Source organism: Toxorhynchites rutilus, chromosome 3, assembly GCF_029784135.1.
Source record: "Toxorhynchites rutilus septentrionalis strain SRP chromosome 3, ASM2978413v1, whole genome shotgun sequence".
Lineage (NCBI taxonomy): Eukaryota > Metazoa > Arthropoda > Insecta > Diptera > Culicidae > Toxorhynchites > Toxorhynchites rutilus.
The window spans coordinates 133,041,373-133,185,239 of NC_073746.1; the positions used below are offsets into that span (position 1 = coordinate 133,041,373).

Consider the following 143,867-nt stretch of genomic DNA (forward strand, 5'->3'; position numbering starts at 1 on the left):
AGAAAAAACTCAAAAAAATATGTTTTCTTCGTGTTTATTATGTTTTAATAGTCATCAATCACGCGTATTCTAGAGCTTGCCACTCAGAATGCATTCAAGGCGTGTTATTTGGCATAGAAATCTCAACTAAGTACTAATAAAAATGACGCAAATAATACTACGTTGAGACGGCGAAGTTCCTCTAGGAACGTTAGTGCCACTGAAGAAGAAGAAGAAGTCATCAAATTCAGCCTGCTCAAAACAGAGTAATTTTGATACTCCAACACAAAAAACGAAATTCGAATTTTTCACTGTTATTAATCTAAAGTAAGCAACTGAATATAATTCATGGAAGCATAAAGGGCTATAAAATAACATTCAAACGTATTAATCGGTTGTGGTTACATTGGAGTAAAAATCAGACCATAGCATAACTGCATGCTCGAAACAAACATATTGTTTACATTTCATGCAGTTGTTGCGTGTTTTTCGGGTCTTTTATTGAAGAGAAGAATGTATAATGCCCTTCTAGATAATTACCAGATGATAATGGTTCTAGAATATAAAGATTGCACATTTCTAATATTCTTTGTCTTTGTGTTCATGGTAAACTAAGATATAATGCCTTTTTTTTAGATGGGGTATAAAAAGATGATATAAAAGGATTTCTAGGAACTTCCTTTTCTTTTTTTGTTTTCTTGTCGATATTGTCCATTATAAAAAATATCTCCGAAACTGTAACTGTTCAAAATTACCATAAGCCATCAATTAGTTTATAGTTTACTGTTTACAATCCTTCCACAAGTGAAATTCTTTCACAAGTGTGTATATGTATGACCATTATATTTAGAGAATAACTATACGAAAGTCAAACATTTATATTTTGCTTCTGAACGTATGAACGTATAATAGTTAATATATGGATCCGTTCAATCCAGTTACGAAAGGGACTGAAATCAAATAAGAATAGTCCGGTAATGATCTTATACATTATATTCAATAAATATTTCACGCTACTAACAATAATTTATACATATCATTAAACAACATTCTAGAATATGAAAAAAGGCACTTGTCCAAAAAAAGTTACTCCTATACTCGCGTCGGTGTGTCAGACCGAAAGTGTGAAAAAAGTGGCACACGTCCCTTTGGTACCAACACATGCGATACGCTAAACGATGACGAACGACGAATAACGAAGCTAGGGAGAATCGCAAAGTCGTAGTGTTGATATTTTCTGAGAAAGGAACGAATTATTGATTTTTTTTTTATATCTGTATTATAGTGATTTTCAACTCATTTGGCTGGTTCGTCACTTTTTACTTCCATTTTTGGAAGAATGTCGGGAGTGAGAATTGAACTCGTGACCTTTAGCGTGAGAGGCATGGATGTTACCACTACGCCAGATCGATTTCTCGGTCTGACAGACCAATGCGCGAGTAGAGGAGGGTTAAAGATTTCAAGTACGCAAAGTTGATTGAAAGTCTCATGTCTTTACATCCACAACGTTTCACTGCTATCTTAGATAGTGCTGCCAACTCCTGAGACGAGTTGGTATGAAATTCGTCTATTAACAAAATATCATTACACAATACATTAGTTTTTTGTAACGGCTCTTTCATAGTTTCATAAATAGTATATATACTGAATCACTTTTGCTGTTTTGACAAGATAATATTTTAATAAATTAAAATCAATTGATTTGAAAATGCATTACTTTTTGTTATGCTGCCGTTCTACGCATAGTTGTCCCATGTTACTTTTTGACGATTTTCACTTTTCTTCAGAAAACTTTATTTTTCGGAAAAACACAAAAAAACATATAGTTTATTTCCAACTTTTAAAAAAACAACATCAAGCTCAATTATTCCATGTTGATATTCTAGGCATAACAGTCCCACCATGAATTTTCAAAACCGTAATCAAACTTGATTGACTCAGTGAGGGGATCTCATCACATTTCATTAAACAATAGTATAGTGCTTCTAGAAACCCGGTATATTGCTAAATTGAAATGCTTAAAGCTTTTGGTAGACAAATATGCGAGACAACATTGATTGCGTTTTTCTCAGTTGCTGATTTTGGAACATTGGAAACCTGTACGTAGAACAGCAGTATGGCTGAATGCAATTTTGAGAAATGTAGAACAGCCCTCTCAAATCGGTTTTACACTTCATAGCAGCCCTTTGGCTGTCTTACTTACCAGATCCTGACGACAACTGTTTCAAAGAGCTGCCTCATTTATTTTAATGAAAAAAAACATGATCTTCCACAGTAGATCCAGTGAAAAACTCATCAACTCGTTGCATTTTCAACAAGTTTAAACACAATTTTTTGTCGTCGCTCCAAAATCGCGTTTTTTTTTAAATATAAAAATGACTCCCAAGATACACTTTTAGCAGCCCTAAAAAATTGGAGTAAGGCCAGATACCTTTTTTAGAAGTCTTTGGTTAAGCAAAATACTGAAATAATATTCCAAGTACGAAGAAAAATATTTTTTGTGGTTGGCAATATAGTTGCCACGGCCTTATAAAGGGTTAAATCGTAAACTGATCGGACTGTGATATAAATGTGTATTTCGTCGGCTTCGTAGTAGCTGTGATATGAGAAATTGAACACAATTGATTCGTTATTCAATTAATTTATAACTTTTATTCTCGGTAATTGATAGCTTTTTACAATACATGAGTATTTTGATTATTGTGCAGTGATTAAATTATTCCGATATCTGCAGGATAAATATTGCCATAATATAAATTCACTACATCGTCAACAAACTTGCAATTTCATAGTTCACCTTCTATTTTAAATTCGCAATTATCTGTAATATTTGGTTTTATCGTGTTATCCTCCTTAGGAACGCTTGACTAGACGGGCATCACTATAAAAATCGCATCGTTAGATAATACGTATTTGTTTTCTACGATTTGGTTTCTGTCTTTGGAAGGCAGAATGATTAATTGTTATTCTACAATTACAACTCCTCCCTATGTGCACGATAAAAAGCAAAGATTAGATTGTTTTGTAAATTGAAAAATAATAGCGGCGAAGGCGAATTGCTTTCTTGCCAAACAAACTCAGCGGTCGTGTGTTGGAGGGAATAAAAAACGTATCATCCGGGGAACAGCAGTAAGTCTGACCACAGTTTCCCCCATCTCGGATGCCGAGCAACCGAACCGTCTGTATGTCTATCGGTGGTCGTATCTCCAGGATTTGATTTTGAGACTGTTGTAATGTTGTGTGGCAAAGGTGGTGCTGTTTTCACCCGCAAAGTTACAGACAAAGGAATGTGACGCTTCATCGCTTCGACGAGGCGAGGAGATTCTCCACCAGACTCAGTGGGATAAAACTCAAATATCCTGGGGCGTTTCGAGAAAACATTTTTCCGTCGCTCCCTTGAACATGTTGAGCTTTTTTTTTATCTTCGTCTGTTACCATTTCACCTATGCAGGAGAAACACATGTCGGGAAGGCGCCAACAGTTGCAGTTGGGGCGAACGATTGATGGGAAAACATATTTGTGGGATGTTTTTACAAATTAAAAATTTGTTTGAGTAGCATGGCCCGAATTGTGTCCCGTGGAGATGAAGCCGTTTCCATTTCGTCTTAGCTGCTTCTCGTTCTAAGGCTTCATGGGGGAAGTATTGCTATTGGTGCCGGTTGTGCTTGGTTCCAGTTCAGTGTACTTTTCCATCTGGTACATATCGATTAGCAAGCGGGAAATGGGTACGGTACCTATTGTTTCTTTGAAGAAAAGTGTCTCGATGGTCGTTGAACGGATTGTCCGCAGCAGGGGCAGCAGTAGCAGCAGTCGTCCGAAACGGGTCGGTTGACGTGGATAGCGCACTCGAACGTGTTCCGACAGAACGCACTGTGCTTGATCTTGCAGCATCTCCACAGGTTGAACATCGCAGAGCTCGGATGTTTCTGTGGGGGGAAAAAAATGCAATTGGTATCGGTCGTTGACAATTAGTTGTTTTTTTACAAGACTCAACAGAGAACAAGAGCTATTTCTAATGAGAAAATTAGAGTTTGTACAAATCGAGACACCAAACAACATTGCAATAAAGGACTGCAGTGAAAGTTGCAAGAATTTGCCAATTTTAATCTACGAGGGTTCAAAAAATATGTTTCAGTGCCTCAGATATTGCGGAAAAATAAAGTTAGGACAAAAAAGAAGGTGATTTTCGTAATCTACGTTTTATTTTCTATTTTTCTACATAATCGCCGTAACGTTCGAGGCATTTTTCATAGCGTGGCACGAGTTTTTCTATTCCGAGCGCGAAGTGCGTAGCGTCCAACTTTTTGAACGCCTGTTTCATCACCGGGAATAAGTGAGAGTCGCTAGGGGCGAGGTCTGGGAAGTAAGGAGGATGCTCGAACATAGTCCATTTAAATTTTTTAATTGCTCTTGAGTTACGCGAGCAGAATGGGGTCGCGCTTCACCGTGGATGAGGAACACTTCTTTCGTCCATAAACCTGGCCATTTGTTCTTAATCGCGGTTCTTAATCGGTCCAAAACTTCACAATAGTACTGTGATGAAACAGGCGTTCGGCAGTCAACGATTCGATAACACTGAAGAAATTCGTGACGCAAGTTGTACGCAACGCACTTCGCGCTCGGAATGGAACTCGTGCCACGCTATGAAAAATGCCTCGAACGTTACGGCGATTATGTAGAAAAATAGAAAATAAAACATAGATTACGAAAATCACCTTGTTTTTTATCCTAACTTCATTTTTCCGCGATTTCTGAGGCACTGAAACTTATTTTTTGAATGACCCTCGTAGAAGCTGAAAAGGTGTTGTTGTTTGTAAGGGACTTTCACATGAAGGTTCTTTATCCCTGACTTTTGAGCGGTGAATAATATGGAATATTTATACAGCTAAGGAGCATGAACATAAGTATTATAGATCTACCACTGCTTTGAAAATTACTTTTTGGGTGCGGATAGAAGAGCATAAATGTGGGATACCCAAGACGAAAATCCGACTTGATCAGTTATAAAAATCCCAAATTTGTTATACGAGGTCTGTTCAAAAATTAACGCGGATTTGAGATTTCCGCGGGATATTTTTTTTTATGCCGTTATATTTGTATATATATCTCTGAGTTATACCGACGATTGACCAGTTAAGTTTTGATATCTGCTTGGCTTGTAATTTTGTCAAAATCATATGGTTTTTTATTTGACTTTTTGCTCTGTAAAGTTTAATAAATGGTTCTTTTGCTTTCTTCACTTATTGTTTTCATATCTTAAAGAAGATCAATGAGATTAACAAAAAATCCATTTGTAGATTAAATTGAATGAATAAATAAAATGAATATATAAAATATATATGATCAGATTTTATGTATCCTAACCCAAATGTTTTCAAATTGCACAAACCGTCGAGATTTACTGCCAACTCGAAATTTTTTTGTCGAAAATCGACACCCTGGGACTAGGTTTTTTTTCGGAATACGAGGCAAAACGTATTGTTTAGGGTGCCAATGAAAATTGCCATCTCGATTTTTCATATGGGAATTCTTGTGAAATGTTGATTCACGCGGTAAAATATCATATGCTAAATATTAGCCCTACAGAACTTTATTTTCAAGTGTCGTCGAAATTTGAGTTTTTCGAAAACCAAACGATCACCCAAGAAGGAGTACATGAAATCGGAATCTTAAAAAAAAATAATTGAAGCCAAGTGTCTTTAAATTGCACGAAACATCGAGATTTGTTGTTATGTCGAATTTTTTTTCGATAATTGAATTTTCAGACGGAAACGTTACCGAGTGCCAAAAAGACAATTTTTGACAAAAAAAGAGATTTTCGAGGGTCAAAAAAATAGAACTTTGAGTGCTTTGAGGCGCCCCTAAATCACGTACGATTGAGCTGAAATTTTGCACAGGCTTTGTTTTTTGGGTCTCCTCCAGAGATTTTCGATTGGATTGCAATTAGGATTACAGACTGGTCAGTCCAGTAGCGGGATATTTTTCTTGGCAAATCAAGCTTTCGACTACTTGTAGTCGTGGGTAAATGCTTTGCTTTGCTGAAAAACGATGATGTCATTCACGTCGTTTTCGCCGATCGACCTATTAGAACGTACTCCAGAAGCTTCGGATACAATTCCGGAATTCATTCGATTTATGATGAAACAATGGTAAGAAAAACACCCACACCAAGAAACTTCCTCCCGTGAAGTACCGCTTTGACTTCACTGGTTTGATCTAAATTATACCAGTAGCAATTGCAACAATCTAGTCCGTCAAAATTAATTTGATTCTCGTAGAAAAATACAACACGAGTCAAGTTTACTCACTTAACCATTGCAAAACTTTTGAATTGGTAATTATTTCGTATGAATAAGATAAAGATAAAAGTTTTAAAGAAATTTGACTAAGGTACACCGGGGCAAGTTGAAATTCGGAGTGAGTTAAAACGGAAATCATAAATTTTACTAGGAATGATGGATTGACGTGATGAAAATATATATAGTAAACATTATCTTTCAACCCACCTTATGACAGCAACTATCAGAATATTCGAATGCCTTAACGCAATCCGCGCCTTTGTTTACTTTTCCTCGTTTGAGAAATCAAGACAATCATTATTGCGCGCTGAGTCAATCGATCCGAAAACATATTTTTTTCAAAAAGATCGCCAGAGTTCTACGTCAGATAATCAAACAGTGATAATCAAGTGGGTTTTGAAAACTAAACTGAAAAATCTTTTTCCGTATAGCTCTGATCATTTTAACTTACCCCATGTTTTTTCAACCCAGAGGTATGTTGAAACCAGTAAAAATCGACTATTTTTTAAACATTGCTGCAGATCCCGGACGTTATTTGTCGGTGATTGCTGTGTGAATGAATGATGATAAATTAAAAAATAACAATCATACATATTTCGTTCCTCATTACATGATTTATGAATACACAGACATGATACAAGTCAAATTTGTTAATTTTGCAACTAGGGATCGTTCAAATATTACGTAACGCAATTTTTCACTATTTTAGACTCCCTCTTCACTACATAACATGTAAAAAATGGTCATTTGCATAAAAATGTTTAGATTGAGTTGTATTTATTTCTAAACAAGCTTCCCCAAGGTATCCCCTCCTTGCTAAGTGCGTTACGTAGTATTTGAAGGATCCCATTGATCTCATTAGTCACCGTTTTGAGTGGTTCTACTCTGATATTAAATCGTATGAAATAGTATTCTTGATGTTATTGCTTCGTATATTAATTCCTAAGTAATTGAAAGTCATCTGTCATACCTTGTATATGCTACAGATTTCAATTTAGTGATTTAGTGATTTTTTAAGATAGCTTTCAAGTTGAACTTCGAAACCATTCCCCGTCGTACCTTATAGGACTTGAAATAAATTTTGTGCGGAACGAAGTTTGCCGGGTCAGCTAGTACATAATAGATATAAGAATAGAATATAAGATAGAAATTCGGTGTAAACATCAACATTGTTACAATCTCTTTATATCCATTTTTTTTTCCTGAAGATAATATGTCACCCTTCTGAACTCGATAAACGAATTATTAAAAAAACATTTTTTTCTTCATAATTTTTTTCCATTGTCATCCGAAAATAGTATTTTTTTTATTCATGCGATAATCCGAAACACTGTTAATGCTTCAACGGACACGAATCATGGTCGCTGAAGAAAGCCGATTGGCGATAACTTCAAGTAAAACTTTGGTGATCAATACTTGGCTGCTGCACGAGCGGTACGAAGTATGAAAATGTTGAAATAGTAAGGTTGACCAGGTACGAAAGTTACATCGGGCGGGATTGTAGCACGAATGCCATAAGAATGATCATCGAAAATAGTGCTCCATAGAGAATCTGGTCGACGCCGTTGACTCCGGGGAAAAAGGTGATGGTGCCAATTTTTTTAAATCTTCAATGAACATTTTTTTTTTTTTTTTTTTTATTTATTATAGTGACTTTCAAACACATTTCGGCTGGTTCGTCACTTTTACTTCCATTTTTGGAAGAATGTCGGGAGTGAGAATTGAACTCGTGATCTCTGCGTGAGAGGTATGGATGTTACCACTACGCCAGATCGCCTCCCATTCAATGAACATCTAGAAGTTATTTTGTTTTTTTTAAACATTTCTGGATTTTCAATATGGTATATAAAAATTTGTTCTAAATTTTATCGCGTTGAAATGCAGCACGAGAAAATGTGATAGCACTGCGAGTAGTCGGTTCCTTAAAGAGGTGCTTAAAATATTTTTTGACATCATAAACCAAGATCCTGTAATTATATTTCGGAATGTTTCTACAAGAATATTTTTGAATGTTATTCGCAGTACGAGTTTCAGAGGCAGACGAAAAAACAAGAAGCAATACCAGAAACCAATAAAATAAATATATAAAATAAAATAAAATTTCAGTTGAACTTCACTTCACTCTTTGCTTTTAAGAGCTTGAGCTTGAGCTTGGGTAGACTGTACAATTCGTAGTTGCTCTCCGTGATTGACCTGAACTCACTTCACTCTTTGCTTTATAGTTCATTCGCTTTTTTTTATTCTGTATTATAGTGACTTTCAATACTTTTGGCTGGCTCGTCACTTTTAGCTTCCATTTTGGAAGAATGTCTGGAGTGAGAATTGTACTTGTGAATCGTGAGAAGTATGGATGTTACCACTACGCCAGATCGCCTCCACATTTCGCCTTTTTGAGTTGGAGGCATCAGAACGCAATCAAGGTAAAACAAAGTATGTTTCAAGTATTATTAGGTAAAATGAGTTTCAATGTTGTTTTTCTGAAGTCGATTCGATCATTTTGGACGAAAATCATTCTGAATTATTGTACTTTTGTGTTAATATATCAACACTATTGAAGGAATTCACAAGTATTGGTTATTGGGACCTCCAATAAGTTCTCGCTTTTTTTCAACGGTTTACGTTTCGATGACATTTTGGGTAAGTATTATAATAAAGCGGTAAAATCCATGCTTATCATCTCTCTGAAGTACATAGAGATTTATTGGTTCGACAACTCGCAAGCAGATCGGACAAGTTTTTAATCGATCCAACAAAGGTGTTTTTTTCATATCGAATAATAGTGTTCTTTTTCACCGGTTGCGCTTGCGAGTGGAGCGAAGTTTAAAGTGGTGCGCGCTGAGGATCCAAATCAGACACATTCATCACACACGCCACACAGCCGCGGCAAGTAGAAATTTATTTTTCTTTTGTTTCCCTATCATTCCTTCTACCTTCTGTGCACGATTTACACCATTGTTCAACTTTGTGTTAACCAAATCGGCAAACGTTGGCATTAGGGGTGATCATTATTTCTAATATACCGTTGAACTTTTATTGGAATTTTTTTTCATTTTATCATTTTATTTAACATAAAATAAATTGAATTCAATATTCGCATCATAACCCTATAAAAAATATTTTTTTCACTTATTTATTTATTTTGATTATCATTATATTCTGTTCATATCGAACAGTTGACCGATTTTTTTGATATGGCTGAGGGCGGGAAGGATCCCCCATCGACGCTATTGAATATTTCCGATACCGATCCTCCTCCTGAAGAGCAGGAAGATGAAGCTGAAGTTGAGGAAGAAACTTCTGTATATGAAGCTGGAAGTTCCGAAGATGAGGACATTGACGAAAAACAGGATTTTCGTCCAAAAGAATACCATGAAGGCTCCAAAGGCCCATTCATTGTATACTTTAGACGAAAATCTAAACCTCTCAATGTCATTCGTATCTCGAAGGAACTTACTCAGAAGTTTTCTGCAGTTACCGAGATTACACGGATGGGGCCAGACAAACTACGAGTTGTCGTCTCAAGCAGGACCCAAGCGAACGAAATCACGCGCTGCGACCTCTTTGCGATTGAGTATCGCGTATACGTGCCCTGTTGCAACGTCGAAATAGACGGCGTAATAACCGAAAAGGGTTTGACTCGAAAAGAGATTATCGATGGTGTCGGTCGCTTCAAGAACTCTTCACTAAAAACTGTGAAGATTCTTGCATGCGATCGACTGAAATCTGTGTCACAAAAAAATGACAAAAGGGTTCTCAATCGGACAAACTCTTTTCGTGTGACTTTTGAGGGTTCCGCCCTTCCAAACTACGTTGCAATAGGTGCACTTCGTTTACCTGTTCGGTTGTTTGTACCCCGGGTAATGAAATGCAACAAATGTATGCAACTCGGTCACACGGCCGCCTATTGTTGCAATAAAAAACGTTGCGCAGATTGTGGAGAGAGCCATGATGAGAATCCTTGCGCGAAAGAGCACAAGTATCTTCATTGCGGCGGGACTCCTCATGATATTATTCAATGCCCGGTGTACAAACAACGAGGGGAAAAAATCAAGCGTTCCTTAAAGGAACGTTCCAAGCGGACTTATGCAGAAATGCTTAAGAGTTCCGTTCCAACGACTCAGGACAATCCCTACTCCATTCTGCAGAACGACGAGCCTGTTGCTGACGCTCCCAATGCAGGAAGTTCCGGTACATCGCAGGGTGCCGTCAGGAAAAGAAAAATTACTTCTTTTCCTTCACTCCCCAGAAAGACGACCGAAACTTCCCAAGTTGGAATGAAAACTCGAATTGAACGTGCTGAGAATAGACCGAAGCAAGTACCTCCTGGTTTAAGCTGTTCTTCCACACACCAACACTTCCCGGAGCAGCACCCACCCGGTCTGTTCCATTTTCGCGGTCGAGGCAACAGCCACAATCTGGTTTGCTTGCGCTTTCTGACCTGGTGGACAACATTTTAAATGCTCTAAATATAAATGACCCTCTTAAAAGCATAGTATTATGTTTGCTTCCGATTGTGAGAACATTTTTGAAAGAAAAATGTGGTTTTTTAGCAGCGTTCATTTCCCTCGATGCCTGATTCAGTGCAAGAGGTCAAGGATTTGACCACTGTAATACAGTGGAATTTGCAGAAGCATCATCCCTAAACTAGATCAATTCAAATTTTTAGTTCATAGTTCTAACTGTGATGTATTTTCCCTCTGTGAAACATGGCTTTCTTCAGCCGACGAGCTGAATTTCCACGATTTCAACATTATTCGCCTCGATCGAAATGACTCGTTTGGTGGCGTACTATTGGGGATCAAAAAATGTCACTCCTTCTATAGAGTCACTCTCCCATCGATGATAGGCATTGAAGTTGTCGCTTGCCAGACACAAATCAATGGAAAAGACTTCTGCATTGCCTCGATATATATTCCTCCAAGAACCATGGTCGGCCGCCATCAGTTTTTTGATATCATCGCGGCATTGCCGGAGCCGCGGCTAATCTTAGGTGACCTCAACTCCCATGGAACAGCATGGGGGTCACACTATGATGACAGCCGTGCCACGTTGATTTATGATCTGTGCGACAACTTCAACATGACAGTTTTAAATACAGGGGAAGCAACTAGGATAGCCAACCCTCCTGCACGGGCAAGTATGCTAGACATATCACTTTGCTCTTCTTCATTATCCCTGGATTGCACGTGGAAGGTAATCCAAGATCCCCACGGTAGTGATCACCTGCCAATAATTTTATCGATCGCCAATGAATCAGGTTCTCGTGAGTCAGTCGATATTGCGTATGACCTCACGAAAAATATTGACTGGAGAAAATTTGCAGAAATAATATCTGAAGCACTTGTTTCAATGCATGAACTTCCTCCACTCGAAGAGTATAACTTTATATCGAGTTTGATTTACGAAAGCGCACTTCAAGCTCAAAAGAAACGTGTTCCTGCTACCACTTTCCGACGTCGTCCTCCATCACTTTGGTGGGACAAGGAGTGCTCAAAGGTCTACCTTGAAAAATCATCCGCTTTCAAAAAATTCAGGAAAACTGGATTAGTGGAATGGTTTCGAAAGTACCAAGCTCTAGAAGCCAAACTAAAAGGTCTGATGAAAGCAAAAAAGCGTGGATATTGGCGGAAGTTCGTCAATGGTTTGTCAAGGGAGACAGCTATGAGCACTCTTTGGAATACGGCTAGGAGAATGCGTGGCCGGAACCATACAAATGAAAGTGAGGAATACTCTGACCGTTGGATTTTCAAATTTGCAAGAAAGGTTTGTCCCGATTCCGTTCCTGCACAAAACGTCGTACGCGACATTCCGCTCCATTGCGATTATGAGAATTTTTCGATGGTAGAATTCTCAATTGCACTTCTCTCATGTAACAATTCAGCTCCGGGGTCGGACAAGATTAAATTCAACTTATTGAAGAATCTTCCCGACTTGGCAAAACATCGTTTGCTGAACTTGTTCAACAAGTTTCTGGAGCTGAATATAGTCCCGCATGACTGGAGACAAGTGAGAGTGATAGCCATACGAAAACCCAACAAGCCGGCTTGCGATCACAATTCGTATAGGCCGATTGCAATGTTATCCTGTATTCGTAAATTGTTAGAGAAAATGATTCTACTTCGTTTGGACAAGTGGGTTGAAACGAACAATTTGCTGTCAAATACGCAGTTTGGCTTCCGCCGAGGTAAAGTGACGAACGATTGTCTCGCGCTGCTATCTTCTGAAATCCAAATCGCATTTGCTCGCAAAGAACAAATGGCTTCCGTTTTTCTCGATATCAAAGGGGCATTTGATTCAGTTTCCATGGAAATTCTCTCAGAGAAACTTCATAATCGTGGACTTTCACCAATTCTGAATAATTTCCTGTACAATTTACTCTCAGAAAAGCACATGTTTTTCAATCATGGCAGCTTGAAATCTTCTCGTTACAGTTTTATGGGCCTCCCACAAGGCTCCTGCCTAAGCCCCCTCTTGTACAGTTTTTACGTCAATGATATAGATGATTGTCTAACTAGAGATTGCACGTTGAGACAACTTGCAGACGATGGAGTTATTTCCATCACGGGTACTAATCCCGCCGTTCTGCAAAATTCCTTGCAAGATACCCTGAACAACCTGTTCACGTGGGCTCTCAAGCTGGGTATCGAATTCTCTACGGAGAAAACTGAAATGGTCCTTTTTTCTAGGAAGCACGAACCCGCCCAATTCCAGCTTCACCTATCCGGCAAAACGATCAAGCACTCGATGTTTTTCAAATACCTTGGAGTATATTTTGACTCTAAATGTACCTGGGGAATACACATTGCGTATTTGAAACAGAAATGCCAGCAAAGAATCAATTTTCTCCAAACAATAACCGGAACATGGTGGGGTGCCCATCCAGGAGACCTCATTCAGTTATACAAAACAACGATATTATCAGTGTTAGAATATGGCAGTTTTTGCTTCCGATCAGCTGCCAGGATTCATATTCTCAAGCTGGAGAGAATACAATATCGTTGCCTGCGTATAGCCATGGGGTGTTTGCATTCGACACATACGATGAGTCTCGAAGTTTTGGCAGGAGTACCCCCGCTTACTCTTCGGTTCACAGAATTATCCTACAGATTTCTCATCCGTTGCAAGATCATAAATCCATTGGTGATTGATAACTTCGAAAATCTACTCCAACTGATTCCTCAGTCAAGTTTTATGTCTTTATACCATGAGTACCTTACCCACGACGTGCACCCTTCACCAGGCATCTCCAACCAAGTTTGCTTCCCATACTTTTGCAATTCCTCTGTCATTTTTGATCTGTCCATGCGACAAAAAATCCATGGAATCCCAGATCATCTACGCTCCGATTATATTCCGCCGATATTTTCGGCAGAATATGGGAAAGTAAGATCTGATAAAATGTTCTTTACTGACGGTTCATACATAAACGGGTCCACTGGCTTCGGCATCTTCAATGAAAATTCCAGTGCCTCTTTCAAACTCAAAGATCCTTGTTCCGTGTATGTCGCTGAACTGGGTGCGATATATTACGCATTAGGGATCATTGAAACATTGCCCATCGACCACTATTTTATTTTTTCAGACAGTCTCAGCTCAATAGAGGCAATCCGCTCAATGAAAGTTGATAAACGCTCATCTTATTTCCTAACAAGAATAAGACATCTATTGAGTGTTTTGGTCGAAAAATTATTCAAGATTACCTTAGCATGGGTTCCCTCTCATTGCTCGATTCCGGGGAATGAGAAAGCGGACTCGCTAGCTAAGGTGGGCGCTTTAGAAGGCACACTTTTTGAAAGGCAAATTACTTATAACGAATTTTTTCACATTCCTCGTCAGGACACACTCGTTAGTTGGCAGCGCATGTGGAGTGAAGATGAGTTCGGTCGTTGGTTACACACGATTATCCCTAAGGTTTCGACGAAAGCTTGGTTTAAGGGATTGAATGTCGGTCGTGATTTCATTCGCGTGATATCTCGGCTTATGTCCAATCACTACAACCTAAACGCGCATCTCTATCGAATTGGGCTCGCAGCAAACAATCTTTGTGATTGTGGCGATGGCTACCACGACATCGAGCATATTGTCTGGTCGTGTATCCGGTTCCATGCTGCTCGCTCTCAGCTCTCTAGAGCACTGAGAGCAAAAGGCAGACAATCGGATATCCCCGTCCGGGATATCTTAGGTAGCCGTGATCCTGATCTTCTGCTTCATCTATACGTGTTCCTCAGGAACGCCGATGTCAACGTTTAATGATTTTTCCTTCGTTGTGTCCCTGTTTCGTATCCCTCCTGTTCGATCTATAAACTTTTACTTAGTCGCGGCAATACATACACACACTCTTTACAGATACACGGGCCAAAGGTTGTGCAGTCCACTGATGATTCAACAAAAGCCAAAGGTTGTACCGCTCATGACAACTCTACACGAGCTGATGATTGCGCCGGCTAGTGACCATTCTATCCTGGATTCCTCGAGAAGACGCACCACGCTAGATATGGGGTACAGACTAGGGGGGCGTTGCTGATTAATGGTCAGCTGCATCCCAATAGGAAGTATCCCGTGTCGGGCACAGGTACAGATCATTGAAGACAGCAACATCACAATTACGAAAACACTTGTAATACTAACCTCGAGCCAACCGCGAGTAATCGGTTACATATTACTAACATAGCTATAAGGCAAACATTGTCGAAATATTGAACTCCCGGCCCCGTCAGGTTGACGCCATATGAGCCTTAATAAAAATATATATTTTGGATAAAAAAAATCTCTCTGAAGTGTAAACAGTGTGTGTTTTGGTAAAAAATATTCAGTTTTATGTATTTATGTATGTAGAAATGGCATTTGCGGTAAATTCTCTTGCAAACAAAATTATTGCTGAGCTTACGGCAACGGTATTCCGTCGAAAAACAACACGCAAAGATCGCTTTAGACTCTTAGAAGTAATCGTTTCTTCATGTTGTCAAAAAATGGAAAAAATAGTGCCAAGTGAAGTACAACTGTTTCAGTACATGTTCTCTGCGAGTTTTTAAAGAAAGGATAATTTTCACTAAAAAATTTGAATAAGAAAGAACTTTCTCATGGTTCTTATATAAATAAACGAGAGCTTAACTCACCTGGAGAGAACAGTATCACCGCCTTCATGCAGCCCAACTCACTCAGATCCGGAGAGATCTGCCGAAAGCGGCACAAAATTTCCTGCATCGTTTTCATCTCCATCTGGGTGGCAGGATCCTGGGGCAAGCGATCCCTCACCTGCGGGCTTTCCAGCAATGCGCTGAGATCCCACGGGACGCTCCACTGTGCGAAATTGAGCAGAAATAGTTCTTTCCAGGATTCCTTTTGAGAAATGAATGGAAAATGGAGAGAAAATATGTAATTGTAATGGCAATTGGATCGTTAAGCCGACAGTACCTGTAGCAGAAGATGCTGATCAGTTTTGGACAATGTTTGAAATGGAATCAAACAACGGACCCATCGAACCGACATGAACAACAAGCGCGCGGTGGTTTCCTGCGATAAAAAATTTCGATTTCCATATTACGGCACCACATTACGTTGCAATTATTAACATACCTGTAAAACCTCCCACGTTGGTAGCCGTAATCCAGGGCTGTCCGGGGGTAGCGTTTCCGAATGTGGTATCAGCGGAGGTGGAGGCTGTGGTGGTGGTACTGGCCCCTGTCCACCACCTTCTGGAGAGGTAAAATTTTGGAACGCCAGGTTGTTGTTATGCATTTGATACTGGATGAATTCCTGACATTTGTCGGAGCTCATGAGGATGTCTAGCACTCCGGTTTGGGAAAGGGGCGAGGGCAGGCTGAGGTTGCTTGCGTTGATGGGAGTCGGACTGAGAACACTCGATCCACAGTCCACGGTGGATGGCTGGGGGCTAGTGAGGCTTTCAGAGGGCGAATCGACGCTGATGGAACTCTTGGAATTCGTGGGCGACGGTGGGAGCTGCTCGAATGGTTTGTAGAACCGTTGGCTTGGCGAAAAGTCGAACGGCGCAAGTTTCGTTTGCTCTAACTTAACGCTATGTAGCAGATTGGCCGGAATTTGAGGGTTGTTTGCATGGGGGAATTCGAACTTGTTCTGTTCCATTTTCACAGGCGGCAACAGTGTGGGTGGCATGTGGTGGCCTAGTGGAGCAAACGATAGGGGCTGAGGGTGGTGAAGCAGAGAACCTTGCTGCATGACTGAGTGGTGAATATTGGAAAAGTGATGAACGTGATTGTAGGAGGAAGTGCTCACAAACGGCCCCGTCAGGTGATGCGCATGAGCTCCGTTCGGTTGAAGGTGCTGCAGCTTTGGCTTCCGCGGACCACGTTCGTGCTGGACAGCTGAAAAAGTTTACAGAGTTCTTATTATTTACAGGAATTTTTTTCGAAGAAATGTTGATAAATATCGGCACTCTCATTTCGTGGTCGATGAAATTTTACACCCGAGGCAAATAGCATCACACTTCCAGCATGCAATCTATCCAATTGGGTGTCAGATGCAGAGAACTTCAATCTGTCGGTAAGGGTTGATGCACGGATCCGACGGAGAGTCGATTAAAGAAGCATTATAATGATTTTCGATGTTGATGCCGGAGGGCAATTTCGGAATGGAGGGAAGAGTAACAACCACCAGAGTGTGATTCCATTAATTGTGATGTGTGAAACTTTGCAGCTTTTACTTTACATATTTATTATGAAATAATGGTGGCATATTTCTGTACGTAGATTCGGTTCCCCTGGTAGAAATCGCAAGAAGCTGAATCAATTTTAAGGGAGAATTATGTTCGATATTTTTTAGGTTGAAAGAAAATATCGATAAAGTATCATAGAGCCGAAAAAAATTGATTCGATTATCACTGTAGAATGACTCCTTGAAATCCGAACCGTATTGCCGAATGGAACCCCAGGCCGCACACTCTAGCAATTTTTTTTTCTTAGTTTCACTCCTTGATGTATAGAGTAAATTAATTATAAATTAGCTAATTCCGTGTTTTCCGTGCACAACCAAACGGTTTTTCATCCCCCTTGGATAACCGCGGAAACGATGTGATGCTCTGGCAGCCCGTTTGGCGTCATATGTGGAAAGGTGAATGTGTGAGAGATTGCCACGGTCGACTACAGCCTCCTGTTATGGATAGCATGTATAAGTAAATATTTATGCTCTGGTTAGGAGTTAGGGGGGTTGGTGGATAGGGTGTGTAGCCAGCAAGTGTGTTGATTCCCACGCGCTTTTGATGGTCGGCTTTCGGGTTTTGCTGCTGCTGCTGCTGCTGAGTAATGCGACGACCTCTGATCTCCCGTCGGAAGCGAACTGACGAACATGGGCATTACGGTGCTTAATATCGCTTTTGATGCGCTATATTTTTAGATGAACTCCCACCGTGTTGGGTGCGTTATCGTTGTGGTTGAACTAATTTCATTTCCACGGCTTCTAAATGGGAAGGTATTGTCCGATGCCATTGAACTAATGTCTGGTGATAATTTACTCGAAGAGAGAGGAAAAAATGTTTCGTTATCTAATCATTGCAAGCTTATTTTCTCAGTTTTTACAAATTATTGTTATCAAATAAACAGAATTTTCTTAAAAGTTGGACGGCTGCTTATATTGGGCAATTTTATCACTAAAATAAAGGGTGTCCCACATCAAATTGCATCATGGAAAAAACGCTGCAGAAAATAACCCATTAGGTTTTTGCTCTTGAAAATCAAGAATTTCGTTCAGAGAGGAGGAATCGCATACGTACTAAGTTCAGAAGGCTCCGAATCGTGATGAACGGCAAAATACGGTGCGAATGTCACGGGCCAGGAAACTGTACACCCAGATGCTGACGAAGCCTCATTGTCTCATCATGGATGGTGAGACTTACGCCAAGGCGGACTTCCAGCAGCTTCCGGGGCTACTGTTCTTTACCGCCAAGCACAAGTTTGATGTTTCGGAGGAAGTAGGGAATCAGAAACATTCAAAGTTTGCCAAAAATTCGCCATTCATGGCTATCGGGACTGCAAACGGACAGATCTATCTCGAGGAGTGTCTACAGAAGGGTCTGCTTCCTCTGTTGAAGCAACACGAGGGTCTTATGATCTTTTGACCGGATCTAGTTTCGTGCCACTATTCAAGGGATGTCCTGGAGTGGTGTGAAGCCAACGGGGTCACTTTCGTACCCATGGTCATAAACCCTCCACCGCAGCGGAACAAAGGTCTATGATGATGATGTTGATGATGATGATGATGACCCACCTCATACCCCTACAAAGGTTTGAACTGGCCGATATGTCTAATAGATAATATTAATGTTTAACCCAATTAAGAGAACAGTATTATAAAACCAAAATCAAAGAGAACTGACTCTGTTACAGGCATGAATCTCTATCAATCGAACATTATAAATAGGCAAAAACTGCAAAAGAGAAACAATGGTCCTATCTGTATCGACATTAACATAATAATAATCTCAACTTCAGGCCCAAAGTTTTTTTTTTCAAGGCATTTCAAGAAAATTTCCAACCCGAGAAGATCCTTGACAGATTGGGAATTGAACCCAATATCTAAAAGTGTCTACTTAGAACATGATAGAGATCTGCCACATTTCAGGAATACTCGATATAACCATCCGATAAAAAGATAGTTTACGACAATTCTGATTGAGCTATCCCGATTCCAGTTTCTACTTCAGACCCCACATACAAATTTCATTAGGTATCAGTGTTCTGCCAGTGTTCACTTAACGTAATCCAGGCCCATCAAGCGCGCGCGAGGCTCAAGCTTCCGTAGACAACGTTAATTTTTTTTTTGCAATATCCATTAACAAAACAACAACAAAAAAATTCATCATCATCAGTACGAACATGGTAGTTAAACCTGTAAATAAATTTTATAAATTTTAATCAATTGGAAACATAAATGAATTATTTAGAAAAAATTTATAAAACCTGTTTACAAAACAGATTTTACGTGTGAAATACACATTTTCTTAAACTATCGAAAAATACTGGGCTATTATGAAGCAGGCACTGCGGAAGTATCCCAAGGAGATCAAATCTGAACATTATAAGTGTAGTTAAGCGTAAGGTGCGAGCATACGGTTTTTTTTTTTTATCCAGTTCATTTATTTGTAAGGCTCAATCGCATAAGCTTTGCGGAGCCGCTAATTAGCATACGGTTATGGTATTGAAGCTGAATGAAATAAATATGCCAAAAGCTTACTAATGGGTTATATTTCATTGTCTGAAAGTTTGAAAAGGATCGGTCAACTAGGTAATTTTCTACAGCGTTTTCCCCGTGATGAGAATTGATGTGGGACACCCTTTACATTTCAAAACGTATACTACAAGCAATTCAAAAGTTGAGAGATAAATTCATTGAAGTTTTGAAACTAAATTAGATCCTAGGAAAATGGATCTAATCAGTATTCCATGTTTCACAAAAAACACTGCGTCCGGGATAAACATGTCAACGCTGCTGTTCGCAGTTTTGTGCTTGAATACAAACATGATTTTTTCGTACCTATGTTTGAAAATGTGACATGTTTGTATTCGTGGTATGTTTGGACATACGATGTTTAATCCTAATGTTTCACATGATGTTCGAACATGGTGTTCAGTTTCTCTTGCATTTTCACCCCAAGCACCGACAGTCCGTAGAGTAGAAGAAGCGAATCGGACACCACACGGCCACCACTCAACACGTGGTGTGTTGGTATGTTGACATGGAAAAAATGCTTTCCTATCATGACAATGGGTGCTTCGTCTAAAATATTGGGCAAATAAAATAAACCTCTTTATCTGTTCTGAACAAAATAAACGTCGATTGATATCAGAGTTTTTCACAACTGCTATCATCATTTAGTGCACGCATCAATTTATATATTGAATTCATGTAACATTCGCTATTATTAGTTATTTGAACAAGTACTAAAATTGGATAGAGCGTTGCGGAGATGTTTAGTTACCCAAAACAAATTTTGCTTACAATATTTCTATAATTTTAATCTAATATAAAGTACTAGAATTATTCAGCAGTGACATGTTAGGCGTGACGCTAACCACTCGACCACGAGCAACTATTTTGGCTGGATCTTTGAATACAAATGGCCAATACTGCTTGTTCGCAACGAACGCGACCCGAGCTATAAAACGAGCGAAGAAGAGGAGAAGAAAGGATGATGCAATCGCATGCACACATAGCATATGTAGTGTAGTGTAAGTGTAGCTTTTATTTGTTTCCTTCATTCAGTTTGTGATAATATCGAAAAATGATTGATGTGTTATAGCCGCTGAAATTTCTCTGCTGGTTCTGCTGTGTGCAGCTGAAGGTTGCATCTAAAACATTTTTGGGTATTTATTTTTTAGGCCAGCATTTGTACGATGTCATCCGCTGTGCAGTAGGTTCCCCAGACTTCAATTGCTAACATGCACGCAAAAAAATTCTCATAGAAAGCTTCTTTCTATTCAGAGAATGTTTTCTTTGCACGAAACCAAGGATTACTCAATCAGACTTGCAAAATGTGCATGAACTCATAGCCTCTTAGTTCGTGCAACTTTTGTAATGCGAACTAAACTTCAAGTTCGTTTCTGTGAAAAAGTATTCTACGAAGAAATGCTTTGGGATGAATATTTTCTTTCCGTGTATGAAAAGAAACGAAACGAAAGCAATGAATACTGCGACATCGGGTGATATGTTTGTACATGATGTTCTTGAGTTATAAACATCGTGTTTGTTTTCACATGTTTATGTTTATGAATCATTGTTCGTGTGTGGAATTTTCACATTGCGTGGACATGTGTAAGTGTTTTTCGGAAGACTGGACCTAACGTACAAATTGTAAATTTGCTTGGGAAAGGACGAATTTACAAACGATTGATCGCTAAATTTCTTGAAAAAAGAATTGCAAGGTCTAATAACACATGCTACGGACTATGGAGCAAATTAGTTTTCCGGCAAAGTGGCGAAGTGTACCGATATTGCAAGCATTTTGTATGAGTTGTTGACCATCATCAAATGGAATGCCGAAATATATAAACAAATACAGGGCGAAATGTTGTGTTTTTTTTCTGCCGAGAAAATATGTAAAGCAAATATTAAAATTTAGATAAACCAGATCATTGATCATTGATCGAAGCGAAAACTGGAATGTAGAAGTTTGATGATTTGTTAGGATGAGAGTTAGTTATTTTTTTTAAATCCCAAATCAATATGGGGGTGTAGGACCAAAATGTGCATGACCAAACTTCAAAACTTGTTTGAATTCGAATTTTTGAAATGATCCGAAATGGAGGAAATCATAATGGATAACGGCTATGGATTGGATTCGTAATTTTTAGTACAATATTTATTTTCACTGAAACTTGGAGGTGCGGCTAAACGAATGTCCATCCAATATTCACATTTTATGTTGTTTTGTTGAATAATAAGCGAAATGGTAGTTCTTGGATGGTAGGATTAGGCGCTTTTCAAAATAAACCGTGCGAAGACGATTGATCGATATGCCCGAAGATATTGAAGTACAAATTTTAGCAGAAGTCATGTAGTTACTGATGGAATTCGTGGCGCACGCTGGTTATGACGATAGCAAGCAAGTGTCTGAGCAACAAGTTTGAAAATCATGCTTCAGACGACAAAGGCGTTAATTTTCCGAATCAAGACCCTACTGCAACCATAGCTGAAATTACTCGAATTGATCATCGAACTTTTAACTACATCAAATCTGGATCTCGCTAATGTACTAATCCGTGTTTTTTCAATAAAGGCTGTGGTTGATTTTGATCTCTTTGCCAGTTTTTGGGTTCAGGGAATATTGGTATTTTCTTCTCTCCAGTATGATTTATAAAAGAGAGAACGAGCGAGATTCAGATCTTAAATCATAAATAATTGCTGGACTGGATTTCCTGGATAATCAATTTGAGTTGTATTCCCGTGGACTGGCGCTGGAAGATACTGACCAGCTAGTGATTCGATCGGTGAAAAGAACTTAGCAGTCATTAGTTAGGCTTCAAGTATGCAAATTTGCTTAAATGCTCAATGTTTTTTTACACCCACAACGTTTCACTGAAACATGAGATGGTGTTGACAACTCCTAAGACTTCCAAGAACTAAACTCGCCAGTGACCGTCAGCCTTTTTTGGCTAGTTCGGACCACGGTTTTACCTCCATTCCGAAGGAAAAATGTCGGGAGCGCGAATTGAACTTGTGTCAACTCTCATTTCTCAAAATTTCAAACTTTATTTGTATTGATTCTTATTTTTTTTTGCATGGAATTCAGAAAGAATACAATAAATAATATTGCAAGTGATACGATGATGTCTGTGCTTTTATGAAACATTTGGAAGGAATTTTAAAAAATACATGGCAGTCATTTTGCTGATGGCAGTATTATATATTATGAATCTGTTGGGGTATTTCATGATTCAATGGAAACACTTTTTTTTTTCACTCCATCGAACCGAAAAGACTCGGAAGACAATTGATTCGATACGTTTTTTACGCTTTAGCCAGCTTCGACGACGTCCATTGAAAGCTATCCGCTTATATGATTGCAGGGAGTCAGAGGGATGAAGGAAACGCTGGCAGCAATATATCGATGTCCACATTTCTAAGAGTTTTCTCTACCAACTCATTCCAGCGTGACGTGACAACGTTTTGACTCACTAAAAACAGGTTTTTTTCTCGTTATCACACGATTCCCGAAAAATAAACAAAGTAAGATTGAGAAAATTTCCTATAAGAATCATCAGTTGAAAAATATTTTATAGTGAAATTCGCTTGTAGCCAGTCCAATACTTTTTTGACGTGAGAACACCTGACCTTTTGCGGTTTTTGACTTTTGAACACTAATATTGTATTTTCAGTTCCGTTTCAAAACATACAAATGAACTTTGTTCTATGATTTGTCGTCTAAAGACAAACGTAGATTCCTGCATATTCAGTTTTTAAAAAAAAAATCGCAAGAACCTTGCGAAAATCGGAAGGCATTTTGTGACGTGACAGTACGCTCTGTACAAAAAACAGCATTGTTACGTCAAGAAATCAATAATATCAAATATCAATTTCAAAGTATTCCGTATTCAAACAAGCTAGATACTATATATTATTCTTGATGTCAGTTATTTATCATGAATACTTATCACTTTCTCTGAGATCTTCCCTATTCCTTTCAAAGGTGCAACTTATAGGAGAAGGTGGTCTTAATTCGACCTGTGATCTCGAACCTACTCCTCCTTTGTATCTCAGGATCGGTGGTTTCTACCGATTTTTTCAGTAGTTTCAAATAAAAGGTGTCCCATCGCTGACAATTTGATAATAAGGTGACATTTTTCTTGCTTTCTTCATTCTAGTTTTGGTGCCATTTCGCGTTTTCATTGCTTCAAAAACAGAGAAATTTTTTTTTTGAGACCTGTATGAAAAATGAGTTAAATGTTGTTTTAGATTGCGAAACATAAAAAAAAACAAGACAATTCTAATGACTTGTGGTATGTTCATCGAAATAAGCTATATAAATTGAATCTAACTGTTGTTGTCAGTACACGGCATGCCGTTATTTGGAAAAAGTCGAAGGTTTTGGCGAAGGTTGGTGTTGACGTTGACTTTGATCGTTGACGGTTGACGTTTGCGTGTGCATTTGTATGTGCACTTCCTTTGTCTAACTCCACACGCGTCGCTTTAAGACTAAGCTTATCACACTCTAACATTAACACCCTCTCAAATCCAATATGCTCATGCATATTGGCCATGCATATCATGCCATTCCCGGTCTTTGAGAGCCGTTTTTAACTAACCGGAAATCTTCCATTCCAAAATGACATCGGAATACGATGTTCCCCTTCCGTTGGTGAAAACCTTTCACCCAATATATCTCATGGATTTTCCAATTTTTTTTGCATTTAATACTATTATCAGCAAACCGCAAATCGAAACAAGATTACATCCTACAGGGTCTTTCAGATTAAACGTTTAAAAATTGGTGAACAAAATTCTTCATGCACAACTCTAACATTACGACATCGATGTTGTTGAGAATCCGAGTTATTTCTTTTTCAAGTTCCTCCAAATTTTGTGGCTTATTAACATAGCAAAGGCCCTTCACGTACCCCCAGAGGAAGTAATCGACGACGAGAAATGTTGATATTCTTACCATAAGAGGACAAAATTTCATGATGCCTTCGGTTGATCGAGTAATACGATTACACTAAAAATACACGTTCTAGTAAATTGTACATCTTGACACTAAAAACCATCCGATCAGACTGAACGAGTAGCCTAATATTATCATCCCGAAGTGGGGAATGCAGTGTTACCATCGACGGAGCGAAACAAAAATTAATGAGGAGCTATTCGATTTTTTGCGTGAGCGTTTAATCTGAAAGACCCTGTATATTCTGGAATCTACGTGTTCATCTATTGTTAAAACATCATAGCACATGGTTTGCTTGTATGTTTTGAAAAGGAACTGTAATTAATTAAATTAATCATTAACGTTCAACAGTCCGAAACAGCAAAAAATTAGGTGTCAGTCACGTCACGAAAGTTTTTGACCAATTTAACTATAAAATATTCTCCAACTGATGATCCTTGTAGGAAATTTTCTCAATTTTACTATAACATCGTTTAATTTTGTGTGATTTATACATGAAAACGCAAAATAAAATGTTTGTTTTCACGTCACGCTGGATTGAGTCGCATACTTGTCGTGACGTGATAACAACTTCTTGAGACAGTTCATACTTCTTTATTTGTGGATCGATTTTAACCACATTTTGTGGTTTGTTGACCCTCATTGTTTGCTAAGAGAAACCCAAGTATAAAAACGTTTGAACTTGAGTTCCTAATTGATAAACTAAAAAAATGCTCTATTTTTCTGACGTGACAACGCTTCAAAATACCTGTTTTTCAAATACTTGTTTCTTATAAATTACAAAATGAAACCTAGGTCTACCCACCAGTGTTGCCAGTGAAAAAAACCTAAAATATTTAAAATCTAATTATGTAGTTTTTTAAACATGCCCTTCTCAGAAGTTAGTGTACAGAAACTGAATTCGTTTCACAAAATTCATATTATAACTAATGTTTATTCAGATAACGTTAAAATTTACTCTTAAAACTTTAACTAAAATTTGGTTCTTTGGTGCATAACCTCATGGAATGAGTCTATTGAGACCAGTCATAAGGCTTTGAGAACATACCGTTCTGAATCATATTTCGGACACTTTGTTCAAATATCTTGAAATTCTTAATGCACTTATGATATAACTATAAAATTAATATCACAATTGCTTCTTTAGAGTAATCCCTTGGTTTCACTATCATTTCATTCAAATGTAGTTCTCATACATTTGAATTGTAACATAATCGGTAAAAATCTATCAACACTACTCACTGTCGTTTGTGTTTGACGTTTGCTTAGCGTGAGCACGTAGAATTTACCCGTTCATCAATAGTTAAATTTCTCCCGTGTTTCATCAGTTCTCATCATCGTTACTAGTTTACTGTGATTGCTTGGTAAGTGTTTCGCAGTTGACTATAGAATATAATCCAGTGTAATGTAATTTTCGTTCAAAAAATTACAAAATAAAGTGTCCGAAATTTGAATTCAGTCTGTCCGAAATTTGATTTAGTGTCCGAAGTTTGATTTTTATTCGCTTCATTTGAAAAGCATTTTATTCGGTGATTTTTTATGTTTTCAATCAAATAGGTACCAAAGTAGAAAGCTTAAAAGCATGTTGAACTAATTTATTAAAAATATCAACTAAATAATACCTGTGCATAAAATTTTGACCTGTTTTCTGCATCATATGCCTTAAGCGTCCGAAATATGATTCAGAACGGTACCTTGTAGATCAACTAAAAAGCGATTCCGTCAATGGCGAGGCACCACTTTCCGTCATTTTCCATGAGAAACCAATTCACAACGGAAGTACGAACCTCCTTCCTCTTATTACTCTATTATCATTCCCAAACGAAATTCGTACAGAAACTGCCGACGTCATAATTTGATATTAAAGTTCAGGTTTGTATATGACTGACCCTAGATAATTGTGTTGTTGTCAGTATTCTTTCTATCGTTTTTATTGTATGAAGCTACATAGAGTATTGTGAAGTTATTGTTATGGGTTATAGTTCTGATATCATCCTTCACGGAATAATACTTCATGCGATACAAAGAGATCGGCCATGTCACCTCCCATAGATAGATGGTCACTTGTTGCAGTGCTTATTCCCTGAGTTCATGACTGGCAAATTTCGCATTTATGCGTATCTCTATCTCAATCTGCAAAAGTGAGTAAAGCCATCAATTGGATCTGATCTTGTACGCCTTTATCAGCTGGTACGGAACATAAATCATGATATGAAATAAATCATATTACACTGAATTCTTTTCTTACGCGACTGATGCGTGCGCGCAAAAAATGAAATCACTAAAAAAAAATCGCGTAGATAAAAATCTAATAATTTCGAGAGAATCACGTTAAAACAGATAGCCGCATCACCGGCTCGCGCTCGTCACAACAACATTCGTGAACGGTCTCGCGCAAAAAAAATCACTCAAAAAAAATCACTTAAAAAAGAATCCAGAGTATACAATTTTTTTTAATCTTTTTGTAATAGCATTTCTAAGGATCACCATTTTTCCGAAATTAGTCTGAACTGTTTTGTTTTTACCGTTTACAATGGCTAAACAATGGGTGTATTATAGACAAATAGAACCATCAGTTGGCAATACTTTCTTATGGCGGGTTTACATTAGAGAGATCTATAACTATAGATGGATTTATTCACGTGAAAATAGGTGTAAACGGGTGAGAATAAATATGATACACTTATTCGAGGTATATATAACTTGAATAAATTCAGCATATGTAAACGCTTGTGAATTTCTCACTGGTGAGAAATCACTAAAGTTGGATACAGTTCTACTTTAGGTGAATAAATTCACCGAAAATATGAATATATTCATTATAGAAGTTCACGCTAGTGTAAACGGTTGATGCGATTTCTATAAATCTCATCATATTCCTTCACATGAATATATCACTGGTCTAAGCCCACCCTTATATAATATATGCACCATTTCAACTTATAATTGATAATTGGACTACCTGATTGATTATCGTAACAACCATTGTTCTAAAACGCTACCACAAAAGGCTTAAGTAAATACGTACAGAGATGCCTAAGTTGACAGCGATAAACGGCGACATCGACCAAACCTTCGACACTCAAATAGCAGCAAATGAACTAAAGCATCTCGTTGTCAAAAGGGCAAGAGTTTTCCATTGCCCCCACCGGGGAAACATCAAGCGTCTTAGAAGCGGAAAAGCGAAAAAGTACAGCAGAAGTGAAAATAGCGTTAAAAGGGGATTATTGAACTCAAAATTTTGGTTTTCTTCAAAGCCTCTTTTACGACCGTATTTGTCATTTTTTTTTCTTCCTCCGGCAGGGGACAGATCATGAGTGCCACAGCTAGGAGAAGTTTTCCCGTGGGGTGTAAACGATGTTTCTCCCTGCCAGAGGCAGCTGTCGGCGGCTTAGTTGCGAATTATGTACTTTCCCAGCTCATCTTTGGGTGTGGCGCGGGGTGGGAAGTGTGAATGATGGTGGTTCCACCCAACTGATATTCTCGCAACCGTGGCTTCAAGATCAAAAGAGAAGGCTTCGACGCACTCTGAGCGTATCTTTGTGAACGAAGTAAGTTGACGCTTCATTTGGGACTGTTTGTTCAAATATTTCAACTGTGCATGTAATCGCCAAAGTGGAAATGAGCTGCTGGAAGCGTAGTCAGCTGTGTTTGCCTGCCATAATGTGATTTCGTTTGAGCATTTTCAGCTTCTGTCGAACCGCAGCGGAAATCGGGCGGTATTCGAAATCGCGACGCTGTTTTAATGGGAGTATATTAATCGCGAACACGCTTGCGGGCGGGTAAATGATTTGTAAATACATTACAACCTTCCCGGAGGTTAACCGCGGGGCTGATAGTAGTATCAATCTGTACACTCACCGTCCTTGTTCATCGCCGACTGGAAGCACTTTGATAGTCGACAAGCGCGGCACTGATTACGGTGGGTTTTATCCACGGGACAGCGACCTTTCAGTTCACCCGCTGCCTTGCATGTGTACACCCGGTTTCTATGTATGCTGCGTTTGAAGAAACCAGAACAACCTGAAAGTTACATGATAAAATGTTTTTTTTGTTAGAAATTTATTGTATAACTAAATAGCAGCATAAACTCTAACAACTGAAATAAGTAAATATATTAATTATAAACCTACCGTCACAGCTGTAAATTCCATAATGTTTTCCTGAGCTTCGATCGCCGCACACTTTGCATGGAATGTCGAGTAATCTGTCACCTCAATAATAAAGAAATACAAAGAGAAAAAGGGTGGATTAAATTGATTGTATCGTGAAGCCAATGTAAACAGTGGTAACAAATCTACAATCAATAATAAAACGAGATGTCTATCTCTAAAACTGAAGATCTACCTACACTCCACAATCTGACAGAAGTCAGGGCCATATTTTTTGAAATAGATGTATATTATTATCTTGAATATTCAATCCATCTATACTCGTAGAAACACATCACTCAATTAGCTTCACAGCTTCAATGGTCAAACACTGGAATGTGGTGCTTAGTCAGAAACTTTTTGATAAACAATATGTCAGAGTTCAATAGGACAAAACAGACAGAGATGTATATTATTATCTTGAATATTCAATGCATCTATACTCGTAGAAACACATCACTCAATTAGCTTCACAGCTTCAATGGTCAAACACTGGGATGTGGTGCTTAGTCAGAAACTTTTTGATAAACAATATCTAATGTCAGAGTTCAATAGGACAAAACAGACTGCCGATTTTTCCGATATTGTCATTCGTTTATTGATGAAGAGGGTGACTCGTGCAAGAACCATATAACAAGTCTTCTTAGCGTTACTGACCGTTAACACGTTGAGCCCCGTGTCGGCCCCTAGGGACTGATGTTGAGATGTTCGTTAAAAAAATGTTGGTTACTGGGACTGGCAGTTACAAAATGAGGAAATATTTAAAAAATCGTTTGTTTTCGAATGTTTTACGATATGTGATTACTTTCTAGTCGAATTTCTGACTATTTTATTTTTATACAATAAATTTCTCTAGAAGCGAAGGCCGGCACTGCTATTGTTCGAATGCTTTTGATGCAGACTGAATGGAATGCGTAGCAAGAACAATTTGGGACTCAACGTGTTAAACAGTGAGATTATTTTTCTAACCTTGTGTTTATTTTCCGGGAATTTTTCCTCTCTCGCTAGAAGCATACGGAATTTTGCATCTCCATTTTTTTGTAGCTTTATGATACAATATATTGTGCTATTTTGCTTGGGTTCTCATACACTTTTCGATCGAAGCCAAATATTTGACTCTTTTTGACAGATAAAATTTGATCAACGTGTAGGGTAACACGGAGTGAGTTGGACATACGAGGTGATTTGGACCACTCCTTTATCTGGAAAAGTACGGCTCAACTTGGATTTTTTATAATGTCATCTTCTTCTATTGTTGAACCCTACGTACCTAACGTGAAAAAACTTTGGTAAAATTTAACAGGTGCATGAAAACGGTAGCATGAACACATCAAGCACTTTGATTGTCAGAAAATGTGAGTTTTGCGATCGTGGTTTTAAGGTTTGTCCTGCTGACTACACAAACTTTTCGTGTATTGTACAGTAAAGTTCTGTTCGTCTAAGGAAAAGGAACAATTTGATGCAGCGAAACAGTAAGTTTGATAAAAATAGATGAAATTAATTGCATTTTTATTTTTGCATGTTGTGTGGGGTGACATGGACACGTTTATGTGGGGTGAATTGGTTCTACAGGTTTGAAGCTTTTCTTTGGTCTAATTGATTTCAGATGCCACTCAATTACAAAAAAGGATGGGCAGACAACGTTGAAAGAAGAAGGAGCTTGAAAGAGCAACGCAGGTCATCAAGGACGGATTTTCTTTGACCAAGCATCGAAAGTGTTTGAAAATGCTTGAACAATAATGAAAAGATCCATGCAGAATTCGAAAAGGTTTCAATGCAATTTCTCTGGTCAGTAATCTGGCCAAGACACTTGGTATCGATCCCAGAACATTGTTACTGATTGTAATATTATCTTGTATTACTTTACATAAATATAAGTATGTTTTTTTTCGATGAAACACACACTGGCATTTTAATGTCCAAAAATCATCTCTCTTATTTTATGGTATATTTGGTAGTTTGAAGTTTGATATAATGATTAAACATTATTGATTGAGAGAAAACAAGTGTAGCTGAGTGTACAATGTGAATTTTTTTATTTAGACCGTTTTTTTTTATTTATTGGTTCGGAAATATTAGGCGATTTGCTTAGGTGGTTCAAATTCCCCCCATTTCCCCTTCTGATCAAATATATTCGACACAAAAGACGAAAAGCAAATATTCATATATTGGATGCCTAAAATATTTTTTCCATTTTTTCAATCTGTTCGCCAAACCTGTCGGTACATGGTTAGATAACCTTAAATATTTCAGTCATTTTTTTTTCCATGTTCGATGTTTGACATTGTTTGCCAATGATAATAATTAAAGAATAGCAAACAAAATAGTGTTTGTTAAAAATTCAAACCACACTCTATCTGTCTTTATCTGTGTGTGAAATATTTGACCTCCGGACAAACGGCCACCTTCAGGAGTATATGTTATGCTTATTGTTTATATTAACCCTTTGCGATCGGAATTATTAGGTTGGGGAAAAAGTTATCCATTATTTTCTCGTTGGCTGGCTTTAGTGATAAATATCTCGCGTAATATCGATTGTATAAATTCAAGTTTAGACTCGTTGTCAAGGTTGCAATTCAAACTAAAAAAAATATATTTTGTTTTGTTTTGTTTGTTCCATTCAGTTTTGAGTTACAGGGTGTTAACAATGAGAAAATCGGTACATTTTACACTTTTTATTTTATAAATGCGAAAATGCAAACCAGGCCGCTGAAATTGTGATTGATGTTTTGTCTCATATTCCGAACACTTAAGCTGTGATGGCCATTAAACAGTGTCTCATTACTCAAAATGGTACTCTTTCGCGAAATTAATTTGATTTTTGGATACAATAGAGCCTTCTTTTTCATTTGACTACAATAAAATTGATTCACAACAACATATTCATGGTGAAAAACTAAAAATATGTTTAATCACTTTTGTCTCAAATTCCGAACAGCAAAAATGCATTTAAAAAAAATCATAATTTTTAAACTACTGAATCGATTCATATGATCGATATATCAAATTAAAGTCAATTAGCTAGACTTTTTGGAAAAATATTATGTCTCGCAAAAAAAAATTGGATTTAGCTTTTGTGATTATTGATTGTATTTGTTTCTTATTGTTTACATGGTGTCGGGCGCTATATCGGTATCGATACCTGTAAATGATGTTAAAATGAAGTCTATAACCCAAAGAATGTCAGGGTCTTGTATATTAAATTATTTATGTTCAGTAAATTCACATTTAAAAATTAAGTGTTTGCAATTTGAATCATGCGTTTCCGAACTTGATTCATATTCCGAACACTAAGTTTAATGAATATTTCTGCATAAAATATAATTTCATTTCATCCATTTATTGTAGATTGTTACCATTTCTAGCACTTAACACGAAAACAATAAACATAATAGTTGAAAAAGCTACAAAAATTGAAAAATTAACGATGCTTGTTTTTTTACAGAATTTGCTAACGCAAACATTTTATTATTGGTTTTTGACTGTCACTTTTTTGCAAATGCTTAATATTATAAATTATAGGCTGTATCGATACCTGTAAAGTAGGTTAAAATGAAGGTAACCCATAGAATTTCAGGGTTTTGATTATTCAATTATTTATAACATTAAAGTTCAGGAAATTTACATTTGAAAATTAAGTGTTCGGAATTTGAATCAAGCGTAGAAATTTGATTCATATTCCGAACACTACTTCAATATTGATTTTAATGAAGATTTCTGCATAAAAAATCATTTTTTCACCCATTTATTGTAAGTTCATATATTCTCTAGCACTTAACACTTAACAGCAAACAAAATAGTTGAAACAACTACAAAAACTGAAAAATGAATGATGCTTGTTTTTTACGGAATTTTCTAACGCAAACAATTTATTATTGGTTTTGACTGTCACTTTTTTGTAAATGTCTAATATTATAAATCACTAACTATAGGCCTGTAAATGATGTCAAAATGAAGCCTATACCTCAAAGAATGTCTGTGTTTTCATTGTTCAAGTATTCATAACATAAAAGTTTAGTAAATTTACATTTTAAAATGAAGTGTTCGGAATTTGAGACTGTTCGGAATATGAGACAAAACGGTGCAATTTAATTGATTTTCATCTTTTTAAATCTTTTTTTTATTTATTTTTTTCAGTGCAATACACTAAATTATGATCTCTACAGTCAACAAATGGACCGTTTGAAACTAGCGATTAACCAGAAACGGAATTGACCAACAGAAGAGATGTTGTGTCCCATTAGGACAACCACATAATTCCGAGAGCTTGATTGGGATGTTTTAATGCATCCACCATATAGTTCCGACCTGACAACAAACGATTATCACCTTTTCTCACATTGGAAAATTTCCAGAGTGATAAAAAATTGGGATCAAGAGAAGGTTGTAAAATCTATTGCTATGGTATTTCGATATTTTAAAATCTATTGCTATGGAAAGGGATCCTGTTATCTTTCCACACTAATAATTTTTGGTTTACACCGAGTACCGTTATCTATTATTTATAGAAACGGCGTAATAATTCGTGAACAAGCTCACTAGACATTAAAATTCATTCAGAAAAATGTAAACCTTTACATATGGATGGATAAAGTATTTAGTACGATTCCGTGTTGTGGTGGCTGAGAGCAGACATACGAGCGAGGGAAATTTCTTTGACGAAAAATTCCCACGAAAAGAACGGGAATCGAACCCAAGCCCCCACCATATTAGGTGTGACGCTAACCACTCAACCACGGGAGCACACCATTAAATTATTACATGCGATAATAGGTTCATTTTATAGGAAAGACCACGACGCCTGAATTACTGGCTCGAAAATAGATTGGCCTGATGCTTTTTGGATAATAAAGTTTAGATCAAATTAAAACTTGTATTTAAGTTTCTTTGAAAGGATCATATGAATTATTTGCGAATAACACAGCTCTATTCAACTCAAATCGTGATATTATCTGTTATTTTATACATGAATAACGAGTAATGAATTGGGCTAATGGGTTACATTTATCGAATAAAAAAGTTCATCAATTTGGGCAGTAAAAGGTATCGTGAACAAATTACGTAACGGTAAAAATCTCGAACCACCACCATATTTGTTTCATTAATCACAGTTTGAATTCAGTTAAGTAAGAAAGAATTTTTTTTGAGAAACTGCCCTCACCCTGAGCACAAGGTTTTCATAGTAATTTAGCGTCCATTTTTTATACATGAACATTTTTTTAATTATTAAATTATTACTTTATTATACCACATTTTCATTCGCTATATATTTTTCAGTTTAAGTGTGTACCAGAAAGGCGAAACACACATCCTGAGAACTGCCCAACCCTCCATCAGACCTCAATTAGGCCTTGTATTTTTATTACATTGGAAAAGGTTACAAGCGCTACGTGATTATTAATCAAATCTTTTTGCTAATGATTTACCGAAAATTAGTCTCATCAATTAAGCTACTTGAAACATACTTAAAAAAAGTGTTCATCGATGAAGTGAATTTTTGTTTGCTAATGTCGTAACACCGCTGCATCATGAAAAAAGCAAATGTCTGGTGCGCTTTATGGGCCGGTAGAATCGTTAGTACCGTGAACCGGGGGCCCTTTTGATCACGAATTTCAGAAAAATGTAAATATTGCCGAAATGTTTTGTTTAATGTATACCTAATTAGTTTTAAAACCAGTACTGGTACCAAGGTCACAGAATGTTTTGTTGAGAAGTTTCCTTAAACGTTAGTTAGGAAAATTTTTAGCGGAACTTTCAAACAATTCCTTTGGGGTGAAATTGATCAATCAATTTTTTTCATTATTTTCTAGTGTAATATGCACGAAAATGTATGGCAATTCACTGTTTACTATACTTTTGGTAATACAGGGGAACTTCGATATAACGTCACTCGATACAACGTACACATTTTCAATGGATGAATTTCATGCCAACTCGTCTTAGGAGTTGGCCGCACCTCCTCAGATTGCAGTGAAACATTGTGGGTGTAAATACATTAGCCATTTGAACAACTTTGTATTTTTGAAATCTCCAAAAAAGAATTAGATTACTTTTTTGGAAGGGCCAAAGTTTTTTTTTATTTTTTTGCAAAAATTTCTAACTTAAAAACAATAATATCTACAAAATTTTGGTCAAAGAATGAAATATAAGAAATTTTTAAATTGAAAAGAAAAAAAGTTCAAATTAAAATACATAAATAAAATTATACTGAAAAAAAATATTTTAAAGATTAAAATAAGTTTTTTTTAGAAACGTGTCTTATAAAATTCTCAATTCAATTACCAAAAGTAGCAATGCCCTTCTTCCAATGTAGAGGATAATTGTTGATAGTTGTATGGAATATCCATATAATTTTCGTTCAAAATTTTCAAAAAATATGTTATTGAGAAAAACGAACTTTAATTCTCAAAATATTTTTTTTATGATTTTGTTTTCGAAAATTATTTTGTTTTTTTTTAATGAAAGCTTGAACAATTTCCCATACTTCATTGTCAGACCTAAATACTGTCGTTTTTATAATTTTTGAGTTTTTTGAAGTTTTAAGTTATTTTAAGTTTATTTAAGAAAAAAAATAAAATTACAAACTTTAAGACTTCAAAATTTTAGTCAGAGAATGAATTATGAGAAATAATTTAATTTTTCATAAAAAATGCAAAAAAAAATATATATATAAAAATTGGACTAAAAAATTTATTTTTTTAAATAATGAACCAAAATTGTATGGATAGTCCATACAATTACCAACAAGACTCCAATACAACGGAAGAAGGGCACTGTTACAGGGAAAAAGTTTTTTCAAGAAGTGAACAGTCATTTTGTCTATTTACCCTCAATCAACCGTATGCAGAGAAACATCATGAGAGAGGTAGGCTTCACCTTCTAGTTGAATTTTGTCATCATTATTTACTAACGCTACCTAAACCGCATCACAATGAAGTAACATGAGCTATGTTTCTGAGTTCTTTTTTATGCTCCGATATAATGTACAAGTGAAATGTACGTTATATCGAAGTTTCTCTGTATAACGATTCAATTGAAAATCTGATGTAATCCACCTAAAGGTGTAGTCGTGCTTTTCTCATATCTCGATCTAAAGTTTGAGTTGCAAGTCATCTAGATACCGTCCGGGTTATCCTTATGTGACCATAAAACCCTCGAAATATTCACCAATGAGGTAATATTGACAAACCATGAAGTTCGATATGTCGCATGATGGGATTTGGTTCTGGTCATATAATGGTCACTTACCTCGGAAACCTGATCCGTAGCATATCCGGGTTACATCAATGAAGTCGTATAGGCTCGTATTCATTACAAGTAGGCTAGTTTTTGAAATCGCGAAGTTGATACTCCAAAGGCGGGTTTTGTGTTGTTTTGGGTTCTGGAATTTATGGTTACTTAATTTGTTCCCGCAATATCTCCGGAACCCGTGTACCGATTCGGATGAAATTTCAAAGGGTTCTCAAATGAAACAAAATGGGGTTTCAAATGAAACCCGTCACGTTCAATTCGGTTTAGGCGTTCCCGACAAAACTGAGCCTCGACATTGGTTGTCTGGTTAAGAAAAAAGTTGTCTTTCATGATGCTTTTTTTTGTAAAATTGATTTTTCTCACTTGTTTTAATAGTGATTGGAGCTATCTGAACACAATTTTAACTCTTAAAAAATCAGCTGAGTTTGAATATATATGTTTATAAAAAATCACACGGACATCCGGTGATCAATTTTTCCCCGGATGCCCGTGTGTGCCACTATTGACTTATCGGCAGAAATATTCGGTGAAACAATTCATGTAATGAATCCGTGAAGTGGCCTCCAAATCATGCGATTCAACGCCGTAGGACTATTTTTTCAGGGGTTAAATTTCGGGTCTACACCGTTAGTCGAGTTGTTTGATCTCGTAGAAGTCGATATCCGCCACATTTTCCTTTATTTTCATCATATTTTCCATATTTGCAAAAAAAAAAAATATCGAAAATTGGATTTTCCGATCGGACTTCCTCCGAGGTAGCCGTCATATGCCGGAAATCATATGCATTATGATGTGTTCATGATTTGCATTCTGGTTTTTATCGACATTGTAAACAAACAAACATAATACACCCGTGGGAGAGTGGTATGCACCACACTTATCATGTCGAGGGTTCAGGTTCGATTACCGTTCTAACCGGTGGATTTTTTGCTAAAGAAATTTCTTCCGCCATGCACCGCATATTCTAGAGCTTGCCACTCTGAACATATTCTAGACGGTGTTATTGGGAAAAATTCTCAAATCTAGTGGTAAATAAAAATGATGCCAGCAATGATCGACGTTGGGATGGCAAAGTTCCTAACGAACGTCAGTACCATCGGAGAGGAAGAAGAACCCGGCCATTTCTCGGTAGATTGCAGAGATTTTTTTTTTTATCTCATTTATTTATTTATTAGGCTCACTGGCATTTTAGCTGTAACAGAGCCGGGTTTTAATCGTGTATATGTATGTTTATGTTTCTATAAATTGTAAATTAGTTAGTAGTAGCCATTTAGGCGTTAAGTTTTCTGGTCCATTACATTATGGTAAATTACACAGTAGTAGCCATTTAGGCGTAAGGGTATTCTTTCTGTTCATCCATTGTTCAGCAGACCGGACAGCGGAGACAGTTGATATTGATCATTGTTGAGTTATTTATAGAACAGCTGTGTCTTGCAGAGCGGAACAGTCTGTATGGATGAATCGATCTTATTTCGACCGTGGATCGATTTCCATCGCTGATGATGGTTGCGTGGACGTAGTTATTCTATAACAACACAAAGATGGTCAAATTGAGGGCCCTGAGTTTGAACTCACGATCGATCGCTTGGTAAGCGAACGCGTAACCAAGTGGCTACGAAGACCCCCTATTGCAAAGATGTTTGCATCAATTGATGGAAATTTTTCTACGCACCTATGAAGAAAAATATATATTTTTTGAAACTATTGAATAATTAAAAAAAGCCAATCGCACTCAGCGTTCTGATTGGTAGATTAGCATAAGCATTTTGTGCTTTCTCAGTTGTGCATTCATTACGAGGAAGTAATGTAAAAGTAAGCAGATAAGGGTATAAATGATTTTACTCTGTGATTCACGATTCATCAGTCATTCAGCTTACGATCAGAGGGCAGCGGCGCGATACTTTCCAAAAGGCCTTTCTCAAGGCCGATAGTTGAGTTTAGTTTTCCAATTGGTGCTTTTTCAAGGCTAGAGGTGAAAGAACTGGGACAGTTTAAAGGCTCTGTAATTTAACATAATCATTTCTGTTTTAGTTTTTAGTTTCCACATATTAAAGCTAGAAGTTAACATGAAAATATTTAAATTGGCTTTTTGCTACTTCGCTGCAGCGCAAAGCATTATGTACAATGCAATATGTGTTTGTTGCTTGATTTTATGGTGATGTGCGGGTCGGTTCCAAACATGTCGCGTTGTATCGACGAGAGGTATAAATTATTGTACGCTGTGAATTCTTTTTTAGCTTAGTTCTTGTCAGCGAGGAGCTGCATGTATGGAGGCTGGGACTTAATATATAAATTATCAAAGTTACAACAAAATAACACATCAGGGCCACCAAAACCATTTTACTAAAGAGTTAATTATTAAGTTTTGTTGTTTCCTGAAATAATATTTGAAGTGACAAATAGGTGAATTAAGTACAATAACTTCGTAGCCCTACGGCAACAATGTGGTCATGTCTTGGACATTACTTTTCTATTTTTTCAACATGGGACATTCGCATTTGGTGCTTGGAACGCATCCAATGCTCGGATTCGAAAGCTTTTTGAATTTCCTATTCTTTGAGTTCCTTGTAACAATATTTCATTAAAATTAGAAATTCATGCGTTTTGAAATTCTCAGCATGCATCTATATATATATATATATATATATATATATATATATATATATATATATATATATATATAAATGGATTTCTGTATGTTTGTCTGTCTGTCTGTCTGATTCTTATGGACTCGGAAACTACTGAAACGATCAACATGAAAATTGGTATGTAAGGGTTTTTGGAGCCGGGGAAAGTTTTCGTGATAATTTGAGACCCCTCCTGAGGGGGAGGGGTTGTGCTGTCATACAAATGAAAAACAAATTTTTACATTACTCGAGAATTAATCAAGCAAATGAAACCAAATTTACAAATCAACCGCATGTTCATATTACCCCTTCTGACCGGCTTACCCGAACATCCCCAAACCTCTTTTGGAGACACAATGGAAGCATGAAATCAGGAAGTCTGGTAATTCAACAGATCAGTCTACTCACGAGCCGATAGTTTAGAATTTCCGTTGCGAGTGTGAAGGATTCGGTGACGCTACGAACCTCTGAAAAAATCACTTTTTATCTACTTATGAATGATTTGTTCAAAAATGTTTTTTTTTGAAATTTAATATTTTCGAACGAAGCGATTAACTTCAATACTTCATTATAGTTAAAAAATAATATAAATCTGGTTTATCTTTCATAATCTTCATATTACACATCACTGCTCCTCCAAGGAAAAATAACTCCGACCAAAACGAAATTCATGTCCAAAGAATTAACCCCTTGCGGTCGTTTGTCTGTCCTCAGTAGCCACTGCAAGGAAGTATACTAACCTTACACTTTATGCACACATCAGTTTAAACTTTTTCAATCGAATTTTAAGGTCTATTGAACTTATTCACGAATCAAAACAGTGTTCTATGAAAAATAGATAACGGTACTTATTATAAACAAAAGTTGTTATTCATACTTGAGCAAAGATTCAATGTAAAATATTGCGGCCCTGTGCGGATGGTCATTATTCTGGTAAAAGGCGGAAGACGCCAAACTAATGATTTTTATGAAAATGTGAAAACCAGGACTGCATTCTGGGGACTGTTTCGAGAGATATCACACGAAGGAGAATTGTAGCATATATTTTTATGTGAAAAAACAACAAAATACATCGTTTAATAAATACTCATATGGAGATAATGAAACATTATTTAGTCCTGTTCATCTTCCATGATCTCACAAAGTCATCACTGCTTTTTGCAAATCTAAATAATTCCGACTAGTTCAACGAATTTATGATGATAATCGTCAATATTCAATAGATAACCTCTTAAGCTTCTTCTTCTTCTTAGATGTCACTAACGTTCCCAGTGAAACTATTGCTTCTAAACGTAAGTACACGTCGACCTCGACTATCCGGAATGTTGATTTTTATTTCACTCTGGATAATCGATTTTTCTGGATAAACGAATCATACAAAAAATCAAAGAAAATCTCTCGGTAAACGTAAAGTAACTATGATTTGCACTGATTTATTTGTATATTGCAGTGTTGTAGCCAGAAATCGACTAATGATGAAGATGAAGAGTCCGAAAATTGGGATTCAAATGGAACAGCCTTATGTGGAATCGAAAAAGTTAAAATTACTTGGGCTGAGGAAAACGGATTGCCAATGGAAAGACAATTCCTGCTGCGAGAATAACTTTGTTGCATAATATGCACATTAGAGTTCCAATGAATGTATGGGAAAAAAGTGACCTTCGAATTTTCGAAAGGGACTTTCTGCAAAATATTGATTTCCGCGAACAAACACCCTATGCAAAATTTCAGTTCAATCGGACTTTATTTACTAGTGTCGCACAGCCGTCAAAGTTTCAGTTTATTGAAAACAATAAAATCACCCATGGGATATTATCAAAAATAGAATTTCGGGATTTAGATGACAAAAAAAATTGAGTTGACAGTAGTCAATTTAACACTAAGACTACCAGAGTGGTCAAATGACTGCTCTTGAAACTTTAATCAAAATTGTTAAATTCCAGGTTTTCATTTCATGTGAAGTTACTACACGACTTTTTCTATATTATAAAGCTACTTTATTTCTCAAACAACTCTATTTCTCTTCTTCTTTTGTTTTTCCTGATAATCATATGTATGATACCTTTACCTACCATGAGCGGTCATTTGACCGCTGGAGAATATATGATTTTTTCTGAAGTTTTTTGCATTGAAACACAAGCAAGCATTTTAAGTTTTTTGAGTTTTTTTTAAATAGTAAGAGATAATTTTTGTAATTTATTATTGATGGATTATCAAAATACAAATTCAGAAATTTATTCCCAGCATGTAAAAAAAAAGAATGTTGTTAGAAGAAATAAACGATCATAACGAACTATGGTCTGAAATACACGAAGCAAATTCTGAGAATGTGGAAAGTATATATGATCTATTGGATCAAATCTTTGATCTACTCGACACCGATAATGAGGAAGGAAACATTGTGAACACACGTAGGGAACAAAAAAGAATGAAATTGTTTTCTAGCTCCGATGATCATTGTGAACAGAACATTCAGGATATGGAAACTTCACCTTATGGAATAACTTTGTTGAAAATTCATAGCCTGGGAAATTTCCGTTTCATACAATTTTTAGAGAAACGCCAGGACCAACAGGGTTTGCAAAACGCAATATAATGATGGGAGAAGTAAGGAGTTGCTACTTGAGCAACGAATTATGAAACATGTAAAAACGTGTACAGAAGGTGAAGCACGTAAAGTGTTTGGATCCGAATGGAATTTAACTTCTGCAGAATTAGATGCTTTAATCCCAATTCTAGATGCACGTGGTGCGCATCAAACAAGAAATTGCAACATTTCATATTTATGGAATAAGAAATGGGGCCCTGATTTTTTTTCGCGAACAATGAACAAAGATTGTTTCTCGGAAATCATGTGAATTATTCGTTTTGATAAAATAGACGAAAGAAGCGTTTACAGACTGACAAATTCGCTCTTATGTCGAAGGTGGAAATAAAACCGTTGACGAACAATTACTTGCGACAAAAACAAAATGTAGATTTATTTAATGTATGCCCACAAACCCGTTCAGTTTGGAATTAAATTTTGGTTGACATCAAACGTTAAGAGTAAATATTTTGAAAAAGGATTTTCGTACTTTGGAACATCACTCAAACTCACTGAACCACAGGGTGCGAAAGGGATATAACCAACAATAATGGTAATTCTGAGACAAGTGAATCTCTAGTAACGAAACTTCTATCAGAATGAACTGCTTTGATAGGAACTATTTGAGCGAACAAGATGGAATCACCCAAACCTGCAGAACAAAAGAATGATTGTACGTTTTGCAACGCAGCTTTACAAATCAGAAAATTGTACTTTAACAATTTATAAAAGCAAACCGAACAAAAAAGTTCTCTCGCTGAGTTCGAAACATAAGTTCGTAAAAATTGGAAAAATAGGTAAATGTATACCTGAAACTATTTCATATTATAACTACACTGAATATGGCGTGAATATAACAGACCAAAGTATAACACAAAATAAATATCTCATAGATGGCCTGTTCATATATTTTTCAACATTTTGGATTTGACTGGTATAAATGCTTGGATTTTATACAAGCAGACAACAGGAGAAAACATTGCGACAAGAATTTCTATTTCAGTTGGAGGAAGAACTTACCACTGAATTTCAAGATTTTCAGGAACAAGGAATGAAAAGTATGAAGAAAACTTAAGGAGAATCAAGTGCAATTTCAGAGAGACGAAAAACCTGTCAAATTGGATGTTGCAAATAGAGGAAAATAATAAACATATGTTCTACATGAAACAGATATGTTTATGGAAAATGTTGAATATTTTATGATTATTACATGATAATTAATTGTGTTTCATTGTTTATGAAAAATTAGGTTTTGATCATAATTGATTTAAAAAAACATAACGTTTATTCGAAAAGCGGTCATTTGACCGCCAGCGGTAGCGGTATATATAAAATAATGGTAGGTTTAGTGTTAAATACATTTGGCATCAACTTTTTTTTTTTCAAAGTTCCGATTTCATGCACTCCCCTCTTGGGTGATTTAACGGTTTCTGGAAGACTCAAACCTTATTGGCTTTGCGACAATAGTAAATGAAGTCCGATTGAGCTGGAATGTTGTATATTGTATGTTTTCGAGAGAATCAACATTTTTCAGGAAGTCTCATTCGTAAATTTAAGATGACCATTTTCATTGGCACTCTAATGCACATCGTTACTGATGAGTTTGTTTTCAAACTGAAGTAAATAATAAGTTGCAAAACAAGTTTTTTGGATTTGTTCTGCGATAATGTCGTAACATATGAAGATAAAAATTAGAAATTCTTGTGAGAATCCAATACACCCATACCTCTCTTTACGGCCTAGATACGTTCCACGAAATCAGACCTCAAAGCGAAAATCCGTATAAGGAATCAATTATTCTAATATAAATTCATACAAATTCAATCAGATCGGTTCCAAATTTGTCAACTATGTAACTTTTTTTTTTCTTTCTTTATTAAAGAGATTTTCAGCCAAAGGCTGGTTCATCTCTAAAACTATGTAACAAAAATTAAATACATTTAAATTTATTTCATTTAAATCCAAAATACATACATAACATAAACATAAAACATACAATACATACATAAAATCCAACAATAATCTACAAAAACAAACAAAAATGAAACAACTTCATGTTACATGGAATTTGTATGTACATACCTAATTTGCATGTTGCTTAAGTTATTTTCTCGCAAATATTTTTTCACTTCTATATAAAAGTGATTTTTGAACCAATCCTCAATGTTTTTTGCCGTTATAAAGAAACATTTTAGGCCGTAAATCGAAAACGTGTCTGAATTGAAGAGGCGAGGCGGGGCCGTTAAAGCGAAATGCCGTATAAAGAGCGGCCGTATAGCGAGACAATCCAAGCGGATTCAAAGTTTTATCACCTATTTCGTATTCTTTGCAACAATCTCAACACTCCTACCCCAATTTTTCCCTTTTCCTTACTATGTCCATGATTTTTCGAATGATCATATTATATATGATATACTGTGGATAGCCGATTTTATGTTTTAATATTAGGCTGTCAAAAAAGTCCTGCGGTATTTTTTTTAAATTTTCATTTGTTAATTTTATGAATTTATTACAATCATCTGTTTTAAGTCAAATATGCGCCGTTTTGTTCGATGACTTGTTCCCAACGAGATGCCAACTTCATAATACTCCTGTTATAGAAGCTCTCTTTCTTATTGGCAAAAAATTCGGATAGCCAATTTTCACAGGCCTCTTTTGTGGCTAACTTCTGACTACCTAGCTCGTTCGCCATGGACAAAAACAGGTGGTAGTCACTTGGTGCAAGGTCCGGACTATACGGCGGATGCAAAAGAACCTCCCATCTGAGCTCCCGGAGCTTCTGGCGCGTCACCAAAGAAGTGTGTGGCCTGGCGTTGTCCTGATGGAAGACAATGCGGCCTCTGTTTATCAAAGATGACCTCTTCTTCATGAGTGCTACCTTCAAGCGGTCCAGTTGTTGGCAGTACAGGTCCGAATTGAGCGTTTGGCCATAGGGAAGCAACTCATAATAGATTATTCCTTGACAATCCCACCAAACACACAGCAGAACCTTCCTGGCCGTTAATGAGGGCTTGGCCACCGTCTGAGCCGCTTCAGCGGGCTTCGACCACGACCGTTTGCGCTTCACGTTGTCGTAAGTGACCCACTTTTCATCGCCAGTCACCATCCACTTCAGAAACGGGTCGATTTTGTTGCGATTCAGTAGCGATTCACATGCGTCGATACGGTCAAAGATGTTTTGTTCGAGCTTCTTTGTGAATCCAAGCTTCTTCAAATGGTTAATAACGGTTTGATGACTTATCCCCAGCTCTTGGCCGATGCTACGGCTGCGTGGCGCATCTTCGACGACCTCTACACCAGAACGAAACCGTTGAAACCATCGTTGTGCGGTGGAAATGGAAACTGTATCGGGTCCATAAACTGCACAAATTTTATTGGCAGCTTCAGATGCATTTTTGCCTTTGTCATAGTAGTACTGTAAAATATGTCGGATTTTCTCTTTATTTTGCTCCATATTTGCGACACTATAACTCACGAACGACTTAACCAAACAAAACACTGTCAAGGACTATATTATAGCGCGCAAAAATACCTTTCCAACAAGCTATAGTATGACTCGATACAATGAATACAACTAGAACTACGCGCTTACAACGACACCTCGCGGAAATACCGCAGGACTTTTTGACAGCCTAATATCATAGTCCCTCCGCTCACCCCCATCTCGAAGAAACTCTGTTATGAGCTTCCTGGAGTTGGGCACCATTTTATTTAAATGAATAAACAAAACAAAAACACACACAAGGAAGGGACGCCAAGGACTAAGCTTAAACTTGGACCCTGCTCATCTTAGCTACATCCATGTTTCATTTAATTATCATATTAGGTATCGTCGATGGGGGTGATAATGGGTCAAAAAAGGTAGTTTTCAAACTTTTTGTTGAATAACTATCGTAAATTTGAGTAAAACTCAATTCTTACTACGTTGATATATTCTCTAATGAAGAATTTACAAGTGTTCCGGAATTGTTGAATAATATTATTTTTTCACTGAACTGTGGTTAAAAGAAAGTTGACCCAATCTCACCCCATAGAGAGGGTGACAATGGGTCAAAGTAGTGAATATTACTTTCTATTGAGAATTATGTTTAGAAAACTTTTTCTCAATAACTTCAAGATATTTTGACAACATGTAAGTGTCTTGAATGATTATTTGAGTCACGAAAATAGTGTTAATCCACCTAGAAGAGCGAAGATTGTTCTTAAATCTGCCGTCGACGATGTCTTCTGCCTTGATGGTGGTTCCTGCAAGGACATCAAACTTCTTTAGATTCATTCGTCTCGCTCATGAGGTGTCCGTTCGAGTCAGAAATTCTTTCGACATTTCTGGCGTTTTGTTGGCATTTTTCTGGCTTTTTTTTTTGATACATGGACATTGTGAATCAGGCCATATTGTAAAAACGTTAAGCCAAAATGAATAAATAGTCATTTCCGTATTCCGCTCTTATTAACTATCTCTTGTTTCTAATTGAGGATTTCCTCAAAACTGTTCTCATGTTTTTTGGTGAACTTGGAACATTTGAGATGCTCTTTAGTAGCGACTTCACAGTAATCTGATAAATGCCCCAAGTTGTTCTTCTGATTATTCTTAAGCCTTTCAATTAGCGGCTTCAGCAATCCTGGAAAATATCGCTTCTGAAAAGTTGTCGCTAAGGATACGTTTTTCTCCTTATACATGCGAAGAAAAAGCCTCCAATTCCAGTTCATAGGTCCGAAAAAAGCCACGTCTAGGGGCGGTGTAATAAATGTTGAATGTATGTGTATTCATTTAAAATTGGAATTTTCAACGTATATAAATCTACTGCGGATAATCGGAACTAGCTGTGTGGAACAATCCCTATTTCAGCCCCTCCTCTGTCTAGCTACGTTCACTTTTGTTCAAATAATCATATTTATAAAGTATATTAAAAAGTCATTCAAAATTTCTGTTAAAAAAATCAAAACTCCGAATAAAACCCCCGGCCAGAGCGGGAATCGAACCGGAACCCCCGGCATGATAAGGTGGGGCGCTAACCACTCGGCCACGGGAGCACAACCTCTTAGCCTACAATTTAATTTACCGTCAATATAAAGTTGTTTCAATGAATTTTTGTTTAGGGGGGTATTCTAGTGTAGAGACACGAATCTCGGACGTTTTTTCGAACTCCGTAAAAATAAAACAAATAATATTTTGACTATCTATTATATCAATATTTGTTCATCTATCTTTTAACAATGAAACAAAAATTGAACAGAGAAATAATATTCATAACTAGAATAATTAAGAGTTGATGAAGTGAGAGGGTTCAAAAAAAAAGTTGTGCCATGGCGTACAAAATTCCAGCCCTTCTGATTATCTGAAACAAAAAAAATCAAACAAATTCTGAATCAGTAAAGATGCCGCTATCGTATGAACCTCGGACAAGTCAAAAACATCTATTATGGCAAAATGGCGGCCGTTTGAAAAACAAAATGCGGTTTGAAACGCAAAAAAAATATTTTTTTCAGAGATTCATGCGATAGAGAGGTGCCTGCAGATTGTATCCATATAAATTCGACACGAATCGGTTCAGTAGAACTTGAGATACCGTGTACGCCAGTTTGAAAAAACTAGTTTCGAGAAAAACGCGTTTGAAGTTCATTGTTATGGTCGTAGCAGGTTAGATCACCGCATCACTAAAATTGTTCTAACTCGGTAAATAATAGGATTTTCGATAAGTCGTTTCTAGGGTATATTCTTGAATGCCTAAACTACAGAAATATGAAGGAAAAAAAATAGTTTTTTTTTAAATTTCTAGACTAGAATACTGCCTTAATATTCACTTTTTCACCAATAGCTAGGAAGCGCAATGTCGTGAAATATTAATTATATGTGAGAATCGCGTTAACTACGAAGGTCGGTGGGGCATCGAAAATTCTTTGGGTTGTCCAGAAATCTCGTGCCGTCGCAGATGAAGATCAAATCCAGATTGTCAAGAATAATCATTTGAACACGACACTTATTGAGCATCTGGTGAATCTTGGCTCTTTAATTCCCTAGGAGGTATGGGTTCCATCCAGTTTTACCAATACAAAAATCTTATGAATCAACTCCGCATCTACATCTGCGATTTGCTTTATAAAAGCAACGGAACCATGACGTTTTTTGAAACAAATCGTAACGATGAAATGATGAAAATGGATAATTAGAATAAGCGAAATGAGCCATCATTCTATCCCCAAAGCTGATCTCTATCCGAAGAAGCTCATGCTCTGTGTTTGGTGGGAAAAAATTTCTAATAATGAGCTTCTACCATGCAGCCAGTATATAAATCCAATCAAGTAATGCTCGTAACTGCATTAATGGCAGGTTGCGATTCAGAATTTTTCAAGCTGCATGAAAGTTGGCGAAAGATTGTTGTTTCACAAACGGTGCATTTATGATCGAATGAAAATATTTCTACCAGTACACTCAAATTTCTTCTTTTTCATTCCAGATCGATGCAACAGGAGCTGTATCGGTCATTTGAAATTCATGAAAAAAAACAGTTATAAATATAAATAACCATTGGTCAAGTTCCATAGAATTTACACGATATATTTTTTCAAAACGGAAATGATTCAAAATCAAATAAAACTCGCGCTCCTAAATGTATATCCCTTTTTAATTATTAGAGAAGTTTGCCGCTATACTTTTGTATGTATTATTGTCCACTGCATTTCCCAGTGCTTACCAATCTATTTATTGTAAATTAAAATCTCTTTAATATAGGTCTATTTGAAACCCTTCACGCAACCCTCTCTTTCGTCGTCTAATCTGTGCTAATTTCGATTTAAATCCCCTCCCTTCGGTTGTTTTCATTTCCATCTCCTGAACTGCTCGATGAGAAGAAGAAAAAATGAACAAAAATAAAGCACTTATTTAGTCTCGACAACCCCTTTCAATTAAAAATGTACACATTCTTCACACTTGGTAACTTTTCATCGTTTCACAGGCTTTCACACAGAATAGAACGAAGCTTGAGCGTCGAGTGTCGGTTTTGTGTGGAAATTGTTTTTTTTCCTCCTTTCAACTCACGGAAAAGTGTCCAAGTGTCGCTCGGTTACAGCGAGCGTAATCCTTTCCGGTGCTCTTTTGGGTGTTTCTTCAGTGTTGTTTCCTTGTTTTCGGAGCAACTCTCCGGGATAAAAAGGTTCCTGCTGTAAGTGAAGACCGCCGTAATGCCTCCACCATGCGGGGGAGGAAAACGGCGAACGCAAAAGGCGTTAAAGCGAAAAAGTGAACACAAAGACTGTTGATTTAGAAGCCTTTCTGCTGTTTTGATACTTGGTGGAAAATTAGTTTCATGGCGTCAGATTCTCTGTAGGCGGGAGACGTATCGAATACCAGAGTTATGATGAGATAAAATTGGGTTTTGGGGTAAAGTCTATGATTTTTCGAATGTGATTTCTTGGAGGATTTTTTTTTATAATTTAATCAGGTTATTTCTCAACTCGTCTGAAACAATACAAAAAAAGCTGAGCAATCAAATGAGCGATGTGCGGGTTTGCTATTGAGTTGATCAGCTGATCAAACGTAGTTCAAATATGCTTTCAGATTTTTATTGTATGTTTTTGATAACATTCCCTGTTTTATTCCAAATTATTGATATTTAATCAGAAGTTGTCAAAACTCAAACGCCAAAGCTTTTCAGCTTGTTTTAACTGGCTTCTAGTCCTGCTGATCTGGTACAATTTCCAATCAATGCATTCGGTGGCATCCGAACGGATGCGTGAATCCAATCGATTCACATACACTCATATCAACACCCTTGCCTTGGGAAGGATCTATTCTGTGACATGAGGATGCGGTTGGGGAAACTGTTGTATAGTATACACACACATCACGTACAGAACCCCGGAGAGCTATCGCACAGTTGCGATGTACATAGACACGATCTCAGTAAAGCGAATGTGTCCTCAGAGCAAAAAGCCGAAATTGTCAATTGAGTGATTTGCAACCGTGGCTTCATCCCTCCGTAGTCGAATTAAATGCAAATATCGGGCACCGCCTCAGCGAATGCCACGGTTTCCCCCGCTTGAATGGCACAGCATTCGTCACTAAGCTTTGAGTGTGGAAAGTGTTAAAATCAACAAAAATTAATCAAAATTTTTATTTATCTTTCGCTGTCGCTACACCATTCAAATCGTTTTAAAATGGCTTTCTTGTGTTTATTTTGTATACAGCAGCAAGCATATTGTACATGCAGCAGCCTCGTACCAGTTTCGGGCACGCGCAAAAACAATTTACGACAAAGGGGTTGTGAAGTTTCGGTAACTCAAATATTACTCTTCTATTACGTGGCAGGAAGGTTTGGTTCCCCTTGAACTTTTGGGAACCGAGCGCTTTTAAATCAAAACCAACGGCAAACGCGTGCGGCCAATTTACGGCTGACGCCACGAGCTGAAGAAAGAATAACAAGCTCAAGTGTTTACTATTTGAAATCGGCTTTTGGTAGATTAGCTGTTGGCATATTCAATTTTCCACCCTGTGAAGTTTCAATCCTTTCCCGGATATGTTTTTCTAGGCTTTTATACATACTCCGTAATGTGTACGAACGACGGAACGGCCAAGATGCAACGAAATTTAAAGTTTGTTAGATAGCACCCAATTTCAAGCAGTACCCATACACACCTCACCTCATCATATTCGACACTGGGAATCCCAATTTTAAATCACAATTTCCGAATGGTTCAAATGTTTATTCTGTAGACAGAAAGTATGGGAACACTGAGAAACAATTGAACATGGGTATTTTGACTTTTGAATAATTTAACTTTTAGTAGGCAAATATTTCTTTGAGATTTCTTCAGTAACCTTTTTATGAGGTTCAGCAAAGACGATTTTCCAACGGAAATGGCAACCATAATAGGCGTTTTCTAGAATTTTTTTTACTGTATCTGCTGCTTTAAATTGTTTCCTAAGGTTTGCCTTCACTAATGGCCAATAAATTTTGAGTTGTGCATATTTTCGGGCAATTTTACGGATTCATGTGTTTGTGCACAACAATGACCTCATAGTCTTAAAATCTGTTCAGAGTACATTTCGCGTAGTAGTAGGATGTCAAATCTGGCCAAAACATTATCCCTTTAACCTACAATGTCGAGCCTCACAAAATCGACCCGTGCCAGAACCTACAACATCCGTGGAATTTACAAACACAGAACCGTGGTGCACTTCCATATAATAGGGCGCTAGAAGGCTCAACAGAGAGGTGAAATATGTCTAGAAGCGAATGAACTGAAAAGTTTAAACTCTCTTAAAGCCAAAAAGAAGAAGAAGAAGAAGTGAAATAAGGCTAATGGGTTAAATCTGTATGTTGACTAATCATGGTCAGCAAATCGTTTTGCTTGCATTTCTTAATGTATGTTTGATCGTTCACAGTATCAGTTGAGATGGAAAGCTGGGAAAATTTGCCATACTCGCTTATTGTTTACCTTTACGTATCGGGAAGAACTGCGTTTCTGGCAAAGTTTTGTCGTCCAGTCCAATCTTTTTGCGATGTTTCGGTGGAAGTTCTTGCATTTTAAAATAAATTGTGAATTAATAATTAGGCTTGCACAAAAAGATATGAAACTAATGTGAACAAATGAACGAAGCCGTTCAGACGCGATTATGAAAATCGAAAAAAATGTTTTCGATACCAAATAACTTCAAAATACATAAAACGATCTGGTGTTATCTCGAAAAAAAAATTTTGGCCAAAAATCGACCTTTTGGGGCCTGAGTGGCCAAAAATCAAAACTTTGAGAGCTTTGTGGTACCCCTAGATCATGTCCGATTGAGCTGATATTTTGCACAGGTAATTTTTTGGGCCAATAAACACAATGTGCATGATCGGTTCTTTAAATTCGATAGTTTTTTTTCTTTTGCCACTTCAATAAACATGTAGGGGAAGGTAAAGATGGACTCCTTAAGTAAACGTTGATTTTCTTCGTAAATTTTATAAAAAAAATATATATGGCTACCTCACCACAAATTGGTAGTCTAGGTCTCTTTTTGTAATAAAATTTGTCTTTGAGGCAGTAATTTTGCAAAATAAATGTGTCCGGCATCTTTGAAAATTTAAGTTTAGGTACTCAATGATTGAACAAAAAGACTACACTAAAATTCCCTAGAAGAGCTTGTAATTTTTCTCATTTTTTCATGTCTAAAATAGCTTCCGGCATTCGGAATGACAAATTCCTAAAACGTTTTGAAGGCCGCTCTGCTGATTCGTCCATGATATCTGGTGCCACTTGCAAACGTAGTTAGTGGGCATCTGTTAAAAACAGTAAGAGGAGACAATCAAACTGTTTCAACAAAATTCCTTTCCTCTCGGAGTTAGAGGCGAATGAACTGAAAAGTTTAAAACCTCTTTAAAACAAGGAATGGAATTTTCTTTCGGAGAAGTGTCTGTCTCACTCGACTTGATTAATATTTTTTTTCATCAATATTTCTGGAGTAAATATAAACTGCAAGAGAAGTGCCGGTAAAACACTCACGTAACGAAAAAATACCCAAAAAATTACTTGATAACAATGCGTACCCTATTTTCTGCAGACGAAAATTTATATCAAGCTGCTCTTTGTGAATAAATTTTTTGTTTTTATTTACAATTTTAACAGAAGGTCAGCTAGGTGTACACAGTAAGTGTAAGTGTTAAAATTTAGAATAAAAATGTGATTTATCAATCATACATATACCCATATACAAATACACCCTAAACCGAATAAACGAACGGATAACAAAAATAAAAATCTCCGCTTCAATGTTACCTTCAAACTTTCATTGCCACCCAGGCCCAGAAGGTCAATGTTCGGCTAAAAATATTTTTTCGATATGACACCAGATCTCGACGTTTTAGGTTTTGTTAAGTTATTTTTTCCCTATTTTCCAAATTTCATGTACACTCTTAAAAATTTTCAGCTTAATTTTCAAACAATGTGCAACCAAATAGTATCAGTATAATAGTCTCGATTCCTTTACATTATTCTCGATATTTTCGATGAATACCGACTACGGATAAAAATACTGAACAAAATCGGAAAAAATGTATTCAAAAATTCTAAGAGAATTTGTCTAGGACATCATCGCGTTTTTAACGTAGGACTACGGAATTATATCATTCAATCCGTCTAACCGTCTAATCATGCAGGGAAAAATGAAAGATTTCGAATGCTTATAACTCGAACATTCCTTAAAAGATCGAAAAGTCGTTTGCATCAAGTGATAGGATATATTTCTACGTATGTGTTTGATAATGATTGTATACTATATTGAAGAGTGGAAATTTCAGGATATTTCGATGTGGATATAACCGTTTATATCGGGTTAGGTTCAGCAAACCATGTTTCATGAATTTTGTTTAATCAAAAAGCCTTAAAAAACGAAACAAAAACATTAAAATCGCTTAATGGTAACGATTTCGATCCACATTTGGCAAAGTCGCACTAATAGAAATGTCGCAGTCACGTAATTTATTTGTCCGTTCGATGCTATGTGACATGTTGCATCAATATCGCTACATAACACGCTATTTTTGGAGCACAACGGGGAGAGTGTAAATAGCTTTTGCCAATGGACCAATCAGAATGCGGGATCTCCATTTAGAGAATACCGTCGTTGGGGGCGAGAATGGGTAAAAAAAGTAAATCTGCGATTTTTTTGTTGAATAAATATCGTAAATTAGAGTGGAACGCACTTCTGATTATGTAGATATGTTCTCTAATAATAAACTTCCGAGGGTTCAGAAAATTGTTGAAAGGTATTTATTCACCACTGAACTGCGATTAAATGAAAGTTGACCCAATCTAAACCCTTAGAAAGGGTAACAATGTGTCAAAGGGTATATTGTTTTCTTTGAAGAATGATTATGTTTAGGAATCAACTTCTCAATAAGTTCAAGATAATTTGACAATATGTAAGTGTCTTCAATGATTAGTTTAATTACGAAAATAGTGTCAATCCACCTAGAAGTACGATGTAAATTACTATATTTTCTTAATTCTGCCGTCGACGATGTCTTCTGCCATGATGATGGATCCTGGAGAGATATCAAACTTCATCCGTTGCTTTCGTGTTCTGCCCTCATCAACTATCAACCTCGTTTCGAATTGAGGAATATCTCGATTCCTCTGTTCTCAATTCTTTCTGGTAAACTTGGAACGTGTGAGATGCTCTTTAGTAGTGGTAATCGTAACAATAATCGGATAAATTCCACAATCCCGAAATCAAGATGCTCTTTTGATTGTACTTAAGGCCTTCAATTAGCGGCTTTAGCAGTCCTGGAAGATGTGGCTCTGCCCTCATCAACTATCAACCTCGTTTCGAATTGAGGAATATCTCGATTCCTCTGTTCTCAATTCTTTCTGGTAAACTTGGAACGTGTGAGATGCTCTTTAGTAGTGGTAATCGTAACAATAATCGGATAAATTCCACAATCCCGAAATCAAGATGCTCTTTTGATTGTACTTAAGGCCTTCAATTAGCGGCTTTAGCAGTCCTGGAAGATGTGGCTTCGGCAAAGTTGTTGCTGAGGAAACGTTTTTCTCCTTAAACGTGCGAAGAATTTGTCTTCAATTTCTCTTCTTAGGTCTAAAAAAAGCCACATTTAGGGGCGGTGTCATGAGCGTAGAATTTGAAGAATTGTTACTAATTGTGCGTGTATTGGTGTGTTTTTGCATGTACATTGCAACTTAGTTGTATATGTGCAATTTTATGTTAGACCCATTCTCATCCCCACTCAGCGTAAATAAGAGATTATTTCGAAAATGTTGAAATTCCGATGTAGACAAGACATAAAAAACATAAAAAAATAATTTTAACCTTGTAGTAGCTAAGCATGAGATTTTTATCTGTGTTTTATCGATGTGTTATCTGATTTACACATCGAACTTTGATGAATTATTAAACATAAAATATTTGGTCGGGGTTCTGCCAAAACGAATCAAGCGCCATTTTTCCCAAAATTGAGTTACTTACAACACTGGATGCAGAAAATAATCATCTATCAACTGTGAAATGACCATGTCATTCGGACAATTGACAACAGCCCCAAAACAAAAATTCTGTATACTGCCGTTCTACGCATAGTTGTCCCATGTTCCAAAATCAGCAACTGAGAAAAACGCAATTTAATTTTTCTAGCATATTTGTCTACCAGAAGCTTTGAGTATTTCAGTTTGGCAATACACCGGGAGTTTTATGAGCAGTAAACTATTGTTTAATGAAATGTGAAGAGTTCCTCTCTACTGAATCAATCAAGCTTGATTGCGGTTCAAACATACATGGTGTTACAGTTATGCCTAGAATAACAACATGGGACAATTGAACTTGATGTTGTTTTTTGAAATACTGAGAACAAACAATAAGTTTTTTTTTGTGTTTCTCTGATAGATTATGCCTAAAACATCGTTTTATGAAGAAGGGAGTGATCTGCAACACCTTTGCAGAATATAAATCTCATTGTTATTATCGAGTTACTATCGAGAAATGACGGAGCTTGAATTACAAAATTTCTTCTCTTTCCTCTCTCATTGCTCGTACAACGAACACTGGATTTGATTCTTTCGGATTTTCTACAACAAATTACTGATGGAGAGAATCGTCAAAAGCTGTCAGCGCTTTTCGTTTGTTTGGTTCCTTCCTAACGATTGAACTGCGTAGCCAACTCGAACTCTCCCTGAACTATATTGGGGCATGATCTGTGCTTAGCGTTGCTCATCCTGATCATATCCATTCTTATAGCTGAGATTAGCTGAACTGTAACTGAATATGTTACTAGGAATCAACTACGATTTGAACTTAGATTTAGATGACATTTAATATCATATATACAGGCAAATTTCTGAAATTGAACTGGAATTTGAATAAAAATCCGACTGCATATAATTTAAAGGATCTGGCGCTGGTTTTTATCTTTCATTCAAACAAAAATATCTCTGTATTCGAAGGCCCTACAGGAACATTTTCTGAATCAAATAGAAACTACCAATTTACCTCATAATTGGATTTACTGTAACTTAGCAAGCAAAAATTGTGTTCGTCTACAAAAACTTGGAAAAATCAGAAAGAAATCGTTTTTTTTTCTTCCCAATATTTTTGTACATTAACAGTTCGGCTGAAAACCATATTTTTTACAAAATTCAATTTTATTATTCAACATAATTGCCATCGAGGGCCATATAGCGATTATAGCGATCTTGCAACTTTTCGATACCATTTTTATAGTACTCTTTCGGTTTTTCTTCAAAATAGACCTCAGTTTCGGTAATCACTTCATCATCAGTCTTAAATTCCTTGCCAGCGAGCATTCTTTCCAGGTCTGCGAACAGAAAATAGTCTCTGAGTCCAGATCTGGAGAATACGATGGATGTGAAAGCAATTCGAAGCCCAATTCATGCATTGTTGCCATCAATACACGAAATTCGGATTTTTCCATTTTTTTCCCAATAACAAAAGTTGCTTCACTCTCAATGCTTTTACTCACGAACCAATCGACCGATTGCTGTCAAATTTTGACACGTATCCATGGTGCTTTGTGATAGTCAAGTAGATTTTTGCAAGAGGCACCATCTAGACGTTAACCCTATGAAATTTTCAGCCGATCTCTTACATCCACACACACCATGGTTAAAAAGAATATTCATAGAATATTCCCAAACTTGAAAGATGAAGCTTCAAAACTATGTACATCCCATCTTCATGCGTTGATTTCCCTCAAAGTTACATCATTTAAAAAATCACTTCAAAATTTCGTCTTCACACACTGTTACTCTTTTTTTGTGTAAAATTATCACTATTCTACAACATTTTATTTGTCGCTTTTGTACCTTGCTCTTCTAATTTTATCGTTCGATTAAAGTTTACGACGAAAGTTGTTTCAGAACAATATAAGTTAAATGAAAATTGGCATGATATTTACTGTTGAATTCTCGATTTGTATATTGTACAAGTTTCCTAAATGGGATATACAATATAATTGTTCTGTTCTGGAATTTCTACTAATGAATATACAAAGATTTGAAAGAAATTGTATTTTACATGTAGTGCCGGAAACACAAACAAGTTATGATGTTATGAGCTGTTATAAAAAATCAGTCGTAATCAAATTTGGAAATATGATAATGAAAATTATGATTTTGACTAGCTGTTAACATATGAACACAGTTTCAATAAAAGATCAAAAAAGAGAATAGGATCAGCGGCTGGCTGATTTGGCATGAAATTGCTCCAAGGTCAATGCAATTTTTAGAGTTTCAATTTTTTTCACTCTTCATATAGAAGGATGGAACGATTGAAATATGCTACACTTGTATTTGACGTACCTTAAACCGGGGACAAATTGATCACTGTTTTCAGAAAAATGTGAGTATTTCCGATTGCTTTAGTTAGATTTATACCCAATTATTTTTAAAATCAGTACTGGTGCTAAGGAAAGTTATGTTATGGAAAGTTTTGTTAAAAAAAATGTTAACGGAAAATTTCAAAATGTAGCTTCAGGGTGAAATTGATCAATCTATGTTTTCAGGATTTTCTAGTGTCATATGCACAAAAATGTACAGAAAATCAATTATTTCTCCACCTACGGTCATTTAAATGATAATTCAAAGGTTTGAGGATACAAAAACCTGATTGAATCCACCTAAAGGTGTGGTCATGTATTTCCATAACTCGAGGCCATTCTAATGTAGCCAAAAACCCTTGAAGTGCTCACTTATGAGCTAGTTTTGACAAACCAAGACGTTCGATATGTCGCATGATGGGATTCGGTTCTGGTCATTCGTGGTGCTTTTTTGTAAAATAGTTTTTTCTCACTTATTTGAATAGTAATTACAAGTATTTGTTTACTCATTCAACTCATCAAGTATAGGCTAGAAGTGAATTAATATGTTTAGTGTCTATAAATATTGCTTTGATGTGTTTAAAATATGTTTCTTTACCATAATTGAAAATGGATACGAAAATGCTATTCAGAGAAAAATTAATTTTCATGCATTTTAATAAGTGATTCGTTGAGAACCCTTGACAAAAAGAACCTTCAGATGGTTATTGAACATGTCCGACTAAAAAAAGCTTAAAATTAAATTGCATAATACCTCTGAAAATTAATGTTTGTTTTCAGTAATACGTTTGATCAATTTCACCCTGGTGATCAATTTGCCCCCGGATGACGGTACACTGAAGTTGCTTTTTACGCGGTTTTGGGAATTTATGCGGATTTCGGAATTTACGCGATTTTTTAACGAGGCACGTAGCAACTGGGGAAAAAGTGACTCCAGTGTAAACAGATTTTATGTGCTAATTGATGTAACTTTTCACGAAATAGAAATCACTTTTTGAATTTACGCGGTTTTTTTATGCGTCACGTATCCCTCGCGTAAAAAGCGACTCCAGTGTATTTATTTGGAGTGTGCATTTGAAAAAAACAAACTAAACAACCTTCATTCTGTAGGCGAGTGCGTAAAAAATGATTAACTTGTTTCAATTTTGACGTTTGGTCTTCAGTTCCCAGAATCGCATTCAAGCTTTAAGAGCAACGTTTGATAATTTAGTCCGCGCAACAAAATCGAAGTTTTTGCATGTAAATTTGGCAAACTCTGACTTCAAGCAGCTTTCAGGACAGGAGTTTTACCCAGCGACAGAATAGAGAAATATTGGCCGGATTTGGTATCTTATCATTATGGAATGGTATACAAAAATAACGTTAGATCGTGACCCTCCTCATACCACAGAACTCCGCCCCATAGATCGATGATCATCGAAGTTGGTTCAAGTCTTAGCGTAAAACAAGATAGTCTAGGATTAGAAATTATAATGAGTATTGATAATGCAATCATGTTACAGTCGCTGCAAATCAATGTAGGCGCATGGCAGTCTAATCGCATAGCAATGTTGAACGAAGGCTGAAAACATGTTTACTCTGAAAAATCATAACTCAAGAACGATAAAAATCACAACTCTGATATTTGGATATGGTATGTAAAAAGACTTCAGCTTTCAAGAAGAAACATGTAAACCGTGTAAACCATAAAAAACAAATACAGTCAGTTATCACTAAAACATAATCCAATATTTCTTCTTGGTTACTTGGAAGACTAGCACATTGGCTTTAATTTGATATGTCAATCATCTGAATAAATCTAGTAGCTTGGACGTTATGAATTTTTAAAAAAAGCCATTTTTGGAAAATGGGTAAATGGGGATTTTCTGGATCACTCTAAAATAGAAATAGACACCCTAATGGAACAAAAAAAATTTTTCGACTAGGAACAAAACTACTCATTCCAACGAAAATCTAAGATCCACTATATCGATTTGATATGGAATGGCTGATATCATATTACATCTTTCTCATATCACGATTAATGATGCAAAAATGGAATAAACTGCCATCTATGGCCCTGGACGAGATAAAATAATGAAAAGTATATATGGAGGTTGAATGAAATGTTTCTCCATTGCCGTTTTCGCTTCAAACCCACGGAGCACGAAGCTAAATGTGTCAACGTGAATTTCAATTAGACTAATAACACAATAATATATACAGCTCAAAACAGATGATTCGTTCTTGAGTGATGCGCGAACAAACATTTGTGGCGATTAGTTTTAATATTTGAAGATTGAAATCATTTGTTTCATCTTTGAAGCTATTGCTACCAAAACTACGACCAGATAGTGCTACACTTATACCTTACTAAACGTTTAGCAACGCATGATCGGCTATTATAATGGAATTTCGCGATGCAACCATAATCATATTATGTATCGTCGTTGGGAGTGAAAATGGGTCGAAAAGGAAAGTTTTTGAATTTTTTGTTGCATAACTATCGTAAATTATAGTGGTACGTACTTATGATTACGTAGATATGTTCTCGAATAATGAATTTACGAGTGTTTTCTGAACTGAGTTGAATAGTTATTTTTGAATATTAATTTTTAACTGAACTGTGATTAAATAAGAGTTGACCCAGTATCATCCCTTAGAAGGGGTGACAGTGGATCAGAGTAATGAATACTACTTTTTTTTAAAGAATTATGCTTAGAAATCAATTTTTCAATAAGTTTTTTCAAGCTTCACAGTAATCAGATAAATGCAAAATTTCTTGAATTATTAAATCAAGTTGCTCGTTTGATTGTCTTTGAGGTTCTCAATTAGTGGCTTCAGGAATCCTTGAAAATGTGGCTTCTGTAAAGTTGGCGCTAAGAAATCGCTTTTTTCCTTATACGTGTAAAGAGTTTGCCTCCAATTCCTCTTCGTGGGTCCGAAAAAAGGCGCGTCTAGGGGCGGTGTAATGTGCGTTGAGTTTGGAGAATTTCTACTAATTGTGATTGTATTGGTGTATTCTTGCATGTAAACTTAGTTGTATATGTTCAATTTTACGTTTGACCCATTCTCACACCCACTCAGCGTAAATAAGAGATTATTTCAAAAACAACAATGATTCATCTAGACCAGCTATACTCAACCTGTGGCCCGCGGTCCGCATGCGGCCCACCGGGCTCTTTCGGTTGGCCCATCTGATCCGTTACCATTAAGTAATATTAGTAGATCAAATATTTATTTAATATATTTAATCCGGGCTAATCTTGTTGACGTTAGTGAATAAATATGAAATTATTACCTACTAGCTGACCCGGCAAACTTCGTCGCGCCCACAATTGCTTTTCTGATTTATACAATTTCGAACACTCACGTTCCCCGAAAATTATTTCTCTGTGCTCGATCTATATTCGCAGCATATAATTTCTTTTTTGACATATGCATTTGATGCAGACTGGGACACTTTAATCCTGATACTGACTTTTCAAATCCGTTGCTCCGTTCTTGAGTTAAATCGCGAGGAACGGACACCAAATCATTTTTATTTATATAGATTATTTGACATACAACTATGTTTATCGTTGCTATCAAATCAGAAAGCACGTCACATTTTTATGAAATAGTTTTAACGTTAATAATTATTTTAGCTCTGAACGGATTTTGATGGTTTGCATTCCTATCGAATCGGAAATTCTCTATTTTTTCCAGAACGTAATACATTACGGTTCCCTAACCCATATACGTTTAAAGTTTAACGAAAATTGGAAGAATACACTTTTTCCTATCATGTTCCAGTGGTTGAGGTGCAATATTTAAATATCACTGCTAATCGGATGAGCATAAATCTGTCATTCGAAATGCAAATGCAGTATTCGTTCTAAGGACAATGTGGATAGACAAAACATTGCAATCTAAGCTCCACCGTATTCTATTAATTGAGTGAACAAGCCATTCGCGAATTCAAATTACAGTATTCACGAATTATCAGCCATCTAACTAGCGACCAGACAGCAGGGAGGCTTTCGAAATGATTTTTTGTAGGCGAAATGCTAGAGGCGAATGAACCGATGAATTTTAAAGCCTCTATAATTTGAAACAACAACATCATCAAAGTCATGTCGCACCAACTATCAGACAGCAGTCTTTCTCAATGCTGATGTCACACAGCGGTTTTGCTCGATTGAAGGAAGAATGAAAGATAGATATCGCTCAGTATGATGCCGTTTTGTTCGGGGGCGGGGACACAACGTCGATTTGTACGCCGTCTGGTGAGAAGTGCCTCTGTTTTTTTCGAATCCCATCACATTTGAATCTGTACTGGGGTGCAAGTTTAAAATTTCTAAAACCAGAACGTTACGTTTAGGGTGCAACGCACAAAACCGTTAATACTTTTTTGTCGGTTGAACGGATTCGCCTGATAACCACTTCATTCGAAGAATCAAATGTCTACGAGTTACGTGGGCAGTCCAAAGTACTTAGCCTACAAAAAAAAACAAAAATTTTGGAAAAGTGACGATTTATTTCTCAAAATAGTCTCCTTTTAGCTCGATACACTTGAAAAAAGTTACACGGGGCCAAATCTGGAGAATACGGAGAATACGGGCAGCAGTTCGTAGTGCAATTCGTCCCATTTGGCCGTGGCGACGGCGAAATTTCCACGGTCGAAACAAAACTACGAGTCCGATTCGGCTGAAATTTGGACAGTAGCCGTTTACGAGAATGTACTACACGATAAGTAATCTCTTATGCGATACTGACACCATCGGGCGAAGAGCTAAGTACTTATCGGACCGCCCTCGTATATGCTGGTTACTTAATGACCTTTTGGTTACAATAGAACTATTTAAATCACAAAAATTTAAAAATATGAGTCCTTCGTAGTCCAGATTTGTTGATGCATGTCGTTGGCTATCAGTGAATGTTCTCTATATATTGTGCTCGCCCTGACCAATCTCAATTTCAATTTTGATACTGTGTTGAGAAAATTTTTCACTGCAGAATGGATCTTCAGAATATGTAAGAAACAAGCATAGTGTAGAGCAAAATTAAAGCAGAAAAGAAATTCGAATTTCCTGTTGCCGTTCTACGTCTTCTGAGATGCTTCATTCTGCGTTGAAGATGTAATTTTGCTAAGAGATACTGAAAAACTACCTGGAAATTCAAGAAGATCAGTATTTCAGTTTCAGTTCTCCAGACAGCGAGCAATCAACAGTACATTTCAATGGTTGGAATCAATTTGACAATATTTTCAAATTGCTTCGCGAAAAGTACGCGCTCTTCACTCAGTGAAAGCATTTATTTATCGGCCCTTGTCATTGCTATCAAATATTTGTATCAACATTTTTTATTAATAAATTACTTTGATGTTTCTACTCTCCGGCAATGATTGTGTAGTTCTAAGTTAACAATGCGGTCGTGGCTCGTGGAGATCATTCTTCTTTATTTATTTATTTATTTGCGGCCTGCGACACAATAATAATACGTGTTTGTGGCCCCTATAAAAAAAGGTTGAGTACCGCTGATCTAGACAATACATAAAAGAATCATTCTATGAAATATTCAACCTTGTAGTAGTTTTGTATAATGCTATGCATTAGATTCTTTGGGGAATTATTTGATGGCTATTTACACATCAAGCTTTGAAGAATCATTAAACAATAACTATTTGTATTATAGATAAGTACTATGCATCAGAAGTAATGGAAATATGTCTTCTATGAAACGGTTCACACTTTTCAAAAATATTCGCAATATGTCAAAATATTACTAATAGTAATTTTCTCCGTTTTTGACCCAATTTCACCCCCATCGACGGTACTCTCGTTTCGTCTCCGATGCACGCTTACGGGATCGGCGCTTTAACACGTTGAGCCCCGAATTGTTCTCTCTGTGTTTCCTGTTCAGCCCACATAAAGAGCGTTTGCACACCATCAGTGTCGATCCCAGCTTCCAAAGACATTTATTGTATAACTAGCTGACCCGGCAAACGTTGTTTTGCCATAAACATTATTTCTAGTGAATATGTTGGTTGTTAAATAAAAAATAACTAATGTATTGTAAGTGTGTTCAAACGTTTTAACGATCTACATATACGTGAAACGTTCGTTACTCTTGTGTTTGACATATCGAGGAATAGAGCGCCAAGTCGACGACGATTGAAAAAAAAGCACAAACCATTCTTTGTATTCCATTCCCGATGTATTTCATTAACGAATCTGAAGTGAAAAAAAAGGGATATATTTTTGTCGTAAAGTAGACAAATTAAATGAAGAATATCAATATAAGTTTTGTTGTTGCAAATGCATTGTTGCTCTTCATCGAACCACAGAACTCAACATTAATATAAGCATTGAATGTTTTGCTCAGCTGAGGCGAGTATGGCACTGCCGAACGATTTTCCATGTCAATGTCTGCGTTGTTAATTTTTATGAATGATTGTCTGTCTGTATCAGTTTTAAGTCGTTGATATATTGGACATCCACCTAAGGTTGCGGTCGTGTCGTTGGAGAAGTCTTTAAGAAATTGCATTGTACATTTTCCATCTGCCATGCAAGGCTATAAAAGTTTTAGATTACCGCACGGTCATGAACCATGTTTGTGGTAACAATATCGAACAATCACCTGACCTGACCAGGAAGCCTGGAAGTTGTTGAAATTTGAATGAAAATTTTTATTCGATGTTGTTTCAATACTTAGTAGACATAGTCCTAACCCTAACTTAACTATTTATCTATTGAAAATATCATTCAGAATATAAAATAATTATCAGAGACTATTCTCGTTCAAGATACCTGTAGAGAATGTATTATTTCAATTGAAAATTGATAACAATTTACGCTTCACAGAAGTGGAACACGAAGCTCAATGACTGGAATTTTTGAGTAAATTACACTATTGATTACCTCAGGGCGTATCTTGTCAATTATACAAATTAAAAATGTGCATATGAGGTAATCCTAATTTTTTGTAATTTTGCCATCCAGTCGAATAAAGTCAGCAAGGTGACGTTGTAATGAATCTCATTCTACATTTCATTCATTTTTTTTTTGTTTGAACACACGTTTTGTAATATCATGACAATGCATGTGTTTAGACCTGAGTGTATTTTTCCTCACACCGCTTCTGATTGTTTAGAATCGCAGTCGTTCGCTCTCTACCTCTATATCGTTCGCAATTCATTCTACGTTGAGATGGTAAACGTTACGAACATTAGACACATTAGTACCATTGATAAAGAAGATGGAGAGTGTCGTTTGAACGGTGGGTGTCAACGATGAACTCCAGATTGTTGTTTCTTCTTCGAATCACAGTTTCTCGCGTCACTGAGCAGTCGCCTACCATGACTCCAGCAATGTATTCAACGACATACGCATTGAATGTATACATGTGTTCTCCAGTCGGTGTTATATTAGAGTTGATGAAAATAACGTGATCGTCACCTTGCAAACCGAGCATGTATGATATAATAGAATTTCAATAATTCATTATGTTTATTTAAAAAGTTTTCCAGCTCGCTGGCAATATGCATGGCTTTAGCCGAATTAAGGTTCTTGGCGCATGTGAGGATGAATGCGTTCAATGAAGTGAACTTACGTAAATAAATTCGCTCTCTTTGAAAAACAAACTACGGGTCGATTATTTGAATATTATTTATACCAAAATACTAGAATCGCGAATAAAAATAGGAGATGGGGGATAACCTGTGAGGTTATATTTAGTTTTATGTCAAATTTAAGAAAAAAATAGAAATAAAAATATTTTTTTCTGCATAGAGCCACCCTAATCGGTATTAAACATATGGTAATCGGTACCCTAGCGGTATCATATATAGTTTACGTCCTATTCCCATGCCTACCAAGTTTTTTGTGCATAATTTCATGAAAATCGTTCGAGCCGTTTCGGAGGAGTTAGACCACGAACATCGTGACACGAGATTTTTATATATAAGAAGATAACAAAATAGCCAGTAATTCAACTAGAAAGCAGTCACAGTTTGCAACACGTTCGAAAACAAACCATGTATTCTTTTATTTTCTTATTTTGAAACTGTCAGCCTCAGTGATCAACGTTCTCCCGACGAAAAGCTGAATGTCAGTCCCGATGGACCGACGCGGGGCTCAACGTGTAATTCGATATTGTTCGCGTGGGATTTTCGATTAGATAATGCTTGACATTTTTTAATTGTTCGATAGTTAGTTTCATAAAAAAACATGAGTTTATTCATTGTGATAGATTGTTAGGAAGTGCCGAATCGATTGTGTTCCCGATAGACGTAATTCTATGTCTGAATAAAATATTGTGTTTGGCAAAGTTGTTGGAAAATCAATGAACTTTATAGGAAAAATAACATTCGAACTACACCGTTTGAAAACTGACTCGAAAATGTAATTGTAAATTCAAATTCTTCAATAATAGAGTATACTCTTCATTTAAATGAAATTTGACAGATAGTGGTGTATCGTATTCATTACAAAAATAGGTTATATCTCGAGGATGCCAATCTTCAGACAGTATTTCATATAGAATCAGATGTAGATTCTACACTCGTAAAGTACTGGAATTCCATCAATTTTTGAACCCTTTTTCGATGAGTTCGACACTACTTTCCGTGAAACTTAAATAAAGTATTCTAATAAAAATATATGAAAAAATACCAAGAAAATGAAATTACAAATGAAACGAAGAAATGACGAAATAAAATTTTTTGGAATATTTTCCAAATCATGACGTTCATTGACGTTCCAATAACTTTGTCGAACATCATATTATAAACAAACAGTTAAACTTTGAGTTACGATTTAATGAAAAAAGAAATCAATGATAAGATCCTATATAAAGACAGTCGTAATTGAAATATGTCACATGTTTACGAAAATTGTAATTTTGAAAGATTTTAAACTTTGCAATGACTTATTGAATTAAGGACAGACGTTTTTGTGTGTTAGTGGGCTAAAGAGAGCGATTTCCGTGATATTAAAAATTCTAATTAAATAATATACATAATTCAAATAAAACTATAACAACTTGATTACTCCTGCCTAGTACAAAGCCAATATCGTTATTTATCTTAGGCATTGCTGTTTTGGCACTGTGTTACTCACAAATATCAGATTGAATTTATTCAATCCTTATGGACATGTATCCACAAATATTCATTTGAATATTCAACATGTATCCACAAATATTCATTTGAATTATTCAAATAGTTTGAATAAAGAACATGGGATGCTGTTGAATAATGAATTTTCGATAACATGACGATTTCGATGACGATTTTCATGTTATATTTTATTCAGCTCGATGTATTTTAGTATAACCATGGTCCCTGTCACGTATGTTCATATTGTTTAAATTGTCAGTAAGAAGCGGCTATTGTTAACACTGGAATAACTTGTTTACGCAAACGGTATTCCATAGAAGTTCAAAAATTCGCTATGTAACATTTCTCGTTGTATTATTGAATGATGTGTATGAAAATATGTTTATTATAGTTACATTCTTCACATTTTGTCAGTGAATAATTCTCAGAAGCTCTTGTTACCTGTTCCCATTCTTCGTGGTTGCCAAACAAGCTTGAAATCCAACGTGACTAACTTATTATTGACCTTTTGTAGCTCCGAACATCAATCAAATTATTGCAATTTTGGTGTTGTTATTGACACTGCTTCGTTCACTTCCATCAAGGATGGCTTTTTCGTAAAAGCATATCACAACTCGCACGCTATTGTAACTTATTGACTTAACTTAGCAAACCGCTAAACGCACTATTTCACGCACAAAAACAGTTGGAATTCCTCACAACATTCCTTGCACAGAATCCAGAACACACCCGACGCAAAAAAATACTCAAACCGTAGCGACCGCCGATAGCACACGTCCCGGAACAGGAAGTAGACTGGTGTCACCGCCTCGATTGTTCCTGATCAACTGACTCCGACTATCCAGATTTCCCGCAAAGGCACAGCCAGAAACTGTAGAAGCTGATTACCGACTGATGCTGTATTGACTTCATCACAATTCACATTTGCTACAGTTACCACCGGCATCAGCATCTCACTTCAACCGTAACGCCATCCTCTCTTTCCACCCCGCATCGTCATCTTCTCCCCAGTCAGTCCAGCATCGACATCGTTCCAGGAGCACAACCAACTCCCTTCGCTATATCCTTGCTCTCGGATCTCCTTATGTTCAATTTCCCATCCTGTGTCACCGCACTGGCCCTGACTGGCGCATCTACACAAAATCCAACAGCAGTCAGTCATTTTCTTTTTTTTTCCTCTCATCCCTTCGAATGTCATTTTCCCATCGCAGCCGTTCGAGGCTCTGGTGTGGCGCACTGTTCAAGCCAACCGCAGCATCCAACCAACCAACCAGCCAGTCAGTCTGATAACCCGCTGTGCGCTTCTCGCTTCTTTACAACCCAATATTGCAACTTTGCAACATATAAAATAAAACATGTGACATTCATGCTGTACATAGCGGGAGAGGGCGTGGCGAACCGAGTCGAAATCTCCATGCTGTGATTTCCTGGCCAGCAAGGATATCAGCACTGGAATGGTTCTCCCGAATAGGCGGAGCCTTTCTCTTCCAATTTCTCGTATTACTACGCTCATTCATTCATTCATTCATCAAACTTGCGCTGGGAACATGCGTTCGCACGAACACGACAACACCGTCGTCAATTTTACACACGAATACTACAAGCGAAAGGATGATAGTTGCTACTACCACGGAGAGGGGGAATGGAAACAATCTGGACAAAAATTTGGCTTTATCCTATTGTGAAGTTTGTTCTTCTTTCCACGGCTGTGTTTTGAGTGCAGTGTGAAAATTTTACCTTTAGTGGGCATACATTGTTTGTGAATCGAATGTCAAGGCTAATGCGGAGAGCCACATCCTCTCCGTCCCTGGCAATTCCTGGCAATGAGTCCTGCACGTATTGATTCGTACGCTCTTTATTTGCCCCTCAAGTACACGACTGACGGGAGAGTATTTGATAGATTGTGTTGTTAAGGGGAATGTATTAAATCTGCAAAGCATGGAAAAGGTTTCCATAACCTGGCCAAAGCATGGGGCCTCTGTAATGACTATCCTATCGTATTTTATTATTTCCTATAACTAGATACAGAAAGTCCTTGCAATATGTGGGGCATATGTTATTATAATTTTCGTTATTGCCGTTATTGCGTATATGCCGCGTAACATTTATTTCGTTTATTTTCTTATTATTTTATTGGTAGTTCGAATATGGTGTATTAGATTCAAACTTCTGCACATCTAGCTTTTTTACACTTGTAGATTGCATTCATTCTTTCTAAAATGTTTAATTGAAGTTGAATTTAGTCAGTCAGATAGTTCGTTCGTTTAACTGAAGAGACTTGAACCCATTCGTCTCACAATTGCATTTAAAGAAATGAACATATGGTGCATTTGTATCAACTGTCCATTTTTGGAATAATGAGGTCTTTGATTTCGTAATGATCACAATAAGTATTTTTTCTCATCGAACGTAAGACTGTAATTAAAAATCGAAACATTATATTACAAAAAATGTTATCATGGAGCAAATGCACGCAAAACCAGCAAATTTTGAAGCGATTCTCATCGATTTTATTGAAACTTGGTACATATGATGGGAGCTACCCAAAATTTCAATTTTCATTATCTTATGACTAGTTTGAATAACGACTGATTTTTTGAAATTGCGTATTCAAAATCATTGATCTTTCTTTTGAAAAATCGTAATCGTAGAAATCCAGATGTCTGATCAAAATACGATGTTTGACAAAGATGTAAGAAGATTAATGAACTATTTTGAGAAAATAACAATTTAAATGCACTGTTAAAAAATCTTACTCAAAAATTGATTTTAATATTAAAAAAAATTTACATTCCACAACATCTGACATTGTACACTGAGCTACAGTTGTTTTCTCTCAATCAATAATGATAAATCATTATATGAAATAAAAGAGATGACATTAAAATTTGATGTGGAATAATTTGGTCATGTGTGTGTTTCATCAAAAAAAAAAAAAAATACTCATGTTTATGTAAAGTAAATCAGGATAACATTTCAGTCAGTAGCAGTGTTTTGGGATCGATACCAGGTGTCTTGGCCGGAAACCAGACCAGAAAAATTGCATTGAGACCATGCAATTCCTTTTCCAGCTACGAATTTTTATGGTACAAAAGGATGTCGTTACTCAACATGTAGCATATCCTAGATATTCGTTATCAAGGATTGCTGAATGTGACATTTTAGGCACTTTATGAATCCGCCAAATCAATCCCTTCCGGCTTTGCGAGTTTTGAGATTGAACGGATCAGTAAACTAATTTTATTCGACCAAATCAAATGCCATTCCCCGTCAAACCATATAGCTGATTTCGCAGGTCGAGAACAAGATTGACCATCTCCAATTCATGTTGAGGTGAAAAAACGGTTCTATGTGATTTTTGGATGCGACCGACGAATTTTGCATGAACTCTTCACTCTTGTTCGAGTATTTTCAAACACTTTGATGCTTTGTGCAAAGTAAATCCGTCGTTGATGGCCTGCGTTGCTCTTACAAGCTCCTCTTCCTTACAAAGTTGTCAGTCAGACTCAATCGAGAACCCGTGGAATTGATCGTACAAAGTGTGGATGCAGAAAACAAGCCGGATGGGAGTAGAGGACAAAGTATCAAAACTGCATTTCTTCGTTCGGCCGACGATTCAAGAAATGACCATCGTTCAAGCTCTTCAATACTTCCATTCTGCTTGTTATCTACATCTACTCCTCATACGATCACTCGTTATACGTTCTCGATTGCGTTTTGTGTGCGAAAGCTGACCAGTTCAGATGATGGTAAATGCATAATTTGAAGGATTACGCCCCGAAGCTGGAGGCTTTATGATAGCATCTGTAACTTGTAATGGAAGAATATCGAGCTGTCAGAAAGTACCAACAACCTAGAGTGTATCTTTAACCCTTTCGTTACGAATGTCGTCTATAGACGTCATCCGCGCGACGAGCTGTGTGTACGAGCGTCGTCTTTAAACGACATGAAATTCTTACTGCTCTTCGATCACACCAGTGCGATCTGCATACTTTTCGGCGCAGTGCTTCGTACAGGGGTAGCACTTCGGCGGAACACACTAACACAACTGTGCCAAAGGTCTATCCTAGTCTCCGAACTTTTATTTATAAGGCACTTTAGTTCAGTTACCTGTAACAATATCTCGTTGGATGTACTCTACAAAGCTCTCGTGCATTTCATCTTTTAACACGTTGAGCCCCGATTTTTTCTTGCTATGCTTTCCATTCAGCCCGCATCAAGAGCGTTTGCACAATATCAGTGTCGGCCCCAGCTCCCAATTAAAATAATTGTGTAAATAGAAAACAGTTATAAATTCGACTAGAAAGTAGTCACATTCCGTAAAACATCCGAAATCAAACAGTATATATTTTTATTTTTATTTTTTGCAACTGTCGGTCAAATTTTACGGACAATCAATCGTTTTGATGAAAAATTGTTCGCATAACCAACCAACTAATTCTGTTCATCCTAAACATATTCATTTATATTATTATCCATTGCACAGTATTTAGCCATGTTTCGATTATCAATTACCATAACTACCATTGCCACATGTTTGGCAGCCAAATTCCATTTTCGCTTGAGCTCCTTCTCGTTGCTTGCAGTTTCACCTTCCATCCGTAGTTTGTCCTTCACAATCCAGTACTCCTCAATCGGTCTTAATTCCACGGAGTTGGTTGGATTCCAACCCTTGGGAACCTTAGCGTCGTTGTGCCACTGCTGCTATCGAATTTGAATAGTAGCAGCTTTCCAAGTAGTGACAGGAAAAAAATCAACCTTATGCTGTTCCAGAAAAAGCAGTTACTTCTTTCGAAGGCAGTCTATTTGAGAAATTATCTGATGCATTATTCCAGGCGTTACATGAGCGTTCTGTTTCAGTCCTTAGCTATAGTTTGATTGCCAATCGAGGAACTATTTAGGATATTTCGAGTCTTTTGTACTACTTTTTTTTAGTATAAAATTCTTGTCCAAGAAATTTTCAAACTTTTTTCACCTACCTGATCTGCCGGAAGAACATACACACCAGCAATCTCTTTTTAGAATCACCATTCCTCGTAGGGAAGGTGGGGGTAATACGGACATGTTGAGAAGTACTTCAAATATATCTTTGGAAACTCATGTTTCCCAAAACTTTAAGGTGAAAGTGGAAGGAAGCCACAAATGGCTGCTACAATGGCACTCATTTCTTTCATTCCCCCTCCTCACCCCTCGTCCGAAAATCAATAATTTTGCGAACCAGTGTGAAGAAAATGGTTGTTTTCGCACACTTCCCATCAAGTGATATCAATCAAACTCTGATCGATTACTCACAAGATATGAAATTTTCATCTGCCGTCGCAATGTAGAATGTAAAACATCGAAAAACTCGAGCTACTTTTCTGAAAGTTAAATTTTAATTTTTCAATTTTCCGCAATGTTTTTGTTTGTATTGGTGAACGCATCGTTATTTTTTCGCCACTGATGGCAGACAACATTATCGAAACAGCTATAAAAACCACCCAATAAAATGATATTCCTGAGTCATAGCGTTTCATGTCATGAAAATCAATCAAATGAAATTGTGTTGATATCAATACAATTATTGATTATACGTTTAATGGGTCTATAATGTGAGTTTTAGCAACTTTAACATTGGTTAAGGCAATTGTATTGCAAAGTTCGGAACACTGTCACGACTGCCTCTGGTGTCAAAAATAATAAACGGAAAAGTATTACATTCAATCAAGATGTTTCGGCTAACGAAGAGAAGAGTTGAGGTTCTTCAATGTGAATAAGTGAAAAAAATACGACCAACGAAGGAAAATATTAGGGAATTATCAACATCTTGTTACTGTACGGGAGAACTTGTTAATACCAAAACAGCCCCAATTCGCTTGTGTTATGAATTTACTCATGTTCCGCTCACGTATGATCAGAATTTTACTTCATATGCAAATATACCTTCTATATATACTTACATTTGTAATTGTTCATCGGAACACATCGTTCATACATTTTACTTTAGTATTGAATTGTTTTTTTTTTTGAAGCGCCACACAGTCTGATAAGTGGATTGATATATTCACGTACGAAAATCAAAACAAAATGTGTGATCTGCTCTTCTCTCACAAACACTATTACCCCATGAAAACACGTGCTTTTACCTATACTACTACAATGGCTTCCTTCCACCTTCATCTTAATGCAGTTTCTAGCAATTCAATATACTGCGTTTCACAACTATAGAACCACTCATTTTTTCTGAGTTTCCAGAGATATGTAAGATGTCGGTTGAATTGAAGTATATAGTGTAGGATATAACAACTATCTGCATTTAAAAGACTGGTCATTTGAACTTTATTGTTGTGTTCAGGCGCGAAACAATCAAAAAACTAAAATTTCAGTGTTTCATAACTATAGAACCAGATGGAAGAACTCTTACTCCTTCACAAAATTAACGTCAATTTCACATGAATTGCAATAAGTTTCTAATTCGTAGGTCATCTTTAGTTCTCAATCAATTCAAATAACCCATTCGGGGTGATTTTGGTGCGAAGCTGTGCCATGTTGTACTGTGCATTTCGTTCAACGCAGAGGATGCTGCTCGTTTAAGCTCTTCAAATCACTCATACTGCTAGTAAGCTGCCTCTACTATTCGTACGATCACTCTTCATAAGTTCTTGATGGGGTTTTGATCTGGTAAACAAGCTGACCAGTCCAGGATCTGAAGCCCTTATTCATTAAACCATGCCCTGACGTTTCGGATTTGATAAATTGATGCCAGATTACCCAATTATCAAATTGTTTTTGTTTTCACATTGTTTTTACAAGCATTAAATGGTTCTGAAGTACTTCTTTGCATTTCTGACTGTTCATTCATGTTGATGGTAAACTGCCTAAACCTGGCCTTCTCCCCAAACCATAAAAATTTCAACTCCTAAGCTGTGGATCTAAAAACTAATGTAGAAGCTAATCCCATGGGTTCCACTATATCAGGAGAATTTCTCTGATAAAAAAAAATCCAACTTGAATAGAATTTCTTCATACTGGAAGAACTTACGGAACGTGTCATGTAATTTTTCAACTCGTAACTTTGCGGGCGGCAGAGTTTGATGGTTTGAGGAAAATATTTTCAAAACGGCCTGGTTCAGATAGCCTACCATCAACACCAATGTACAGTCAGAAGTGCCATAAAGTTCTTCAGAATCGTTTACTTCTGTTTTTGGATCAAAAACACCGTGATAATTGGGTAATTTGACATCAATTTCTAAAATCCGGAAAGTCAACGCATGGTTTATTGAATAGGGGCTTCAGATCCTGGACTGGACAGTTTGTTTACCAGATCTAAACCCTATCAAGAACTTATGAGGAGTGATTGTACGAATAGTAGATGCAGCTTTATACTGTTTTTCGACCTAATCGGCCAAATGTTTTAGAAAAAAGTGATTTTCAATGTTTCTAACTGAAATTAAAAGAGACCGTAAAGTTCAACATTTTTTTCGATGAGGGTAATATGGACATATAGTGGTTTGAATTCATCACAAATATTGTGCATTTCAGTAGTATAAACCGACAGACCATCAACTATTTTACTTTTGATTTCAGTCAGCTTCTAAACAGTCCACCTTTGGCGATTTGGTTTCCGTTTATAGACGCAGGACATTCCAACAAAAAATATAAATGAAAATGGATCCTATTATGAAAATGGACCCAATAATAACGAAAGCAGAATTAAATATTTTTAAAAGACCAGGTGATTGGCTTTATTTTGATATGTCGATCATCTGAATCGGTCCAGTAGTTCAAAAGTAATGAATTTTTGAAAAAAGTCATTTTTGGAAAAAAGAGGAAAAAGTTTATAATGTGTGATGCTAATCACTCGGCCACGGGAACGCTTTGGCAACCTATATTTTTGATGTTGGAAGATCTGAAAGCTCACATTAAGCTTCAAAACTACTTGAAATTGGGAAAATCATTCAAAAATCACCTTTGAAATCAAGGTGAGGTCGAAAAACTCGATTTATTTTTGTATTTTTGGGAAGCTTAAGCCCTCATAAGTGTTGTCCTAGAAGGATTTTTCGATATTTGATTTCGTTGGAAAGTTACAGTCAAAAGTATCACCTCGAGAGATATAGTAGTGCTGTATGAATTTTTAAACGCGTTTTTCTCGGAACCATGTTTTTTCAGTTGGTGGAATTGATATTTCAGGATCTACTTGACCGATTTGGCTGAATTTTTTTTTTTGCATGTAAAAATAAATTATCTACAGCGTTACATAGCCGTTTTTCGATATCTATTTTTTTTGTGAGCTTCTAAAAAGCGATGTTTCATAAAAAAACACATTTTAACAAAAATGGCCGCCATTTTGGAAATTTTTCAAATTTTCAAAAACCCCTATGTAACGCGTTAGGTATTGTTCCAAAGTTTCAAAATAATCATTGGAATTCATTCTGCGACACTCCGTTGCTTCAGAACCGATACCACCAGCAAGGTACCGATTTTCAGACAGCATTTACGCATCCAGTTGTCAACAGCGTAATAATCGTTATTCGTGCTCTCAAAAAATGGAAAATACAGCTTCAAATATACCTTAAACAATAACCGAAATACCCGGACACTTCACTTTATTCCTAACATCCGAAAAAAAAAATCACGAAAATGCATTGTTTTTCGACCTTCCAGACAGGGGTCTGGAATATGTTGTATCATCTCATTGCGAAATATTCTTTCAAATAATTCAAATTGGTATGTGAAATTGTTATTGTTAAATTTCGATTTCGACTGTTTTCGATTTTATGTTACACGAAACTTGCCTGAGCTATCCCACAATTTCCTCGGACTACGAGATGCTGGCTCATTGCAAAGGCTTTCCGTTCGCCTCACCGAAACACAGTGAAGAAGAGAAATGCGTGGTTAAGCCACGGTGTCTCTGCAGGTGGGCCGTTTCTCGTGTCCTGACCGCACTCGACATGGCGTGCTAAATTGATGCGAAACACAACAACCGTCTTTTCCACCCTCGCTCGAAGGATGAAAGCTGCCCATGATGACCTATCGTTACGCTTGCCACGGTGATGTCCGGATAGCTCCTTGGCCTTAGATTAGAGAACATCCGAAAGTTATAATGTTTGTTTGTTTCAGACAAAAGGTAAGAATGATTAATTGCGAACATCTGGATTTGGATCGGTGCTCTCGGTGTTGGACCGACTTGTTTTGAGGCTCGAGGATGATGTACTTTGGTGGGATTTGTAACTGCTGCTGCCAAAGTTGTAGCGGTCGGTTTTATGGTTGTTCATCACGGTAAGTTTTCCTTGTTGCTTTTAATGAGAAACGCTTTCATGCAGCAATACTGCTACTCTTTTGGTTTCGTTCTCATGACACGGAAGTACGTTCCCGAATCTTCGCCTATTATCAGTCGGCGAATGGCACTTTTTACGTGTTAATTAGAGGTGGTTTCCGCTTCCTTTTACTCAGCTCTCCATTCGAACAGAAACCAATTAGGGTGCGAATTCGTCGTGTTTTTTTCCCCGAGTGATAAGAACATCATTACAGCAGCTTTTGCTGGGTTTCATTCCCAAAGGCCATGATTCAAATGTATTTCAAATCCTTCATTACCATAAATAAATCAAATCTAACTCAATTAGGAAAATCCTTACAGCAAACATTTTTTTCCTCCTTCCGGAATTGTTATGGGGGTGGTGGCTCCGAGGGTTAGGGAAACCGCTGCTCTTTGCCACCGTGAGATGAATATTCACCGAAGCAGTTTCGAAAACAACCCAACCCCCCTGGCCGCACAAAGGCTGAGAGTGACAACGATCCCTCACGCGACCGTGGAAATGTTTGTTTGCCATGCCAATGCTGAAGCTTCCGCTGCCATCATTCGTCAGCATTTACCATCATCGTGATAATCATTATCGCTGGTAGCGCTGGAATTTTGCAGCCATTGTGGTGTCATATTATCGCGATTTTCTGTAAGTCCGGGCGCCCTTAATGGGAGCCACTTTACTTCCTTAGGAGCGGAGGAGACACATGGAGGGAAGTACGAGTGTATCATTTTTATCGTTCGGAACAAAGTAAGTGTTACAGCAGTAAGTGTGTTAAACTTTTGGCACTAACAAACGTATTTGAATCATAAGGTTCAAACATGTTTAAACAAAAACAGATTATTTTTCAATTTTTGCCCGATAATCGAATTCGGCACTCGATTCGGGAGGACCTATAAATCGTAATATCTTCTTTTCTCGTATGTACATTGTGCACACTCAGATTAACGCGTAATCGAATTTTGTTGAGCTTGCGTGCTTTCGCTCGAAGGAGATCGATAGATGTGATGACAGTTATATAGCAGCAAAATTCAATATTCTGGGATATATGAATGAAAAAGTTAATCATCCTTTTTTACTGTTTTAGCGTGATTTTCAGATGCTCATTATTTTCCGAAGCGTTATAGTAAGACGAAAGTTATAAATCTTTTATTCTGAGAGTCGCGTAGGATTTTGTACTTCCGATAATTTTTCATTCAAACTGAAATATCTCTGTGTGAGATGGTCCTAAAGAAACGTGCTTGGATCCGAATGGAAGCTTGTTGAAAATTGAAAATGTTCATTGAATTTTCTGTTGAGTTGGTTAGCAAAAAATTGTGTTAGTCCAGAATATGCTTGAAAAAATAAAAATCGATTTTTCATTTCTTCCCGATATTGTTGCCCACTCCACCTACACACACCAAGATAAAAATATGTACGAAAATATTCTAATACATGAAAGTTGTAGCTTCAAAATGATATGCATTCCATCGATATGCGTTGATTTTTCACGAAGTTACAGCATGCCAAAAATGACTTAAAATTTTCGACTTCACACTTTGTCCCTCTAATTTTTTTGTCGAGTGTATTTAGATAATGAAGGGGAAAGTCGGGAAGGACGGACATCCCTGTATAATTGATAAATTACATTGTTATTTTGAATTTTAATGATGTACAAACTTGCAATACATTGTACAATACAATACCTTTGACACTTACTTTGTACACCTAGCTGACTTTCTGTTAAAATTGTAAATGAAAATGAAAAAGAAAGCAAGAGCCGTTCGATGTAAATTTTCGTCTGCAGAAAATAAGGCTCTCATTGTTATCGAGTAATTTTTTGGGGTATTTTTCGTTACATGAATGTGTCACCATCACTTATCTTCAAGTTTATCGAATCAGCGGTCAAGTTTTCTCATTTTTACTCCAGCAATATTGACAAAAATATAACACTAATCAAGTCGGGTAAGACGGACACTCCGTCGACAAAAGACAAACATTTTGTTTTGAAAACAATTTTATTATCTCCTTTTCTTCTGAATAGTTAATTCGTTTTTGTTCAGTTTCAACCCCAGTGCCAAACTAACTGCTATCAAAACGTTTTTTTATTCACTCAGATGATTTTATGGACTAACGCAAGTTTTGCTAACCAACCAAATAGTAAATTCAATTAACTTTGATTTGCTTTGATTTGGTTTTCATTTGGTTCCTAAAATGTTCATATAACCGTTGGAAACTCTCGGTTGAGATAACTTTACCCAATTTCCATTTCTCAAACCTGACCAGTCCCACACAGTTGTTGCCCCCTTAACCTCGAGTAAACCGCGAGTAATCGGTCGAATCCTTATAACCGTAGATTCGAGATTAAATAATGTAAAAAAAATGAATAAGCGGCTCCGCAAAGCTTCTGCGATTGAGCCTCACAAATAAACGTTTCCGAGGGTATACGATAAAAGCTAACGTGAACATTTTCACTCGTATTCGGACAGTCTTTCACTGAGCAACGCATTTTGAATGTCCACTTTCCCTGATATAATATTTCTCCGAACGAAATAAAAACAAACGAAGTCACAGTCACGTAAATGTTTACTCCTGCGATTTGAAAACATTCGATAAAAAGTGGAACGAAGAGTTGTCAGATGATTTTTAAGAAAAGTCTGTAAAAATATGTGGAAATCGGTTAAAAATGTGGAAATATCTGTAAAAGTGTGCGGATCTGTAGAAATGTCTTTTAACGTTAATTTTCATAGATTCATTGATATTTTGTGCATCGCGATGCACGAAAGATTGTGTTTTGTATATTATTGTATATTTTGTATATATACAGCCATACCATGCCAAACCGATATAGTGGTTCTCAGATTTCGATGAAAAGTTGTAGTTTTGTTCTTTATCGCAAAACATTAGACACGTATTTTTGATTTTTTCGTTAGAGTGACCATGGTCCGAAAAATATTTTTCCCCCATTTTTTCCCAAAACTGACTTTTTTCAAAAATTCTTCACCTGAGAACCACTGAGCCGTTTTAGATTATCGACATATCTAAATGAAGCCAATGATCTAGCTTTTTATTAAAAAATATTGAACTTGCAAAAAAATTGATTTTATTTTCGTTTATCGATTGTCGATTATCGATTGCATTTGTTTTTTTATTGTATTCATGGCTTTGGACTAGAGGGCGCTATATTTTTTATATTTTTCTTGAAAGATGAGGCTGTTTTACATAATATATTTCGATTTCAGAGATGCAATTTTTTTTCGTTTTTGAGATATGATTTTTCAAAGGTGATCCGAAAAGTCATTTGGCGGTGGTCCGAAAAATCATTTTTCCCCTTTAGAACGCATGGAATGGCTGTATATATATATACTAGCTGATCCGGCGAACTTCGTCCCGCCCAAAATTATTGTTTTGATATGAATTCTTTAGAACAAATTTCTGAACTTTTTCTCATCATAACATTGTTCTATGGACAGAATACAACAAATACAACAAAATGAAGATGACTCAAAAGGGACCTTTACTTCATAGGATTTTGCGATTAGCAACACATTTGGCTTCCATTTTTACTATTTTTATTTATATAGATAAATGGATAGAAGATATAGGAATGCATTGTTTTGTCTGAAAATCCATTTCCACTTTCGAACAAAGATCAACTTCGTTTGTGCAAATATCAAATGGCCTAACAACGCTCATCATGATGTAATTTTACGTCATATGGGAATTCAATTTTCCAAATTTTCCGATATTCCTCCAGAGTTTTCCGTAAACTTTCCAGTTTTGATCTCCACTATATTGATCTACGGGAAGAGACAAATACAACAAAATAAAGAAGGCTAAAATCGGGCCATCCCTTCTTCGGATTTTCCGCTTACGAACAGATTTGGCTTTCCATTTTTATTTATATAGATAGGTATAGGCTTACAGTGCAAGGTTGAAGGGATGCTCATGAACTCATGAAACGATCTCCGTTATCGCTTGGATGTAGTCAATCTTAATATTACTCAAAGATGTTCAGTCAAAGCTTTGAGAATCAACTCATTGTCGTTTGCTCAAAAGAGACCCCTCTAGGAGAGTCATTTTTAAGGAAATTAGCGACGCACATGTTTGCCGTCCACACGTTTACTAAAAAATGATTCGCTTGGCGCCGGTAGCGCTTATTCGGTTTAGTTGGTTTGTCGCCGGTCGTTCTTGACATTAACAGGAAGTTACAATATGATAAGTTTTACCAGTCTCATCGATAGTTCTCATAGGTTCTCGACTCTGTTCCCTCACTGTCATGAAATTTCGAAGTGTAGTATAGTATGTATAGTAAATGAATGCAATTTTTCATTCATCGTGATAAATCGTATCGTCTCTTTCGTCAGCAATGATGTCAGGGCAAAAGTACTTATGAAATCATGAAAAACGTTGACTCAAAAATAGATATAACGTCATGTGTATTGATATAAACTAAATATGAAAACTTTTTATGTATTGAAACTATGGAAAAATGTCATACGGTGAGTCAAATATATTTGATGTGGTGTATAGAGCCTCTCATTTTTCATGAACCTGTGAAATATTGTTATATCAAAAAAGTCTGCAACAAAAATTAAAAATATTTTACAGATATGTCTGTGAATTTACAAACATATCTGTAAATCTGGAATCTGGAATTTATTGCAAGAAATCACTTGAAAAGATGCATGAATTTGCTTGAAAATGAAGTGAATTGAGTCCGCACCACTTAGTTCGTAACTAAGAAGAAAGCGAATGGCATTAATGATTTCAAGAGGAGATGAGAAAGCGCCGCCGCCAGCATACCTGAGGGTACTGTACGGAACCTAGTGGCAGAAATAATGAACAATAACAGAAATTGGCCTCTCGGTAGCCATTCGGATGTACTTTTGCGCGCATCGTATTTAAGGAATATCCCTTGAAGGTTATTTTATCCAACCTGTCTCCGACAAATCATCGGTTTGAACGACTGTTCACATATTCTAGAAGAAGTAAACAAATATCTTGATTGAGTTCAGTGAATTATTTGTACTCGAAATTACTTGTTGTTTGATGACAAAATGAGCCACCACTGGATAGTGACCTACAATGTTATGTTTTCTAAAACTGATCTACTTTTTCACATGTTGCTCTTCAAGAGGTTCTTTTGTGGCTTTGACCCTGGAAAAATGTGCCACTTCAACCAAAACCTAGCCTCTTGTGTTTCTTACTACGTTGTTGTACGTATTAGAAACTTTCAATTACGACTCTACAGGGTGCGTGACGAATTTTTGCTGTAAACGACATATTTTTGAAAATTTACACCAGTCAGTGATATATGCGATGAATGTTTTGTGGTTTTATTTCGTAACATATGAGAATTGTAAATTATTTTATTCAAAAAAATCGCCTCACATTTCGATGACTGTTGATAGACGCTTCCGGGAACTGCCACATGCACGTTTTACCAAGTTTCGAATCATAGATGCCATCACCTCCATGATCTTAGCTTTCAGCGACCTAAGTGCGATGTGAGGCGTTCTATTGCTATCCTGCTCGGTGATACTCTACACAAAATTATCCAAAGTATCGATTTCGGGTCTGCTAGGGAGCCAAATTTCCTTCTCCCAAAACTTCGGAACATTTTCAGCAAGCCATTTCTGTGTTTACTCGGCATTATGAGCAGGTGTTCCGTCTTGTTGAAAGATGAAATGACGGTCGGCAGCAACTACCTTTATCCACGGGACAACACCAATCTGCAGAACCTTCAAGTATACGTCGGCCGTTACCTTTAGTTTTTGATCAAATAAATACGGGGACATTACATTCCCCTCGCTGGAGATTACGCCTAGAACAATCATATTGGTCGGAAACTTCGTTGACATGACGATTGGAACCTGACTACGATCTGGTGCAAGCCCTCTGTCATTCGTTCGAATCACCTTTTGATCCTGATTGAAGTTTTTTCATCAGAGATTACAGGTTTAGTATGATGATGATGCTTCACCCGATTTAGGAGTTTTTTTTAGCTTTTTCCAATCGTTGTGACTTGGTCACAGCGTTCCTGAATTGATCTCTGCATAGCGTATACGACTTATAGCCAAGGTTTTTGGCCATTACTCGCTGGATTGAGAAGTCCGAATACCCGGTGGTTTTTTATTGAATAATTCATCATGAAAGACAAAGAAGTAATTTTTCATTCAAACTGAAATATCTCTGTGTGGGAAGGTCCTACAGGAACGTTCTTGGAACCAAATGAAAGCTGGTTAATAAGGTTAATTGGATTTGCCATTGAGCAGGTTAGCAATAAATTATGTTAGCCCAGAATATTCTTGAGAAAAAAAACAACAAAAACATTTTTCATTTCTTCCAGATATTGTTACCCACTACACCTACACACATCAAGATATAAATATGTACATAATATATTTTAATACCTGAAAGTTGAAGCTTCAAAATGATGCGCATCCAATCGGTATGCGTTGATTTTTCACGAAGTTACAGCATGTCAAAAATAACTTAAAATTTCCGACTTCGCACTCTATTCCTCTAGTTTTTTTTGTCGAGTGCATATAGATATCCTCTTGATAATTTAAAATTATTGTAACAATTTTTCATTATTTTCTTCAAAGGTGTCGGTTTTACCCGACAGGGTGTCGATCTCACCCGCACTCCCATTTATTTCACCCGAAAACATCTATTTTTGGGTTCTATCAAAACTCGATCTCTACTCAAACAATGATCAACAAATACTGTAGAATGGTTCTTGGAGAGGTTCTGTAACGATTACAAGTCGAAGACACATGGTAAATCTTGGGAATATGTGGAAATCCTTAGGGTGTCGGTTTTACCCTGATTTCCCCTACTTATCTCGCAGCTGAACGAGTATTTTGATTTCTGATTTAAACTAATTTAGAGAAGAAACAACGCAACGCAATAAATCTATCCCGTTTTGCAAGATATGTGTGTTTGTTCATTTTACCACCACTATGTGGTATCATTTTAACCGTATTTAACCGCACACTAAAAATATGTTCGATTTGACGATTTTTTTTCTTTTAAAGAAAGTTTCATTTTTTCTAGTAAAAATCATTCGATATCTTGAACAACACTTAGTTAGGCTAGTATATTTTTAGGAAACCGGGGATTGTAGCGGTATGTGAACGCAGTAAAATTGAATATTCCTTAGGGTGTTCATTTTATTTGCTGCATCATCTGTTGTATCGAATGACGATTAATCGTTTCTAGCTTGCACTCACGATAAACCTTGCGTAGTGGAAGCAATGCTTCAAGAGTGCATGCAGCAGGGATTTCTCGTTCATATTTCTTCCTTGAGTTCAGAATATTCTTTTTGTTTACATATGAATCGACAATATCCATTGCAGAGAAAAATCTGTTTCATTAGCATGAAAAATACTCATTTATTTCGAACAAAATATTATATTCACTTAATAATTTTATATCTTCATTTACTTACTACAAATACTGCATTTGTTGTAAATTTACATCAACATTTACAAGCATTTGGTCCACTTTATTGTAAATTAGATCTTAAGGGAAAGGTTTGAATCAAATCTTTTTATCATAAAATTGGGTTCATCGCAATGAGGTACATATAGAGGTGGAGCAGTAGGCGAAGTGTATCTGTATTGGCAAGAAAAATATCGTGTCGTTATTATTTGCATCCAATATGGAATGTATATGGAAGAAACAGAACAATGTTGGAAGTACTCACGGTTGCATGATAATTTGAGCCAACATTCTCATGAAATCATTCAACTGGTTGTTTTTTAACAGATGACAATTATATCGTGGCTTAGTTCGATTATTCATGTTGTAAAAAGGTCCAGAGAGCAGTCGTATACTTAGTTCTTGAAAATAGTAACATATTCGGTGAAATTTTGATTAATTGGCGATTATTATCTCACAACATACACACCGATACTGAGAGCCTTCGAAACATAAACTTCATAACGGTAAAATAATGGAACTTCGTTTGTTTCTATGAACGTGGGGGAGTGAAAATGGCTCATGGAAATATCACTTTTATCCGTCTTTTTCGACGTGATTTCACAAATATTCACTCCACGCTATCACATTAGCCTCATATTCAGCGGGAGCTCTACAAAAATGTACGTTTTTAATTGATAAGTTACTTCCTGAAAATAGCATTTTTACATGGATGCGGTGGGCAATCAAAGATAAACACAACGACTGACGTCACTATTTGCGAAATAGTTATGGCAGCGCATGCTATGTTGCTCGAAACTCGACCATCTTCATTACCTTTTTTTCCAGGACATTGGGTTCATCGTGAGCCGATTTCGAAGCTTACTTCTGTTTTGATTATATTCAGAAAAAATCGATAGAAGGTTGCTGAGGATTGAGGCATAGTAAGCTGGTTAGAAACAAGTCATCGAAGCGCAGAAATGCAGGGAAACCATCCGTTTTTTTTTTAAAAAAAGGATTCATGAAGCACAGATCTGTTCTTCACATCAAGCTTCACAGATACATTTTCTTTCCTTCATATCAAGCATCTCTTGTGATTCCAAGTAATAACACTGAGCAAAAAAGTAAGAAATTTATTCACGTGTGCCAATCTTTATGACGAAAATCTGTAATCTGTACCGTACAGAATCTGTACCAAAAATAACAAAAAAAAATCTGTACTTTTCCAGATAAATCCAGCGTTGTAGAGTCGGAGAAAAATTGCCCGACTCCAACTCGTCACAATTCAGTTTTCTACCTTATTAACCATGGAGTATACTAGTGAAAATATAGTTAAGAATTTGGCTCCTTTGAAAAATCATTTATCTGAGCCTTTCACTACAATAGATCAAACTAATGGTCGTAGTGGTTCAAGGCTCCTATAGAAGAACTGAGCCTTTCAAAATAATCGAATTTAAATGAAATATGAATGCTAGAATGCTCGTAAAACAGAATTGCTTCAGCCAAACCTTCCGTGACTGAGGCTCGAACATCTGACTTCACAATGTTCAAATCAGAGAACAGCCCTTCTACGCTAACATGATGGGCTCAAGAAACGCTAAAATATTTTCAATCTGTGGCAAACAAGCTAGGATTTCACTTTAAAGGATGTTCAGCAGCAGATTTTCCTTATTTTTTTTCTGATGTGACGTCGTTTTGTCTTTTTTTTTTGTTATTCAAGTAAGCATCAAAATCTGTGTTCTCTGTCGAAGATTAAGACTCAGGATTATCGCTGCAAAATTCGCCGACAGGTTCATCATTCTACTTCGTCAACAACAAATATTTCATCCGTTCCGATGTTTCCCATAGTGCTTCCTTGGCCATCGTTAATTGGCTCTCGTTTAGTTAAATTCTGCTTTTTGAATCGATGTAATTTGCTGCTAACAATATTAGCAAGTCAGGGTTAGCCAGCAGTGTACTTTCTCTTCTCTTCATGGACCGTATAACTCCATCTGCAAATGACCATTCTATCTTATTAAGGCGGAAAATCAAACTTCTTCATTCCAGAAATGATCTCTTCAGGTATCAGTTCTTCAAGCTGAAGTGTTTCAGTTAGGTTGAACGGTTGAAACAGGAGCTTCTCCAGATCGATCGCTTTGTTCCACTGATTCTCGGTTAGGGAAGTATTCTCATTATCCAGACCATTTATGAAACTTCTTCAGTTCAATCAGTCGTTAAATATGTACTTCTTTAGTGAGTGGTCTGATCTAAAATTGGTTCTCTCCCTGCTCTTCTTTTAAAAACTGCATCCGTTTTCAGGGTTCTAACAGTTATAGTAACTTGTCCAATTTTCCAATCAAGGTAGTATCAAAACGATAATAATCATCGGTGATTTGAACGCTCAGGTCGGGTAACAGGAGGTGTTCCGACTGGTAATTGATAGGTTCAGCGCCCATCAGAGAACCGTTACACCTGGAGATCACTACAGCAAACAGAAACACAAATTGATCACGTTTTGATCGACGGTCGGCACTTCTCGGATATCATCGGCGTCAGAACCTATCGTGGCGCTCACACCGATTCAGACCACTACCTGGTGATGGTCAAACTGCGTTCTAAACTGTCAGTCGTCAATAACATAAGACACCAGCGCTCACCACGGTACCACCTACGACGACTACAGGAGCTGAACGTTACTGCAACATACTCGCAGCGTCTTGAAGTCGAGTTGCCGGGGGTAGAAGAACTGGATGCTGCACCCCTCCATGAATGCTGGAACAGCTTAAAACCAGCAATTAGCAGCACAACAGAGACCGTCATCGGGTATGAACAACGAGGACAACGGAACGAATGGTTTGAAGACGAGTGCCGAGCGCTCCTGAACGAGAAGGATGCAGCACGTGCAGCCATGCTGCAACGAGCGACTCGACAAAACGTGGAACGATACAGACGGGAAAGCGAAGGCAGCAAACACATCTCTTTCGGGAAAAAACGCCACCTGGAATAGAGAAAGAGTGTGAGGAGATGGAGCTGCTTTATCGTTCTCTATAATCGTGGAAGTTTTTCAAGAAAGTAAACGCCTCGCTCCTCAACGCCGTCTAGGTCTCCTGCGCGCTGTTCGGGTGTTCATCGTAGTGTTGCCTCCATCTTTCAATTACCTCGCGTTCCTTCGTCAAGAAGCTTCCTTCCTTGTTCCTGCACATTCCGACCCGCGGCACAAAGCCTTTGTGCGAGGCGTTTACTTTCTTGAAGAACTTCCGCGATTATCGAGAACGATAAAGCAGCTCCATTTCCACACCGGTGCAGTGAACAACGACGACGTACCACTTCCGACGATGGCTGAAGTTAAGGCCATTGATTAGCTAAAGAACCACAAAGCAGTTGGTAAGGATAGCCTCGTAGCGGAGCTCTTCAAAGGAGGCCCGGGAAAACTTATAGAGTGTATGCACCGGTTGATAGTCAGGATCTGGTACACAGAACAGCTACCGGAGGAGTGGAAGGACGGACTAATCTGCCCCATATAAAAAAGGTGACAAGCTGGATTGTGATAACTATCGTGTCATCCCAGTCCTGAATGGTGCCTACAAAATTCTGTCTCAGATCCTCTTCCGCCGTCTATCGCCAATAGTAAGTAGATTTGTGGGAAGTTATTAGGCCGGATTCATGCCCGGATGCTCTACGACGGACCAGATTTTTACACTGCGGCAGATCCTCCAAAAGTGCCCCGAGTAACAGGTCCCTACGCACCACATCTTCGTTGACTTCAAGGCCGCATACGATACAATCGACCGACGACAGCTATGGAGGATCATGGACGAACACATCTTTCCCCGAAAGCTGACAAGACTGATTCAGGCAACGATGAACGGTGTGCGGAGCAGCGTGCGGATCTCAGGTGAGCTGTCGGAATCATTTGAGACTTTGACTTCGACAAGGCGATGGACTCTCCTGCTCTTCAACGTGGCGCTGGAAGGTGTTATGCGGAGAGCGGGCTTCAACATGCGGGGCACGATTTTCAACAAGTCTAGTCAGTTTATCTGCTTCGCCAACGACGTGTACATAATCGTAAGAACACATGCGCCGGTAGCCGACTTGTATACCCGACTGAAACACGAAGCAGGACTGATTGGGCTTGGGATCAATGCGTCTAAGACTAAATACATGCTAGCAGGAGGGACTGATCGCAACAGAGTTCTTCTTGATAGTAGTGTTGTGATCGACGGCGACGAGCTCGAGGTGGTAGAGGAATTTGTCTACCTTGGCTCTTTGATAACAACTGACAACAACAACAGTCGTGTACGGGTAAACGGAGTATGGAGAAGGTGAATGAACCACGAACTGGCGCAACTCTACGGCGAACCCAGCATCGCCAAGGCTGGACGAGTGCGATGGGCATGGCATGTTGCAAGATTGCCGGACAGCAGCCCTGCAAAGATGGTGTTCGCATCGAATCCGGTAGGAACAAGAAGTAGAGGAGCCCAGCGAGCGAGGTGGTTGGACCAGATGAAGCAGAACTTGGCAAGAATCGGTGAGGCCGTGAGTTGGAGAACTGCAGCCATGCAACGTGTTTTTTGGCGAAAAGTTATGAGTCACATCTAATCTCTGAATGGGATGTTGGATCATTGTAAGGTAAATAATTTTGGTTTGTCCAGTCGAAAATATGATCATGGTTTGCCCACTTTTTTGAATGCTCTAATTCAGCGCTCCTGTGTCAAATAAGGCCTTCGAATGTTTCGAAACATATCAATGAAATTGCCTTTTACATGATTTATAGTTTTACGAAATCACATGTTTTAAAGGATTATAAAATACACCTTCTATTTGTGTCAATGCGCCCCTCATTCGAGCTAACATTTAATCAATCACCAGATGATTATTTGGCACGTATTCAGACCTTTTCAGGATTACAACACTTATAACTATTGTAAACATCATGCTTGCTCACCATTTGTATCGGATTTACATAGCTAAACCACTAAATTAACGCATTTTGATGAACTCTATTCTGATCATGAGTTGTCCAATTCAATAATGTTGTTTTGTCCACATGATTTCTATGGCAACCGCTTGGCGCGCTGCAGTTTGTTTATTGTGTCCTTCGCGGATAGCAGAAATGAAGTTTCTCTGTGTTGAGTGTGTTGAGATGAACACTTCTAAAATGCCCAAGAAAAGGCAATATTCTGAAGAAAGCCTAAATTATGAATGAATCAATATGATGACAGTAAACTCAAGCAATGATAAATGCAACATCTACTTGTGAATTCGAATGTTTTCATTCAAAAATGGAGATTTCTAAAACCGGACAAACCATGATCATTTTTTTGGGCAAACCATGATCAGAGGTGGTCAAACCATGATCATAATTCTTCTCTAAGGAAAATCGTTAAAAAACATAAAAATTTGAATAATTTCAACACCTTATGGTAGTATTAGCAACTAGAGACTTGGGGCTTTTCAACAAACCCAAACTCGTATCGATTTTGTGTGATTTTCATGAAGAAAAATCGATTTGCATTTACTAGTTGCGTAAAAACACCCCAAATTGGACAAACCAAGATCATTTACCCTAAATAAATAAATGAATAAATAAATCAGAACGATAATTCAGTCCGTCACGAAACGTCGACTGGAGTGTGTGAATGGCGCAACGCATGTGGATGATCCTGAATATATCGGGTACTTCATCTAAAGGGTGTGTCACATCAAATTGCATCACGGAAAAAACCCTGTAGAAATTTAGTTTTTAGGAATTATATCTTCAGCTTTCGCTTATAATCAGATAAGAGTGTATAGATCACGTTGTCCATGCTTCACTGTCAATTTTTCGTAAATTTGGAAAAATGTCGTCGAACGAAAAAGAGCGTCGTAAATTAATCCTGCGCACTCATTTCGAGAATCCGGAGTTGTCATATCGGGACATCGGTAAGATGCTGGGAATCGTCCACGGTCAGCAGAGTACTAAAACGATACTTCGAGAACCTAACCATCGACCGGAAGGTGAAGAACGGCAAAAGTGGATGCTCCGTCAGTGAAAAAGATCACAAGCGCGCTAAACTACTTTAGACGTGATCGGAGATGTTCGGTCCGGGATGTCGCCAATAAGCTGAATTTGTCAAGTTCATTCGTCCAGCGGACCAAGCAGCGGGAGGGCCTGCGTACATTTAAGGTTCAGAAGGCTCCTAACCGCGACGAAAGGCAAAACATCGTGGGGAAGACGCGAGCCCGGAAGCTGTACACCGAAATGCTGACGAAGCCGCATTGCCTGGTAATGGACGACGAAACCTACGTCAAAGCGGACTTTCGTCAGCTGCCGGGCCTGTTGTTCTTCTCCGCAGAGGACAAATTCAGCGTTCCGGAGGAGATTCGCAAGCAGAAACTATCCAAGTTTGCCAAAAAGTACATGGTGTGGCAAGCGATCTGCTCTTGCGGAAAGCGGAGCGCCCCCTTCGTGATGACCGGCTCGGTAAACGGGCAGGTTTACCTTAAGGAGTGCCTACAGAAGCGCTTACTACCACTATTGAAGCAGCACGAGGGCCCGACCATCTTCTGGCCGGATCTCGCTTCGTGCCACTATTCAAAGGACGTGTTGGAGTGGTACGAAGCCAAAGGAAATGAACCCGCCCAACGCGCCGGAGCTTCGCCCAATAGAGAAATATTGGGCGATTATGAATCAGGCCCTCCGGAAGAACCCAAAAGTTGTCAAATCGGAGGCGGACTTCAAGAGAAAATGTATTTCTGTTCAAAAAAAACTACAACCTGACGTTGTACAGAACCTTATGGACGGGGCAAAGAGGAAGGTGCGAGCATACGGACTTGGGCTCGAAGTATGAATAAAAAGAAAATGCCAAAAGTTGTTTATTAGTTTTTATTTTACTGTCTAACATTTTCAAAAGGATCGGTCTGCTGGGCGAATTTCTACAGCGTTTTTTCCGTGATGCAATTTGATGTGACACACCCTTTATTACGATATCAAATGAATTGAGCGAATTCAAATCGGTTCCTAACGGATTTGCGCAAGTCCATTTTTTAGTGTTTGCTTCTTCAATCACAATGCAACTGATGCTTTGGCTCTGAAGATAAATTTAAAATTTTCTTGCAATTTCCCCGTTTAAAGCCATAAAAGATGGTTGTTACAAAAATATAAGCGGGATTCTGTTTTTTCACGACCATATCCACAATCCTCTTCTTGAGCATTTCAACGGTCATGCTAACCGTTATGTTGTCACTTATAAAGAACCTAAATAGCTGTTGTTGACCAACACACAAGCAAACGATTCGGACGTGAATAGGAAATTAATAACATCATGAAACAAAATTTGGTTTAATGAGCTAAATATTTTGATTTTGTTGGGTCATTTAACTGGAAGTCTAATACAGTTGAATTCCTTCCGACTCCGACTCCGACTCCATAGCCCTGGATAAATATGCACGTGCGGTAACACTGGTCGTACCTACCACATCTCTAGTAGTCGAAGCAATGACTCCATTCACTTACTAATTTTACTGTTTTGCGATCCGTAGATCCTGCTTTCGGTTGTACTCTGCTGCTACTTTCAGCCGTTGAGTGGTGAAAAGCATAGTCCTTTCTGTGTGTAACTTCTGCACGTCTAACGACCGTGGGCAGATAATGGTCCTAAGAGTTTGCATCTCAGATGACGATTTTTACACCATAATTAAAAAGGCCGACGGGTCGTTCACAAAAATTCCACCAGAAGTATTAGATTTACTGATTAAGACTCACTTACGACTTTCCGATGAAGACTCAGATCTGTTTATTCGAATATTTGTCCTATAATAATTCTAATACTTGACTATAGTCGTGACATGAGATGCTCTCGAAGGTGTCTCACAGGATCAGAAAGAGTAAAAGAGGTTGCAAACACAGTTGTTGAATTGATTTTCACGAGGTCTAGAGTAAAAAACGCGGTGAGATCCTTTCTTCCGTTTTGATTAGCGTTTGGAATACATTCGACCAAAAAATTAGAAGAACAGAGTGCGAAGTCGGGAACTTCGAATGATTTTGAACATGCTGTAACTTCGTGAAAAATGAACGCATATCGATGGGATGCGCATCGTTTTGAAGCTATAACTTTCAGGTATCAGAATATTTTACATACATATTTTTATCTTGGTGTGTGTGGGTGTAGTGGCCAACAATACCGGGAAGAAATGAAAAATCAATTTTTCTTTGTTTTTTCAAGAATATTCTAGACTAACTCAAATTTTTGCTAACCAGCTCAATAGCAAATCCAAATAACCTTATTAACCAGCTTTCATTTGATTCCAAGAACGTTCCTGTAGGACCTTCCCACACAGAAATATTTCAGTTTGAATGAAAAATTACCCCTTCGTCTTTGATGATGAATAATTCAATAAACAAACATTGCACCGAAAATCGAAAGCCAGTTTTGAAAACTCCAATAAATTCAGCATGAGGATAATTTGTTACTTTGACGAAGAAAAATTATATTTTTTTTTTTGCATCGATATCACAAAAGTTACAAAATCCACTTCAATTCTGCAAATATAGCAGTAAGTTCTAATGTTTGCAGGCAATTTTTTAGCCTAGTGTATTCCCTAAACATCTATGAACGTTTCATATTAATACGTTCAGCCGTTTTTTCTAGCCGATTTTTCAAAATTTGGAGCAAATTAGAGGGGCATTTAATTGCAAATCGTATCAGAAGTGCTAAATCCTACGCGACTCCCAGAATGAACGATTCGTAATTTTCGTAATGAGTCTTTATATTTTTACACACACCAAAATAAAAATATGTACGTAAAATATTCTAATACTAGAAAGTTTTAGCTTCAAAATGATGCGCATCTCATCGATATGCGTTGATTTTTCACGAAGTTACAGCATGTCAAAAACAGAGGCGTCTCGTCCGCCTGTTCAAACTGTTCATAGGACAGGTAGACAATCCCAGAATAAAATGTATATTATTTCACATTTGTGACATGGATGGGGAATTATCGAAGGTATTTTTTTTTGTGATTTCCATGTTATCCCGAATATCCTTATCATATTTCCTATTTTGGTGGAACTCAAACCCACCGTGATGAATGTAATATGATAATTGAGCAATACCAAATGAAATCGACAAATGACAAAACATGAGTATTTTTGATTCGAATGAAAGTTTGTATTCCTTCCGGGTTGAAGGAAATATGAGTTTTCCACAGCAATTGGGATTTTTTTTGACTCAAGCGTAACTTTTGAAAAAGGGCGTATCGATTTTAGTAGGAGAAATCTTTGATAATTTATAACTTAAAAAACTATGAGTCGTATCGAAATAGTGTCTTAGAAACAGTTATAGAGTATTGATGTCTAAACATGAAAAAATTATACACTCAGAAAAAAAATTAGTACTCTTTTTTTATTTACAAACAAAAACTTTAATTTGCAATATCCAAAATATATTTTTTTATTTTTTTTTATTTTTTCATATAAAATAGAAGACATGTAGAAAATTTAAAAAATGAGTCCAAGATGGTAAAACTATTTTTGACGAATTTTGTGGAACATCGAATTTTTATGAATATCCGAAACTTCGAATTTTTGTATGTTAACAATCATTTTTAGCCACAAATTATGATTTCTGATGTGATTCAAAACAAAAAAGCTCATTATAAATCTCCTTCTAAATGTAGCCATTATCGAGATATTTAAAAAAATATTTTTAATTTATTGTCTTTTTAATATGTTTGTCGTGTTATACCGTCATGTTCATGAAATTTTATGAATTTGCTTATAATTTCCAACAACTTTTCCAAATACATCATTATGGTAAAAATATATGTTTAGGAGTTACGTCGAAAAACATTTGAACACATGTGGGTTAATATAAAACGTAGCGATATTAAAAAAAATTATCTCAATACAAACTTTTAACATGTTATACATGTTGCGCCAACAAAACACAACATTTATGAAAGGAAAAAATATAATTCTCTACAATTTGGTCAAATAATTCCTATATTTATCGGAGTTTAAGAGATACTAATAATAATACTAGAATTTTTAGCATTGTTGCTTGATCATTGTTCCAGTGATGACTTTGGACTTTATCTTGAAGCACAAATTAATAATTTTCGGAAAAATCGCAAATCAAAACAACCTCATTTTCTTGCAAATAAGCTTTTATATTGTTAAGAAATGTGGACTGTTGTGTTTTAATGTAATCATGAGTAAGTAATTTTTCTATTTCTTCGCAAAAATACGATACAAGTTCTTCCACCGGTTTTACAAGAGTTTCTATGTCGCATCACAGGTCTATTCGAGGATTTCGTAGAGCTTGATCTTGACGTCTTGCCCCTAATTCTCACAGACTGCAATGCAGACGTTTAATTTTCTAGTTCATTTGGTCGGTGTTAAGTCAGACAGGACCAAGTGACATTTATATGAATTCGAGAAAAACGAACTTGAAGTTTGGTGCTATAAGGGGTTTTCGTTGATCCTTCAAACCAATTTCGATACGTTATTCTTGCTGTACGCGTGGTTTTGTAGCTTAACCTAACGCAATCAATAACTCGATTTTTTTTCATTTAGCAACTTGATCCCCACTGACTTAACACCGACTATTTAGCGTTACCCACAATGCATAACCTGGAGGTGAACCTAAATAACTGGTAATATTCTTTAATATCTTTATATTCTTCTTTACTAAATTTTTCATTATTCAGTGAGACTTTACCCAGAAAATAAATGACAGCACATAGCATATATTCTCTGACACCTCACAAACACTAAATTCAAGCCATTGGGCTAGGGATCGAATTCTCCACGGAGAAAACAGAGATGGTGGTTTTTTCTAGGAAGCATAGACCAGCAAAACCAAAGCTTCAACTTTTGGGTAAACCGATCACTCATGCTATGTCATTCAAGTATCTTGGGGTCTGGTTCGACTCCAAATGTACTTGGGGGGCCCATATTAGGTATCTGAGTAAAAAATGCCAACAAAGAATAAACTTTCTCCGTACAATTACCGGCACCTGGTGGGGAGCCCATCCCGAAGATCTTATAATGTTGTATCAGCTGCCATAACACACCTCATTAAACTCGAGCGAATTCAGTATCTTTGTCTCCGTATCGCGTTGGGATGTATGCCCTCAACGCATACCATGAGTCTCGAGGTTTTGGCAGGCCTACTCCCACTAAAAGATCGCTTCAATTTATTATCTCTTTGGTTCTTCATCCGGTGTAAGGTTATGAACCCATTGGTGATCGGAAATTTTGAGCAGCTGATCGAGCTAAATTTTCACTCCGGATTCATGAGTTCATATCATGAATTCATCTCCATGCAGGTTGATCCTTCTTCGTATATTCCCAACCGTGTTTGTTTCCCTGACTACATCAATTCCTCTGTGCATTTTGATCTGTCCATGAAGCAAGATATCCATGGATATTCAGATTACCAACGATCGAGGATCGCTCCAACGATCTTCGATGAAAAGTATGGGGGTATCAATTGTGATAATATGTACTTTACTGATGGGTCTACTATAAACGAGTCCACAGGATTTGGAGTGTTCAACGAATTTTTTAGCACCTCACACAGTCTTCAGAATCCTTGCTCAGTGTATATTGCTGAATTGGCAGCAATTCATTGGGCGCTGGACAGCGTCGCCTCACGACCTGTTGAACACTATTACATTGTAACGGATAGTCTTAGCTCTGTCGAAGCTATCCGTTCAGTGAGGCTGGAAAAGCACTCGCCGTACTTCCTTGAGAGAATACGAGAAATTTTGAGTGCTTTATCCAGACACTGTTATGTCATTACCTTTGTCTGGGTCCCTTCACATTGCTCAATTCCGGGTAATGAGAGGGCTGACTCATTAGCAAAGGTAGGTGCGATTGAGGGCGACATTTATCAGCGTCAAATCGCCTTCAATGAATTTTATTCTTTAGTCCGTAAAAATACCACCGCTAATTGGTAACGCAAATGGAATGAAGATGAATTGGGCCGGTGGTTTCACTCAATTTCCCCTAAGGTTAGCCTCAAACCGTGGTTCAAAAGTCTGGACTTGAGTCGGGACTTTATTCGCACCTTCTCCCGACTCATGTCCAATCACTGTTCGTTAGATGCGCTACTCTTTCGTTTCAATCTTGCCAGTAGCAATCTCTGTGTTTGTGGCCAAGGTTACCACGACATCGAGCACGTTGTTTGGTCGTGCGAGTTGTATCTTGTTGCCAGATCGAATTTAGAAAACTCCCTTCGGACCCGAGGTAGACAGCCCAATGTACCGGTGAGAGATGTGTTGGCTCGGTTAGACCTCGATTACATGTCCCTAATATATGTTTTCCTTAAAACTATCGATCTTCGTGTGTGATTGTCCGTACACCCTTATCCTCTCCTTTTTTTTCCTTCGCGAGCGACTGTTTCCCTTCTGACTAACTATAGAATAAGCTGAAATGTATATACATAATAGATATAATAATAGATTTAAGAATTGAGTATGATGAACGTGAGTGTGAATGTGAGTGTGAACATTGTACAACATCCTTATATCCCCTCCTTTTCCAAAAGAAATTATGTCACCATTCTAATCTCGAGTCGACCGCGAGTAATCGGTTTCCTACTTTATTAACCCTAGATTTAAGGAAACATGTTGATATATACTAATAAAAGTATAGCTAAGAGTTCGGCTCTTTTAAACCTATGTAACTGAGCCTGTAAAAATAAATGACTTAAATAATAAAAAAAAACACTAAATTTATGCATAAAATTACACTGAATCAGACTGAAATAATATTCAAATCTTCTCGTGAATGTGAATCATCAGATACTTCGTTTCGACAGGTTCGTTCAACCAGCTGACGCAAAAAAACATACCAGAGTGTCCCACGAATGGCAAAAAAACGTTACCTCAGAACGCGGTACAGATTCGCATAGACGCGGGAGGATCCTCTAGTTTGTCACGCGTTTTGCACCGTCACGAAATGGAAATCTCACCACTTAACGATTTTATACTTTTTCACTTAATGCTGCTGCTACTGAATTGATTGCGGCCATAAAAATGTTTTTTAGCATTTAATACACTTGTACACTCTCTCTCTCTCTCTCTCTGCAATGCAGTTGTGAAGGATCGGAATCACAAAAGTATCACTGCGGCGAGATTATTTGCTTTTGTTCTTTGAATCTGGAAACACGTACAAATCGTTTCAATTTCGAACGAACGTTGTTTTTGAATTCAGGGATTCAACTATAAACAAACAACAGCCCTATTTCCCGGCATTCGAATAAGGTTGTAAATCTTGTAATTACTTTCTAAATTATGCCGTTCTATTGAATTTCGATGATTGTGAGTTTCCCATTGAATCGAACCGCCATCTCGCGTCTTTACGGGTCTATTTGATACACCCAAAAAGTAATGACAAGCTGTTGAAATTGAATGTAAATAAATTGTCACGTCCCTTCACTTGCGCTCACTCTCTCTCTCCCCCCGTTATCATGTGAAGAAATTGATAATGGTTTGTGGATCACCAGCAAGCACAAATATAAAGCATCCATTTTCGCTTTTCAATTCCGGGGCAATCGTTTGGCGAGTGGAAAAATAGAGATCCGACACAACGATGACAATATCACAGGCGGTGAATATTCAAAACGTGTAGCCAGGCGCGGAATGCGGGGATGATGCCCACTAATGGAATTGTCATCTGGTGCTGCGCCTCCGCTGAGTGAGTGCAATTCGCTATTCATGTGACATTTTGCTTATGAGAATGGTGTCATAGTGATAAAAAATGGTTTCTACAAATCACACAATATGGAGATGTTCTGAACACTCGGTCACATCACAAGGAGCACGATAAGTGTACACTTTTTCGTGAATGCCCGGATGAGAATGTATTTTGTCGGTAACAAATATGTCACCGAATCAATTAGGCAAAGCTTTCTCCTTGACGAGGGTTTCCTTTCTCTTGCGGTTGAGTAACTTTATTGGAAGTCTTGGTAGAATGGAGCACGAAAGGTATGTGATTTGTGTTCTACTATAGACGGACGTCATGCCAACTCGTAATAGGAGATCTCAGATTGCAGTGAAACGTTGTGGATGTAAAGACATTGGTCATTTAAGCAACTTTGCATACTCGAAATCTTCGGGAAAGAAATAATATTCGCTCATACATGATTCATCAGTCATCCAGCATGGTTCCATTCAAATAACAAAACAGCTTATTTTTATGTTTTTTCCGGGAGAAAGCTTACATGATTTTGAGACGGTTTTCGGGCTTTTTGATGACTTCGTTCATTGTTTCCGGGTCAAAAACGACGTGCATTTCAAGCCGGATGGGAAGAAGATATTTTCCAACGGTGCTATTTGGTTGATAACTAAACTAAAAGGGTCTTCATGGTATAATTTGTGGATTATTTCTTTGAGAATTATGTTTTTGGGACCATTGGAAATGTAGGTTAGCCAGTGTCGCTCTAGACAGCCAGCAATCAACAGTACATGTTAATGCTAAGGTGAGAGTTAATTAGAAAATTATATTGTTTCGCTGCTTTGAGAATGGTTTGCGCCACGCAGTAACGGGTGTTAAATAAAAAATGAGAATTTTTTCAATCACATATAAAAAAAATTGTTTCTTTTTCATCGATTTCAGCATTTTTTATTAATAACATAATGTATTTTCTTCAAAAAAATGTCAGTGAATGTTTGAGTAAGGGCCGTGGTCTGTTATTCGACGCAACTTTGTCGCGATGCTCTCACAAGAACGTTGTACGGTTCTACGAAACGCATTTCCAGCAAGGAAAAAAGTTGACGGTGGCACATTTTAAAGAAGAAAATGTACCTGTCAGTACGGTATATTGTATCCTGGGTTCCCTGAACGTAGAGCGGAAGGTCGGAAGTGGTCGTCCGGTGACGATAATGACGAAGCAGAGGAAGACATCGTTAAAGAAGCTGTTTGACAACAAGGACGCAACCAGCCTGCGTGACGCCGGTCGGAAATATGGCTGCTCCCACGTATTGATCCATCGGACCCTCAAGATGGAAGGAATCGTCTGTAGGAAGAAGACGAGGTCGCCGGTGTACACGGAGGAGCAGATTGAGACGGTTAAATCACAGTGTCGGTGGATGACCAAAAAATACCGCGGGACGTTTTTCGTTCTGGACAACAAAGCTGTTTTCCGCTGTCCGAAACGCATATCCCAGGAAATGATAATTACTACTCCAGCGACAAGTCATCCACACCGCCTGAAGTGAAATACAAGTTCAAGCACAAGTTTGGAAAAAAGGTTATGTTGTACATCGCCATTTCCGACCGGGGCATTTCAAAGCCTTGGTTTAAGCCGAGCGATCTGGCTATCAACCAACAAATCTATCGAGAAGAGTGCCTCGATAAAATCCTGCTGCCGTTCCTGAACGAGCATCACGCGGATGGGAAGTACGTATTCTGGCCGGACAAGGCGTCTACCCATTACGTCAAGAAGACGCTGGCGTATCTTGAGGAGAAAAAGATACCGTTCGTGCCGAAAGATCGTAACCCAACAAACTTGCCCCAGTGCCGCCTAATAGAGTATTTCTTTGGCTCACTCAGTGCCCTAGTGTATAAAAACAATTGGAGGTCCAAGGACACGAAGCAACTGACTACATGAATCCGGAATTGTATTCGGAAAATGGACGTAAGTGCCGTACAACGTTCTTGTGAGAGCATCGCGACAAAGTTGCGTCGAACAGCAGACCACGACCCTTACTCAAACATTCACTGACATTTTTTTGAAGAAAATACATTATGTTATCAATAAAAAATACTGAAATCGATGGAAAAAAAAATAAAAAATTTGTTTATATGCGATTGAAAAAATTCTCATTTTTTATTTAACACCCGTTACAAGCGCAACCCATTCTAAAACTGTTTACATTTTCATTAAAGATACCCAAACAAATTTAGGAAAATTACACAGAACAAAAAAATATTTTGAAAATTGAAATTCATTTTTCTCATAAACGTATCTTTTTAAAGTCCTCAAAAAAAAATGTGAATAGCCCTTACAATTCCCAACAAGTCACCCATACATCGAAAGATAGGCACTTATACGGGGAAAAAGTTTTTCTAACAACAACATGTTCTCTTTGAAAAAAATACTACTAATCCTAATTTTAGTAGTAATAAAATAGATAAGTCATGATAACGATAAAGCATATTCGACAGAGTTTTAGATCTTATTAAAATATGAACTTTTGTCGCAGACATTAACTTTTTTTTTTTTTTTATCCAAAATATATATTTTTATTAAGGCTCATATGGCGTCAACCTGACGGGGCCGGGAGTTCAATATTTCGACAATGTTTGCCTTATAACTATGTTAGTAATATGTAACCGATTACTCGCGGTTGGCTCGAGGTTAGTATTACAAGTGTTTTCGTAATTGTGATGTTGCTGTCTTCAATGATCTGTACCTGTGCCCGACACGGGATACTTCCTATTGGGATGCAGCTGACCATTAATCAGCAACGCCCCCCTAGTCTGTACCCCATATCTAGCGTGGTGCGTCTTCTCGAGGAATCCAGGATAGAATGGTCACTAGCCGGCGCAATCATCAGCTCGTGTAGAGTTGTCATGAGCGGTACAACCTTTGGCTTTTGTTGAATCATCAGAATCATCAACCTTTGGCCCGTGTATCTGTAAAGAGTGTGTGTATGTATTGCCGCGACTAAGTAAAAGTTTATAGATCGGATAGGAAGGATACGAAACAGGGACACAAAGAAGGAAACATCATTAAACGTTGACATCGGCGTTTCTGAGGAACAGGTATAGATGAAGCAGAAGATCAGGATCACGGCTACCTAAGATTTCATTCGCTTTCCGATTGTCTGCCTTTTGCTCTCAGTGCTCTAGAGAGCTGAGAGCGAGCAGCATGGAACCGGATACACGACCAGACAATATGCTCGATGTCGTGGTAGCCATCGCCACAATCACAAAGATTGTTTGCTGCGAGCCCAATTCGATAGAGATGCGCGTTTAGGTTGTAGTGATTGGACATAAGCCGAGATATCACGCGAATGAAATCACGACCGACATTCAATCCCTTAAACCAAGCTTTCGTCGAAACCTTAGGGATAATCGTGTGTAACCAACGACCGAACTCATCTTCACTCCACATGCGCTGCCAACTAACGAGTGTGTCCTGACGAGGAATGTGAAAAAATTCGTTATAAGTAATTTGCCTTTCAAAAAGTGTGCCTTCTGAAGCGCCCACCTTAGCTAGCGAGTCCGCTTTCTCATTCCCCGGAATCGAGCAATGAGAGGGAACCCATGCTAAGGTAATCTTGAATAATTTTTCGACCAAAACACTCAATAGATGTCTTATTCTTGTTAGGAAATAAGATGAGCGTTTATCAACTTTCATTGAGCGGATTGCCTCTATTGAGCTGAGACTGTCTGAAAAAATAAAATAGTGGTCGATGGGCAATGTTTCAATGATCCCTAATGCGTAATATATCGCACCCAGTTCAGCGACATACACGGAACAAGGATCTTTGAGTTTGAAAGAGGCACTGGAATTTTCATTGAAGATGCCGAAGCCAGTGGACCCGTTTATGCATGAACCGTCAGTAAAGAACATTTTATCAGATCTAACTTTCCCATATTCTGCCGAAAATATCTCCGGAATGTAATCGGAGCGTAGATGATCTGGGATTCCATGGATCTTTTGTCGCATGGACAGATCAAAATTGACAGAGGAATTGCAAAAGTATGGGAAGCAAACTTGGTTGGAGATGCCCGGTGAAGGGTGCACTTCATGGATAAGGTACTCATGGTATAGAGACATAAAACTTGACTGAGGAGTCAGTTGGAGTAGATTTTCGAAGTTATCAATCACCAATGGATTCATGATCTTGCAACGGATGAGAAATCTGTAGGATAATTCTTTGTATTATATAGGACATTAACTTTGTATTATTTATAGTTTGTAGAGAACATGACATTTTTGAATGGAGACTCCCGAAAATGTAATGTTTTACTCATATAATTTGTGTGTATAAATTCTCGCTTTTGGCATGTTCTTGACATGTTTCTAAATAGAAAACAGTTTGTAGAACATGTTAATCGCGATAATCTATATCTATATGTATATATAAAAATGGATTTCTGTCTGTCTGTCTGATTCTTATGGACTCGGAAACTACTGAACCGATCAACATGAAAATTGGTATGTAGGGGTTTTTGGGGCCGGGGAAGGTTTTCGTGATAGTTTGAGACCGCTCCCCTCTCTCTTCCATACAAATTAAACAAAAATTTCTACATTACACGGGAATTAATCAAGCAAATGGAACAAAATTTGGCATGTGGAGGTTTTAGGGTACAAAAAATGATTCTATGGTGGTTAGAATCTCCACCCCCTCTCTAAGGGGAGGGCTGTCATGCAAATGAAAATCAAATTTCTGCATTACTCGAGAATTAATCAAGCAAACCAAATTAGGCATATTGAGGTTATAGGGTACAATAAATGTTTCTATGGTAGTTAGACTCTCCACCCCCCTCTCTAAGGGGGGGCTGGCATACAAATGCAACATGTCATACAAATGAAACACAAATTTCTGCATTACACGAGAATCAATCAAACAAATGAAATCAAATTGGGCATATTGAGGTTTTAGGGTGCAATAAATGATTCTATGGTGGTTAGATACTCCTCCCCCTCTCTTAGGGAGGGGGGGCTGTCAAACAAATGAAACACAAATTTCTGCATAACTTGAGAACTAATCAAGTAAATGAAACCAAATTAGGCATGTGGAGGTTTTAGGGTGCAATAAATGTTATTACGGTGGTTAAACACTTCACCCCTCACTCTAAGGGGGGGCTGCCATACAAATGGAACAGAAATTACAGGGGGCACACGAACACAAACTTCTGCATAACTCGAGAACTAATCAAGCACAATATGGGATGTGAGGGTTTTGAGAAATGTTTCTATGATGGTATGACACCCCTCCCTCCTCTGGAATGGAGAGGGGGTTCCATAAAAATATTACACATATTTCGACCAAAAACATTCCAACCAAACATGACAATTGAAAAATTTCGGAAAACTCTGAAGGAAAAAGGGAAAATTCGGAAAATAAATTTCCCTAAGTTCTACAATTACATAGTGATAAGTGCTATTAGTCCATTTGATGTTTGCGCTAGCGAAATTGATCTTTGTTCGAAACTGGAAATGGATTGTAATGTGATGAACCCCACTGCTATATCTTCTTCTATCTATACCAATAAAAAAGTATCGTCGAATGTGTTGATAAGAGCAGAACTCGAGGAAGGAATTGTCCGATTTAGGGCTGCCTTTATTCTATCATATTTTCTGTACAAAAAATTTATTCCATGTAACGGAGAAACATGTTATTGCAAGTGGTTGAAAAATCTTGAACGAGAATTGTGTCTGAAAATAATCTGATATCATAATGATGAGTTTTGTTAGAAACAGTGTCGATTAGAAGATCAATCAATGAACAGTTCTGCGATTGGATCCATGAATTTGCACATAGTAACAAAAAACAAATGTTGGGCGGGACGAAGTTTGCCGGGTCAGCTAGTGTATACATAAAAATGTTATGAGTTAAACATTAATAGAAACTTTTCAAAGAAAACATGAAAAAGGTTGCTGTTGGAAAAATTCAATCCCTGAAAGTGTCTATCTTCTGATGTATGGATGACTTGTTGGAAATTGATACTATCGAAGATAGAAAGTTGATGTCTTCGATAAAAGATAATTTTTTAATATAATCTTAAACTTTATCTAATACTTTAAATCGCTATCTTGACTTTTAACTTTTTCCCTGTAAAAGTGCCCATCTCTCGATGTATGGGTGACTTGTTGGAAATGAATTTCAAGTTTTAAAATATATTTTTCAATGTAATTTTTCCTTAAATTTTTTTTAGTATTTTTAATGAAAATGAATTATGTATTTTAAAACAATCAATTACATTTCATCCCCTGACCAGAATTTTTTTTAGATATTCCCTATGAGTTTTGTAAAAAAAATAAGAAAAAAAAATTCTCCCTTTCCAGAAAGTCTTTTTCGAAGATTAAAAGTATGCAAAGTTGCTTAAATTACCAATGTCTTTACACTCACAACGTTTCACTGCAATCTGACATTTTGCCGCCAATTCCTAAGACGAGTTGGCATGAAATTCGTCTATAACAAGAACAGTGTTGCAGTCTAAGAGTGTTATTAATTAAGTTTGAGAAATGAAATATCGAGTTGAATTATGATATGATATGTTGATAATAAAATACATTCTGTCAATGAGACACCTGAAACTCACTATACAGAAAGCCCACGTTAAGGTGTTGTCAAAGAAAGTTTTTGCTGCTAACTCGACACCATTGTCCACTGTACTGATGCAAAGATGGACAAAAATACCAGGGTTAGCTGCTAGGTAGAGAAGGGAGAATAGAGTTATTAAGTATTGGACAAAAAGTATATCAAAGTACAATTATCAAGCACCACAAAAATATATTTCTTTTCACTGAAGAGACCATCTACCTTTGAACGGAAATGACGAGTCTGGATCGCAATAAACTGTCCTGAACATATTGACGTTATGACGAATAGGCGATATGTTATGCGAAAGTGATGATGACAGTTTTGAATTGAGTGAATATGGACCGTAAGTTTCGATATCAATCCCTCCTCTTAAAACTAAGAAAATTAAATCGTCTGCCTGTGCTGACTGAAAGCTTTATTATTCCCTCTTTCCAAGATTGTTGAAGGTTATTTGCAAAATATTAATCTAGGGGCGTTTTTATACCGGCTATTGGTTTGAAATATTTAACACGGAAAGAATGTTTAAAGGTGAAGAACAAGTAATAATCGGATGATGCAAGGTCTGGGGAGTACGAAGGATGAGGTTGAACGTTCCAAACAAACTGTAATAATTTTTGCGTTACGGCCAACGCAACATGCGGTCTTGCGTTTTGTGGTGGAAAACGACGCCTCGTCAGTTCGCCAATTCTTACTCTTTTTTCTGCATCAATTGATCCAGTTGATTGCAATATTTGTCAGCATTGATCGTATCATATTTATGAAGGAGCTCGAAGTCGACTTTAAGTCCCTCCGAATGCACAAACATACTTTCTTCGGATGAATGTCAGGTTTCACAACAATTCCTATGTCTATTTCGTTTTCGACGCACATTCTGGTATAAAATTCAAGGCTCGTCTCCAGTGAAAATCATCTTTAACACGTTAGTCACCCAGCACGATTCGATTGTTTCTTGTGGAGCCCAACTTGTATATCGGTACACCAGACAGTTATCAGAGAAAAAAAACAATGATTTTTCACAATACATATGAAGGAAACAAAACTGAATTGATTCTCTATTCCTTAATGGTCGACTACTTTTTGTATCAGTATGGCGAAAAATTACTCAAACTCTGCTACACAGCAGGGTAAACATGCTCTGTGAATGTATATCTAGATAAGATTCCAGCGGAAGGAAGTAAGTTGGTCTAACCGAAGACGTGCTTCGTTTTGGCTTGGGTGTTAATGGTTGACCTTGAAGCATGATTTTATGAGTTCGGGATTGTTATACGATGGCCATTTCATCGCCAGTCAAAATATACCATTGAAATCCGAAAATCGTCCTTAGGGGCCGACATTGAGCTTTTTGGTAGAAAAGTGTTGACCGACTGTCCAGTCCCAGTTACAAAACAAGTACATAAAAATATATATGGCCTGTTTTCGGATGTATTACAAAATGTGACTACTTTATAGTCGAATTTCTGACTATTTTCTATTTATACAATAAGTATCTTTGGGAGCTGGGACCGACACTGATATTGTGCAAATACTCTTGATGCGAGCTTAATGAAAGCGCAGCAAGAAAAATTCGGGGCTCAAAGTGTTCAAATGGCAATCATTCACTTTTGAACCGTCTATGCAACTCTTTACTCGTTAAATTCAATGTTTGATCATCATTATCTTCTTCTGGCAATCGATTAATTCTCAACTCCTCTTCTTCTAAAATTAGAAAAGTGCAAAAGCGCATGTCGAGAAAACACTTTATCACGTTCCATTTCTCACAAAGCAAATCGAAATGTTAAAAAAGAACGTATCGATAAAAGTCAAAATTAAAAAGAACAAATTACCAGATTAACCGTTCATAATGACTACCAAAATTGCCAACATCTTACTTTTACGGGTGGAGACTGAGTCAAGATCCTAATACACTGCGTTTCACAACTATAGAACCACTCCATTTTTCTGAGTTTCCGAAGATATGTAAGAAGTCGGTTGAATTGAAGTATATAGTGTAGGATATAATAACTATCTTCATTTATAAAACTGGCCATTTAAATTTTATTGTTGTGCTCAGGCGCGAAACATTCAAAAAACTAAAATTCCAGTGTTTCATAACTATTGAACCAGAAGGAAAAACTCTCCCTCCTTTACAAAATTAACGTCAACTCCACAGGAATTACAATAAGTTTCTAATTCGTAGCTCATCTTAAGTTTTCAATCAGCTCAAATAACCCATTCGGAGTGGTTTCGACCAAGCTGCGCCTTGTTGAAGTGTGAATCTCGTTCTATGCAGAGGGTACAGCTTTTTTAAGCTCTTCAAATCTTCCATACTGCTGGTAAGCTGCATCTTCTATTCATACGATCACTCCTCATAAGTTCTTGATAGGGTTTTGATCTGAAGTCCCATCCAGTAAAGTGACCAGTCGAGAATATGAAACCCCTATCCATTAAACCATGCCATGCCTTTCTGGATTTTATGAATTGATGCCAAATTACCCAATTATCAAACTGTTTTCGATGCAAAAATAACAGTAAATGATTCTGAAGTACTTTGTTGCACTTCTGACTGTGTACTCGTGTTGATGGTAAGCTATCTGAACCAGACCTTTTTGAGAAAATTCTTCCCAAATCATAAAAATCTCATCTCCAAAACTGCGGCTCCAAAAACTAATGTGGAAGCTAATCCCATGGGTTTCACTGTTTCAGGGGCACTTCTCTGATAAAGAAAAATCAACTTGAATAGAGTTTCTTCATACTGGAAGGACTTACGAAACGTGTCATGTAATTTTTTAACTCGTAACTTTACGGGTGGCAGTTTGATGGTTTGTAGGAAATACTTTTAAAAAGACCTGGTTCGAATAGCTTTTCATCAACAGGAACGCTTATTGAGAGGTGCAATGAAGTACTTCAGAAACATTCACTGTTGTTTGTGCATCATAAACACCGTGTTACGTGTTGAAGTGCTTAAACGAGCGGTATCTTCTGCGTAGAACGAGATACACACTACAACATGGCGCAGCTTGGTCAAAACCACTCCGAATGGGTTATTTGAGCTGAATGAGAAGTGAAGATGAGCTACGAATTAGAAACTTATTGTAATTCTTGTGAAGTTGACGTAAATTTGGTAAAGGAGGGAGAGTTTTTCCATCTGGTTCTATAGTTATGAAACACTGGAATTTTAGCCTGGACACAACCATAAAATTCAAATGGCCAGTTCTATAAATGAAGATGGTTATTATATCCTACACTATATACTTCAATTCAACCGACTTCTTACATCTCTCTGAAAACTCAGAAAAAATGTGTGGTTCTATAGTTGTGAAACGCAGTGTATGCTCTAGCTATCATATCAGCACGCAAAATTGCTTGCCATATACTGCCAGTGCCAGATGATGAACGCATGCGGAAAGCGCATCTGCATAAGCAATTAAGACCTATTAATCGATCGAAAAGATTACGTCTCTTCGGGAGTTGGTTCACGCCTTCAGTCGGCTTTTGCGTAATGTTTTAATATTTTTTCCATCGCGACCGCTCGAGTTTAAATTGTCAACGCCGAGAAGTACTGAATATTACATGCATTTTCATTCCCAGTTTTTTTTTTCGGAGCTAATCATTCTCTCTTTCTCAGGGATCGGAAAGCGTGAGCGGTGATCTATTCCGTGCTGTCTTATATGAAATTTGCTACCGTAGTAATCCTGCAATTCACACTGGGAAATTGGTAGAAAAAAAAATGGGAGAAAGATGGAAAACTGGTAGTTCGAGTATCCCAAGACTACAAACAGAATGCAATTAGTTCAAATATTCATATAGACCTGTTAATTTTTATCTGTGCTACTGCTACAGGGCCAATGAAGAAAGGAGCTCATAGTGGCAATGAATCCAGACCGGTATACGGATCTGTTGAATGTTGTATTCATGACTTAATGCATCTAGTTGACACTGTTTTAGAGCAGAATTATCCCAATCACCTCATAACAAAAAGAGGAACTTATAGCAGTAACCAACTCCACTAAAAACATTCGTTCTTTTTGTAAATATTTTGTATATGGGGAAATCTTTTGTCGCTGAAGAAATCTTACTTACTCACAGTGTTGTCACATATTCATCCATACCTGGAGCAGGGCCAGAAATTTTCGAAGGTTAAAAATGAAGACCGACTCTACTCTCAGTAGTTTCGCTTCGACTGGAATTGCTTCGGCTGTCGCCGTCAAAAAAAGTGAATTGACTAGAAACTGAATTGACTAGCGATGAGAGCGAGGATGACCGATGAACTAGTCCAGTCAGTGGTTATTCTCACTGTCGCGACGAATGAATACAAATCTGCCTCTTCATTCAACTGACTTCAATCCACATTTCTATCTCCCTAAGAACGAAATTGTTACCCGCGTACGCAATCTTATCTTTACGTCCATATAAAGAGGAACGAAAACTTTATTTCTGATGCAAAAAAGCAGTTACCCCATTAATGGACAGTTTATTGTGTACCCATCGTTAACTCAAACCAACGAACTTAGACAGTAATCAAGTATGCTATAAAGGTCCTCGCGTTATTATTAGTAAATATTATTAGTAAAAATCTAGCTCACCTGTAGTGTATGTCAAACCACGTTGAACTCAAACATCGATGCATGCATACGTGATACATGATAGAGAGAGGAACAAATTCGTTTTGGGGGAAGTCGCTTCAAAATGCAATGAAGACAATTTGACTGGGAAGAATGAAAGTGAGAGTTTTGACGGAGAAACTGTGTGAAGAAGCCAAAAGTCATTTCCAATTGAATACGGATATAGTCAGTCAGATAGTCAGCTGGCTATCCTCAGTTGACTATGACTATGCCGAGCTCTGACCTGGAGGGTTAAAAATCTTTTACAAAATGTCAAAATTCCTTCGCAGCAAAAGAGTGATTAATGTTATTTTTTTCATTAAAACGTGATATGTTTTTTGATAAATAGTACATTTAGCTTTACGGCTAAAAAGATTCAATAACTATTCGTCATCTTATGTCATCTTATTCTTTCAGTCCGTGAGATTCGCACTAATCAATCATAACATAATTCAACATGAGAACGTTCTTGAGATGAATCATCATTTTGACCATAGTCGATGCAATCTCTAACCAATGTGAATATGTTTACGCGCCCACTAAGTCGCCCGATTCTGGCGAGCACATACTGCAAAGTGTTTAAAAGAACTAGAAATGTGAGCGCATGTGCTTAGTGTTAGCCAGTCAGTGATTGGCTTTCCGAGAGCTAACAAGCGGGTAAAATAGACCAAAAATCATGGAAAGTAAGTGCGTTCGCTTATTACTGCGGAAATCAGTATCGTGAACAAGTGGTTGCTCGCGAAGATTATAGTTTGTTTTTGTAAAATAGTAGCATCAATGGACTCATCGATGTCTTGCATGCGTTTAGCTTTAATATTGTGTCAATAATGTTCCAGGACGATTTTCGCTCTCAATTAATACATATACTCGTGATATTCAATCAACAGCGAAAATTGTGTACAGTGAATCGTTATATTTTGAACGGTGATTAGGAGATCATTCACTTCCTGAAAGAGTTCAAGTGTTATCAAAACTAAATTTCTGCTCACATAATTAAGTAAGCAGTATTGCATGCGTTGGTGAAAACTAAGTGATAATGGCTCATTCGGGGTTGGTCCGATTTAAATTTCGAACAAAAAAAGTTAGTGATAAGAAGTTGTTACTCAATGGAGAAAACATATGACCGCGTGCAATGTCCCCCCAAATAGAATGAGCGAAGCTCGAAGCAATGTTCCACTGACACAGTTTGATTTTGTGCAATGAATCTAATTGTTTTTGACGTTTCCAACCCATCTTCACAGTGATAGCATCAGCCACGGAAGGAGAAAATGGATGATGTTAATACAAATATTACCAAAAAGCAACAGCCCTTAGATATAAGTACGCAGTTAGACAAGATGTTTGAAATACGATTGTCCCCTCGGCGGCGGAAAGGATTACCACCTTATTCGAGCACCAAGTGGCCGACAGTGCAACTTAGTTTTAGTGCTATAATTGTTATTTTATTCGCCCAACTTTTTACTGGATGCAATGCGGTTCCTAGTAAAGGTGAGTCCCATCTTCTTACTAAAAGCACTCTTGTTCTTAATTGCCATTTATTCATAGTATCTAACCATTGTCTCTCTGTTTGAAGGCAATAAAATTATAACCCCATATTTCTCAATTGAGTGCGATTCCGCTCTACGATTGTGTGTCCTGCATACCCGTGAATTGATTCGTACTCCATTTCTGGTTACGTGCGAGAGCTCTTTGATCAATTATATGCAATTCTTTCTGCTATACATTAGGTTACATCTGAATTATTGTCTAACATTTTAACATATATTGGATGCTTAACCATTTTCCTTTTTTTCAAGTAAATGAAAGAAGTTAGTTATTGAGATCCTGGATAAGTTCTCGCTGGACACTCGACAAAACAGAGTGCGAAGTCGAAAATGTGTTTTTGACATACTGTAACTTCGTGAAAAATTAACGCATACAGATGGGATATACATCATTTTAAAGCTCCAACTTCCAGGTACAAGAATACTTTACTCACATATTTTTATCTTTGTGTGTGTATGTGTAGTGGATAATAACATCGGGATGAAATAAAAAATCTTTTAACCCAATCAACCAGCTTTCATTTGGTTCCTATATCGTTCCTGTAGGACCTTTCCATACAGAGATATTTCTGTTTGAAAGAAAAAATACTCTTTCGTCTTTGATGATGAATAATTCAATAAATAATTATCGCACCGCAAAACGAAAAACAGTTTGAAAATCCAATAAGTTCTGTACAATGTAAATTTATTGTTTTGACGAAAAAAAATGCCATACAAATGAAACACAAATTTCTGCATTACTCGAGAATCAATCAAGCAAATGAAACCACATTTGGCATATGGAGGTTTTAGGGTGCACCCGTGGCCGAGTGGTTAGCGTCTCACATTATCATGCCGGGTGTTTGGGTTCGATTCCCGTTCTGGCCGGAGGATTTTTCGTCAAAGAAATTTCCTCCGACTTGCACTGTGGTCACGCGTATTCTAGAGCTTGCCCCTCGGAATACATTCAAGGCGTGTTATTTGGCTTAAGAAATCTCAACTAAGTATTAATAAATGACGCTAGTTAATGCATATGTTGAGACGGCAAAAGTTCCACAGGGAACGTTAACGCCATTCAAGAAGAAGAAGAAGGTTTTAGGGTGCAATAAATGTTTTTATCATGGTTAGACTCTCCGCCCCCCTCTCTAAGGGGGGCTGCCATACAAATGAAACACAAATTTCCGAATTACTCGAGAATTAATCAAACAAACGAACCAAATTTGGCAGATAGAGGTTTTAGGATGCAATAAATGTTTCTATGGTGGTTAGACACTCCTCCAGCTCTCTAAGAGTGGGCTCATAGTAAGAAAACGTGAATGTTTGAGGTATTGATAACAAAAAACAAATTTGGGGCGGGACGAAGTTTGCCGGGTCAGCTAGTTTCCTATAAAAAAATTGGTGACCGGAATAAATCGCCACAGTAAACAACTGCAACAGAAACAACCGCTTAGAAAAAGTGTAGTAGGCTAGAAATATTTGGCGCGGGAAAAACATCATGTGCCTCACATTTCTATTATAAATTTATTCTCTTGTTCTCGTTTTTCGAAATTTATTCTGAGGACAATGTAATGGGGACGAAGTCCCCATTTGGCGAGGATAAGGAATCGAGGCGGCCCATGCCGCCAAGATGACGCAATCCGAGTCCACCGCCGACCCGCCGTCGGAAGCGGCGGTGTCTCGCACGCAAACCTGGGATCCACTGATTGCCCGGTTAGTTTGAAACATAGGATACGATCCTTTAGCAATGTCCGACCGAGCTCTAGCGAGCGTCGGACGGTATACGTCTGCCCGGGGCGTTACGTTTGCCTGGGGCGATACGTTTGCCCGGTTAATTCTTGTTTTGAAATACAATACCGCGCCACAATATTTATAGCCTACTACACATTTTATAAGCGGTGGTTTCTGTTGCAGTCGTTTTCTGTGGCGATTTATTCCGGGAACCAAAAAAATTGTATCTAGGACACGACCGCAGATTTACGACGAAGAACTACCCAATTATATTATGCAATCCACTTGTTTACCACTTCGAATATTATTTTAGAATCGAGCCCATCAAAACTTGGCAGTTAGGGCGTTTAGATAAAGATGGGCAAACCGTTCATGAACTGTTCAAACGAACTAGTTCACCAAAAAGAGTGAACGAACAGTCGTTCTTATTTGCTGGGCAACAGTTCACATGAACTGCTTACCCAGTTCAGAACGAACTGTGTACGAAGACCGCTGGCGGAACTGTGTATACAGTTCAGAACGAACTGACCGCTGGCTGAACTGTGCGTACAGTTCAGAACGAACTGTGTATGGTGTTCGGTGTATAAGAGGAAGGCGAGCGAACGAGTGATAGATGAATGCTGCTGTAAGGTAAATCAAACGAAATTAACGAATGGAATCAAACGATAGCCCCATGAAATAACAAAAATAAGATGTCAGTATTGTCGTTTTCACAATAAAACGCAATATCTCAGGATACGATGGATCTTAAATTGGATTGTTCGATTTTCTTTTTTTTCAATTGCATATTTTTAAGATGAGGGTAAATATTTCAGTAAGATATGCAAATCTACCTTACAACAAAAAATACAGTTGAAAGCGAAGCGAGTCAAACAGTATTTTTCAACAGTAAATAAAAATTTTTGTCGCTGATATGAAATGTGTTTATATTATATCATATTGTGCTCGATTATTTCGAGAAAGACTTTCGCGTTTTGGTACAGTTTTGCTATAGCAATTATTGCAAAACATTGAACAAAAGCAGCGCAACGCTAGTTTGTACTGAAAATAATGAATCACGGCTCAAACTAAATAAACATTTCAAAATCATAGTTTGATTTTCTATTCTGTTAAGATATTTTTAACAAAACTCGGACATTTAATTATTGCTAACAAACAGCATTTTATGAATGAAAAGAACAGTCCTACATAACATCTCACACTTTTTTATACATGCTTTGGCATATCCCTCCAATGTACGAAAGAGCGAGTGAACTGCTGAAAAGAACTAGTTCACTTAAGTGAACGGTTGGTCACTGAACGGTTCATTAAGGTGAACCGTTTTGCCCATCTCTACGTTTAGATAACACTTGACATTTTACAGTTATTCAATTGTTCATCTCATAAACATAATATTTTATTAATAGACGCGTATAAATATTTCCTATCAATTGATGCAAACATCTTTCCGATCTGTTAAGAAATGTTCGAGTTATAAGCATTCAAAACACGGGTAGGATTAGCACACAAATCGGCAGAACAAATGTATGGGAAAAAGGAAGTTATTCCAGTTTTCATGAATTCAAACCGTTTAGATATTAGCGAATTGTAATGTATAGCATATCAAACAAATCTTAGAGAATTTCCGATTCGATTGGTATGCAAATCATGAGAATTCGTTCACAGTGAAAATAGTCATTAACGTTAACTTTATTTCATAAAAACGTGACCTGTTTTCTGATTTGGTACCCTTCCTGAAAGACGTAGTTCTACGTCAAAAACGATACCATTGTTTCGATAATGCTTCCTATTTTCCGAATGCAAACTGTCGAGCTTCACGTGCTACTCTCTCAATCAGATGTTTTTTTCCCTTTTGTGTTTATTTTCAAGCTAATTAGCATTTTAGTTGTAACAGAGCCAAATTTTAATCGTGTACATGTCACATGTTTATCATATCTATAAATAGAACATTACACAGTAGCCATTTAGGCGTAAGATTATAAGAGAATTACAGTTAGACCACCGGACAGTGGAGACAGTTGATATGATCATTGTTGTGTTATCAATAGAACAGCAGCCCGATGTTTCTTGTAGAGCAGAGCAGTTGTATGGATGAACCAATCTTTATTCGACCGTGGATCGATCTCCATCGCTGATGATTGTTGCGTGGACGTAGTTATTCTGTAACAACACAAATATGGTCAAATTGAGGGCCCTGAGTCTTGAACTCACGATCGATCGCTTACTAAGCGAACGCGCTACCAATGTGGCAACGAAGACCCTCAAGTGTCCCTATGTTGTATCCATCTTATTTGATGTTGAACGCCAAATTTTATTTGAACTGTCCCTCATTCCCATCTGTTTAATAGTAGTCGTTAGTCGTAGGTAGTCATTTAAAACTTTAAAACTACATGGTTCAGAAGGCTCCTAACCGCGACGAAAGGCAAAACATGGTGGGGAAGACGCGAGCCCGGAAGCTGTACACCGAAATGCTGACGAAGCCGCATTGCCTGGTAATGGACGACGAAACCTACGTCAAAGCGGACTTTCGTCAGCTGCCGGGCCTGTTGTTCTTCTCCGCAGAGGACAAATTCAGCGTTTCGGAGGAGATTCGCAAGCAGAAACTATCCAAGTTTGCCAAAAAGTACATGGTGTGGTAAGCGATCTGCTCTTGCGGAAAGCGGAGCGCCCCCTTCGTGATGACCGGCTCGGTAAACGGGCAGGTTTACCTTAAGGAGTGCCTACAGAAGCGCTTACTACCACTATTGAAGCAGCACGAGGGCCCGACCATCTTCTGGCCGGATCTCGCTTCGTGCCACTATTCAAAGGACGTGTTGGAGTGGTACGAAGCCAAAGGAAATGAACCCTCCCAACGCGCCGGAGCTTCGCCCAATAGAGAAATATTGGGCGATTATGAAGCAGGCCCTCCGGAAGAACCCAAAAGTTGTCAAATCGGAGGCGGACTTCAAGAGAAAATGTATTTCTGTTCAAAAAAAACTACAACCTGACGTTGTACAGAACCTTATGGACGGGGCAAAGAGGAAGGTGCGAGCATACGGACTTGGGCTCGAAGTATGAATAAAAAGAAAATGCCAAAAGTTGTTTAATAGTTTTTATTTTACTGTCTAAAATTTTCAAAAGGATCGGTCTACTGGGCGAATTTCTACAGCGTTTTTTCCGTGATGCAATTTGATGTGACACACCCTTTAATTTGTCCAGTTGCGAGTTTGTGTGAATTTATTGGCTGGTTGCTTGGTAGAAGCTCATAGTACTGATTTCCTTTGATCTCACCAGACACAGAGTACGACATTCTACGAGTGAAGACCGGCTTTGGGTTTAGTTATTGCCAATTCATTTACACTCACCCTGAGATTTTTCCGCTCAACCATGTTGTAAATGATTCTTTTTCAACACTCATCACCATTTAAATTTGGAATATTGGTGAATATACGGTTTTGGAATCATATAATCCAGGGATTCTCAAAGTGATCGATATCGACCCCATGGGGTAATCCAACTTAAGAAGAGTGACTAACATTTTAGTAAAAAGTATTATTGAAAGTACTTGAATAGATAGATGATAAACGAAAGAAAAATTATTCATTATACAATTGCAGACCAGAAAGCTTTCCTATGTAGAATTTTATGACAGTTCTTATGCAATCAGGAAAACTTTGTATATTTATTATGGACTAGCTGACCCGGCAAACTTCGTGCTGCCCAAATTTGTGTTTTGTTATCAATACCTTGAAACATCCAATCGCAAAACTGTTCATTGATTTATCTTCTAATCGACCCCGTTGAATTTACCTTTTACTATTCTTCTTTCCCCTGTTGGGTGTGAAGCACTGCGTCCATTATTTTGAACTATTGTGGTATACCCCTTTTTTATACTACACTTCAAGCTTATCTACTACTTATTGATGGAGGAGTAGACTGAAAGCTATAGCGTGATAGGTGCCAGACAGGAATAATCTGTTTTATAAAATTTATAACCCTGATCGGTGACGCAGACCAAATTTCCTTGGGCTCCAGAATAGCTTTATCAAGGTGTTGAAGTCTGCGTCTAGTTAAAGCTCCGCAGTTACAGAGCAAATGTTCCGAGGTTTCACTTTCGGCATTACAAAAGCGGCAAATATCATCTTGTGCTAAACCTATGTTCTTAAGATAGTATTTACTCGGGCAGTGTCCTGTCACAAAACCAGTGAATGTGCTTAAGTCTTTCTTATTAAAGCTTAGCAGCTGTTGAGTAATTTTAATACTCGGCGTAATAAATTTTTTCGTCTGTTTAAGTTTTGCAGCCATCCAATTGGCTGTCACTTCCCGGTCTTCCCATTTTTTCAGCTCGCTTTTCAACACACAGTCGGAGAGTCCACAGAATGGTTCTGGACCAGTGAATGGTAAGTTTGAGCCGTTCGTGGCAAGTTCATCTGCTCGCTCGTTGCCGTCTATACCGCAATGACCAAGAATCCAGTACAATTGTACCGAACTTATTTGACTTAATTGCAGTAAAAGGGAAATGCATTCCCAGACAATTTTTGAAGAGCACTTGAAGGCATTTAGAGCTTTAAGTACCGCTTGACTGTCAGAGAATATGCAGATGTAAGCATGTCTATACTTTCTTTTGAGGCAGACATTTAGACATTCTATTATTGCAGCTATTTCTGCCTGAAAAACTGTTGACCAGTTTCCCATAGCCACAGAGATTTTTGTTCTGGGGCTATACACTCCAGCACCTGTTCTGATTCCCATTTTCGACCCATCAGTGTAGAACATGATTGAACCATTACGAACGTTGGGGCCACCTTCATACCATACTGAGCGAGAATGTTCGATCACTCTGTATGAAATGTCATAATTGGTCCTAGGTTCCATCCAATCATTGTGCATCTCTGAGGCTGGTCCAATGGGTAAAAGATTCAGGATGCTCAAGTGACCAGTTTTGTCCCCGTCTAGTATTTGTTTCCATCTTTTAAGCTTTAGAGCGCTTTTTTAGCCTCTAGCTGAACATATTGGTTCAAAGGTAACATGTGAAGGATAGCCTCAAATGCCTTTGAGGGTGTACTTCGCATTGCTCCAGTAATTGCAACGCATGCTAGTCGTTGGAGTTTGTTTAGCTTTTTTGTAGCTACAGTCTCCTTAGTCTTTGGCCACCATACAAGTGTGGCATAGGTTATCCTAGGCCGCACAATTGCAGTGTAGACCCACATAACCATTTTTGGCTCAAGGCCCCATGTTCTTCCTATCATTTTAGAGCAAGCCCATAGGGCTGAGTTGGCCTTGCTGATTATTGAATCAAAGTGCGCATTCCAGTTTAGTTTGGCATCTAAGATTACACCTAGATATTTCACTGAAGCGCTGCTTTTTATTTCCTCTCCCCCAAGATGTAGAGACTGCAGATGCAGTTTTTTCTTTTTGGTGAACGGAATATTTGTTGTTTTTGAGGGATTTATGCTCAGACCTTCTGTGATACACCAAGATTGTGTAAAGTTTAAGGCCATCTGCATTCTGCTCGATAACACGTCTTGTGGTCAGGTCTTGTGGGGTGCCATCGAGAGAGCATTTTGTGTCGCCATTATAGCCAGGATTTGTATTCGAGTGGACAGATGTAGATCCCGGAAAGTGAGTCTTCATCAGTAAGTCTAGTATGTCTGAGGGAGTTTTTGTAAACGAACCGTCGTTCTTTTTAAGGGAACCTAGCCCGTTTGAGTGGTCTTTTGCCAGAGTCTTATTGAGTCTAGCAACGGTTGGAGTACTTTCAATGCTTTCGCAGTTATATACCCAGTATTTTCGTTTGGATCGTCTCAGTTCTCTGCTGTACTCAGTTAGAGCCGTTTTGTATTGAGACCAGTAATTTTTGCTCTGTTGAACAGTTTCTGCACTGTTTTGCGAAGTCTATCAAGACTATCGTTTCGTTTAATTCTTTCGAAGCTGATTCAAGCTGCTGAATCGACCGTATTTTTGAGTTTAGAGTTTTTGACTCGAATTCAAGGGAATACCGATCCCAGTTGTTTTATTTGGGATCTCGGTATTCTCGCTAAACTGTCATGCCACCATCCCATTCAAAAACAATATGTCTATGATCAGACAAAGACGCCTCTTCGGAAACGTGCCAGTTATAAATCTTGTCAAAAATAACCGGGCTACACAGCGTTAGGTCTAAGACTTCTTGTCTGATTGCGTTTATGAATGTTGGTTCATTTCCTTTGTTAGCAATATCTATGTTGTTTGACGAGAGAAATTCTAAAAGACACTCACCTCGGTCGTTAATGTCGGTACTTGCCCACATTGTGTGATGAGCGTTGGCATCACATCCGATGATGAAGTCCTTGTTGATTTCCCTACCTCTCGTGGGGGAACCTCTGGAACGTCGCCAGGAAAGTAAGCCGACGCAATAACGATGTCGGATCTTCCTTTGGCGGTTGGTACTTCCTCTCTGATTGCGACGATGTCCCTTTGAATGAACTCTGTAATAAGAAAGCATTTAATGTTTGCATTTACTAAGACAGCAGCTCTTGGGGAGTCATGTTTGTCATCGTAGAACAACTTACATGAACCTGTTTGAATACCTAGTATTCTTCCTTTGTGAACCCAAGGCTCTTGGATAAGAGCTAGATCCACAGCGTCTTTTGTAAACCTCCTGGATAACACGCTCGACGCTGCTTTAGCGTGATGGAGGTTTATTCGCAAAATTTTAGTGTTCTGCATTAGGTTGGGTTGACCGATCCGGGAGTTTATTTGGGAGAATCGGAACCCCATCTGTTTTGTTGAAATTATGGTCAGGTTTTTTGCTTGTTCCAGTGTCCATGCTCGTTTTGGATCTGGCGTGATGGGGGTTTGAAGAAACTCACCTTTTTCACTTGACGTAGTTGAAGTTCCTACCCTTTTTACGATTGCTTTTAAGTTTGAACCGCTTGGGCCAGGAACAGTCAGATTGTCAAGTTCCTTGTTTTTCGGAGGAACTTCTCGAGGAAACTTCGATTTACCAGAAACCCTGCTGATGACTATTCGAGCATTTTGTGGCTCCTCAAGTATGGAGTCACTGGGCTCTGACGACTTCAGATTACCTGGGTTTTTGGAGTTATGAAGTTTCTCGTTTCTTGACACCAGATCTCCTTCGAGCACACTGGAGTTTTTTTTGAGTTACTATCAAGTTTCTAGTACTTCTTCCAAATCTCATCATTATAATATCAGATTATTTTCAGACACAATTCTCGTTCAAGATTTTCAACCACTTGCAAATAATATGTTTCTCCGTTACAGGGAATAAATGTTTGATACAGAAAATATGATAGAATAAAACAGACCCCCCCTCCCCTTCCATTCTTAGAGAGGGGGTGGAGTGTCTATTCACCATAGAAACACTTCGTGCCCTCTAAAATATTCACATGCCAAATATGGTTCAATTTGCTTAATTAGTTCTCGAGTTATGCAGAAATTTGTCTTTTATTTGTATGGGAGCCCCCCTTTAGAGAAGGGGGAGGAGTGTCGAACTACCATAGAAACGTTTATCGATCCCTAAAACCTCTATATGCTAAGTTTGATTCCATTTGTTTGATTAGTTCTCGAGTTGTTCAGCACCCTTCCCCCCTCTCTTTACAGAGGGGAAAGGAATGTCAAACCACCATAAAACCTCCATATGCCAAATTTGGCTCCATTTATTGCACCCTAAAACCTTCACATGCGAATTTTCATTTAATTTGATTGATTATTTCTCGAGTAATGCATATATTTGTGTTTCATTTGTATGGCAGCTACTCCGGGGTTAAAGTTGGCAAAGTATAGAATAACCTTTATGCCATGCGCAAATGCTACGGATACTCACAAATTGCCGATGTTTATAATTGGAAAAACTAAGAACCCATAGGGCTTTCAAAAACGTTCAAATTCCTGTTGAATATGCCGCTTCGAAAAATGTATGGAGAACTCGCGACATATTTCAGAAGTGGTTTTACGAGTCTTTTGTACCTAATATTCGACAACGTTCCAGTATCGTTTCCAACATAAGCTGATTTCGGATGACGGCTTGATTCAACGATCTTGGAAAAATATAGGCTGGATAGTTGGTACTGTTGCACGAAGACGACATTCTTTTGCGTATGTTGTTCAATTTCCAAATGGACATCGACACAGTTGAAACAACAAAATACCCCGAGGAAGAATTCTGCGTTGATGAATACTCAGACGCATAGAGGAAGAAGGAGATGACGAACATTTCTTTGAGAAACAAGGAGACGAAGATTCGATTTTTGTGGACATCGTACTTCCACGTCCAGCATTGACCCGAACCCACCAAGTCGCTCAAGAACCGCAGAGGCAGCCCATGGTTTCCATCGACCTTCACCTTGAGAAAGTAACATTTCAATGACACCAAGGGAGAAAACAACGGATTGCCAAGGGGTTGGGGGCACACGCAGATGAGGCCAGAAATGTCGTATGCACCTATTATGTTCAGCAATTGACTACTTTTTGGATTCCAAGTTGTTTGAGGTTCAATACTGGAATAGCCACCCGGGAGTATTCGGAACGCAACCGGGACAGATCCGCATCTGGTCTATGACGACCTTAACACTAGATATGACCACCAATGGACTAGTTTTTAAATCCCGAGTAATTCGAGATGGCACATGACGGGCATAGTACGGTTTTAAGCACTGCTTTGATCATGCCCATTATATTACCGGAACATGTTCCGGCCATATTCCGGATCCAGCTGACCGATTCCAGTCATTTATATTGGCAACATAAGGATCATATTATCTTTCGTTTGTTGAGCTTCAATTGTTTGAATGAAGGACGAGAAAACTAAAAAACATGGTTTAAGAAAAACCGTTCGTTTTAGGCACATGTGCCAAAATCGAACCGTGCCAAAAACGAAACGTGCCAAAATCGATCGGGCTCTGTATAGACAACGGGTACTGATACTATGTCCCTTCGAGTTAAAAAGCGTGCTGTTGTTGAATGTGTAAATGTATACACTGAAGTTTAAGCCAATTCAATACTCTTTTCATCTCCCGAAACGTGCTCCCTACAATTTTTTTTATTTAATCCACCCAAAAATGCATTAACTGCACATCAGACAATGAGGTGGAAACAGCTGTCAAGTATTGGATTCATGAAAAGTCAGAAGAATTCTTCACTGACAAAATTTTAAAAAAATATTCACGTTGGGTGAAATTTGTTATCGTTAATGTGCTATTCCAAATGAAATCGAACTAGGAATGCAGATTTTAAAAACTTGTATTTTTGATTCAAACGAAAGCTTGTATTCCGTTTGGGTTGGAGGAAATATGAGTTTTCCACAGCAGTTGGGAGTTTTTTGACTCAAGTGTAAATTTTGAAAAGGGCGTATCGTTTTTAGTAAGAGAAATGTTTGATAATTTATATCTCAAAAACTATGAGTCCAACCGAAATAGTGTCTTAGAAAAAGTTATAGAATATTGATGTCCAAACGTGAAAAAAAACTCAGGAAAAAATTAGTACTTTTTTAAATTACAAAAAAACCTTTAATTTGCAATATCTAAAATACATATTTTGTAATTTTTTAATTCTTTCATATAAAAAAGAAGTCATGTAGAAAATTTAAAAAAAGAGTACAAGATGATAAAACTGTTTTTGACGAACTTTGTGGAACATAAAATGTTTATTTATTTTCGAAACTTTAAATTTTTGTATGTTAACAATCATTTTTAGCCACAAATTATGAATCCTGATGTGATTTAAAATAAAAAAGCTCATTATCAATCTCCTTCTAAATGCAGCCATTCTCGAGATATTAGGCTGTAAAAAAAGTCCTGCGGTATTTTTTTTAAATTTTCATTTGTTCATAAAATTAGTTACAATCATCTGTTTTTAGTCAAATATGCGCCGTTTTGTTCGATGACTTGTTCCCAACGAGATGCCAACTTCATAATACCCCTGTTATAGAAGCTTGCTTCCTTATAGGCAAAAAACTCGGATAGCCAATTTTCACAGGCCTCTTTTGTGGCTAACTTCTGACTACCTAGCTCGTTCGCCATGGACAAAAACAGGTGGTAGTCACTTGATGCAAGGTCCGGAGTATACGGCGGATGCAAAAGAACCTCCCATCCGAGCTCCCGGAGCTTCTGGCGCGTCACCAAAGAAGTGTGTGGCCTGGCGTTGTTCTGATGGAAGACAATGCGGCCTCTGTTTATCAAAGATGGCCTCTTCTTCATGAGTACTACCTTCAAGCGGTCCAGTTGTTGGCAGTACAGGTCCGAATTGAGCGTTTGGCCATAGGGAAGCAGCTCATAATAGATTATTCCTTGACAATCCCACCAAACACACAGCAGAACCATCCTGGCCGTTAATGAGGGCTTGGCCACCGTCTGAGCCGCTTCAGCGGGCTTCGACCACGACCGTTTGCGCTTCACGTTATCGTAAGTGACCCACTTTTCATCGCCAGTCACCATCCGCTTCAGAAACGGGTCGATGTTGTTGCGATTCAGCAGCGATTCACATGCGTCGATACGGTCAAAGATGTTTTTTTGCGTCAACGTGTGTAGCACCCATACATCGAGCTTCTTTGTGAATCCAAGCTTCTTCAAATGGTTAATAACGGTTTGATGACTTATCCCCAGCTCTTGGACGATGCTACGGCTGCTACCATGCCGGTCTTTCTCGGCTAATTCAGCGATTTTGTCGCAATTTTCGACGACAGGCCTTCCGGAGCGTGGCGCATCTTCGACGACCTCTACACCAGAACAAAAACGTTGAAACCATCGTTGTGCGGTGGAAATGGAAACTGTATCAGGTCCATAAACTGCACAAATTTTATTGGCAGCTTGAGATGCATTTTTGCCTTTGTCATAGTAGTACTGTAAAATAGGTCGGATTTTCTCTTTATTTTGCTCCATATTTGTGACACTACAACTCACGAACGACTTAACCAAACAAAACACTGCCAAGGACTATATTATAACGCGCAAAAATACCTTTCCAACAAGCTATAAAGGGTGTGTCACATCAAATTGCATCACGGAAAAAACGCTGTAGAAATTTAATTTTTAGGAATTATATCTTCAGCTTTCGCTTATAATCAGATAAGAGTGTATAGATCACGTTGGCCATGCTTCACTGTCAATTTTTCGTAAATTTGGAAAAATTTCGTCGAACGAAAAAGAGCGTCGTGAATTAATCCTGTGCACTCATTTCGAGAATCCGGAGTTGTTACATCGGGACATCGGTAAGATGCTGGGAATCGTCCAATCCACGGTCAGCAGAGTACTAAAACGATACTTCGAGAACCTAACCATCGACCGGAAGGTGAAGAGCGGCAAAAATGGATGCTCCGTCAGTGAAAAAGTTCACAAGCGCGTAGTTGAGCAGTTTAGACGTGATCCGAGAAGTTCGGTCCGGGATGTCGCCAATAAGCTGAATTTGTCAAGTTCATTCGTCCAGCGGACCAAGCAGCGGGAGGGCCTGCGTACATACAAGGTTCAGAAGGCTCCTAACCGCGACGAAAGGCAAAACATGGTGGGGAAGACGCGAGCCCGAAAGCTGTACACCGAAATGCTGACGAAGCCGCATTGCCTGGTAATGGACGACGAAACCTACGTCAAAGCGGACTTTCGTCAGCTGCCGGGTCTGTTGTTCTTCTCCGCAGAGGACAAATTCAGCGTTCCGGAGGAGATTCGCAAGCAGAAACTATCCAAGTTTGCCAAAAAGTACATGGTGTGGCAAGCGATCTGCTCTTGCGGAAAGCGGAGCGCCCCCTTCGTGATGACCGGCACAGTAAACGGGCAGGTTTACCTTAAGGAGTGCCTACAGAAGCGCTTACTACCACTATTGAAGCAGCACGAGGGCCCGACCATCTTCTGGCCGGATCTCGCTTCGTGCCACTATTCAAAGGACGTGTTGGAGTGGTACGAAGCCAACGGGGTCACCTTCGTGCCAAAGGAAATGAACCCGCCCAACGCGCCGGAGCTTCGCCCAATAGAGAAATATAGGGCGATTATGAAGCAGGCCCTCCGGAAGAACCCAAAAGTTATCAAATCGGAGGCGGACTTCAAGAGAAAATGGATTTCTGTTAAAAAAACTACAATCTGACGTTGTACAGAACCTTATGGACGGGGTAAAGAGGAAGGTGCGAGCATACGGGCTTGGGCTTGAAGTATGAATAAAAGGAAAATGCCAAAAGTTGTTTAATAGTTTTTATTTTACTGTCTAAAATTTTCAAAAGGATCGGTCTACTGGGCGAATTTCTACAGCGTTTTTTCCGTGATGCAATTTGATGTAACACACCCTTTAGTATGACTCGATACAATGAATACAACTAGAACTATGCGCTTACAACGACACCTCGCGGAAATACCGCAGGACTTTTTTGACAGCCTAATATTTAAAAAAATATTTCTAATTTATTGTCTTTTTTATAGTGAATTAGCCTTTTTTAATATGTTTGTCGTGTTATGCCGCCATGTTCATGAAATTGAAAGTTGCGTTGAAGAACACTATCGCTACGTTTTTTATTAATCCACTTGTCTTCAAATGTTTTTAACGTAACTCCTAAACATACGAGGGGAGTCCGATATGTACTTAGCGCACAAAAAAAAATTGGAAAAGTGGCGATTTATTTCTCAACATAGTCTCCTTTTAGCACGATACACTTGACCCAGCGATGCTCCAACTTCTTTAATCCATCTGAAAAATACGTTTTCTCGAGGTAAACCTACGTGGTGGCGATGACCTCCTCATTCGACTCAAATTTCTGCCCGGCGAGTGACAAATTTGGAAACAAAAAAAAAAGTCGCACGGGGCAAATCTGCAGAATACGGTGGATGGGGCAGCAGTTCGTAGTGCAATTTGACCAATTTGGCCGTGGCTACGGCGGAATTTCTATTTTTTACATTTTTCTAAAATCCGTGGACTCGCCCACTCACGGTCAAAACTAATCTACGAGTCCGATTCGGCTGAAATTTTGACAGTAGCCGTTTACGAGAATGTACTACACGTTAGGGGTAGTGGGGGCAAATTGGTCACCTGCTTATTTTGTAGTATAACTATTGAATATAGATACCGTATTGATAGTCACCTTATGTTTGATGAATTTAATGACTTTTGAGTCACCCTGTACTTCAGTAGAGCTTATTGTTTGTTCCCAGCTTCCAAAGAAAACAACATCAAGCTCAATTGTCCCATGTGGATATTCTAAGCATAACTGTCCCATCATGTATCTTTTCTAAATCCATAATTATTGAATCGGTTAAGGTACACGAATTTCATGTCACGCTTTCAGCAGGGCTAATGTACTCATTTCTGGTTTGGAGGAACGAACTAATTCTCAAACAAATAAAAAAAAAGATTAACAGAACACGTGTACACATTGTTACCGAATGCCTAATAACAATAAGATTTATTTTCTGCAAATGTGTTGTAGATCACTCTCTGCGCTGATGTTTGATGTTTTCATGCATAATCTTTCAGAAAAATACTAAAAACTTATTGTTTGCTTCCGGTATTAAGAATAACAACATCAAGTTCAATTGTCCCATGTTGATATTCTAGGCATAACTGTAACACCATAATTTTTTCCCGTAATCAAGATTGATCGATCAAAGTGAGGGGATCTTTTCACATTTTATTAAATAATAGTTTACTGCTTATAAAAACCCCTGTGTATTGGTAAACTGAAATGCTTGAAGCTTCTGGTAGACAAATATGATAGAAAACATTGATTGTGTTTTTCTCAGCTGCTGATTTTGGAACATGGGACAAATATGCGTAGCTCGTCAGTATAGCGAGCTCCCTATTACTAATTACATGTTCACTCTACTCTATTGTACAACTAAGTACTACATTATATAAATAAATTTATTTCCGTTGCAGAAGGGCTTGTGGATTTCATTGAGGAGTTTGAAATTCCCAAACTGCCATCCGGCGTTACACCCGTTCCCGGCATGTGCAATGAATCCCGCAACGAGTACCAGTCGTATCCAGCTGCGGCCTACAACCTTAACCAGGACACGGTCCTAAGTGTGGGAACGGGTCAAATTTTCCCCACTGGCTTTCCTCAGGATTTTTCCCTGTTGGTTGTATTGCGCGCAGCCCCGAATCAAGTTCGGGTGCCCCTGTTTTCGATATATTCCTCCGAATCGGAAGAAGTACTTATGCTGATGGTCGGAATGGAGGTTGCCTTGTACTATCAAGATACCGACGGCAACCCAGAGGAGGAAAGTTTGATCAGTTTTGGGACCAGCATTGACGACGGACGATGGCATCGGTTGGGGGTCAGCGTTAAGGGAGATTCTGTCACCCTTATTATGGATTGCAATACGCAAATCACACGGCCACTTAAAAGAACAGCAACTTCAATCATTGCTACCGATGGATTGGTCCTAACCGGCATGCAACTCAGTGAGGAAGATGGCTTTTTCACTGTAAGTAAATGAGGTTTCTAGAAAATCCATTCACTGAAGACTATGTTCGATCAATTTTTAGGGAGACCTACAACTGTTTATGATAGCGAATACACCGGACGAAGCCTATCACATTTGTACAAAATATGCTCCAGACTGTCTCGGTTCTGGCGCATATGGATCAGTGCACGTCACGTCTGGTATCCATAGTACGTCAATTCACAGTTCATCAATATCCAACGGATCAACTACTTCGTATCGGCAAAGCCTAAACTCTGGAAGTTCATTAGATCAAATGAACAGAGCTGCCGTGGCTTCTGTATCGTCGATAAGCGCATCCGCTGGAAATCAACAACACACAGGCCATCGAGAGTTTGTGGATCTATCCGGGGATGTGGAGGGTCTTGAAATTATAGGCGAGGACGATGATTATTACAACAATCTTGAACTGGAGGGAGAAACCAAACGACATACTACTACAAGCACGCAGAGAACTATCGAAGAACGCTACGATGTGGAGGCTGAAAACTTAACGTCCTATGATGGCTACGATCGATATGGTAGGAGACCGATTCTTCCTCTTCCGGATCCAGAGTTTGATTCGTCGGCATCCAGTAATGGCCGCCCCGAAGGCGAAGGACCTGATCACGAAGCTGAGCTCGGTGGTGATCCTACAGTTGGCATTTCCGAGGTATGGATATCGTCAATGTATCATTCTATCGCTATAATTGTTTTTCATTTCAGGATACATCAGTTTCTCTACCGGGTCTACCGTCAAGAAATCATAGCGGTGTGATCGTACGAACGGTGGTGGGACCAAGAGGTATTCCGGGTGAGCCCGGACCGAAAGGTGAACCCGGTCGGGATGGTTTACCCGGTCAGGGTGGACCATCAGGTCCGCCCGGTCATGTGTTTATGATTCCCCTAAGCCAAACGGGCAATGAAAAAGGTCCTGACTCTGGGGCTGAAGCATTTCGTCAGCTACTGTCACAGCACATGATGGCAATGCGAGGACCCGATGGTCCTATGGGGTTGACTGGTGTTCCGGGACCGGTTGGTCCGCCTGGCCCGGAAGGAACGAAAGGTGAACCGGGCGATATAGGAGAACCAGTGAGTCTAGCATACGTATACGTGTTTACTTATGTTTACTAACTACCTGTAACGAACAGGGTCCACGTGGGCTGCGTGGAGCCATCGGATTACCTGGACGCGAAGGCAGACGAGGAAGAGCCGGCAGGGATGGTGAACGAGGTGCTGTAGGACTACAGGGCTTGAAAGGAGAACCCGGCCCCGTTGGATTACCAGGTATTCCCGGGGAAAAGGGAGATCGTGGACGGACAGGAAATGCTGGAGAGAAAGGTGCTCAAGGTCATGAAGGAATACAAGGAGAGGATGGTCCACCGGGGCTGCCAGGTAAACAAAACGAAAACATGTTAGATTTCCAAAACAAATTGTTTAACTTTTCGAAAGGTCTACCTGGGGAACTGGGTCCGCGTGGGTTCACGGGGCCACGTGGCTTTCCAGGCCCAACTGGGAATCCAGGTATTCCAGGAACAGAAGGGTTACCAGGAGTAAAAGGAAACCCAGGTCCCCAAGGCCAACCTGGAGCACCGGGTCAATCAGGACCAACAGGCCCTGTGGGACCTCCCGGGCCCCAAGGGAATATGGGTCCACCAGGTAAAATAATAAAAGAGGAATACTGAGAATTATTCTAATCTCTAAAGTTTTCTAAAAGGAATTCCTGGACCCCATGGAAAGCCAGGTTTACCAGGATTGCCAGGGGCTGATGGTTCTCCTGGTCGTGAAGGTAACCCGGGGATTGTTGGCCCGAAAGGAGATATGGGTCCACAGGGTGTCCAGGTATATAAAAACTACGTCAAATGCTTGAACACAGTTAACTTTTACAATATTATGCAAACAGGGTTCCATTGGTTTTCCTGGTAATCGTGGCCCGAAAGGTGATGATGGGGAGAGAGGTGTTCCGGGGGATAAAGGAGATAAAGGGGAACGAGGTCATGATGGTGAAAAGGGTGACATGGGACCTTCTGGGGAAAGAGGTCCTACCGGACCACAGGGTGTATCTGGTATTGAGGGACCAGAAGGACCAAAAGGATTCGAGGGTCCACGAGGGGAACCTGGACTGATGGGTTTGTCGGGAGAAAAGGGTAAACAGGGCATTCAAGGGTTCCCTGGATATGCTGGTGCAACTGGTGATAAAGGCGATAAAGGGTCCGTTGGCCTTCTTGGTTTACCGGGTGATAAAGGAGAAAGGGTAAAACTTCTGTTAGTTATTTGCATACTGAATAAATATCATCAACCTACATATAGGGCAACGCGGGTTTACAAGGAGACCGTGGTGAGGTCGGACCAAGAGGATTCAGAGGTACAAGAGGTCGAAGAGGAGCAGATGGAACACCTGGGCCGAAGGGTGATACTGGTCAGCCAGGTGCTCCTGGAGTGCAAGGCGAAATAGGTCCTCAAGGTTTAGAAGGTCCACGAGGGTTCATTGGTCTTCCTGGACCACAAGGGAATAATGGAAAAGACGGCCCCCAGGGAATACCAGGCGAACGAGGACCACCTGTACGTAGCTGTTTATCATTGTACTGCTCAGTATTGAATTCAATAAATTTTATGTTTAGGGAGAGAATGGAAATCCAGGCCCAATAGGAGCTCCAGGTGTGATTGGACCCCAAGGATCGACCGGAGAGCCGGGACCTGTCGGAGAACCTGGAATACCAGGATTGCCCGGCATGCCAGGTGAACCTGGAGTTCCGGGTGATACTGGCAAAGAAGGACAAGTCGGACCTCCTGGGCCTCCGGGGAAAAATGGACTACCAGGAGGACAAGGGTTACCTGGATTCCCAGGAGAGCGTGGTGCAATGGGAATGCCCGTAAGAATATATTTGCTATCCGAATTTGAAGCATCCATATTTTAAATATTCTCCTCTCAGGGATTTCCTGGATTGAAAGGCGAAATTGGACTACCAGGTCAGCCGGGACCAATAGGGGATAAAGGTCAACCAGGAGAACCGGGGAAAGAAGGACCACCTGGCCCTGAGGGACGAAGAGGACCACCGGGTGCTACAGGTCCGATCGGATTAAAAGGAGAACGTGGGGAAATGGGTCTGATAGGAGCTATCGGTCGTGATGGTCTTCCTGGCCCACGTGGATTAACAGGACCACCAGGGCCACAAGGTCCGCCCGGAGAAGATGGTGATAAGGGCGATGTAGGGTCTCCCGGCGAGAAGGGTTTCAAAGGAACACAAGGTGAAGCGGTACGTGAGTTCCGGTACACGCACTCTTGAAGTTACATTTATGTTCACTCTGCTTGTTCATAGGGACCGGTCGGTTCTCCTGGAGCACAAGGCAGTCGCGGCGAGCCGGGTGCAGTTGGGCCTCCAGGCGAGAAAGGCCCACCGGGAGAGATGGGTCGAGCTGGTTCGAAAGGCGAGGATGGGCCAACGGGTCTACCTGGAGCAGCGGGGCCTGCCGGACCACAAGGAATGCCAGGGCCTCCAGGTATGAAAGGAGGTCGTGGAGATGATGGACCGGTTGGGCCAAACGGTCCTGTTGGTCCCCCGGGTGAACCCGGCAGAAGAGGACCTCGAGGAGCTGATGGTCCCTCGGGAGCTACTGGTCCACCAGGGCCTCAAGGTACGAGTGTTTATCCATAGGTAAGCAAATGGAATAAACCTTGTTTTTGTTTCAAAAGGTCTGGCTGGCGAACCTGGAGCGCAGGGTCCACCTGGACCTGTGGGTCCAGAAGGGAAGGAAGGCGAAAAAGGCAATGTAGGACCGAAGGGAGAGGAAGGGAAAAGTGGTGCACCAGGCCCCCCTGGAAAACGGGGTCCAGCTGGACCCGAAGGACCGAAAGGCGTGGTTGGCGTCCCCGGTTTTCCTGGTAATCCAGGTGAACCAGGTGTTGTGGGTCCTAAGGGTGATATCGGAAAAGATGGAGAGGATGGAAAGCAAGGTATAGATTACAATTTGTGAATAATGCCAGAACTATCACATTTACCGTTGATTCCATAGGTGAACCGGGGCAAACGGGTGAACCAGGACCTGCTGGTCTGCCGGGTGAAGTTGGCCCACCAGGTAAAATGGGACCAGAAGGACCAGCTGGATTACAGGGGACACCAGGACTTCCGGGTGAGAAAGGTGATCGTGGATTGCCTGGGCCGCTAGGAAACATTGGTCAAACAGGCCCGCAAGGTATGCCGGGAGCTCAAGGATTGCCGGGATTGCGAGGATCACCTGGACCTTCGGTAACTGAACTTAAATCTTTGTTTATTCCGCGATTTAACGTGTATTTTACGCCTTCTTAGGGAGAAATCGGTCCAGTAGGTAAACCAGGTGAAACGGGACCACCGGGTAAGGCTGGCGAAACGGGGGCAAGAGGACAAAAGGGCGATCGAGGAAAGCGAGGACCTAAAGGTCACAGAGGAGAACTTGGAATGGTGGGTTTGAAGGGTGACACAGGAGAAAAAGGTGACAAAGGCATCAAAGGCAATTCTGGTCCAGAAGGACCAAAAGGACCTCCGGGACCGATGGGACTAATTGGTTTGAAAGGAAATGATGGACCTCAGGGAGCACCTGGGCTTGAAGGATCGTTGGGACCGAAGGGGTCTGAGGGAGTGGCAGGAATGAGAGGTGATCCAGGTCTGCCAGGCCCACCAGGTCCTCCAGGTCCCCCGGCGGAGGCTCCTCTTATTCCTCCCGAATTGTTGTTCAGGATGAGTGAGTTCTCTATTACTAAGGGCGAAGACAGAATGAAACGAGACGTGGAAGATGTACTGGAAGAGGAAGATGACTTCGACGAAGAACTACTGAAAATCGAACCGAAGAAAAAGAAAAAAAAGAAGAAGGTTAAGGATGATCTGGGTCCAAAGTTCTTGGACATGTATAGCTCGATCTATTCGATGCGACAAGAGCTGGATCGCATGAGGAAGCCAGTTGGAACTAGGGAAAATCCGGGGCGAACTTGTCGAGATTTACACTACGGTCATCCACAGTTCACGGACGGTAAGTAGATAATTCAGAAAGGCGGAAACGTTTCTTCCTGACTTATACGCTTACCATACAGGCTGGTACTGGATTGATCCAAACCTCGGAATGGCAGATGACTCTGTCTACGTTTTCTGTAACATGACAGCCGAAGGTGAAACCTGCGTTTTCCCAGATCTGCACAGTTCACAGATGCCCAATATTCCTTGGAGGAAGGAAAATGACAGAACGGAATGGTACTCGAATCTCAGAGGAGGTTTCAGGGTATATTTACTATGGTTGAGGGTAAGAACATGTAATTAAATCTCGCTGTTTTTTCACAGATTTCATATGAAACAGTGGGCGTCGTTCAGATGACATTCCTGCGATTACTATCACAAGGAGCGTATCAAAACTTCACGTACACCTGCATGAATGGCGTTGCTTGGTACAGTACTGAAGAGGAAAATTATGACAATGCCATCCGATTCCTGGGCGATAACGAGATAGATATTGGTTATGAAAACACAAAACTGCGACCCAATGTGCTGGCCGATGGTTGTAAAACTGGCAAATCGAAGAGCGAAACCGTCTTCCAGATTCGTACCAATAAACTACAGTATCTGCCGATAATCGACTTTTATCCGGTAGACTATGGTCAACCTCAGCAAGCATTCGGCTTCCAAGTGGGACCGGTGTGCTTCAAATAAATAGAATAACTCGAAAACCAATGCTACACTGAATGGTGACGATTGTATTTGCGAACAATTAAGCATTTTCTGTACAGCATAAAAGTATTCCTATAAATTGTAACTTATTTTATGATAGACAATTAAGTAAACTAGCAAATACACTCATACACACAATTAGGATAAACTGGGGAACTACATTACTCTTAGGATAGAATGAAACTACAAAGGACTGAATAACATCATAAGTCAGGAGGGAATCTACGATAAAAACATCATCTTAGTTGTAAACTATATACTTGTTGTATGTACACACACGAAAATACACTCATACAATCACTGCCGAAGACCTGATTCTGTTTTTTTTTTTAAATAAAACGATTCTAAGCCATTTTATGTTGCTTTATTTATTTTTTTCAAATTTTGTTCAAAATTATTACATCCGACAATTTGTTGTCTAAATGAATTTGGATGTGGCGTAAAAACTCAACGGTATTTATCATTGATCCAATGGCTCTCGTTGAGTGCGACAACAAAAAGCTTCAGCACATTGGCTGAAGTCAAATTATCCGTAGTATTCATTGAAACGAGCTGACACGAGGTGACAGATGACAGTTGTATTATAGTGTATTTGTTTCTATTATTTATGTGGTGAGAAGGGTTGCTAGGAAAATGATTTATCTAAGGTTTGATTTACAGTTGAGTCAGGTTAAGCCCAAGACCAACTTGTACTAAAAAATTTTAGTTGAGTATAGCTCTAGGCCAAAACAGTTGAGTCGGGTGGAGTCCAAGGCCAACTCATAAATAAAAAGTACCACACTGAATATAAATCACGTCAAAAAAGTTGAGTCGGGTCAAGCCCAAGACCAACTTGTTCATTTCAAAAAGTTGAGTCGGGTAATGCCCAATACCAGCAAATAAATAAAATTTATTTATGTGGTCCAATGTTCAAAGCAAGCAAATACAAGTGAATGGATAAAAGAAATAAACAAACATTTAAAAAAATGAATTAATTAAATATTTACAGAAAAACAGCCAGGTAGGTACATCACGTAGTGTTGTGGAAGAAACAAAAGTGGTAAGGTTATGCAGGGGAAAGCGGCATCAATTTTTTTTTGCATTTGCAGAGAATTCGCCCCTCAACAGTCTTCAGAAAACTCAGCGCTGCGCTTGAGTTTTATTTTCATCAGCGCGCGTTCAAAGCAAACACGTATTCTCTCTTGGTGCGAAGTGCACACAATTCATAAACTGTCGTGTTTATGAATTGTGTGCGCAAAATGTACCCGGCGCAGAATTCACATACCAAACATCTCTTCTCACTTGTGTGATGCGTGCCTCATTCTATACACACACATACACATCAAATTCTAGCGCCCGCTTTGTCTTCGCTCATTTGCTTATATTAATGGCTTATATTAATTTTTAACAGTTACAGTTTCGGGGATTTTGTTTATAATGAACCATATCGACAAGAAAACAAGAAAAAGAAAAGGAAGTTCCTAGAAATCCTTTTATATCATCTTTTTATGCCCCATCTAAAAAAAAGCATTAATTCTTAATTTACCAAGAATACAGCATATAAGAATATTAGAAATATGCAAACTTTATATTCCAAAATCTTTATCATCTGATAATTATCTAAAAGGTCGTTATACATTCTTCTCTTCGATAAAAGACCCGAAAAACACGCAACAACTGCATGAAATGTAAAAAATATGTTTGTTTCGAGCATGCAGTTATGCAATGTTCTGATTCTTACTCCAATGAAACCACAATCTATTAATACGCTTTTATGTTATTTTATAGCTTCTTATACTTATACTTATACTTCAGTTGCTTACTTTTTATTAATAAGTGTGAAGCATTCTTATATTTACTGTACAGGTTCCTCAATGTAGTCGGTATAAACATACAGTGAAATCACCCGACACAGGGATAAAAATATTGAGTATGACTTACCGGCTCGACAGTTGTCTGTTGTGAGAGGAAATGATGCCCAATGTATGGCTAACTAGTGTTGCCAGTATATAATATCAACATCACTGTTATACTGTCAACTGCGAGGGATAGGACGTTGTGTCTTTCACGCACCTCACATTAAGAGTGAAAAATTCGAATTTCGTTATTTGTGTTGGAGTGTCAAAAATTACTCTGTCTTGAGGAGGCTGATTTAGATGACTATTAAAACTTAATAAAGACGACAAAAACATATGTTTTGGAGTTTTTCATTCATGCATACCCTCGTCTTCAAATAAATGAAAACGAAGCCTGAAAAATACACAATAGCAACATTACAGAGAAGTTCAATTTTCGGTCTGTGACACCGTGCGCGAGTATACGTGTTATGATTTTGCACGCGAGTACAGGAGGGTTAAGCAAAGCATAAAACCAACAGCGCGTCTCCATACGTCTCCATACGAACCATGTGAAGAAAAATATCTCAACAGAGAGAGAGTAATCCAGATTCAAGCGCGCAGTATAGAAATCCGGCGCAAAATTCAGCGCAAAACTGGGCGCAAGAATGGTGCTGACAACCAAACATTTCATCTGTGTTTCGGAGCGTGCTCATTCGGCAGAGCGCAAGTGTACACAAGGAGTGGGAGCTCAACTGGGTAAAAAATCTTGTTGCGCATCAGCGCCGAGTTGCATTCTGAAGACTGCCCCTCAACATACGCAAAGCGGAGTTAGAGTAGAGTTTCTTTTTCTATTCCTTTACTCTAAATTTATTCTTATTTTTATGCAAACGTGTATTCTAGAACTTACCACTCAGAATACATTCAAGGCGTGTTATTTGGCATAGAAATCTCAACTAATCTATATATATAAAAATGGAGTGATGTCTGTCTGTCTGTTTGATTCTTATAGACTCGGAAACTACTGAACCGATCGACATGAAAATTGGTATGTAGGGGTTTTTGGGGCCGGGGAAGGTTTTCGTGATATTTTGAGACCCCTCCCCCCTCTCTAAGGGGGGGGGGGGGGTCGCTGCCATACAAATGAAACACAAATTTCTGCATTACTCGGAAATTAACCAAGCAAACGAAACCAAAGTTGGCATGTGAAAGTTTTAGGGTGCAATAAATGTTTCTATGATGGTTAGACAGTCCTTCCCCCACTCAAAGGGGGGGCTGCCATACAAATGAAACACAAATTTGTGCATTACTCGAGAATTAATCAAGCAAATGAAGCCAAATTTGGCATGTGGAGGTTTTAGGATGCAATAAATGTTTCTATGGTGATAAGATACTCCTTCCCCCTTTCTTAGAGGGGGCTGCCGTACAAATGAAACACAAATTTTTGCATTACCCGAGAATTAATCAAGCAAATTAAACCAAATTAGGCATATGGAAACTTTAGGGTGCAATGAATGTTTCTATGGTGGTTAGATACCCCTCCCCCCTCTCTTAGGGGTGGTTTTCGTCTGCAGAAAATAAGGTTTTCATTGTTATCGAGTAAGTTTTTGGGTTTTTTTTTCGTTACGTGAATGTTTTGGCATCACTTCTCTTTCAGTTTATCGAATCAGCGGTGAAGTTTTTTAATTTTTACTCCAGGAATATTGACGAAAATAAAATACTCATCAAGTCGGGTAAGACGGACACTCCACCGACAAAAGACAAACATTTTGTTTCGAAAACAATTTGATTATCTCCTTCTTTTTTTATTAACAGATGCCCACTAGCTACGTTTGTAAGTGCAACCACATATCATGGACGAATCAGCAGAGTAGTTTTTCAAACGTAATCCGAATTGGTCATTCCGAATACCGGAAGCTATTTTAGACATGAAAAAATTATTTTAGTCCAGCTTTTTTGTTAGATTATCTTTAAGGCATATTTGAAGACCTCCAAAACTTATCGAGTACATTAACTTGAATCTTCAGTTAGTGTTCGTCCTTCCCACCCCAAGTGTCCATATTTCCCGCCATGTGTCCGTCTTTCCCGACTCCATCTTATTTTCGGACACATTCATTTTTCAGAATTTTTACCTCAAAGACAAATGTTATTATAGAAAGAGACCTAGACTATCAATTTCTGTGAAATAGCTGTATATGTTTGTGAAATTCACGAAAAAAATCAACTTTCTCTTAGGCTGTCCGTCTTTATCACCCCTACTATGTACAAATCCCTAATTCGACCGGTAGTTCTCTACGGGCACGAAGTATGGACAATGCTCAAGGAGAACTCACAGGCATTTGGTGTTTTCGAACGCCGAGTGCTCAGAACAATATACGGTGGCGTACGGGAAAAACGGAGTATGGAGAAGGAGAATGAACCACCACTGATCCAACTGATCCAGGAAGTCGCCTAGGCTGGACGAGTGCGATGGGCAGGTCATGTTGCGAGATTGTCGGACAGCAGCCCTGCAAAGATGGTGTTCGCATCGAACCCGGTAGGAACAAGAAGGAGAGGTGCCCAGCGAGCGAGGACCAGGTGGAGCAGAACTTGCCAAGAATCGGTGCAGCCGTGAGTTGAAGAACTGTAGCCATGGGTCGGGTTCATTGGCGAAACATTGTGAAGATGATCTAATCTCTCAATGAGATGTAGCATCATTGTAAATAGAATGAAAATGCTTCACATTTTCATGAAAAGACAGGAACTCTTTTTTGGGAGCATAGTTTTTATAGTTTACCATACGCTGTTCTATTTCAATATTCCTGTAGAGACATACCAAACCAGGAGACTGAAAGTCTCCAAAAAAAAAAAAAACGAGAATAAGAAATAGTTTCTGTCTGCAGTCAGTATTTTAATAACACAATTCGTATTTTATGGACATTAAATTTGTGTTTAGCAGTAGCGCAGCCATATATTTTGCCAATCGTGAAATTGAGTTAACACACTTGGTTGGTTTGTTTTTTTTTCAGTTTTTCAGGGTTAAAAAACAAATAATTTAAAACGACTTATATTCATCATACAATTGATTTTTTTACTCTCAATTAGTGATAAGAAGAAAATAAAATTTTCACATTTTTACTTCGTGTTTTAAAAACAAACAAAAACTTTCATTCAGACGTGGTAAAATTAAGTGTACAGCTCAAGTTTTTCTTGAAAAAAATTGAGATGAGTTCAGAAATGTTCATAGATATCGAAAATCATTACCCTAGTATTTGGTATGACCCTTTTTTGTCCAGGTTGTCGACTCAAAAGACGAAAAAAAAATTCCCTGATATTCCCTGATTTTCCAGTAATTTAAAAAAAAAATCCAGATGTAGACTAGTAATCAAATTCCATACTAGTATTTTAGCTGTAGTTCCTTAAACATTTGGTTAACCTAAACAATGAATTTAAGAACGTCTGTCGATATCTTCCAATAAATAAATTATTTGTGATCCTTAATTTTAACACAATTGACTAAGACTGAGAAGTATCGTAAGAGATTTAAAAACATGAATTTATTAATACAGTTCAAAATTATCTTGAAGAAGTCTTGAACAAACATTTTCATTTTGAATCGGATCAATTTCATTAAAATGTTACGATTTTAACGAAATGCTTTATCTTGCAATCATTCGGCTCCCTTCTGTGCGTTTTCCAAAATGTTCGTCGTTTCACCTCCAGAGATTTCGCTTCTGCTTCCTGTAGCCGTTTCAATAACTCTGATTCATATAACGATAATATCGAAGAAGAATTTCGAGAATTTCGAACTAGTTGAATTAACTAGCCACACATTTTTATTGATGTTATCCTTCCAATCTGAAGTATAACATCATAAACTTGTCACATAGCACAACCGTTTCCTCCCACATGTTTTCATAATAACATTCGCTATTAATGGAATAGCACTCTCAACGTTTCGGTTTTCACACGAGAGACAGACCATTTTTGGTAAAAAGTTCCGTCAACCTATCGTCTCCAAAAATGCTCCAGCGGATCATTATTCGGATCATAGTGAGCAAACATATTATCGATATCTAGCAATATCGTTTTAGTGATAAGTCGGCTGGAGCTCCACTGATACTACCAAAATCCGTCAAATATCAAAATAGTCAATGTTAAACGCTTCTCGAATTGCTTTCCAGACAATGTTTAATCGGAATCAATGACGGAAAGACCAAGGATACATCAACCCTTAATTAGCTTGAAAACCAGTTCTTCGCATCCCAGACGAAATTTCAAGAAATTTTTCAGTCGTGAATTTCGGCGAGTTTTTATGAATCAATCAATCCTTTGATGTGAAATGTAAAATATGCAATCCGAAGCTACCCAAATTCAAGAGTTTTTCTTCTCCATTTTGAAAGGCTAGTTGCAATTACCAATTCACGTTGATACAGTCCATCGAGACAAGAAGAAGTTTGTTCAATATATGATCATATATGATCAGGCCTTCTTTGAAAGCAGCAAGTTGATCTCTGATGCTTGAGAACGTCCCAAGAACATTGACGTTATGTAACGATTTACCAATTCCTTCTCTTGTTCATCCCAAAATCTGACATTCAGATCGATCTGCAGTCTCTTTGCAATCTCGTTCAAAGACTCGTCAAAACCAACGACAATGTATACATTATAAATTACTTACTTAGTATGTATACTTAGTTATAACTTACAAAGTTTCATCGAGCTCAGATTTAGAAAGCCAAATATCATCATAAAGCTCATTTAATCACGCCCTAGTTAGATCCTCTCAGAACTGCAGATACTGCTGTCAAATGCCAGTAAAAACAGCGCACATGTAAAAGTCGTCTACTTTTGCGCTGTTTATCCTTCAGGAGGACTAGGTTCACTAAGTACAAAAGTAAACATATACAGGAAAACCTACAGAGTCAAAGTAGTCAAATAAATTGTTTTGGAATCATTAACTTCTTAATGACTGCAATAATCAAAACTCTGATTGGTGGAATTCCATTTTTTCCAGATTGGTGACGAAATTCCCTGATATTCCTTGATTTTCCCTGACATTGTTTGAATTCCCTGATATTCTCTGATTTTCAAGGGTTTTCAAGCGCCGTGGCATCCATTCGGCGAGATTCCTGGTCACTGTGGACGGGATGCTCTCCCAGATCTTCTTCATCGTCGTTTTGCATTCCACTTTATTCCCTGGATTTTTATTTTTCAGATGGTTTTTGATTTACCTTCTTCTCCAGTAGTATTTTTTTACATATTTTTTGTATAATTTTATGGTCTTTGACCACAAGTAATCCCACTGGGCGTCCTCCCTATTGAAAAAAATCACGTAGTACATAAACGACCCCTCAAATCAAACAAATTCTTCTGTGAAAATATAAAAGTTTTTTTAGACTACAAATTAAAACAACACAATCAATCAACACAAGAAATATTATTTCATCTGGAAGTCTTTGGCAATTATTTTTCTCGTTTTTAAAATAAGTGCTTACTATTGGATCAGTGTAGATAAGAAGATCATTAACCATATTATGGTTAGTATTTTCTGGACTATTTTTACGAGTGAAATGTTCTCGGGCATATTTGATTATTTTATAACGCTCTCTCGAGCACTCATATCCTCAGTTCGGCGTCGTTCTGATCGCTCGCTACACTCGTCGAATATCTTCACAGTTTTGATAGGTTGTGGTGATTCCTGAAATGCTGGATAGCATAATCCTTAAGCCAGTGTGCATGGTCATTCTCAAATTGATCACGTTTCCGTCGTGATGGCTGAAATCTCCTGTTGAATTGTTTCCAGACAGTTTGGAATACATGATACTTATCAGCAGGAAACGTCTCTTTTGCTGCTATTTTCATTTCATCTAGTGAACTTCGATGCTTCATTGTTTCATATATTTGTTGTCCTTCTAATCCGGATTCTTTGTTTAAAAGGGAACTTTAAAATACTTGTATCAATCCATGAACAAACAACTTACTAGACTTTGAATTCTGTGGTACCGCTGAAGTTGAAGGATCCATAATAAGACTCAACGAAATTATGAATTTGATTTTCTAATGTATCGCTGATATATATTTTGATCGAATCGTGGAAACAATGACACTGGAGTCACAAAACTTTGCAAATGAAACTGAAACTGAAATAAAACTTGCTATTGCTTTTCTCACTAAAACGACAATTCGCGCAGTTTTGCGCAGTGTCGGGCAGTGTTCAATTGAAAGCTTATATTTTTTCCTAAATTTTGAATGTAGTCACAACCGCGGCAAACTGAGGCTGGTTTTCGTGAATTTTTTTCTTGGGTCAGGTTTTCTAAGATGGCCACAGTCCCCAAATAACTAGTTACTTTTTAAATGGTTCCATTCAGCTTGACCTGTTTGTATGTATGTTTGAATGTTTGTAGGGTTGTCTAACATTAATAGAAAATTGTCCCTGTTCCGTTCCTGTTCACTGATTGATCTATAATTTGGAAGACACCCTTAATTCTACTGTCATTATGAAACTGCTTATTCCATGATCTTGAAAAACTCAATTAGGCCGTTGCTAAAAAATGGCTGAAATGCTTGACTTGGAGAACAGAAAACATAATAAACACCATAAATTCAAAAAGGGCACCGCCACTAAATGGCCGAATATGTATTTTTTGCAATCCCCTCAATATCGGTATCAAATTAAATTATTTGACTAAGAGAATACAGTACATCATGAAAATATTCCTAAGAAAATTAGGTAAGAAATAAACGTTGGATTTTCATCATCCACAGTTATTTGTTTCATCATATACCCCACGATTTTATTTTAGTCTTATCATTGCCCTAGATTAATGAAAAAAACCTATGTGATAACTACTAACTGCTGCTTGCCTAATTATTTTCTAGCTTTTAGAACTTAACGTACTGTTGTACATGTACCGTTTAACTGAAAAAGTTTTTTTTACTTATTTTATATTCTAGTTTTTGTAAATTATCTTCATCATTAGAATACTTCTCTACAATGAAACCATTCAACGTTTTTTTTAAATTTTTATCTCCTACCTAACCTTCTTCGGAATGTTTTGATGATGTACTGTATTCTATTAGTCAAATCATTTCATTTGATACCATAATTAAGGGGATTGCAAAAAAAATGGTCGTCCATTTTGTGGTGGTGACCTTCTTGATTTTTTGTTGCTCATGATGTAATGTATTCTCCAACCATTTTTTGGCAATTTTAGCAAATTGAATTTTTCAAGATCATGGAGTACGCAGTTTTATAATGACAGTAGAATTAAAGGTATGTTCCAAATTTCAGATCAATCAGTGATCAGGAACGGAGTCAAATTTCAATTAATGTGGGACAACCCTACAAACACTCAAACGTACATACAAACAGGTCAAGCTGAATGAAATCATTATCCATCGTGGATTTGGATTTTGCATAATCTACTGTGTTCTACCAGTCGAGCACTTTCATTTGATACCTATATTGATGGGGCTCTGAAAAAACATATGGCACCTTCTTTTGGTGGCGGTCATTTTGGATTTGCACTTTTCATAAATAACTGTGTTCTACCAGTAGAGCCCTTTCATTTGATACCCATATTGATGGGGTTGTGATAAAAATATCACCCCGATTCTGTATTCCGAACGATTTGAAATATTTCGAACGACTTGAAAAATTGCATTGTGTATTCCGTTCGAATTGTATAACATCTTTCGTTCGGCCCTACTCGAATGTCAAACCCTTTCTTTATTTGATTCGAGTGGTAGTTTGCAGTCGAATTTTTCCCGATATTTTTTTTACTGCGAATCGCTAAAATGTAAGTAAAATTTTACATCGGTTGCTTTTAATTGATGTTTTTTTATACAATTTCTATTCACAGGGATAAAACCAAAAACATAACAACAACAAAGAAACAGATTGAGCAGCTGGTGCAGCTTTTGGAGAAAAAACCCGACAACGCAAAAGGATTTATACGTGGTAACTCCGGACCATTTTGGAACGCTGAATTAAACAGTTTGGGACCACCCATCCGTGACGGGTCTGGATGGAAAAACTATTCCGAAATAATACATATGTATTTCACTTTTAATGTCCGGCAAGTGTGGGCGAACTATAAATCAGCGTAGAAGCGCAAACTCTCTCACAACAAAAGAGAGCAAAAGGCAACTGGAGGAGGACCCAACAGAACGATACATTTGTCTGAGCTAAAGGAGCAAGCAGTTCAGCTAACTTGAGACTGTTGGAAACCGTAGAAGGAATACCAGGTTATTCTTCACAAGGAACACCTAAGGGAAAAAAACAACGATGTTAATGCAGATGTAAGTTGCGATTCCATTCACGAGTCCGACGACGCGAATGATACGGCTTTTCCTCACCGCTCCCAACCAATGAGACCTTGGCTATCAGCCCTCAATTTAGTTCAAATACAAATTGAACAACAACATATTCCATTGAATCGCTGTTGGGTACCTCAAACAAAAATCCCAATGATATGGTACATTAACAACACCAATTCGCCAAAGCAATCAACTCAATAGACATTGGTCTCAAAGAAATGTTCAAAGAACAAAATCGTCATAACCGCGAAATGGAAAACATCGCTCGAGAGAAGCTGCAGATTAAAAAACGAATATTTGAAATGCAAATAGAGCATTTTCCGTACACTGAAATGTTACATTATAAAAATAACAAGTTTTAGACATTAGATCACCAAATCGTATTATTTCATTTATCGCATACAAAAAGTAATAATAGATCATAGTTGCTAGTATTGCAGAGAATAAAAATGTATTGATATGACTCATCAAAATATACCCCCTACCGAGAGCATCTATATTCCAAACATATAATATATTATGCACAGCACACATCCACAATTTGAGCACATTTTGTAAGAGTATAATGTGGTTCTTCTTCTTCTTTTTGGCTTTAAGAGGGTTTAAACTTTTCAGTTCATTCGCCTCTAGTATATTGTGGTTGTCGCACTCCAAGTAAACAACTGAAACGATTTTTAAGAACACCGATTGTTCGTTCGATTATGCCTCGACCTAGAGCAGGGGTTCTCAAAGTGGTCGATATCGACCCCTTGGGGTTAATCTCGGATTCCCAGGGGTCGACGAGATCTAAAGATAGACCCCTAATTAATTAACACAAGTTCATATTTGAAACTTTCAAGATACTGCATAAGTTGTGTTAGGTGAACCAACTTGTTATAAGAATGACTAATATAATAGTAGAGTATTGTTTTTGTAATTTGTATTAATTATTATTAATTACACCTGATATTTACTGAATTTTGTGTCTATTGATTGATGAGAAGATTACGTCAAATGACTATAGGGGTCGATGGTATCACTTTTAAATAATTGCGTTCTACTAGTCTATCCCTTTCATTTGATATCCATATTGATGGGGTTCTGAGAAAATATTGACCTGATCACGAACGCCACTTCCCCGTGAAAGCGAAATGAACTGCATATAACCTTACATTTAAAACATTTTGTTTTCACCGTGAAGTGACGTTCGTGATCAAGCCCTATGTAATCCGGCATTTTCTAGTGGCCGCCATCTTGGATTTGCGTTTTTCATAAACAACTGTGTTCTACTCGGGGCTCTGGCAACCCTATCCCATCCAATGCAAATTAAGCGTAGGCAGCATAAAACAAGGTTCGCGCTTAGGGGGCTCACGTATTGTTTAATGTTTGGAGTCATATATGTTAATATTTAATTACGTTGGATAGTTTCCTTTGGCAAGCGATGTTTGGATACCCGGAAGTTTTCTTGACGATTTGCAATTAAAATCACAGCTGAAGAATCGCGCGGAGCACTTCATTTTTAATTTTAGGTTATGATTTCTATGCTCATGATTTTCTATGCTGGCTACTAAAAGGCGGCCATCTTAGCAATCCCTTGATTCTACTAATCAAGCTCTTTCATTTGATACACATATTGATTATTCAATATGGAATTATTATAAAAAATATTCAAAATTTCCGATCTAAAAACAAGAAAAATCAAAAATAAAATACTCCGGATAATCGAGTCCGAGCTGTAGAGAGATTTATTCTGTATAGTTGTTTTGAAAAACTTTTCCTTCGACGCAGTGATTTGATGTTGACATCACACACTGGCGACGAAAAAGAACGCTAATTCGCAAAGATTTCACTTACAAGTAACCAAGTTTGTTTGGAGAAATTTGATGTAGAGGAACCCGGGTCGAGAGTGCCATACGGGACAAGAGTGTCCATCTGATTATTCTGCCTTTTTCCATCTTTTACAATTGTTTAACTACAGAACTTTGTTTTATACAGATACTGCATATATCTCACATATTATCAGCCAGAACCTTAAATATTTTTTATTGGAAAACAGACAAATATTAACTGAGCCTCTTACAACTGCAATCTATATAAGAACGCATAGGCGCAAAATAACGAAATACCCTCAGTTTCTATATGTTTGCATGACTCCACCCATAAATACAAATAGAATAATCATTTTTCTTCAACTTACTGTATGAACTGATTCAAATTGTACGCATTTATTTCAATAAAAAATAAATTTGTTATCTCTCAACTTCCGGGGCAAAAGGAGCCATTATTACCGAGGTAAAAATGCCATAGTCGTAACCTCGAATTCGATCTGTCAAATAATAAAAGTGTAATCGTGGTTGTGTTGGTTGTGGTCATGGTTTGTAAATTTGAACGGATTTCGTTCCGAAGCCAGTGGCAGATGGAAACTATGGTTGTTGCCGTACATTCTGTAAATCATGGAGACGAGCTGCGCAGGAATATAGTTTGCCCAGAAGAACATTGGCCAAATATGTGCAAAAGTTAGGCCGTTTTAAAACTGTGTTTTCTAAACAACAGGAGGAGTAACTCGTGAGTCACATCTTTAATATGCAGAAGTTATTTTATGGGCTGACAACAAACGATATTCCGAACCTAGGGTATAAAATCGCAGAGTGAAATAATTTAGATCACTCTTTCGACAAAACATCCAAATTGGCCGGAGAAGATTGGCTTGCCGGTTTTCGTGAACGCCACTAGAACTTGAGTTTGCGTTCTTTGGAACCACCGTGAATTTCACAGTGCTTTTTTCAACAAAAATTATATTTTTATAAGATTGGCACTCTTGTCCAATACTGGAAAAATACAAGCCAAAAAGGAATCATTTTTGTAAATGAAACATTTTCATAGTATACATAACTTTTGTACAATTTGATGCACAGAATGACAGTGGTGCAGTGTTCATTGAAATATATGTCAAAGCTTGTGGTTTTTGCAAAGGCTCTATACATTCAATGTGTTTCATGAATATATATTTTTTTGATTTTGAAAATTTTCATTCCTTGTTACAAACATGTACAGGAAATAATTTCGTTTATCTTTATAAATGTTTTCCTTTTATTATAATTGATGAAAAATAATATCACTGGGATAAGAAGATAAAAAAATATATATTTTCAAATCTGTTATTGCCGTTTTTGCATAGTTCCTTTGCATTAATATGAGTGTATGTTATTTCAATTGTTTTGATTTCGTATCCGTGTTTTGATTCCGCATTCGTGTGTTGACTTAGTGTCCGGTGCTGATTCCGTAATAATTACGCTAAAAGGTTGGTGGAAGGTTGACTATTCTTCATAACATTGCAGTGAACATTAATTTTATAGTCGCCTTACATAAAAGCCATCAAGGTAAGATATATTTATTATCGCATTTAAATAAATTTAAAAGCTGAATTTTATCCATAGACAATGAGCCGATAAAATGATAAACCTGTTAAGAATCTTGTAATTCTACTGTACGAAACTGCACTGTTATTGTCTG

General features: G+C 38.0%; 2 protein-coding genes and 1 long non-coding RNA gene across 6 annotated transcripts; 2 read left to right on the plus strand and 1 right to left on the minus strand.

Annotated features, from left to right (window-relative positions):
- Window positions 1-2,604: 2,604 nt before the first annotated feature.
- LOC129776785 (protein dissatisfaction) lies at window positions 2,605-66,284 on the minus strand. Of its 4 annotated transcripts, none has more exons than XM_055782634.1 (7): window positions 65,868-66,284; window positions 28,542-28,622; window positions 28,270-28,431; window positions 15,855-16,621; window positions 15,693-15,791; window positions 15,395-15,617; window positions 2,605-3,905 (listed from the first exon to the last, which is right to left on the minus strand). In XM_055782634.1, the coding sequence occupies exons 1-7, from the start codon at window positions 65,875-65,877 to the stop codon at window positions 3,601-3,603; spliced, it is 1,647 nt and encodes a 548-aa protein (XP_055638609.1). In that variant the 5' UTR covers window positions 65,878-66,284; the 3' UTR covers window positions 2,605-3,600. The 4 variants fall into 4 exon arrangements, with proteins under 4 accessions (XP_055638609.1, XP_055638608.1, XP_055638610.1 ...); XM_055782633.1 differs by lacking the exon at window positions 65,868-66,284 and adding an exon at window positions 28,756-29,664; XM_055782635.1 differs by lacking the exon at window positions 65,868-66,284 and adding an exon at window positions 28,760-29,662 and having other exon boundaries at window positions 28,542-28,615.
- Window positions 66,285-107,515: 41,231 nt separating this feature from the next.
- LOC129776784 (collagen alpha-1(XI) chain-like) lies at window positions 107,516-130,605 on the plus strand. The gene is made up of 18 exons (XM_055782632.1): window positions 107,516-107,624; window positions 108,183-108,429; window positions 124,020-124,570; window positions 124,632-125,240; window positions 125,294-125,659; window positions 125,719-125,962; window positions 126,020-126,226; window positions 126,285-126,409; window positions 126,471-126,821; window positions 126,878-127,129; window positions 127,189-127,440; window positions 127,501-127,824; window positions 127,888-128,203; window positions 128,262-128,522; window positions 128,582-128,814; window positions 128,875-129,571; window positions 129,633-129,817; window positions 129,877-130,605. Exons 2-18 carry the CDS (start codon window positions 108,210-108,212, stop codon window positions 130,240-130,242), a joined length of 5,559 nt encoding a protein of 1,852 aa, XP_055638607.1. The 5' UTR covers window positions 107,516-107,624; window positions 108,183-108,209; the 3' UTR covers window positions 130,243-130,605.
- A 9,166-nt stretch (window positions 130,606-139,771) lies between these two features.
- Window positions 139,772-140,753, plus strand: LOC129778771 (uncharacterized). The gene is made up of 2 exons (XR_008743494.1): window positions 139,772-139,855; window positions 139,919-140,753. It is a non-coding gene; the product is annotated as an uncharacterized LOC129778771 (long non-coding RNA).
- Window positions 140,754-143,867: the final 3,114 nt, after the last annotated feature.

Bases quoted from the DNA above. Each gene is read 5' to 3' on its own strand.
- LOC129776785 (XM_055782633.1), bottom strand. From the start codon at position 28,789: ATGGCCCTGACTTCTGTCAGATTGTGGAGTGTAG. The intron at 28,432-28,541 runs GTAGGTTTATAA...TGTAACTTTCAG, and splicing joins TGGAATTTACAGCTGTGACG to GTTGTTCTGGTTTCTTCAAA. The intron at 15,792-15,854 runs GTATGTTAATAA...TTTTTATCGCAG, and splicing joins CAACGTGGGAGGTTTTACAG to GAAACCACCGCGCGCTTGTT.
- LOC129776784 (XM_055782632.1), top strand. From the start codon at position 108,210: ATGGATGATGTTAATACAAATATTACCAAAAAGCAACAGCCCTTAGAT. The intron at 126,822-126,877 runs GTAAAACTTCTG...ACCTACATATAG, and splicing joins CGGGTGATAAAGGAGAAAGG to GGCAACGCGGGTTTACAAGG. The intron at 129,818-129,876 runs GTATATTTACTA...GTTTTTTCACAG, and splicing joins ATCTCAGAGGAGGTTTCAGG to ATTTCATATGAAACAGTGGG.